Source organism: Hyperoodon ampullatus (genome assembly GCF_949752795.1).
Source record: "Hyperoodon ampullatus genome assembly, chromosome: 18".
NCBI lineage: Eukaryota > Metazoa > Chordata > Mammalia > Artiodactyla > Ziphiidae > Hyperoodon > Hyperoodon ampullatus.
Genome location: NC_136931.1, coordinates 34,237,474 through 34,379,586, shown reverse-complemented (window position 1 = coordinate 34,379,586; position 142,113 = coordinate 34,237,474). Strand labels below are relative to the sequence as shown.

The 142,113-nt window shown below is 51.9% G+C and overlaps 1 protein-coding gene across 1 annotated transcript; it reads left to right on the top strand.

Annotated features, from left to right (window-relative positions):
• Window positions 1-26,183: 26,183 nt before the first annotated feature.
• NKD1 (NKD inhibitor of WNT signaling pathway 1) lies at window positions 26,184-111,694 on the top strand (the record flags this gene model as incomplete). Its single annotated transcript, XM_079723435.1, has 10 exons — window positions 26,184-26,208; window positions 26,331-26,363; window positions 27,045-27,178; window positions 83,024-83,090; window positions 97,911-98,017; window positions 101,705-101,800; window positions 107,852-107,999; window positions 108,513-108,597; window positions 109,931-110,058; window positions 111,102-111,694. The coding sequence occupies 10 exons, from the start codon at window positions 26,184-26,186 to the stop codon at window positions 111,692-111,694; spliced, it is 1,416 nt and encodes a 471-aa protein (XP_079579561.1).
• Between the last annotated feature and the right edge of the window lie 30,419 nt (window positions 111,695-142,113).

The window sequence follows — 142,113 nt, the reverse complement described above, 5'->3', positions numbered from 1 at the left end:
CCTGGTTCCTTGATGTTCCCCACTTGGTCACCATGTTTTGCCATTCAGGTGGTAGTTTGTGTGCATGGCGCCCTCTGGAGTTGTGCAGTGCATGACCCACACTGCCACCTTACATGATAGCCAAGTCCTTTGTGCCCACCTAGCCCAAGACTCAGGGGTTTATTGTTTGCTCTCCAGGTGGGAGGATGCTATGCAGCTGAGACTAGAGCCTGAAGTTGTCTCAAGACAGTCCCACTTTCTTGGGTTTTGGTTTTAAACTTATTAATTCACTGTAACAATTATACTGGACCAGTGGTTCTCAAACTTTAGCATCCATTAGCAGCACTTGGAAGCCTTGCTGAAACACAAATTGCTGATCTCCACTCCCAGAGAATCTGATTCAGCAGGACTTGGAGGGGCCCAAGAATTTGCATTTCTATCAAATTCGCAGGTGATGTAGATGCTGCTGGCCTAGGACCACACTTTGAGAACAATTGTCCTAGATCATTCCAGAGTGAAGGAGTGGGAGGACAGTGATTCTGAGTGGGGGAGGCTGATTTGGGGAGAGGAGGTGATAAGAGGAAACTTAAATTCCCTGAGGGAGGAAAGGGCTGTGTGGAATTCTCAGATCCTTAAAGTAACAGGACAGAACCTGGGGACAGGGGTATGGTAGCCCCTCCGAAGGAAATGGCCACAGCTTGGGCTGCTGGACTGAGAGACTCCAGATCTTAGCCAAGATCCCAGGCCCAGGTGTGGCTGGAGGCATCCGAGCTGCAGCCTCTGAGGGAGTCTTTGGGGTTGTCCAGCTCTGCCTTGGCATGGGGACTGATCAACAGTGACCAGGGACAAATTTCTAGTCAGGCTGCTGGGAGGGTGCTTGGAATCATGTTTAATTTGATTTTAGAAGAATAAAATAAGAACTTTTTTTTACACATCTAAGATCATGGAGTAAAATTCACACCTGCTCTAGATGATTTAGTTGTAAGCACCTCTGTCTCCACGATTGTAGGGTTTTGCTACTGATAAATAATTCTGTCTTTCCTGAGCATATGCAGGAACTGATGATGGAAAGACATCAGCGGACAATAAAAATTAATTTGTGGATACTCTGCAAAGTGGAATAGTCAATAGTTGGTTGAAATTACTGCTTGTTCTCCTCGTCACTAAAGATTTCTAATGTAATATAACAATGATGATAAAAGCTCTGGCCAGGTGCTGGGGCTCTGCTGCATCAGGTCCTATGTACAAGGATCTCCAATTACATTATTTATTTTGAATCTCCGAAAAGCCCCATGAGGTAGGAATTTATTTCTCCCGCCTTATAAATAGGAGAAACTAAGGTCAATAACCTGTCTAAAAGCACACGGCCAGGGGCAAAGGCAGGATTAAAACCCAGCTCTGTCTTACTCTGTTTACCTGGGGGATTATATGGCTGTAAGGACAGATAATCTCTCAAATCACCTTAAATATAAAGTGATGCTCCGCAGGAAGGATACAGGGTGATGTCAAAGGGCAAGGGGTGGGTGAGGCTGCAAGACCTGTACACAGAAAGTAGAGGCTCCTCCCTCGGCTCTCTGGGGCCATCTGGGCTCAGCATCTGTTTCTTTCTGCACATCAGCTTCGTCCTTCTTTCCTTTCGGACGTTTCATCATCTTGCTTGCCTGTGGTCCAGTTTTGGTCACCTCAGCACAGCTTTTCACAACTGGACTCCACTCTCCTCTCCCCAGGAGGAAGGAACTGATTGGTCCAGCGTGGGTCAGGTGTCCACTTCTGGCCCAATTGGCTGTTGCAAGGGAGGGCATAGTTGGGGGGAGATAAGCAAGGCTGCGGGTGCCTTGCGGGTAGGGAGGTCCAGTCCTGGGTGGAAAGGCTGTCCTCTGAGCAGGCAGCCCCCATGTTTTATAGGAGAACCAGAGGCTCTGAGAAGTAACCACGCAGCTCATGGTGAACCCAGAACAGAACCACCCAGACAGGCTGACCTGGGTCTAACCCTTGTACCCACTGGGTAACCTTGGGCAAGTCCTTGAGTCTCCAAATACTCAGTTTTCTCAGTTGTGAAATGTAGAAACTGTAACTCAGCTCATACGATTGTCGTGAAGAGTAGATGATGTCTACTCAGCTCCTTGCACAATAATACACCCCAAGTGCTAACCTCAAGCTTCCCTACGTTACAGGAAGACACTTTCATTGTGCTTTTCTCTTCCAAAATAGTTATATTGGCCATAATATCAAAATAAGAGAGGACAAATAAGTGTTAATTCCCTTTGTCTTGTAATTTCTACTTCTCAACTCTATCACTACCCTCTGTGTGACCTCAGGCCAGTTATGTGAATGTCACGGGGCCTCAGTTTTCCCATCTGTAAAATGGGCACAACCATTTCCGCACTACACCCTACCACCTCCACAGACAGGGCTTAGGTTCTGCTGGGCCCAGGGATACAAAAGCAGGAACTTCAGGGGAAACAGTAGTTTAAAGCAACAGTTTTTTTAAAAAAAAGTCACCTGAAATGCCCCATGGATGTCGCTAGGATGAGGGAAAGACCTTTAGAAAGCTGGTTAGCTCACTCCCTCTTCAGAGGCCCAGTATTGCCAGGTATTCTGATCTTTAAAAGAAAGGAAATAGAAGGGAACTACTCTATTTCTTTAAGAAATATTTAAGTATCTGCTATATTAAAATTTAAAAAAATATCTGAATTAAATATTTAAATAAAAAATCACCATGGGGGTCAAATAAGACCTTTCCGGGGGGCTGCCAGTTGGAAAGCCCTCCTTGGAGGCAGGCAGGGAGGTTTGGGGTCTTATTCTGAAGGCCGTCCCCCACTCAAGCTCTGGTCCAAGCCTCTGGCCAGGCTACAGCAACCCCTCCCCAGACCCCCTCCCCGCCTGGTGCCAGGGGTGACTTCAGCAGGAAGACAAAGGGGCCTTCATGTTCAAAGGCCGGCAAGACAGTTCATCCGTCCTCCACAAACAAACAGGGCGGCTTTGATCTGGGCGGGGGTGGAGGCAGCAGCTCCAATTAGGAGATCAGCCCGTGACTGGGCTAAAGAATGTTTGTAATAAAATAAAAGATCTAAGTGGCGGTAATGAAGGGTAATAGAACAATGGTGTCACTCGGGATTCTCCCTGAGCTGTCCCATTTGAAGTGGATTAACCGACTGGTACAGGACAGGACAAGGGGCCAGTGCCCAGAGCCCGGCCCGGGACTCCGCCTCACCCCCAGTCGGGGTGGGGTGGACCCTCCTGGGTGCCTACGGAAGGGCACCCAGAGGAATCTATTTTCTGAAGCATGCCCCTCCCTCCTCACCTTTGCAGACACTGCCCCTTCCACCCAAGTGACCGCCTTCCTTCCGTCAAAGCGTGGGAGTCCAGACCTTTCCTGGTGACCTTCCTGTAGGGAAGACACCGCTGCTGTCCCAGCCTTGTCCCCCTCACCTGCTGTGGGTTGCTTCGTTCTGTGCGGCCTGACCCATGGAGTTTGGTTCTGCGTTACAGCAGGACTCGGGCTATTTCCTGCTAGAAACGTTTGTTCCTTGAGGGCAGGAACCCTCACAAACTGGAGATGGCCATTCGTCCTCAGCGTTGGCATCCACCGTACTCATTACGGAGGAAGGTGCACAGGAACGACTTTGAGTTCAGGCTGATGGTTTGGTAGGTAAGCTTACACAGACGGAGGCACATGGGTGGTATCTCCAACGTGCCAACTGTTTTACGTTCATCATCAGGCCTGCTGCAGACGGTTGTTCAGATTGTGCACTGCACAATCCATAGGGATGCCATTTATAGTCTAGGGATTGCCTGTTCCCATTATTCCATTTTTCTTCATGATAATGCTGCAAAGCAGTCATTTTGAGTCTCAAATGAGGGAACTGAGGCTCAGAGGGGTTGAATGGTATCCCCCAACCAAGATGACTGAGTTGGGAATGTGGGTCCTCCAGACCCTTGAAGTCCTTATGTTACCACATCAGGATACAACACTGAAGATGACAGCCTGGAATAGGTATTTATTTAGTAGACACTATTCTAGGGCTCTATGCATATGAACCCACTGAATCCTTACGCATCCTGATGAAATGGTTACGATGATTATCATCTTCATTTTATATATAAATTAGGAAGCTGAGGCAGGGGGTGGACTTGAAATAACTTGGACATTTAGCAAACAGAGTTGCAGGTATTTGAACTCAAGGAGCTGGACCGTCAAAGTCTTTTTTTTTTTTTTTTGCGGTACGCGGTCTTCTCACTGTTGTGGCCTCTCGCGTTGCAGAGCACAGGCTCCGGACACGCAGGCTCAGCAGCCATGGCTCACGGTCCCAGCCTCTCTGCGGCATGTGGGATCTTCCCAGATCGGGGCACGAACCCGTGTCCCCTTCATCGGCAGGCGGACTCTCAACCACTGCGCCACCAGGGAAGCCCCGTCAAAGCCTTTGATGTTACCCACTCCACCATCTTGTCATCATTACTACCTTGCGTCTGGCTACTTGGTCTGATTTTCTGGTCTTGGTTTTTTCCCCCTTTTAAATTGGTAATTCCATTCACCTGAGAAAGCCTTGGGGAGAATATTTCTTCTTTCCTAGACCAGGTTTCTCCCTTCCATGTGGGCAGGGACCCCTGGGCAGGAACTTCCTGGGGTGTGGGGTGTTCCTCCTTCTCGGTACCCAAGCCATGAAGCGTGCCTCTCCCTGCTCTATCCCTCTCCCCTTCCCTCCCTGAAAGAAGGTCCTACTTCTGGGGAAAATGCCCAAAAACAGCCTGGATTTATCTAGAGTATATAAAATAGAAGGCAATCCTTTCTTGACACGGAATTCCTTTAGCTTTTATTTTATTGTTTCAGTTTCTAATTATTAACTTCAGCTAACTTGGTATGACTTGATATCCACTGCATAACCAGTGAGTAGATGTCATGGGGATATTAACCTTGTTCCTGTTTCCTCCGTGACATGGAAAACAACTCTTTAAGAGTTTAAGGCAGTTGTCTCCCATCCTCCTGGTGGTGAGGGAGGGAGAGGACTCCAGGGAGGCAGTTCTGGAGTTGTGACTCTGATCTAGCTCTTGAAACAGAGGAGATTTTTGAGCCCGTGTGGTCAAGCCAGTTTCTCTCTGAGCAAGCATAAGCAAATCCAGGAGGTCACTCTGGAGGCAGCTTCTGAAAGACACACTTGTGTGTTTTTCTTCACATTGGTCACAGACTTTTAAAATCCATCAAACTTTTGAGTTAGGTTCACAAAGTCATACCTCTGCCTACTCACACGCCAGCCACGTTGCTGAGCGTGAATCCAAGCAGACTCAAATCACAGTGAAGAGGGTCTCTGCCCTTTCCAGGATTCCGGGTGCATAAGGCTCCTTTGCTGGCAAATTCCACCTGGCATTCCCACCCACATTAGGGAGGGCAATCTGCCTTACTCAGTACCCTCCCATTCAGATGTTAATCTCATCCAGAAAGTTCCACACAGACACACGCAAGCTAGTGTGTGACCAAATGTCTGCACACCTTGGAGCCCCGTCAAGTTGACACATACAGTTCACCATCACCACTGCCCACAGAAGCCAACTCTTTAGAAAAGAGATGGACATTTGTCCCTGTGCTCGCTGCCTTGGCATTGCTGACGGAAAGGTTTGTGCACAGGGAAAGACTTGAGCCACTCTGTGTGCCACTGTGGGGACTTTTGAGGGTCAATCCAATTTCACCATCCACTCATGAGACCTTAGCACCCCCTAAACTGTACCCCCGCCCCCCTGGTTGTTGTGCTTTCCCCATCCCACCCCTCAGGCCTGCAAGTGTTCCCCCTTACCCTCACATCCAATCCCAGAACCTCGATGCTGGGTGGTCCCAGCCGCCTCTACCTCCCGGTTGACATCCCCCTCCCCTCTTGCCTCCCAGAGGCCTCCTTCTCCCTAAACCTCCCCGGGCTGCTTGGGTGGCCTTCAAAATGCCCTTCATCCACTCGTAGACCAGTGTGGTTATTGGAACTGGCAGGGCCTTTAGGGATGGTGTATCTTCTCCAGTCCTCCTCTCCTTCCTTACAGCTGGGAAGGTGAGGCCCGGGGAGGGGAAAGGACTTGCTTAGCGTGGCTGCCCTGATCCCTGGGCCATGGTCTTCCTGTGTGTTCCCAGGAGGCCAATGGGGGAGCAGTGAGGAGAGGGCTGTGGGCCTGATGGGGAGAGAGGATGTAAGTAACGTGATTAGGGGTGGAGGTGGTGGAGGAGTGGGGAGTATGTGAGTGTGAGGTGGAGGTACGCGACACATACATGTGCCGTGTGCACGAGTCGGTATGTGAGTCCGTGCAACTCCTACAAAGTGACAGTGGATGCTGGATGGGGGGGTAGGGGGTGGGGGGGAAGGGAGATGGGCAAAGGCCAAGCAGTGTCAGCTAGTTGACAACTCAAACCGATTCTCTAGGAGGCTCGTGATGGGAGTGAGATCTTCACCCCCTCCAGACACAGCCCACTTCCACACATGCCTCCCTGGGGGCTTCCAGGGGGGCTATTCTGCTCCCAGATCTCCCGGGAGGGATGCGGTGGGTGTAAAAGCTTACCTGGGGTCCTCCTGCCAGTTGGTGCCTGTCTGGAGGCCAACCCAGGGTCCAGCCCCATTGAACCATGCTTAGCTCTGCCCCTGCTAGCACTCAGCCCTCTGGGGTGTAATTTCTCTCATCTGTATGAGAAGGGGTGTGTCAGGCTGGAGGCGGTTTCTAAACACCCGTCTTCTAGGCCAACATCTGCCCCCTGGCCTTGGCACAACCAGAAAAGTAAGGACAGTGCAGTGAGCTGTTCAGAAATCTAAATGCACGGAGTTGAATGGGCTATCCTTTCTTCTGAGATGACGGCCTTCTTCTTTCTGATATTCAAATGCCCTTTTAAAAATCAAATGATAGAAGCTGTGACTGTGTGTGTGTGTGTGTGTGTGTGAGTGCAGGCATGCACATGTGTATGCTTATGGAAAAAGCCAGTGAAAGTGAATAGTGAAAGGCAGTGCGTATCAAAGTGTGGTCTCAGAATGCCTGGGTCCCTGTCAGGGAGTCTACAAGGTCAGAACTATTTTCATAATAAGACTGAGATGCTATTTGCCCTTTTAACTGGGCAAATTTCTTGACCTTTGAGTACAAGCCATTTTCATGTTCTGTGTGATCAAATGCATAAAGCATTTCTCCTGCTGAAGTACAGTAGTTGTCTTGAAAAGAAGTACTTGGGCAATGGTTTGAATTGTGAGCTGATCTAACTGAACATCATTTTTACTTGGGAAAAAACGACTAAGAGAGAAATTATGGTTATTCGGACTTGAGTATTGGAGACATTTTCCCAAAAAGGAATGAAACGTGCCTGTCACTTCAAGGAAAAAAATGTACAGTGTTTGTTGTCAGTGATGTAATTCAAGCTTTCAAGATAATGGATGCCTGGACCAGAGTGGGTATGCAATACATGCTAGCCTTCCCTCTTCCCTGCCCCCAGTTCTCTCCTTCTTTTCCTCTCTTTTTGGTGGGGAGTAGCTCCTGGGCCATGGCTGGCAAAGTGTCTGAGGATTTGGTATGAACTGGAAGAGGAGCTGTCAGTTAGGGCACAGGTACGCGGCTGTAAGAACAGCGCCCCCATATATGGCAACTCAAACTAGGTAGAAGGTTATTTCTCTCAGGTAAAACTCAAGTTAGGAGGTGGTCTGGAAGTGGAGGACAATTGCTCTCCATGAAGTGGGTCAGGGGCCTAAGCAACTTCCATCTTGTTCTCTGCCCATCCCCATGGCTGAAGCCGGATCTCTACCCCATGTCTATGTTCCAACCTGCAAAAAGAGGGAAGGACAAGGTGAAGGGCAAACACACATCCCCTCTGCTCGTGTGCTGCTCACACAGGGCCATGCTTAGCTGCAAGGGAGCTGGGAAAATGGTGTCTGGAGCTGTGCGGCCATTCTCTTACTAAAGCAAGTAAGGGAGAGTGGATACTGGAGTAGAGATAACTCTTTCTGCTACAATGGGAGTGGTGTAGGATCAGGAGAGAAGAATGTGGGAAGAGCAAGAATGTGGCACGTATAGGCTCTCGGACACAAAGAGATTCTCAGGCGAAAGCCCAGAGAGGCCTATGTAGACTCAGCACACTGGCATTCCTAAGTCTCCTTACCTTGTCAGGCTCTTCACATGATCTAGGCCAGGTGCATTCATGTTTGCCCCAAACATCTGAACCTGTTGGATTTAGAAGAGACCTCAGAGATACCCCCCATCCTATAAAAGGGGAGCTGAGCCCCAGAGGGGGAAGACTCTTGCCCAGTGACTCACAGCATGTCCAGGGTGTCACTAGAACCAACTGTCCTCCTCCTGGCCCATGGCTTTCCTGCTGAGCCACTCAGTTCTCTCTGCTCCCTCCTGGACACATCAGGTGACTCCCTACCTGAGCTGACCACCTGATTCCTTGTTCTGTGTTACCTTGCAAAGCACTGACATACTTTAAATAGAAAAGGAATAAAGCAAACCTGTAGCACACAATCAAAAAGAACAAGCAGAGAGATGTAGCTGAAGAAAGGTCATCCACGGAAGGGGTTTTCCCATCCTGTTTCTCACATCTCTCAAGATCTGCTTGGCTGCAAAAATTTCACTCATACTTGCTTACATAACGAAGGGGCATTTATTGGCTTGTATACTTACCAATTCCATATATATATATATATATATATATATATATATATATATATATATTTTTTTTTTTTTTTTTTTTTTTTTTTTTCCCGGTACGCGGGCCTCTCACTGCTGAGGCCTCTCCCGTTGTGGAGCACAGGCTCTGGACGCGCAGGCTCAGTGGCCATGGCTCACGGGCCCAGCCGCTCTGCGGCATGTGGGATCCTCCTGGACCGGGGCACGAACCTGTGTCCCCTGCATTGGCAGACGGACTCTCAACCACTGCACCACCAGGGAAGCCCCCAATTCCATATTTTAATGGAAATTAAATTAGGTCACTTTCAACACCCTACTCCTGGTACCAACTTCTATGTCACTCCATGTGTCTTGTTGACAAAATGGAACAATGGGCTCCGGCTAACCTGAGCCTTTTGGGGACTTTTATCGGAATAATCTTGGGGTTTTCTCAGAGGATTGAACGTGGGGCTGAACAGCTGGATCTGGAAGTTCTATCTCAGAGAATGTCAGCAACAGGAGTGTCTGTCACCTGATGTTTCTTCTGCAGCCAACTTCCACCCCTGAGTTCAAGGGCCAGGTCTGGGGAAAGGAATTCTGATTGTATGCCCAACTCTATCCGATTCCAGAAAAAGATGGGGTGAAGAGGGGGAGCTATGCCTGACAGACAAAAGCAATCACCATCACAACTTCCATCTCCCATAGATGTGCCCTGTTATCCATGTTTGTTTAATGGATTGGTTATGGCTTTTTTTCTCAAGTTTAACTTATAGATATGTGTCTAGACCCTACTGATGGCATCTTTCTAATGGAAGGCAGTACATATAGCAGTTAGAAAACCTTGCTCAACACTTATTAACTATACAACCTTGGGCAAGTTACTTAACTTCTCTGAGACTCAATTTCTTCATCTTTAAAATGGGGACAAAGATTCCTTGCAAGGTAGTTGAGATAGTTAAAAGATAATTCATGAGAAGATCTTGAAGTAGAGTGAGCATTCAATAAATGACAGCTGCTTTTCATTATTTTAATTTCCCTCCCTCTCTTCTCTCTTAGGTCGGGTTCCCAGAAGCAGATTTCAAAAGAAGGAAATGTGTAGGGGGTTAGGCAGGTGAGGCCAGGAAGGGAGGGTATCAGGGCACAGATACCCAAGCCAGGACGTATTATCTAGCAAAGATGTGATATCAAACAAAGTCCTCCAGAAGGTAATTTGGGCCCACTCCCACAGAGGAGATCTGTAGTCATATGAGCTGCGTGAGCTGGGGTAGTGATACTCCCAGACTGATGGACATTGGTTGAGGTCTCTGGTTGCCTCTGGGTCAGAGCTCACCCACCCTGTGGCTCCAGGACTCTCCTCTTGGAGCTGCCCGATTTGCAAAGCCCTTCCAAGTAGGAGGCTCCCTGTGCTCAGCTCAAAAGCTAGCAGTACTCGTTTGAAATCCCAGCCTGAGGAATTAAGGATTTAGACCCAGAGGTCTATTGCACTGTGGCATTTCACTAGCAAGCCCTGGGCTGGGCCAGGCTGCATACGTATATTAGCCCAAGCTCAAATGGTGCTCCTGCTTGCTCACATGTTGAGGGTTTAGAGGCAGTTGGGGCTTTCACAGTTGGCAAAAGGCTCCCTTGCTCAGGCATTCTCCCAGTACTTCCTCAGCACCCACCAGGCACCAGGCACCGGCCTCAGGGCCCGGGAAGACCTCAGGCCTCACAAGGTCACAGATGACTTCAGGTCCTGCCCAACATCAGAACAGAAGGACAGATCAAGCGGGTTGGGATGCTGAGGAAAGATGCCACTTCCCATCTGGGGCTTAGGGAAGGCCTCAGGCAAGGGTGGCTTCTGAGATAGGCTTGAAAGTATCTGAACTTACTGAACTGGGAAAAGGCAATCAAAAATGCCTGATTTGGGCTTCCCTGGTGGCGCAGTGGTTGAGAGTCTGCCTGCTGATGCAGGGGACACGGGTTCGTGCCCTGGTCTGGGAAGATTCCACATGCCATGGAGCGGCTGGGCCCGTGAGCCATGGCCACTGAGCCTGCGTGTCCGGAGCCTGTGCTCTGCAACGGGAGAGGCCACAGCAGTGAGAGGCCCGCATACCGCAAAAAAAAAAAAAAACAAAAAAACCCCCAAAAAACCTGATTTAGCCCATGGCCTAGAAGTTATATCTTTCAATATTTATTTGAGAAACATTCATATGGCACTTACTGTATGCTAGAAAAATTTAAGAGCTTTGCAAATGTGAATTCATATCTTATTTGCAGGGAGTGTGGAGGTTCAGGGGATGTTTGTGTGGATTTGGATGCCTAGAACCTGACCTTGTCCTCTTTAGGAGTCCCACCTGTTCTTTCTCTAGTAGCAGCTAGGGTGTGGCTGCACCAGTGGGGTGCTTCCCTCTCCAAAGAAGCAGGAGAGTCAAAGATTCCCCCTCTGCAAGCAGTGGCTTGAAGAACTAGTGCCCAGAGTCCAGGTAACCAGCGGTGCTCCCATTTTGACTATGCCTCTTCTGGCCTTGGCCCAAGCTGCCTGATTTTCTTGCTTTCTGCCCATTTTCTCAATCTGATTTTACAGGTACCTCTGAGTCCCTTTACTGTTAGGGTTCATCAGGGTTGGATTCCGTTTTGGCACCCAGAGTCTTGACTGGTTCAGAAGAGGAAGCTGGGAGATGAGACCAGAGAGATAACTGGGAGTCAGACCAAGGAAGGTCTTGAATACCAGGCTAAACATTTGTGACTTTATCCTTCTGGCCAGTGGTTCTTAACCAGGGGTGTACTTCAGAATCACCTGATGTATTAGTTAGCTATTACTGCAATAATGCTGTGTAACAAGTGACCCCTGAGGCATACAACAACAAAGATTTATTTTTCTCACTACAGGTCGGCAAATCAGCTGGGGTGACTCTGATGAACTTGACTAGAATTCGCTGAGCTTGAGTCCACACTGGGGGTTGGATTCAGCTCTGTTCCGTATGTCTCTCATTTGGGGACCCAGGCGGAAAGGGTAGCAGCTATCTGGGGCATACTCTTTCATGGGGAATGGCAGGAGTGCAAGAGGGAGGAGTGGAAATATGCAGTGCCTCTCAAGGCCTTGTCTTGGAACTGGCACAGTGTTGCTTCTGTCTATATTCAATTGGGCAAAATAAAAAACGTGGTCAAGTCCACTGGTGTGGGAGCATTCCCTCTGCTCACTGGGACTCATGGTACAGGTAGGCAAGGAAGAATCATTGGCAAATAATTTAATCTACCACACCAGGGGTGTTTTTTCACCATCTGATACCCTGATTCCAAGCCTTTGAATGAAATATCTGTATTTTGATAAAGATGCCCTGGTAATTCTGACGTGCACTCCCAAGGGCTAAGTACTATTGTTATGGCCAGTGAGAAGCCGTTGAAGGCTTCTGAGCATAAGAATGACACCCTCAGTCCTAGGTCTGGAAAATAGCCTTGGGAAATAGATGGGTGTGGAGGCTGGGAGATCAGTTAGTTAGCAAATAATTCCAACAGGAAAGATGAAAGCTTGATGCCGGTATTCAGGTACTTATTGCTGTGAAACAAACCACCAGAAAACTCAGTGACTTAAAACAACCATTTTATTATCTCTTGTGATTTTGAGGGTTGAATGGGCTCAGTGGGGTAGCTCTTCTGCTCATGTGACGTCGACGGGGACTGCTGCCATCTGGGGACTCTTTCATGCTAGACGTCCAAGATGGCGCCCTCCCATGGCTGGCAGTTGTTGCTGGCTGTCCGCTCGAAGCTGAGCTGGCACTGCTGACTTGCAGAAATACATGACCTCTCCATATGGCTTGGGCTTCCAACATTGCAAATGGGTTCTGAGAGGGAATGTTCCAGAAGTGAGCATTCCAAGTGGGAGAAAACAAAAGCTGCCTGTCCTCTTAAAGTCTAGGCCCAGCACTTGCAAGCCTCACTTCTCCCACACTCCATTGGTTCAAGAGTCACAGGGCCAGCCCAGACTCAAGGAGGAAAATAAACACCTCTGCTGCATAGGGAGAGTGACAAATCATGTGTGGCCATCTTTAATCAGTCACACCCGGACAGTGGCAGTGTGGAGGGAGGGGATGCAGATCTAAGGGGGATTTCAAAAGAATGGACAGGAGCTAGCACCCCATTGGTCATGGAAGGAAGACTTGGGATGCCCAGAAATCCTGGCAATGGGGATTTATTGGGGTGGCCACTTCAAACCCTAGGGCCAGCCTAGGGAACAATCCCTCTGTCATGTGTTAAGTGTGTCCCCTGGGAAGGAAAGGTGATTGGCACTTTTACCCAGGCCAATTACAATCATTCCAGCGGCATCAGATAGATTAGCCAGGCTCCTCATAGAGCAGTAAATGAAGAGGCCACAGGAGACGTAAGTTTGGATAGCAAAAACGTAGGAAAGGAAAAATACTGGATGCTCCTGGGAGAACAGGGTTGCAGAAACCAGACTAAGATGTAGTGTGAGCAGGTCAGGAAGAGGGACAGAGACTGGCCTCTGATTACTCTGAAAAGTAAATTTCTTGCCTATATCATCAGAGACTGAATTATTTGCCCTCAAGGGTGGCACCTGGCTTCCTCCCAGTGGTGTCAGTTGACCCAGGTGATCAGTCTTGATGGCAACGTCCACTTCATCATTTTCCTCCATCTTTGGAGGCCCATGCTCATCTGGAGAGGGAGGGCTCATGGTTCTACTCAACAGGAGAGAATCCAAAAATCCTCTTTCTCAACATCGAGACCAGGTCTTGGAGGGCAGCCCTGGGTCATGTATGATATATATTTTTCTATCCTTTTTTCACTAAAGTATTTTTTTCCCCTCTGGTTCCCTCACCAAACCAGCTTTCCTTTAGACCTGAGGATTCTGGTCTCCAAGTCACCTGTTTCAAGGTCAAGGACAGCTGCTAACCTGCTCCTCAATTTGCTCAGTCTCTCATTCCTGTGTCTCTACTGTCTTCCCTCTTGCTTTCCCAGGGGTCAATTTCAAGAGGTCGAGTTCACCCATTTAAAAACGTTTCCAAAGATCGAGTTTGGCTCTGGACGCAGCTGGACTAGCCCAGGCAGGTAGCCAACTAAGTTGGGGAAACGTGAGTGCCTGTGCATGGTCAATCTTTCTCTTCTTTCTGAAGAAAGAAAGGGATTAGATGTGAGGAAAACTATGGAGGCAGAAGTTCCTAGACTGAGTCCCTGGGCCACCACTTACAGATCATGTGACCTTGGGCAAGTTATTTCATAGATTTGAGACTCACCTTCCCCATCCATAAAGTGAGGATAATACCTCTTTGACAGGCCCTGAGTTCATGTATTGGAAGGGTGGAGTTCTGAGGACATTCTGACTTCCTCAGGTAAGATAATGTCCCCTTTCCCCCTTCCTTTAGGGGACTTGCTCCTTCTCATCCACTATTGTCATTGAGATGGGGCTGCCTATCAACTCCATCTGGCCAAGAAGTTGGCCATCGGACACAAGTTGGACCCACCAAACTCCTCTAGTGATTGGTCCAGGAACGTGTACATGACCCAAGCTAGATCAATCAGGGTCTTTCCCCAGGATTTTTCTCATCTGAGCGGGGGGAGAATAATTTTTTTTTTTACTCTCAACCCAAGGTTGTCAGGTTCTAAATTGAAGCTGCCCATGATCTGTCCTCCCAGAACCTGGGTTGTGTGAGCCTATAAAGTTCCTTTATGCTTGGATTAGTTTTAGTGGGTTTCTGTCCCTGTCACTTCCAACCAAAAAGTCCTAAAGAAAACATTATTTTTTGGTGTTCTTATAATAATAAGGATGAGATCCCTTTTACTGCATGTCTGCTATTTACCAGGCTCTGTGCTAAGCCTTCCCATACCTTAACTCATGATTCACCTCCATCGATGCTATTGTGTGCTCATCTCCCAAGGTTGGGTTTGTCTCAGCACTGCCTAGAGCACCCAGCATGGTGCCTGTCCTGCACTGGGTGTAGGGCAGCCTAATGACAGCCCCCTCAGTGGGTCACCTTGAACTTAGCATCCAGTGTATGGTAGATGGGGTGGTCAGTGCAGACAGTCTGTCACCCCACGGGTTCCACAGGCTACATGGAGTTGGTCCTCTGGCCAGGGGTTGGTTTGGGACTGATCTTCAGAGGGTAGCCACTTAAACGTGGGATGGATCCCCATTCTTGCTCATCCTGTGAGCCCCAGCCTCGGCACTTCCTTTCTGATTAGTATGTTAACAGCTGGCCCCAGAATTCCATCTGGGGGCTGTGAGAGTTGGGGATGAGTAAGTGTGTTATTAAGTCACTTGGGTTGAAGGAACGAACTCCCCAGGGCTCCAGCTGGAGACTAAGACAGGAGAAGGGCTGCTGGTTTATAGAGGAAGAGGTGACATCCAGGCTGGGCCGGAGTGGGGAGAGCAGTGAGTGGAGCAGCAGCGAGAGGACAGAGGCAGGAGGCCACCTGGCTGTCTGAGGAGCTGGCCAGAGGCTGGAGCTCGAGGAGGCCTGGGCCAATGAGAGGGAGAGTGGGCATCCCAACACTTGCTTCTGACATGCCGGCACATACTGCTAATTTTTAAGAACAGAAAAGCTGGCATTTTTCTTGGCATTTAAAATTTTTTGAAATCTGAATGATTTTCATCTGAAGTTAGAGATATTCAGAATATTACATGTGCATTAAAATGTTGACTTGTATAAAGGGGGCACTGGGTTTGAGAAGGACTACAGCTCTCCTCTGTTCAAATCTCTTTCAAGATATTTTATTGTGGGCTTCCCTGGTGATGCAGTGGTTGAGAGTCCGCCTGCCGATGCCGGGGACGCGGGTTCATGCCCCGGTCCGGGAAGATCCCACATGCCGCGGAGCGGCTGGGCCCGTGAGCCATGGCCACTGAGCCTGTGCGTCCAGAGCCTGTGCTCCGCAATGCGAGAGACCACAACAGGGAGAGGCCCGCGTACCACAAAAAAAAAAAAAAAAAAAAAGATATTTTATTGCTGTTTAGCTTCCATTCTCCAGGATTTTAGTGAGGCCGAGGAGCTTTTTAAAGGTTTACTAGTCCTCTGCATGTTCCCTGAACCATTTGGGCCCCCGAGAGCATCTCCTACAAAGAGGGAGGTTAAAGGTTTAGGGGAGGAACAGGGAGCAGAGGATAAGGGGTTTCTGGGCCCAATTTTCAGCCTTTCCCTCCTCTCTCCTTTTCTTTCTGAGGCCAGTGGCCTGACCTGCCAACCTTGGATAATGGGTTTTGGCCAGCCCTCCTCCCCAGTGTCCTCCCTGGAGAAATCCAAGGCAATGGATGGAGGAGCCTCAGCCCTTGCCCCAGCCCCCCCTGCTCAGGGGAAGAGCACCCCAGGATGGAGGGCAGCTGACACGGCGGGCCCAATCCCACTTCACCCTGTCTGGGAGCTCCGTCACATTACTCCTCTGTTGCAAACGTGAAAGGTCAGCTGTGCTGTGCAGCCCAGTGAATTCCTTGGAAAGAGTTGGTCTGATGCCTGATGGGAGCGGGAACCATGGGCTGCTTTTATGCAGGGGTGGGGGGGCATGGCCCCTCCGGAGCATGGTCCCGGTGGTGGAAGGTCACAGAGGTGATGATGATGACAACAGTTAGGCAACATTAACGATGGCTGATGCTTACCGAGAACCCACCCTGAGCCGGGTGCCGTCTGCCATTTTATAGATGGAGGAAGTAAGGGTAAGTAGCAGGTCAAGGTTACCCACCTGGCAGGTGAAGAAGGCAGAGCTACCTTGTTTGGCCTAGAATCCCTCTCCAGTTGTTTCAGGGATGTTAGAATTACTTCCTAGCTATAATCTCCATTTACAGATGAGAAAACTGAGGGCAGATATTGGAGCCAGGAAGTGCTAATGTTCTGCTTTGCTTCTTTCAAGTACCCATGGAAGGTGGAAAGTCTGGGCAAAGGGGGACATTTTTTCTTCTCCAGGAGCAAGATTTGTGCTGGAAAGAGGTTCTCAGGGGAGGCCCCAGCCTCAGCATTCTTGAGCTTTATATATACTTTGATGAACATTTAATTTGTTGTAATTTGTCTGTTCTACCAAAGGGTTGGCATGTACAGTTGCACAGGTTACACACTGCACAACACCAAGAGTTATGTGGCATAAACCTGGGTCATCCATCTTGCAGGTCAGTGTATAGTAGTGGCCACAGGCAAGGGCTCAGCTGGCAGGCAGTGGGGAACCTAGTCTCTGTCACTTTGTTGAGAAGTTCTGTTGTTCTTCTTGAGCTCATTTCCTCATCTATAAAGCAGGGATGGTAATCATAGGTCCCTCCTCCCCAGGGGGTTGTAAGGATTCTGTGAGGTAACAAAATGCTTACAACCCTTCACACAGAGCCTAGCAATAGTGAGCCCTCAGCACAGCCTAGCTTGCCATACTTCTGTCTGCTTGCCTGGACTTATAGAGTCCTTTCTGATTTGTTCCTGTATCCCCTGCACCCAGCCCAGTCCTGGCATATTGGAGGGACTTGGTACCCATTTGACGAGAGATTGGAGGGAAAATGCTGATGGCAGAGAGGGTGTTTGGGGGACACTGGGGCAGGAGGCACCACTCTGCCATCATCTCCCCTCTTTTCCCCTTTTGGAGAGAGCCTGGGCCTGGTCTGAATTATTGCCTTCCCCCCATCTTGCCCGTCTCCAATGTACATTTTCTCTGGCTGAATTTACCTAAGCAGAAGGTGAAACTGGTGCCCAGGGGCTGGATCCTAGGAGGAACACGTTTCATGTGTTCCTACACTATGACTTAAAAAATTTTAAGTTAGCTGCCAATATTTTAAAATTTGGAGATTTCACTTAGAAACCTGGATTTGCAGCTACTCCTGAAAAATCAAAAGACCCAGCAACTATGGGCCCTTGGGCTGGCGTTGAGCTGCAGCTGGCTCTTTAGACTAGGCAGATGCCACCAGCTCTACCTGTCCAAACCCCTCTTTTGTGTTTCCTGACCTTCCCCTGGTGTACCCGTGGCCGCTAGCTCTGTGGAGCTCCTGGGCAGTCCCGGTGACCTCTCAGGTCTGCGTTTGGCAAATCATGGCCATGCCAGGGCTTTTGTCCGTGTAACAAGTGTACCTCACCAGACAGACTAGCAGAGGTTCTCTCCAAATGTGCCAGCCAGCGTGCTGATGCTCACGGCCAAGCCTCCACTGTAACCATCCTGCTGACTTTCTCTTCCTGTGCTCCCTGCGCGCCCCCACCAACCCGCCCCGGCTCCATCCATCCAGCGAGGCTGCTGCATTGTTTTGGGACACAAACATACACACGTTATTAGAACCCCAGATCAAAGGCGGCGTCCCATGGCCTGCCTCTCAATGGTCCCTTTGTGTAGACGGAAGCCAGTGAGAAAGAATCAGAACCCAGGGAGAGAGGGAGGGGCCGAGGAGGGGGGCTCAGTACAAAGGTACTTGTCACCCAGAGAGGTCCCCAGACAATGATGTTAAAAGAGACGCCAGGTGGAGGATGTACCCCCGCTCTCTGCTGGAAGATGGAAATGGAGAATTCTCCGTTCTGTGGAGAAGAAAACACTCATCCCAGTGGTTTCAGAGAGATGGGATGATGGTGGCGGGGTGTCTGAGCACCTCCGTCTGCCTTCCTGCCTTGGCTGGGGGTTGGTGTGATGCGGGTAAAAGCTGCTTGGAGCAATAGGAAGGCAGCGACCTTCTCTTGGGCACCGAGTCCGAAGAAACAAAAGTGACGTGGGAGGGGGTTTTGGAGAACTCCGGGAGATGCCGTGGGAGACAGCGTCACCCCTGGTCAGACAGGCCCATTTGCTCAGTTATTCCTGCCTACGGCGAACATTTTTTTTTTTTTTTTTTTTTTTTTGCGGTACGTGGGCCTCTCACTGTTGTGGCCTCTCCCGTTGCGGAGCACAGGCTCCGGACGCGCAGGCTCAGCGGCCATGGCTCACGGGCCCAGCCGCCCCGCGGCATGTGGGATCCCCCCAGACCGGGGCACGAACCCGCGTCCCCTGCATCAGCAGGCGGACTCCCAACCACTGCGCCACCAGGGAAGCCCCGGCGAACATTTTTAAAGCCCCAACTGTGGGCCAGGCCCACGGTGGTGTGAGGCAGGCGCAGGCATGGCTAACTTGGGGAGGGCAGGGTTCTCTGCTCTAAGCCCCTCATCAGAGACAGCTGGCATCCACCGGTCCCGAGCTGGACGCCCGGAGCGCTTCATGCACGTTGTCTCGTTTATCTCTAGGGCTGGTTTGAACAAAGAACTGCTTTGAGACTTGAGATGCTGAGCCAGGAATCCTGCCTGCTCTGGGGAGTGGGGGTGGGGGTAGGGTGGGGGGGATGGGTTAGGGCTTCAGGGGTGGGGTGAGCAGGTGTGAGAAGGATTTACTGAGCAGGGGGTTCTCTAGGAGGGCAGCCCGTGTACACTGGATGGGGGTCATGAGGTCGCGGAGCCACTGAGATTCCGAGGAGATGGGCAGATTCTTGCCAGTCCGTAAATTTGCTCTGTCCTTGGCCCTCTTCTGTTCTCTGTCTGCACTCATTCTCCTCACTGGATCTCATCCAATGTCAGGCTTTAAATTCCCTCTCGAGGTTTAGGACACCCAGGTGTAGCTCTCCGGCCTGCAGCTTCTGAACTCCAGGCGCATGGATCCAACTGCCTACTTGATCTGGCTGCTTGGATACCCAAAAGGCCTCTCAAAATGACGTGTTCCAACTGAGCCCTGAGCTTCCCTGCTCTGCAGACAGCTCCTCGCGCAGGCTTCATCATCTCAGTTAATGGCAGCTTCTTTCTCCCAGTGGCTCAGGCCAATGATTTTGGCAACTTCCTGAACTCTGCTCTTTCTCTCCCACCCCATGCCAGTGTATTAGCTACTTGTCGCCACTAACTTCCAAATGCATTCGGCCTCCGACCTCTCACCTCCTCCACTGCCATCACCCTGGTCTAAGCCACCATCATGTCTTGCCAAGGCTGCTACCATCTCCTCTTGGCTGGTCTCTTGCCTCTACCTGGTCTCCTGCCACCAGCCCCGCATCCACACTCTGCTCTCAACCCAGCAGCCCCTTCACTCCCGGTCACAATCCTCTAATGGCGCCTATCTCCCTCCAGCAAAGCTGAAGCCCTTGCCAAGGCCCACAGGGTTCTTATGATCTACGCTTGTCACCTCCCAACCTCATCATCCCCTCCCCCCCACTTTCTCTGCTTCAGAGCCACTGGCCTCCTTGTTCCCAAAATATTCCTGGCATGTCCCCACCTCAGGACCTTTGCACTTGCTGCTCCCCCTGCCTGGACCTGCTTTCCCCTGGCGTCCTTATGGTTCCTTTCCTCATTTTCACATTTTTGCTCAGAGGCTACCCTCTGACCCCTCTACCTAAAATTGCAACCCCTCCCCTGGTGTTTCATTTCCCTCTTTCTTATGTGATGTTTCCCATAGACACACCGTATATTTCACTAACTTATTTTTGTCTGTTTTGTTAACATAACAGCCTAGTGTAAATTAGGCCCTCAACAAATCTTTGTTGAATGACTTAATTAATAAAAGAGAACACCTTTATTTCTCAGGTCCCTCCTCCCTGACGTCTGTCACTCCTTCTCCTGCCCAGTACTGCTACTTACTCAATGAAGAAGCAAGTTCTATAACCCTAGTAGCTGCTGAGAAGCCTTCACTTTCTAGAGCCTCGAATGCAGTCTACAGACCAGGAGCTTCATTCTAATCTGGGAAGTTGTTAGAAATGCAGAATCTCAGGTCCCACCCCAGACTGCATTTTAACAGGATCCCAGGGGATTCATATGCATATTAAATTCCAGGAAACCTTCATCTTGGTTCTTTGACCCCAGCCTAAAACAGAGGGACCAAGGGTCTCTCAGGGACCCAAGATCAGAACAGAACATACAGGCAGAACTAACAAGGCTAGGAGCTGGGAACAGGTAGTATCAGGGACCAAGACAGTCTGTGTGTCTGTCTGTCTGTGCATCTCTCTCCACCTGGTTTACTGTCTCTGCCTGTCTCTGACTGCTTCTACTCCTGCTTCTTTCTGCTTGTTCATCAGCCCACATGGACTCCCCAGCAGCTGCTCCAGCCTCTGGGATTATGGAGCCCTTCAGCTTCAGAGACCACCAGCAAACAGACCCCAGGCCCTGGGCCTTGCTCTTCAAATTCTGCAAAAAGTTCCTGATTGGTCAGGCTCATGGGTCAGGCATCCAATCAGCTGTGGCCAGGGAATGAAGAGGTCATGTGGTACCAACATGGCAGCAGGGCCACCCTGAAGCTGCGCTCTGTGGGATGGAAGGAGAAGGTGGTGGTGGGGGGGACTGAGGAGGAGGAGGGGGGAGGGGAGGCTAAGCTTGAAGGGAAAGCAGGTGAGGCAGGCAAACTGACCATGAGCTTTGTAACTGATGCTTTTCCTTCTTGCCTTGAGCTTTGGCCTTAAGAAGCCCCACATGGAGCCTCATGCATGGGAGGTGTCTGATTGCTCAGAGGCCTGGAGCTGGATGTACGCGTTCTGAGACATGTTAAATGCGCATCATAAACACGTGGGTGTACTCCTTCAGGGAGCCTCCCCGCACTGGCTTTGTCCCCAGTGAACTTTCCTTCCTGTGACCCTCCTAGGCTAGGTCCCTGGATTTAGTAGTTGGAATTTCAGATTAGAAGGCATCTTAGAAGTCACCTAGTCCAGCATTTTCCAAAGTATGTTCCATGAACATTTGTTTTCACTTGCACCTCTTATAAAGGATTCCCCAGTCCAGTGAGTTTGAAAAACACTCCTTAGGATGCCCTCCTCTTGGAGAATCACAAAGCTTCGCTACTCACTGAAGATTCTGACAAGTCCTGCAGAAAAGGAACCTGTCTCCCTTTGCTAGGCCAGGGCTGCCCAAAGTTTCCTACGGAGCCCTTTCTTTCACACAATAAGAGCATCTCACAATTCTGGTGTTCACTGGAACCCATTTCAGCCAATAGTGAATAGTGCTGGACGCTTCCTTCTATTTTGTGGATGTGCAGACTGTGTGCATCTGGGTGATTAGGCCCAGATGGTAACTGGAAAACAAAGCCTTAAAAAGATGGGAGTTGCTTTCTTCCTTTTGTGAAAGAAGTTGGGAAGTAGACAGAGTGGTGCTGTGACTGGAAGGGCTTCTCAGAGGAGCCTGGAGAGGAGCAGAGAGGCAGGGACTGGAGGAGAGCAGGGGCAGGATAAGGCCAGGCTCGCTGTCTCCCTCCTCAGAGGTCACCTGGAAAGCCTGCATTCTGAACTTGCTGAGACACCCTTGACCTGGGACGTGTCGGCGGCACAAAAATTCAATTCACTGAGGCTCAAGTAGTTGTCTCTGGGGAGTCTTTCCTCTAACACCTGAACAGAGTGGCTTGAGGACCCTACCCCTTGTCCTGGGGGAAGCCCAGCCTCCCCCCACCTCATCTCCAAGGACTGATGCTGGGGCTGGCGTTCCTCCCGGCTGCCTCTTGCTCCCATCTTTTCCTGCTGATGAACATGTCCGCTTGGAAGACTGTCTGTGACCCGTTGCCCTATGAAGGGTCTGTGCTGGGCTGTCTTTCTGGTTCCTTCCTTCTGTCCTCTGCCACTACCCCAAAGACGTGGTTAGGATTTTGCCAACGTTTGGAGGGATGAAGGGCGATTACAGAACAAAGCAGAGCAAGTGACAACTGTCAATCACATTTTAGACTTCACTGTCCTGAAAATGAATGGGCTGCCCCTACCTCACTGGATTGCCCCTTCTTGGGCACTTAGATTCGTCACTCGCTTCTCATATTCTTTCCCTTGCTACTCTTTTCTTCCCTTTCCTGGTTGCCATCTTGAAAGTTCCTGTGACTTTTTCATGCAGGATAGTTTAACTCTCCTCTTCTCACCCAAACCCGGTTTGGCACTTAGCAATGCCAAAACTCACCAGGGACCTGTGGAATGAAGCAACGCCCGGGACCTAGGGGGAACCGGCAAAACTGGGGCATTCATTATTTCTTCAGTATACCCCAGATCATATTCTTGGGAGCCCTCCCACCCTCTTACCGATCACAACGCGTCACTGGGTAGAGATGGGACTGGGCCGGTTCCTCTCGTTTCATATAGAGCACCTCCTATGGGCAATGCTGGGTACTGCATCTAGAGATGTGAGTCAGACAAGAGCCCACCTCAAGGAGCCCAAACTCTAGGAGGGAAATTTAGCTCCATCCTTAAAAATTAAGGAGCGCCAAGTGGAGAGAGAGAGGAGGGGACCTTGGCTCTTTCAGAGTGGTCAGAGTTCTTCAGATGGGAAGGTCAAGGAGGGCTTCCTCTAGGAAGTGGCATTTGAAGGGGGCCAGAGCAGATGGCTTATCTTGGGGACAAGTGTGGGGCAGCCAACCAGGGTGATTTTTTTTTTTTAAACCTCCCAACTCCACGTCTAACAGATTTCACCTAAACCAGCCTTGCTAAATCTCAAGCCCCATGAAACCCGTTTCTGTTATAATCTCTCTCTTATCTCTTCCCTGCCTTCCTTCCCCATTCTCCTCCCCTACAGGATGGGAAATCTTCAAAGAAAAAGATGTGTCACTGTAAGTATACAGCCCAAGAAGTGGGCCAGATAAATTATTAAAACACATAAAAAGACAGTGAGTTGTGCGGCAGGAAACCAGCAAAGGCCGAATAGCCACCCCAGGTGGACAGTGGGCTGGTGGCCCCTGGGGAGCTCCTCCTCTGAGGCCTGGACAGGCTGAGGTTTTACCACCAGGCCCACCTCTCCTGTGTCTCCCCCCAGGGCCAGGTTGGTGGGGGTGGGCGTGTCACTATTCCAATAGCAGTGAAGTCCCAGGCGCCTGCTGGGCTGGGAAGGGTCAGGCTGAAGGTGGAGGGGGGCCTTTGCATCTGGGCTGGACATTTGGGATTTACTTCCCCCAAGACTTAAAATGGTAACTGCAGAGTTTTAGCTCTTGCTTTTATCTCTTTTTGAACTGTAAAAAGAAATTCCCAAGGGGAAGAGGGGTTACTTTTTTCTCATGCAAGAAGAAAGCCATGACCGGTTTAAGGAAGTAACCAACTTTCTGAGCACTGTGAGAAAGACCGCTCAGAGTTTTGCTTTGATTTAGATGCACCCTGGCGCTGGCGGGGGGCGGGGGTGAGAGAGACAGAGAGCACCCCCCAACCGAATTCCATTTCCTTTGGAGGGGTCTGCAGGAAAGCTCCTACTGGAACTCAGACACACAGAGCCCCCCACCTCCCTCCTACTTCTGATTCCTACCATCCTGCTCTGCTTTTCCATTTTCCTGCAGCTCAGGGGTTCTCACTTTGGCACTATTGACACTTGGGGCTGGATCACTCTTTGTTTTGGGTGGCTGTCCTGTGCATTGTAGGATGTTTAGCAGCAACCCTAGCCTCTACTTGCTAGATGCCTTCAGACATTGCCAAATGTCCCCCAAAGTGCAAAACTGCCCACAGTTGAGAACCACTGGTATAGCTGGTGATGCCTTCTAACTTACCATACTGTTTGCCCGTTCAATTATGTTTATTGTTTCTTCTCTGTCTTCCTCCCAGTAGAGTGCAAGATCCATGAGAGTGGGGATTGTTTGTTTTGTTCACTGATATATCTTAAGTGCCTAAAACAGTGCTTGGCACACAGCTGGCACTGAATCAGCATTTGTTTCCAGACGGGTGAGTCTCTCTCTAATGGTGGAATGTTAAGTTTGGACAGTGTTGGGACAGCCTGGTGTAGTAAAAACAACATGGGCAATGGAATCAAGGGGCTTGGGTTCAGTTCCTAACCAGGTCATTGCCTAGCTGTGTGACCTTGGGCATGTGACTTCACCTCTCTGAGCCTAGTAGTTCCCTCCTTTGTAGAATAAGTACGAGCCTGCATCAAACAGTGGTTGTAAGAGTTATACATGACTTAGGACAATGGCTGACACACAGTAGGTACTGAATAGAGAACTGCAATATAAAATGGACAATAATAATGTTTTGGGGGGTCCCAGCACTCCTCAAATGAAACCAGCCTGCTATGGGCGTTAATGTACCTGCTTATAAGATTAGCCTTCATTTCCACACAAATGGGTGTGTAGAAAGCAAGTTTGGAGAATGGAAGTAAGACACTGTTGGTTGAAGGGATTTATGACTCTGGAGGCCCACGCAGTTCCCAATATACTTTTGAGACACGTAGATGCTCCAGAGTTATGATGTCCAATACAGTAGCCACCAATCACCCATAGCTATTGGTCACTTGCAATGTGGCTCGTCTGTGTTGAGATGTGCTCTAAATGTAAAATACACACCAGATTTCAAACAGTGCAAAACAAAGAATGTACAATATTTCATTATAAGTTGAAATTAAAGCATTTTTGATATATCAAGTTAAAGAAAATATATTAAAATAAGTTTAATGTTTCCTTTTGACTTTTTAAAAAAAATGTGGCTACTAGGAAATTTGGAAATTACATATGCTGCTCACATTATCTTCCTTTTCGGCAGTGCCCCTCTAAGGAGTTGGCAAGAAGCGCAGAATTGAGCCTCCATTTTACAGACCATAAAACTGAGGCTCACACAGAGAATTTAGTCCTAGCACAGAGTTTTCTTTTCCCACGCCTAGGCTACCGAGTACCAGGACGAACTTAACAGGCCCACAGCGTCCCTAGAAGAGCAGGCGTTCTCTCTGAGAACCACAAAGGTGGAGTGGAACCCCTTGATGTCGCCCTCCCCTCCGCAGAGACCTCCCCAGACAAAACAAACAAGCCCTTGGTCTGGCGAACTGCAGCGGGGAGCGGAAACCAAGGAAGATCAAAGACCCAGCGGTTACCCCCTTCCGGGCTGCACAGCTGGCAGCGCGCCCCGATCCCCGGCGGGCACCCACGGGCCCCGGGATGCGGGGACAGCAATTGGCTGGCAACTCGTGGCTTTCGGACACTTGTAGCCGCCGGGAGTTGGCTGGGTCCACAGCTGGCCGGAGGCGCAGTGGGGGCTTCTCCTGCACAACCAAATCAAAACGTCGAGAGTCGGAGGAGAAGGTGGGCGGGCACGGGGCGGGTAATAAGCGAACACTTTCTGCAAAAGTCCGATCGTGCAACGGAAGGGGCAACGCTGCGGGCGCTCCAAGCAGCGTCTCTTCTCCGACCTCAGTTTCATCACCTGTAAAGTGGAGCCGCTGAGTCCTCCTGTCCGCTGCCAGGAAAAATAGAGCGGAGGGAACGCACAGCCCCGTGAGCCAGAGGAGCGGTTATTGTAGAGCGGGCAGGACCCAACAGGGTGTCTGTTCCAATACTCCTCCTGGCCAGAGCTCCTCCGCCTCCCATCACGCCCCGCCAACCCCGGTCCCCAGTACCGGGTCCCCAGCCCCCGGCCCGGGTCAGAGACCGCAGCCTGGAGCGGGGGCGCTGTGACCAGCCCTGCAGCGCCTCTCCACGCCCCGCCCCCAGCCGGCCGGCCCCGCCCCCAGCCTTCTCCCTCCGCGGCCCGCCTCGCCTTTGATGCGCCGCGCCCGGCCAATGGGCGCGCGGGGAGGCGCAGGCTGCGGCGGCGGGCTAGGGGTTCGGCGCGCCCGGGCGTCAGTCCGGCCGCGGCGACGGCGGCAGGATCGTGTCGCGGCGACTCTTCACGATCCGCTCGGCTTCGGGGCTGTTTCAGGAGGAGGAGAGCGAGGCGCGGCGCGGCGAGCCGCAGGGCCCGCGGGCCGGGCGCATGGCTTAGGGACGCCCCCTCCCGCAGCGCCCCCAGCATGGGGAAACTTCACTCCAAGCCGGGTCAGTGTCCCCGCCCGCGTGCCGGCCCCCTGGTCCCCGCCGCCCTCGCCTCCGCGATTGCTAACTCTCTGCCTCTCCTTTCTTTCCGGCTCCCGCCGCCGCCGCGCGCGATGTGCCTGCAGCCGCCGTGTGCAAGCGCAGGGAGAGCCCGGAAGGTAGGGGCGCGCGGGGCACGGACCGGGGGGGATAGACTGGGAAGCACCGCGGACGGCGGCGGAATGGCCTAGCCCGCGGATCTTATTACCAGGGCCACCCCCACCCGCTACTCCAGTCACCAGTCCCACAAACCCTCTCCTTGGAGCAGACTTTGTGTCCCCTCCTCTGTCCATCCTACCCGCTCCCCGCTATCCTGTGCTCTCTCTTCTGACTCTCAACCCCTCCTGTTGCGGTACCCCGACCCCGCACTCACTGCACCCCCTTTTCAGGCTCCTAAGCCCCTTCTCCAAGAGCCTGCGCCCTCTCTTTCTGGCCCTCAGCCCCCTCTCCCGAGATCTCGGCTCCTGCGCCCCCACTCCCGACGCTCAGTTCCCCTCTTCCCCTCACCCCGTGTTCATCCCTCCCCTCCTCAGTCCTGGCCTCTGGCGCTCGCTCTTCTGATCCCCAGACGCGTCTTCCTGGGGTCCTGCTTCCCCCTTGGCTCCGCTCTCGATCCCCGCTCTTGGGGCTTCGCTGAACTCCCTTCTCCTGACTACCTGCGTCCTTCTCTCGGATTGTGCGCGGCTCCCAACACCCTCCGGGTCCCTGCTGCCTCTGCCTCGCCCGCGCTCTCTCTCCTCTCTCGGGTAACTTTCAGCCTAGGGGCCAGACTCAGGGGCTTCGTGTCGTCCCCACCTCAGGTGACAGCTTCGCTGCGAGCGCCGCCTGGGCTCGGAAAGGCATTGAGGAGTGGATCGGGAGGCAGCGCTGCCCGGGTGGCAGCTCCGGATCCCGACAGCTGCGGGCGGCTGGCACCGTTGGCAGAGGAACGCGGGTACGATCCCCACCTACGTCCCCTTCAACCTCAGAGATGCGTCTCCATACCTACCCCCCGACCCCCAACTTTTAGCACCCTCTCGGTGCAGCTTCTAAGTCCAGAAATCCCTTCTCAGCTGCCCCTGACCCACCAATATGACCCTGCACACCCCCTGCCTTGGGGAACCTTATTAGTGACACAGGTGGCAGTCTCCTGTTCGGTTGGGGGCAGAGGGCTGCCCGGGGGGAAATGTCCTAGGTGATGTGGTGGTGCAGGTCCAGTTGATGGGGAAGCTTGTCTGCGCTGGAAGGATCTGGGGGCCTGCTCTGACTTCTACCTTGTTTCTCTGGCCAGCATTCAAAGGTGGATTTGGAGTTGGGGCTAGGGAAGTGGGAAGGCATCTGGGGGTGTCTGGGTGGAAGGCAGGACTGTGCCGGCCTCCGAATGTGTTCCAAGTGTGTGACATTCATCAGTACCATCTGCCCTGCAGCCCCAGTAGAGCCGGCTGTGATCTGCTGGCGGGCAGAACTTGGTGGGTACTGAGATCTGGGAGACCCCTTGGCTTGGCCCACAAGGAGAGAGAGAGGGCCTCATTCTGCTGTAGCCTAGGCCTACCCATAGCCTTCCCCCAGTGGGTCCCTGAGGTTAGAGTTGTTCCTAGGGGAGCAGTAGATGTGACAGGGGAGTGAGTGAGTCCAGCCTCAGCTCCTGGCCTGGCACTGGTGTTCACAGATGTCCTATGGGCTCCAGAACTCTGCACAGGGCTTTCAGATGGTCTGCGTGGAACTCGAGCAAGCCAAGGATCAAAGGATGAATCAACTTTTTGATGTGACATTTAATTTTTTTTTTTTTTTAACTTAGAGGAGAACAGACTGAGTCTAAGGTCTGGTTAGTTCTTTGGTCTTGTCCATGGGCTGGGGAGGGGCCAGTGGACTTTTCAGATGTGTGTGTGTGTGTGTGTGTGTGTGTGTGTGTGTGTGTATTTGGTGGTGGGACCTGGACTGGGTGCAGCCAGTTGGAGGAGGTGAGCCTGTGGATAAAGTTGACTCTTGTGCACGTATGAAATAACCCCTGCATCTGGAAGAAGCTCCCATCTCTTCCTCCACTGCCACTGCTGAGCTGGGGGCCTTCTCTTCTCCATTTCTCTTCATCTGTTGGCTGAGTTAGAATTGGAGCTGCTGTCCCCTGGGAAAGGCCGAAACTTGGTGGGCGGGGGCACTGCAGTTGGGGCCCTTTAAAAACAGAACTACAAACTTCCCTTTCTTCCCCCACCATTTCTAGTTTTTGATCTCCTTATTTATTTAAAGCCCAATGAAAATGATCCGATTTAGCCATATGAACAAATGCATTTGCAGCTGAAGACAGAGGCCAACTGAGTGGATTTCCATTAATCAAGTTTTGGGTTTTTTCAGCCTGTTTATTTTTACAAAGTATTCCTGCAGAATGACATTTATTTGCAGTCCCCCCTGCTTTTTTTTTTTTTTCTTTCCTAAACTGCCAGGCAGCTTGCTCCATGCTTTAGGGGAAACTTGAAATACAGCGAGGGCTTACTTCAATTGACTTTTATCTTCAAAGCCATAACAAATGTTACCCGCATGTTTTTGGTAGGTCTCCTTGGCATCCAGTCCTGGAGGATGGGAGGGAGGAGGAAGGAAGGAGAGGAAAACAAAAGTCTGTCGTTTTTAATTAAATAGTAGTGTTCCCAGCAAGAGGAATGTGAGCCAGTAAAAGTTGCCATTGGGGGAAATGAGGGAGGGTAGGGAGGGGCCCCAGCTTAAGACTGTGGCTTTGGTAAAGTCACGGAATTTTGTTGCCTGGTTTCTTCCCCCAGCTGAGGACAGCATGGGATGGTGTTTGCCCCCTCCTTTCCCAGCCCCCTCTCTCAGAGAAATGCTGAGGGGTCATTAGTGTTTGTTCAAAGCACGTTTGAAGATGTGAGACACAGAGCCATCAGCATGACATATGTTGGGCGGTGGAGCGTGGGACCTGCCATCCAAGATATTAAGGGAAGGGAATCTCTGCTGCCTTGAGAGTTGTGCTTGGTGACTGGGACCTGGATGCCTGGGTTCCCACCACCGCTGGCCTGGCTCCTGAGCCTGCAGAGGTGGCGATGGCTCAGGGAGAAGTCAGGGTGAGCCCAGGGTGTGGGGCTGCACTGTGGAGGCCTGTGAGGTGATTTCACGTGGTACCTGGAGGAATATTTCTTATCTTAATAGTTACTTTTTTTTTACCAGAAAAAAATAAATAACTGGGACATAAAACCCTTGAATTCGCACATATTATTGCTTAGGAAGAAGCTAAGTGGAAAGAGATAGTCTAAAGTCAATTCTGAGAAAAATATTAAGTACAACTGGTCAGAATTGTGAATGAGAACGGAATGCCCCAAATTTGGGAAATGTTGAGATATTGAACAGGATAGCAGTAGGCAACCCTCGGTTCTGTTTAATTTCTGTGATTTCCAGTGGCACGGAAAGGGTGGCTCTAGGTTCTTCCATTATCTCATCAGGATGTAGGAGGGCGTGGGCTCCAAAGTGTGCTGAGTTCTAAGGGCTGGCAGAGGTCCCCTCACCAGCCCCAGACCTGTCCTGGGGTTGGCCTCTGTGTCCACTTGGTCACCCAGCCTTTCACCAAAATGGCGGGGGGCACATTCGTGGCTCATCCAACCAGCATTTTTACTGCAACAATAACTACTCTTTATTAAGCGCCTGTGTGTGTCAAGCACTTTGCTTACATTATCTTAATCCTCCTCATAACCCTGTAAAGTTGCCAGCCGGCTGGTGTGGACTCTGGTTTTCTCCCATTCTGGAGTACTTTCTAGGACAGTGGAAGCCATGTGTGGTAAAGTTCCACACCAGAACATCTGCCTGGAAGGGGTCGCACTTATTCATTCCTGAGAGGTGGCACCCTGGCCGGCTGCCGAGTACTTTGGGATGAGGCAGGTTGTGGGGCAGGCAGAAGCATGAGGGGCCCCTGCTTGCCCTCTTCCTCTCTGAGGGAGCCTGAGTAGCTTAGTAAATGTTTAAGTTGGGTCTGAGTTTCATGCAAGATCCTGGGATATGAGAGGGTGACCTCACCGGCAATTAACCCATGCCCGCCCTCCCAAATACAAAACTAAATGAGGTCAGTCTCGGCTACAATAGCTTGTCACCTTGTATAAGCCATTTTACCTTTGTCTACCTTACTTAGCTCATCTGCAAAATGGGTGTAATAACATGCTCATCCCTGGCAGGGTTCTGGCAGATAACTCTTCACTGAAAGTAGAACGTGGGGAGAAAGGTACTGGCAGGGTCCTGAGGCCCTGGGAGAGGTGGAGATGGGGGCCCATATTATGAAACCAGAGGCTCCCCCTCCCCCATACTCTGTAGCCTCACTTGGAGGGACACAGGCTAGGGCTTCTGCCCTTTCAGTGGGTACATGCTGAACTTCAAGGGAATATGAGCTTGGAAGAGAAAAATAATGAGAAATGTGAGCTGTACAAGTACTGCAGAAGATGACTGATATGTGAACAATTTGTATGCCAGACAACAATGTGCTAAACAATTAGAAATTAAAATAAGCATAATAATCTCAGAGATAAAGGGTGATATTAGAAACATGAAGCAGCAACAGGCAGTTACAAAAGAAAACCAACTGGAAATGTTGGCTCTGGAAAATATAATGGATGAAACTAGCAAGTTTAGTAGATGGATGGAGTAGCGTAATGGACGCAGACATGTTGATAGAACACTCAGAGAAGCAGAATCTGCGTGTCTGTGTACGCTCCTGCAGCGTGTGCACACGTGTGCACATATGAGTGTGTACAACTGGATTTAAGGCCATCCCCTCCCCCACCCCCCAGTTTGGTCCTTTTGTTCTTTTATGGCAGAGCCGCCTGAAGAAACAGGCTGAGAGCTTCGGTGCAGGCAAGTCTGCCTCTGGATCAAAGGTGGCTGCCAGGCAGTTTGGTAATTTGATTAGGGGGCACCTAGTGCATTTTGATGTTTGGGGAAGATTGGGAGGGTGCAGGCCCTGTTGGAGCCCGTGGGGATGTATGGAGCTGGGTGATGAGATTGGAGGCTGGCCCAGCTGCTGCCTGAGTGCCGGATTCCAGGGGAATTACCCTTGAATGATACCAGTTGGCACAATTAAAAGGCCCCATGTCTTCACCATATGGAAAGTGTTAGGCCTCCTTACGTGGTTTCAAAGCTATGTGCCGGGAGGTGGACTTGACATTTGAGGTAAAGCATAAATTAAATATTTGGTGTTTCAGAATTAAAAGATGATTTGCTTTGAGGCTAGTGGAGGCGTTTGGACCTCCTCTCACTGGCTTCTTTGAGTTCTCTGCGGAGGGTGCCCTCTGCTCCTGGCACCCAGGCCAGCTTCATAGCCCCACCTGGCAGCTTTCTGGACCCCTGGGGAATGGGAAGGAGAGCTGGGGCAAGCTGGAGCTGGGCAGAGTGCCAGGTGGGGCTTCTGGTTTCTGGTAGGTCTGGATCCCTCAGGAAGGTGGGAGGTGGGCAAGGGTGTCATTCTGGGTACGTTAATGCCTCTCTGTGATGGGGTCTCTGGTAGAGGTTTCGAGGAGTGCCTTATCCTCCCTTCGAAGCTTTTCTTCTTTGAGAAGGACACTGGTCCCCCGAGTCAGGCTGTGTGTGTGTTGTGTCCCTCGAACTCAGGAACAGACCCTCTACATTCATATCTTGTACAAACTGTCACAAACTCAGGGGGAAGCTAAACCAGGAGACAACCTTGGCATGTCCCACAAGCTCCTAGCCTTGGGGAATGTTCCATACCCTCACCCAGTGGGAGTGTCAGAAGTGAGGAGAGAAGGTGGGTGATACACAGACAGAGTGAATTCCTCCTCATAACAGGAAGCTTGGGCCCCTGGGCTCAGGGGCCAGACTGTCCCTTTGAGGGCTTAAAGCAGCAAGGCTGAGCTGTCAGCAATGGAAGAATCACTTTCTGAGGAGTCCGTCTTCCTTGTGGCAGCCCTGGGGCACATGGTGGGCTCTCATGATATATTTGCTGAATGAATGAATGAATGAACGAATGGAGATAGATTAAGTCACCATCCCTGCCTCTTCCTCCCCCAGGTTCTCTTCCCCAGCCAGGTGGAGCTGGAAGTAGGAATAAAGGGAAGAGTGGAATTAGGCCTTTTCTTTCAGACACTCAGCTATTAATTAATTATGATCAATAATGAATTGTTATTAATTATGGATTCCCTAGCTGTGCCGGGCGTTGGGGCTACAGTGGCAAATCACAGAGCTGTGGTGCCTGTCCTCCTGTAGCTTCCAGTCTAATAAAGGAGACAAAGAATAAGCATGGCCACAGGCACACTGGCAGACAGTAACACTCATGAGAAGCTGAGGCAGTGAGGAAGAAAGTGTGGGAAGAGGGGATGGGTTTGTGCAGTGGGAGCTGGGGGAGACGCCTTGCTCACTAGTGTCCATGGACAATGCGTGGTGCTTGGGTTGGGCCCTTGAGAAGGGACTGTGGGCTCCAAGTGGCTCTGCAGCCTGTAGGGTCTGGAACTCTCTCTGGTGCTCATTCTTTCTGCAAAGCCCCCCATGTTAGTGGCTCTTGGCACGTCGTGTGAGCTACCTTCCCCTCTGGACAGGTGGGTGGGGCGGGGCCAGGCGGGCAGCCACCAGCGCACTCTGTAGAGCTGATTCGCATGCAGCATCCTGCACAGGGACTTGGGGCATTACTCCAGCTGTTTGGGTGGAGGGGCGGCCCCTGCTGCCCTGCGGGGGAGGAGGGTCAGAAGCCCAGCCATGGTGGGATTGGCAGAGGGAGGCACCCCAAGAGCCAGGGGGCAAGAGGCAGTGACAAGCCAATCCCAGAGAGAGCCCATCCTGCCCCAGAACTGCTGTGAGCCTGTGCCTGAGGGAGGAGGGTCTCCTGCCTCAGTTTACCAGATGTGTCTGAGGAAGGGGCATGCAGCCTGACTCTCTGGGCAAGAGGCAGGGGCCCACGAAGAGATCTGCAGGCACGGGGGAGTCAGGGACCCCTCAGTCCTCCTTGCTCGGGGGGTTCTCGCAGCCTCACTCACTGGCTGTAGGTTCACAACTTTGGAATTTTTAGGTCGCTCGTTGGATTCCAAAGCAGGCACTTCCGGCTGCCTCCCTGACTTACCGCTCTCTTTTCTACTCACGCATGTTCTTTTTGTGGCTCTTGTCTCTCACAGACATTCTTTCTCTTCCTCTCGCTCTCTCTCCCCCATCCCTTCCCCACCCCCTCCCAGAGGAAGGAAAAAATTCAGACTCTCACAAACAAAATATCTGCCATTCCATCCGAGGGAGAACTGAGGCAGAAGCCCAGAATATCCTGGAAGAAACGCCAGAGAGAGCTGAAGGCCTCAGTTGTTTAATCTGGAAGGCAGTCTTTGATGTCACCGTGCTCCGTTTATCCTGGGAAGCTGCCTGCTTCTTTATGGCTGGCTTCAGACTCTGTGCATGAAAAATGGCCGAGTCCCTTCACGAGCTGGAGGGAAAGCCTGATCCCTCCCCAGAGGGCAGGCCTGGTGATGCTGCCGCTCCTGCCAAGCCCAGGTGGGCTGGAGAACCTTTTCCAAACAAGCATTTCCAGAGACATAAGTAATTCTTTGATAACTTCCCGGGAAAGCAGAGGAGGCTCTTTATCCATGTGGGTACCCGTCACGGGGCTTCGCGAGGGAAGCCTCAGGTCCCTCCACTGAAGTCATCCTTAGCCCCAGAAGGGCGGCACACAGGAGCTCTCACCAGACGGCTCTGCCCTCCGGGGTGCGTCCTGGATGTGTGTTTGTTTAGAGGGCTCCGAGGAATTGCTCTGGGCTTCACTTTCCTTACTCGTTGAGCCATGTGGGCTGCGGTTTGTGTGTGGCTGACGCCTTTCAGAGGATCCCAGGGTAGTGGGTGGGCTTCACAGTGGTGTGGCATCAGCTGAAGGATCCCCCCCCACCCCTTCTCTGGGCCTCGGATCTTCTGGCTGAGAAGTAGGATAAAATCATTTATTATAACTTAGGAACTATGTATTAAATGCATTCTATTCAAGTCATTCATGCATCTGTGCAGTAGAAATTGAGTACTTACTTTAGGCCAGGTATACATTTGCTCTGTCAGTAGAGCATGGTCCTGGTTTTCATGGACCTTACGCTCTAGTAGGAAAAGATAAGTATTTTTAAAAACACATTACACAACCTAAGCTGTGATTTATGCCTCAAAGGAGAAGTGCTGGGTGCTTTGAGAACATTTAATAGGAATCAGACCTAATCTGGGTGGCTGTTCATTCTGCAGATATTTGAGCATGGGTAGGATGTTGTAGAAACTACGAGGAATAGAACATAGTTCCTGCCTCATAGAACTTGGAGTTTAGTGGAACTAAACTTTCATCTTTGCCTCTCATCTATTTTTCTTATCTTATTGCATTGGTTAGAATCTCCTCAACTGATTAATAACTATTAAGTATGATGTTCATTGTTTATCTAGTTAAGAAAGCTTTCTTCATCTCCTGGATTGCTAGGATTTTTAAAACCAGGAATAATTATTGAATTTTATCAAATGCTGTTGGGGTGTTGATGGAGCTGGTGATTCTTTGCTAATATAATGTATGATTTGTATGCATGATTTACATAACTAGATTTCCTAGTGTTCAACTTTCTTTGCACTCCTAAATTAAATCCCTCTTTGCCATGATAGACTGCTGCTTTAAATGTTGCTGTATTTGATTGGCTAATATTTTACTTTGCCTTGATATTCGTGTTTGATTGGCTCATGGTTTGGGAAGGTAGCTCTTGAATAATGAAGACAATGTTCAGGGAATGTTAAGAGGATGCTCTGGAGGTTCTAGAGCAGGAAGTACCAACTGGTCCAGGGTCAGAGGTAGTCTCAGAGGAGCTGTGATTTAAGGCCAAAGGTGCATGGGGGCGGTGGGTGGTGAGCAAGGCAAGGGGAGAGGACATGTAACAGCCATGAGTGTTTGCCGGACCGACCGGCCACATGTGAGAAAGCCCTGTAGAGAGGAGGGTGGTTCATTTGAGGTGCTGGTTGAAGTTCAGTTGGCTGAAGAGAGGTCACAGCCTGGACCTGGGGGCCTTCTCAGCCATGTTATGGAGCGTGGTCTTTGTCCAGAGGGGAGACAAGTGTGTGAAGGGCCTGTGTGAGGGGCCAGCAGGAAAGAGGTGAGCCCTGTGATCTGGGGGGAGAAGGAATGTGGGGTTGGGCTGTCCCTTGTAAAAATACTTTGGAGGATAAAGAGGAATCAAGTGACTATATTCTGTGGGCTCAGTGAGAGATTCTGGAAGGTCTGCATTGGTCCAGGCACAGTGCTTGGTTCTCGAGTGTCACCCAGGGGACTCTTGAGAAGGCCATAAGCAGGTGAAGGACCAGGAGAAGTAGATTAGGACATCAGGCGGTGTAGGGTGGTGCTTAAAGAACGAGAACTTTGGAGCCCGGTGTCTTGGGTTCAGATCCTGCTGCACCATTTTCTAACTGTGTGACCTTGGGCATAATGTCAAACCTCTGTCAGCCAGGGGTCTAGTGGGAAACAGATGCACTCCAGAGAGTTTAAATGAAACTAGCTTCCAGAGGTATGGGCAGGGTTCAGGGATACTTTATGGGGCGTTGAGGTACCCAGGGACTGATGGTCCTTGGCAACAGTGGGAAGGTGTTACCACCCCTAGGGCAGAAAGGGCCAGGGGAGGAAATGTTGGATATTTTGGATTGGATCCCTGTAGGAACCACAGCTGACGATGGGTGGAGACCAGGCAGAAGCTATAAAGATGGAGGATTAACCACAGTCAGAGACATGGTACAGAAGTAGTGAGGGAGTGGAGAAGAAATACCCTAACTCCCATCTCCTCGCATCCTCCCGTTTCCTGCCGGGGCTTCGCATTGGCTGAATTCGGAAGCCAGAGGCCAGAAAGCTCCAGTGAATTGGTCCACGGGGTCAGCTTCCTGAAGGCACAGGGCAGTACAGAGAGGGTGGGGAATGGATGGGGTGGGGATGGCAATAGAATAATCAACTCTGCTTGTGTTTCCTCATCTGTAAAGCTGGGATGATAATAGTACCTGCATCATAGGGCAGTTGTGAGGACTCAAATTGTAAAACAGTTGTAATGTCAGGCGCACCGTAAGTGCTCAACACAAGTTCGCTCTTACAGTTATAAGACCAGGAAGAGACACAGGGTTATGGAGATTCGGGGGGGTGTTTCTGAAGGAGGTGGCATGTCAGTATGGCTCTAAGGATGGTAAGACTGGGACCAGGGGTCAGAATCTAAAGGCCAGAGAAGTCATATTCATGAACGCAGCAGGCTGGGAGGGAGACACCTGGGAGGTGGGGGGACTAAGGTGCCCTGGGGAGCACATGTCCTGAGTCAAGAGAACAGTGTCCCTCGGCCCCAGCCAATTGTTGTCATGTGGGAATGTGGCCCTGGTATTGCCACATCTTCTGATCGTTAAGAGAATCCAGCCATCTGGATTTTTATGTGAAATTTTTCTAATTTAAAAAATTATCATCAACTACATAAAAATTTTCAAAAACACTTTTTTGGGTGGACCCAGATAGCTGGATTTGGCCTGGCTTGTGATTGTTGATTTAGACCTACAAGATTTTGGTGGGGTATGAATATGTTAGTGATAATAGTATATACAAGGGAATATTAAAAGTGCCTAATGCTTTACGTGCATTCTTTACATGTATTATTCCCCTGTGTACAGATGAGGAGACCAGCTCAGCAAGTTAAGTCCTGAGCCCAGCCAAGGGAGAGCGGATTCAGGCTGCCTCCAAGGCAGAGGGTACAGACCAAGCCAAGGCTGGGTGCTGGGGAGTCATGGATAATATGTTTCAGTTGCGGGGGAACAGGATGGGAGGGCAGGTGGGGTAAGTACAGTATAGATGTGGTTTGGGCCACTTTATACTGAGGCCCAGCGTGTGCATGTAGTAGGTGTCAGGAGTGTGTTTAGAGCTTTCAGAATCAGACTTCTTGGGTCCAATTTGCAGCTGCACCTCTCCCCAGCCGAGTGGCCTTGGGCCATGTGACGGCTCATTGCTGATCCTCAGCTTTCACATCTGGTGGAATGGGTAGTCATGGTTCCTTCCTCATGGAGTTGTTCAAGGATTGAAATGAGTTCACGCTGGCAAACCAGGGAGAATAAAGCAAACGTCACCCCTCCTCTTGCAGCTTTCTCGTGTGGTTAGCTGATGATCACCCAGATGTGCGCTAAATGTGATGAAGGGAAAGAACAGGGCGTGGTGAGAGAGAATGAGGAGAGTTCTACTTTGCACTGGGGAGTTAAGTTGTTGAGACCCAAAGGATAAATAGCCAGGTGATGAAAGGTTTAGTAAAAACATCTCAAAGGGTTTGGGAAGTGCAAAGGCCAGGAGGCACGACTGGCAAATAGAGAGTCTTCAACCCACTTCTGGGTGTCTGGCTTAGGACAGAATCCAGTCCCTGAGATGTTCAGGCAGAAATACGCGGTCCAGCACCGGGGGTGGGTAGCTCTTGGGGGTTGCGGGACGTGATGCTATATGTTGCAACCTGTTTTGGTTCTTTGTCCACCTGCTGCAAATCTTCTTCCACAGTTTTATTTTTATCGATGTCCGATCACTCCAGCGTCTCTCCTTTCTGGCTGGGTGGGAGGTTGGGGAGAGCCTCCTAGTCCTACGAAGTAGTGTCAGCTGGGAGCTGATTGGCTGGTCTGCCACGTGCTGCCCAAGCCCCTGGACTTGAGCTTGAGTACAGAGCTGGGGCCCTGGAGAGGGTAGGGCAGAGCATAAAAGTCCCTGTCAGCAGGATGGGCCTGGCCACCCTCAGGCTACAGGTGAGGCTGGGGAAGACCAGGACCTCCCTAATGGGCTCAGGCCCAGGGTGTATCTCTAACTGCAGAAGTCTGCGCAGGCTGGTGGGCCCCTCTCGTGGAGGCTTTGGCTGACGGCGGCTCCACTGTGTAGGTTTGGGGGTGCTACCTTGGGGTACTGAGGCCACTCCAGGCCTGGCTTCCAGAGGTAACCTTGTTACAGGGCAGTTTTTGACCTTGACCTTGTTTTACCCTTCTTTCCCCTAGGGATCTAGATAGACTTCAAAAGCAAAAAGATGATGTCAGAAAACTACTACAAACCAGGAACGAGGTTGCCTTTTCAGTGCATGGTGGGAGCACTTATCTTGCTCCCCTGCCCTGGAAATCCCAAGGAGCCCACTGCCCCGGTCAGTCTTGGGTATGTGCCTCCTTTCTCAGTGTTCTGTGGCGGCAGCCTCAGTGTGACTATTAAGTGCCTGTGTATGCTGAGCCCTGTGCTGAACCATAGGTGCAGCATTAAGTATCTGCTATATGTCAGGCCCTGGGCCAAGAGCTGTCCCTACCACTCAGTTCTCACAACACCATTATGAGGCAGGTACTATTATTATCCCCATTTTACTGCTGGGGAAACCGAGGCTTTTTAAAAATTTATTTATTTATTTATTTATTTTTGGCTGCGTTGGGTCTTCGTTGTGGTGCACGGGCTTTCTCTAGTTGTGGCGAGCAGGGGCTACTCTTCATTGAGGTGCGTGGGCTTCTCATTGCGGTGGCTCCTCATCGCAGAGCATGGGCTCTAGGCACATGGACTTCAGTAGTTGTGGCTCGCGGGCTCAGTAGTTATGGCTTGTGGGCTCTAGAGCGCAGGCTCAGTAGTTGTGGCACATGGGCTTAGTTGCTCCGCGGCATGTGGGATCTTCCCAGACCAGGGATCGAACCCATGTCCCCTGCACTGGCAGACGGATTCTTAACCACTGGGCCACCAGGGAAGTCCTGGAAACTGAGGTTTTTAAAGAAATCTACCATCTTGCCCAAAGTCACTTGACTTGGAAGTGGAATCTTGCTCTAGGAAGATTCAAATTCAGATCAGTCTGATTTTAGAGCTATCTTAAATCATTATAGGTGAGTTTTTTTTTCCCTTAAACTGTACGTTATAACCCCATTCATGGCTCATGAAATCCGTGTAGTGACCAGCATTAAAAAAAATGAAATAGACAAAAATAAAAATGTAAGAGAATAACCTATATAGTAATAGTAAATATTGCTTTGTGTAACTTTCTGTTTAGTTTATAGGTGTGGATAGCCATGTCTATAGATGATTGATAGATAGATATGGACATTTAGACATAGGTATCCATACTGATAAATAGATAGATGTATTTATAGATAGATATGTGTATATCTAAATGCACATCTATACCCAAACCCATATATACAGAGGCCCATTATAAAACATAATTCTTATTGTGGGTCACTATCAAAGTGTTAGAAAACACTGGTGTTTGGTCACTGGTCTAGACTCTGAGTCTGAATACCTGGTTTCAGGATCTAGCTCTGCTTCTCACTAGCTGTGTGACCTTGGGTAAGTTCCCTAACCTCTCTGTGCCAAAGTTTTCTTTCTTGGCTTCAGAGCCTTTTGATTTGTTGACTTTTTGGCCAGAACAGATTCTCCCAGGATTGCCATGGTTGCTGTCTTGTTCATCAACTCCATTTGCTTAGGGCATGAAGAGGGCTCTTGGGGCCCCCCATGTCCTCTCACTTTAGAAAGCAGCCTCTGAACATGACAAGCAGCAGCTGCACCCTGGCAACTAAATCTTTCTGGACAGAACATTGTTTTGGGAATCCTGAGCCTGGGGGTGGCTGCAGCTTAGCTATTAGGTTTCTATTGTGATCTCTCCTGGCCTTTGCTTCCTCCTCTCAGAATGTAGTAAAGAAAAGGTGGATGTCTAGGTTATCTTTTGCTGTGTGACAAATTATTCCAAAACTCACTGACTTGATATTTTATGATCTGCTTAAGATTATGCAATTTGAGCAGGGCTTGGCAGGGGCAACTTATCTCCAGCTCCATGTGCATAGTTGGGTTGGCTCAAACAGCGAGGAGGGGCCACCTGCCACAGATCCACTTGGCTTACATGTCTGGGGCCTCAGTTCTCTTCCAGGTGTCCTCATCACTGGTTAGCTTGGGCTTCCTCGTAGTATGGCGATCTCAGGGTAATCAGACTTCTTACACTGTGGCTGGCTTCCCAAGAGTGCAAAAGTGAAAACTGCCAGGTTCTTTAGGTTTAGGCCTGGAATTGGCAGTGCCACATTCTCTTTGTTAAAGCAAGTCACAGGTCCAGCCCCGGTTTAGGGGAAGAGATTACACAGGGGCATACATACTGGGAGGTGTGATTGATTGGGGGCCATCAAAGTAGTGTACCAGAGAGGATGTGGTCTCCCTGAGAGAAGTGGCTGAGAGACTGAGTAAGGAAAAGGACTGAAAGGTGTCCACTGGATTTAGGGTCCTGGTGGTCACAGTCCAGTTTGACAGGAGCTGTCGTGGTGGAATGGCAGCCGAGGTGAGATTGGCATGGGTCCTGAAGGGACTGGGGAACACTAACATGGGAGCAGATGCACATACTTGTAAGAACATCCATGGCTACATTATTTGGAAGAAGGAAAATTTGTAACAACTCAAATATTCATCACCAGGAGACAGGCTAATAAACAGTGGTGTAGCCACTCCATGGATCTCTCTGCAACTGGTAAAACCAGGTTGAGTGAGGGCCACAGGCTGATAGGAAGGAGGCCCTGAGATGCTGTTGAATGAGCAAAGCAAGAGCAGAACATCAGTATAATGTGGCCCCGTTTTCTGCACTATACAAAGGTCTGTTCAGGCCTATGTCTCTATATATTTGCAGGTGCACATGGAAAGATCTGGAAAAATACACTGTCAAAGTCTGTTTCCCTGAGGAGTGAAGTGGTGGGAGGTGGTAAGGAGAGAAGGAATTTCACTTTTCACATTATATATTTCTACATTGTTTGACTTTTTTTTTCTCAGAGAGCGTGTACTACTTTTGTATTTTTCAAAGAGCCAATACATTTTATTTTTATTTTTATTTTTTTAACATCTTTGTTGGAGTATAATTGCTTTACATTGTTGTGTTCGTTGCTGCTGTATAACAAAGTGAGTCACCTATACGTCTCGGGACAAGCTTTTGTGGAAGGGGTGGAGAGAGAAGCCGGTAGCTGGAAGGGGACGTGGGGCTGGGATGGACTCAGGGTACGGCCGGAGGACCACCTACATCTGAAGTTCTGAGTGCTGTTTAAAATGCTGAGACCTAGAGGCCCCTCCCGCCGCAAGCCCTCTGAATCAGAGCCTCTCTGTGTTGGGCGACTGGACCCTGTAGGAAAGGTGTTGGTGGGAGGGAGCTGGAGGGGTTAGGGCGGAGGGAGGGAGGGTGCTCCCCATCTGTAGAAGGGTGGGGATCGAGTGTGTGGCCCAGAGGAGAAGCCGGCACAGTTCCTGACTCATGACATGCTCTCAGTCAGTGATTCTGTCTCCCGTGCAGTTCCCTATGGCTGTGGATCCTTACCCCCTATAAGTGGATTTAGAACTTTGCTGACATTTATTGATACCTGGCCTCTTTTTCAAGACCGGCCAGGCCCCTCCTTTTATAACTGGAAGGGGGGAGATGTTAAAGGGATATTTAGTTTAGTGATAGAACTTTCTGTGATGATGGAAATGCTCTATGTCTGCACTGTCCAATATGGGAACCATTAACCACCTGTGGCTACTGAGTGCTCTGAATGTAGCTACTGGGACTGAGGAGTTGAATTTTAAGTATATTGTATTTGAGTTAATTTAAATGTAAATTTAAATAGCCACGTGGGGCTAGTGGCTTCTGCCTGGATAGCACAGCTCTGGACCAGTGGAGGAGATGCAGCACTGCCGTGCATCATCAGGCTAACCCCCATGCCGAGGCGGGTGGGAGGGGCTGTTTGCAGCAGGTGATGGTGGAAGGCGAGCTCTGCCCCCAGGAGGCACTGGTGAAACCCTCCCTGGGGCCTCTCCAGACCCTGCTCCTGGGAGGCACAGCTTCCCTTGAGCTTGGAGGGAGGAGGCCCAGGCTGGCCACTGCTGTGGTCAGTGATGGGAAGGATGGTGGGTCTCCCAGGTAGGTGGATTGGTGCACCTTCTCCTGGTGTCATAAATTGGGGCCTTCTTAGCCTTCTCAACCTTGGAGGGCCTGCTTGGCATCTGCTTCTGGGGTTCGTGGGTGAGGACTTGTCCCCTTGGCTCTGGTCTGAGGAGCTGGAAGGCAGAACCCGTTCATGGGGCTGGGGCTCAGCATTGAGTGGGACCAGCTTTTCCCCAGGAGTCAGAGGCAGCATTCATCTCAAGCTTTATGGTTGGCAAAGCCTTACTCGCAGTGATTTGTCAGGGATTTACTATTTGCAGAAACCTGGCCAGGGTTAATACTATGGTATTAATACTATGGGGAAACTGAGACCAGACTGCAGAGTCCATGGGGCAGGCTCTGTGTGTCTCACTGCTGCGTCCTCAGGGCCTTTTGCACTGCTTGGCACGTGGTGGGTGCTCAAGGAACATTTGCCTGGTGGATGAGGCTCAGGGAGGCCTAGCAGCTTGGCCAGAGGGCACATAGCCTCTGGAGGTCCTGTCCCTCCAAATTCCACCTCCTTTTGGCCTTTGATGAGAGCCTCCACTTGCATCTCCCCTGCCTTTCAGAAAGGGGCCTCGCCAGTTTTCTTCTGGTAAATGAAATCATGCACACGGTGAAAAACAAAAGGAAAAGAAAATTCAAAACAGTACTAAAGGGTATGTGATAAAAAGGAAGCCTTCTTCCCACCTCTGCCAATACCATTGGTCTCCCAGCACCCCTCTCCCAAGGCATCTGCTTTTTCTGGTCCCTGGAGGTGCTTCTAGCCGTGCTCTGTGAGTATGGGCCCTTATCTCTGCACAGACAGTAAGCAGTCCTCTTGGCCAATAAGACTGGGAAGCATTGGTATTTGTAGGTTAATTGAAAAATTCATTTAAGGTGGGGAGGCATAAAAAAGTGATAGAGACTTTCTTTCCTTTTAACCTAAGTTGCCTGTTATAATCTCGTTCTGTACCTTGCCTTTTTCACTTAACAGTGTATCTTGGAAATCATTCCATATCAGTGCATATAATCTAATTGCCCGTCAATCTTATTGCTCTTCATGGCTCTCAAGGCCTTCCATTGTAGGGATGGACCATACTTCATTGCACTGATTCCCTGTTGTTGGGCATCTAGGTTGTTTATGGGCTTGTGCCTATAGTCTAAAGTAGACTATTAGATCAATGTGGTGCATTTCTGCAGCTGTGCTTCTGCACACACCCCTGCTGCCCCAGCACACACACTGCACACCCGATGTGAGCTCCAGGCATGGTTCTACTTCTTTTCTGGCGAAGCCAGAGTTTCTCCCGCAGGCCAGGGTCTTCAAAATCCAGGAGGGCAGCGGCTTCACGGGGGTTTGTGGTTAAGTAAGTGTGACCTTTCTCTGTGTGGATGAGTCAGAATCCTTTGGTTTTTAAGCCCATCTCAGCTGTTTCGTACAGCCGCACATTATTGGCCTGTGTAAAGGGGAAGTTGGGAGGGTGAATTGAATTCAGGGACAGCTGGGTCCCAGCTCCAACTCTGCCCTCAGCTCTGGTTTCTTTTGGGTCGGCTTCATTCTTGGGCAGACTCTCCCCAGGTAGTGGCAGTTCGGCTCCCAGCGGTCTGGGCTTCCATCTCCAACTAGAAGAGAGAGTTTCAGCCAAAGCTTAGTCTGGCTCCCATTGTTTTGACTTGAGTCACATGTACATCCCAGAACCAAACCCTCTGCCTCTGCTGGTTCTGGGTCATGTGGCTACCCTCGAGTGGGGGCTGGGATCAACTCCCCCAAACCTCAAGGGCTGGGAGTGCGGGGGTGGTTCCCTAAAGAAAAACCACCTGTGAGGAAAAGGCTGCAGAATGCACACTGGGTGGACAGAAGCAACATCTGTGCATTGTATAAGACTCACCGACCGCAGCTCCAGTCAGCAGCTGGCAAGCGTGGGTGGGAACGAGGCAGTCTGACAATTAATTAGCTGACTGTCCGGGGAGAACCACTCCTCGCCATTGGATCTTGAAAGAGCCTGGGTGATTTGCTGCCACCTCCGTGCAGCCCACATGGGTCACAGCTTTCCTTTCAAGCTCCTAGCCTCTCCATTATGATCATAGGTGATTCTTAACCCTTAGGGGGTAGATAATAAGACCCTTTTGGGAATCTGCTGTATTGGATGGTGTCTTTCTCCTCAAATAAGTGCTCTTACACCTTTACCCCCAGTTTCAGGGCCCCCAGGTTAAGAACCTCTGCCTCAGTTTGTATGGATATTTTTAAAACCTCATTATTTAACTTTTTTTTTCCTATATGGGTCTTATCTACTCCAGGGGGCACAGAGCTTTGGACCTGGTCTTCAGATCGGGGTTTGTACTGAACTGTATTCACTGTGGGCTTTAATTTTTTTACCTGTAAAATGAAGGAAAAAAGTATCCATCTCTTGGAGTCATTTCAAGGATTAAGTGAAACAACTTATGTTGTGATTTAAGGCTTAGCATGCAGTAAGCACTCAGTAAACATACTCAGTAGTCCGATAAGGCCTCTGGAGCTGCTGATACGTTCTGGAAGATTCCCAGTGAACCTACGCCATCTCTCTGAGGCCCATGACAGTCTCTGGAAGGGGCTTGGTTGCTGTTTGATGGATGAAGAGGTTCAGAGAGATCATCTTTGTTCACTCAAGAGTTCCCTGGAGTGATTGTTTGCCATTTCCAGGTGGGCAAACTAAGGCCAAGGAGGTTTCAGTGACTTATCCAGGCGTCTCGGGGTTAGTTTGGGTTAGTAGTGAGCACTTTTACACCCTGATCTTAGGACACCCCTCACTTATTTTATAAACTGTGCCTCCTGCATGGCCATGGACAGGCCACAGGTGACAGCTCACCTGTGCATGATGCCTGCCTGCAGGAGTTCCCTGATCTCAGCAGCATCCTTTCCGGCCCCTGAGCCCCAGCCAGTGGCTCCTCTGCCCGCCTGGCTGGACACCAGGTCTCGGGTGGTGGGTATTGTTCTGTAGAAATGCAGACTGGTGCTTTGAGAGTATGAAGACACAAAGTCCCTGTGGTTAACAGCAAATTCATCACAGCATTAAGGAGGGAATGTCTGGGTAGACGTGACTTCATGAGCCTGTCATAAAGTCTGTCCCTGCCGTGTTTCACTCTCCAAGATTTTTGACTTTCAGAAAAGGAACCACAGATAGAGTTACCAAGTTTTACAGAAATATTTTTACTGGGCAGAAGATTGCTTTCTGGTGAGAGCCAGTTATTTCAGGAGACAAGCAAAGAGCCCTTTATTCTCACGTTCTGTGGGAGGAAAATATTATGCTAGGAAGCCCGCTTCTTGGACGGGCTGTTTGAGAGGCCGGGCTGCATTTCTGCAGTTGGGAGTGGGTGACATGAATGGTGTGGGTGCCTGGGGGGCTGCTGGGTGTGCCTCCCTGGGGATTGATTTGGGGCTCGTTGTATGGGCATAAGGGAGCCTAAGCTACAGAGCAGGGAAGGGAGGTGATCAGAACTGGGCTTTGACCTGGGAATGCATGGCAGAGAAAGGAAGAAACAGGGTTGTATGCCAGTGTGGGAGCCCCCCAGCTGGAGGGCAAGCCTGGGGTCAGCTGGCTATGCCATTTACCGGCTGTGTGACTCTGGGTCCTCACCCCTCTGAGCCTCCATTTCCATATGTAAATTGGGGATAACGAAGTTATCCACCACATGGGCTTGTGTGAGTGTTAAATGAGATCATCTATGTCAAGCACTTTCTCATTTACTCAATCTGTGATATCCAGTGGTGACTGTTAGAGGGAGGGGGATGGGCCTTCCTCCTCCACATTCCGGAACCAACTCATCCTGCAGCGCATCCTTTGCTGGTGCCTTGGAGTGCAGCAGGCATATTTCCTGGTCCCAAATGTGACTTCCGGTTGGATACTGTGGTGGGGGATTGGAAATCTGGGTCCCTCCAGCAAACTGGAGATTTATGAGCCTCATTCCTTGAGCTCTAGTCTGTACTTCAGCTCACAGAAGGGACTGTTTTCTCCTGGAAATTAGGGGAAAACAATATGGGCTTGATTGTATTCAAGGAGGATGGGTTTGACCTTTGTGGATTAAGAGTTTTTTTCCCGGGCTTCCCTGGTGGCGCAGTGGTTGAGAGTCCGCCTGCCGATGCAGGGGACACGGGTTCGTGCCCCGGTCCGGGAAGATCCCACATGCCGCGGAGTGGCTGGGCCCGTGAGCCATGGCTGCTGAGCCTGTGCGTCCGGAGCCTGTGCCCCGCAACGGGAGAGCACACAACAGGGAGAGGCCCGCGTACCTCAAAAAAAAACCCCAAAAAACAAAAAAAAAGACTTTGTTCCCCCCTCCCCCCATGACGTGGAAGAAGGATGCCTGCCAAGAGTTTTGTTTGTGTCTGGAGCAGCCATGTGTCTGATAAGGAGACGGCATCCTTGCCCTCTTCTTGCTTCTGAGCATAATCCCTTTTAAGTTGGGCAGTTGGAGAGGGTTGATTTATTTCGTTCTCTTCCTCACCTCCCTGTCGTTATTTAGAATGTGAGGGAGAGTTTATCTTGTTCTCCAGGAGATCTATCGTTTCAGCTTTGGGATGGTACCCAAGTTTATAGAATGGAGCCTGGTGCCCAGAGCCTTCTGGTAAATATTTTGGGAAGTGGGATTCCTCTGGCATTATAGCCCGTGAGTTGGGCAATGGGTGCTTTTCCACGACTCGAAGATTGAACTTGACCTCTTCTCATACAATGCCCTGCACATGGGCTACTTGGGGCTACTTGCTAAGGCATCTCAGCGCCCAGAATTCCTGCCTCTTAGGGGTTCTCTTGTGCTGTGCCTTCCGCCAGGAATCCATGCATCGCTTCTTCATTCCTTGCAAGTGCACGTGCCCCTTCTTTATCCTCAGAACCTGGCTTCCTTCTTCCTTCTCATGTAGCCTCCATCGTTCATTCATACCCCCCCAAAGCCTTCCCTCAAGGCTTCCCTCCTTGTTGCTAAAAGCCTTTCCATTGCTTTGCTGATGCCTCCTGTGTTCTGCCCTGGGTTGGCCAAGTCAGATAGGATGGCCCTGGACAAGATCCATGTTCTTTCAATCTGTTTCCTCATCAATAAAATGGGATGGTAATATCGACCCCCCCACACACCAGGATGAGTGGAAGGATGAAAAGATAACGAGTGGGAAGACTCAGGGCCTGGTGTGCAGTAGGGTTTGGTAACTATTTCGCTCCCCCTCTTAAATTATAAGCTGCTCGAGGGCAAATGCCAGTTCTTAGTCATCTTCCTATCTCCTTGAGAGCATCTTAGCCTGGTGTCTTGTTCATAGTGGGCCTAAGAACACAGTAAGTAGGACCCACTGGTTAGGAGTGGTGGTGACTCTCCAAAGGGTTCCTTGGTTGAGAAAGTCTCTCAGAGCATCATTTTCAAGGCTTTGGGGAAGATAAACAATATTGCTTTAGCTGAGGGGTTAGGGCATGGGGGTCACTGTCTGCTATGTGGCCACTAGCCTCACATGGCTGTTGAGCATTTGAAATAGGGCCGGGCTGGGTTGTAAATAGCCAGCAGATTTCAAAGGCTTTGTGTTAAATCAGAGAATGTAAATTTCTCCTTAATAATTTTTACATTGATAACAAAGAATGATGATATTTTGAAATGGCAAGATTTTTGATATTTTGGCCTAAATAACATTATTAAAATTAATTTCACCTGTTTCTTTCTCTCTCTCTCTTTTTTTTTTAATGTGGCTACTAGGAAATTTAAAATTACACATAGGGCTTGCATTCTATTCCTATTGGGCAGCACTGGTCTAGATTCTAGTCCATTCTCAATGGTGATGATATTGCCCCCAATATGTGTGTGTGTGTGTGTGTGTGTATACACACACACATACATACATGCAAATAGACAAAACAGTATACCTATGGTATACCCAAATTTCATGTTGGGGTGATTAGGAAAAAAAGCGTAAATAGGCTCAATATGGGGTAGGGGCAGATAATAAAGAATGAGAAGTGCTCCAGAGACAGCCAGACCTGATGCAGTTGCTGACTTTGCCACTTACTAGCTGTGTGACCTTGAGCAAGTTCCTTAACCTCTCTGTGCCCCGTTTCCTCATCCGTAAAATGGGAGGAGAAATGATACGTACCCCACAGAGCTGTTGTGTGGATTGAGAATGCCCGTGAAACACTTAGGACCTGACACACACAGAGCAGGCCATCAATAGGGCATTTATTGCCGTGGTTCATATTGATATGTAGTAAGCGAGCCCTCTGGAGGCAGAACGTAGTAGGACTTCCACTTCCAGAATTTATAGTGACCGTAATGTTTGTTAGCCTCGGTTTTTCCATCTGGAAGATGTGTCGCTGCTGGGGGGACTGTAACATCTGTGCAGCACTTCGTGCTGAGCGAGGAACATGGCTGCAGAGTATTTGAATGATGTGTTCCCCCTACTCCCAACCGTACCAGCACCGTGCCAGGCACTGAGGGATTTCACACCGAGGGCTGGTCACCGGTGGTCTTCTCCGGGCTCCCGGCAGACCCTTCTGGCTGTGAGGGTGTGCAGCTGTCAGGGCTGGGCCACGGCTATGCTGGGCAGCTCCTCCCTGGGGCTGCCTTCAAAGGGAGAGCTGGAAGGAAGGTGGAGGGGGGAGGAGGGGCTGCCCATTGACTGCCTGACACAGACAATTGGATTAAAGGTCCCTTTCAAGGCCTTGGAAATTGTCAGTGACACGGGCCCTGGCTTGGGGACTGCAGATGGCAGCCTTCCAATAACTAAACCAAGTTCCCTCTTCTGAGATCATGATTTGAGAGACACAGTTGCTGAGGCTCTGCCTTCTGTGGGAGGAGGTGATAGAGAGAGGCCAGTCAGCAAGGCAGCTAGGATGAGGATGACCAGCTGGCTGCATGGCTGGGAGGACCCAGGCTGTATGTACATGGCGGCTTTGGGGGTTGCACGGGGGCCTTGGGAGTTTCAGGTGGACTGAGACCTGGGTACCACTGCTTGGTACCTCCTCTCAATGTCACTCACACATCCAGACATAAGCTGTCTGAAACTACCCTCTTCATCTTCCTAGGGAACCTGTGAAGGTTACTAGGGACCTCCCTGGCTCAGTGACTGGCCCTCTGTTCACCTGTTGTTCAGGTCAGAACCTGGAGGTCATTCCCAACTCCTCCTCCCCTCCCTCAACTGAATAGCCAACAAGTGGACAACTTTTGTCAATTAACCAGTGCTTTTTCTTCCACCGTACATGTTATGTGGGGGTTGGAGGTTGGGTGTTGCAGGGTCATGTGCCCCACCCCCTTCCTTAGTGCTCTAGCAGGGCAGGGGCTCAGGGAGTCTGCAGTGGGACCGTGGAAACAAAGAAATCCTCTGTGCACAGCTAGCCCATCCCTAAAAATGGGTGCTCACCAGCCCCCCAGTTCCTCTTAACCAGCTTAGCGTCAGCATGGTGTTGGGGCCCAAGTGTGCCTCTGAGTCAGGCAGAGCTGGATCCAAAGCCAGTCTCTGCTGAGCCCAGAGGATGTGGAGGTTAGAAGGGGTGCTGACATGCCCATGCAGAAGAGGGTAGGAGAGTGGGCTCTGGAATTGCATGAGTTTGATTCTGGGACCTGTTACCTACTAGTTGTGTGACCTTAGGCAACTTTCCTAATCTTTCCTAATCCTCAGTTCCCCCACCTGTAAAATGGGACTACCAGTTCACCCTCCTTCTTGTGATTGGTGTATGAATTCAGCAAGGTCGTGAACCCCCGGGGTCTGGCATAGATGGTGCTCAGTAAAGCTGCTCTTATTATAACTACTAACTATTCCCTTCAAGATTTCTTATGAGGGAGAAGGAGATAGAAGAAGGAAAAGTCTTTCTGGAAGTTTTTTTCCCCTCTGGACAAATGTTTGTTATTTCCGTCCTTTCCGGAAAAGCCCCAGTCCTATCCTTCAGTACCACCCTATCCCTGTCCTGCCACTGTCCCCCTGCACCTTGTCTGGTCACCAGGTAACTCAGTTTCTCCAGCTGGAGGGTTGCTATGGAGACTTCCTTATGCTGAAATTGCCCTGTGGCAGGGTGGATGTCCCCAGTTTCCCCTCTCAGGCCTAGGGGCTATGGTCAAAGGTTAAGGGGACAAGGGAAGGCTCAGTTTGGAGACTGTGGACATCCATCCTCCCCTTGATCTGCTCTGCGGGGTGAAGGCGGATCATGGGGGGAAGAGCCAGCAAGTACTTTCTCGGGTCAGATCAGAATTCTGCCTGGTCTCTGCCCCGCTGGAGCTCCCCTCGGGGACTCTCATCTTGGCTCAGGTCTGGGAGAGGGTCCCGTCCTGACAGCCCTTTGGAATCTGAGACCCTTTGCAGATGTGCGGCTTCCTGGGGGGATTAACACCCTCTATGAGCACAGCCTCTGGGCCGTCTTGAGTTTTTCTGGCAGCTGTCCCTAAGACTGCCTCTTGCGCACCTGGGGAAATGAAACAAATAAGTCACTTCTGGGTTCAACCCCTGGCAATTCTGATTCAGTAGGTGTCTGAGAACCCTTGTGGAAACAGGTCAGGCCCATAGCCACAGGGATTGAGAGAGAGGAGGCAGCAGCCCAAGGCGTGTCAGGGTGCTGTTACCCCAGATGGGGGAGGGGTATCTGGCCATGGGAAGGACAGCTGTCTTCTATATCTGTCTTCTATATCTACATAGACATCCTCTATATCTGGGGTGCGGCGCAGGAGTCACTTTTTAACACATATGTACATAGATGTGTATGTATATACATACACCTCTCCACATTTTATTTGTGCCTTATCACAACTTTTTGAGGGAAACATTCTCACTCCCATTTTACAGATGGTAAAACTGAGGCTCTGAGTGACAAGGTGCCTTCTTCCAGGTCACATGGGTCCAGTGTGCTGGGACTGTGTATTGGATCCAGCCTCAGGGCTGCCCACGTTCATTCTGCCTCACCACTGCCTCTCTTGGGACTCAGTGTTCCTGCCTGTCAAATGGGTATCCTACACTGACCTTGACCACCTCCTGGGCAGGCAGCGCTTGGAGAGTGGGGCTGGGGATTGGAAACTGGCGTGTGTGAGTCAGCCCTCCCGGCTGAGGGTGAGCCTCTTGAAGTCAGGGCTTGGGGCTGAGGTGTCCAGGGAGGGCCTGTTTGGTTTGGTTGACATTTCTGAGGGATGCTGGGCCTCACTGGTGCTCTGGCTGAGCAGACACAGCCGTCTCCCTCCAGGGACTAAAATTAGGATTCCTCGGCACTTGGCTGGGCCTCCTCTTGTTTTTGGAAAGACTCCATTTTGTTCCTTCTGCTGCCGGCGGCCGAAGCCCAGCCATGGCCAAATGACTGTCCTGCCTGGTCTCCACTCACACGCTCTGGGCTGCATTGATCTTGTTGGAGTTAATTAGCAGCTGGCCCCGCAGGCCTGGCCTCCAGCGGGCAGGAGGAGGCGGCAGGGGTATGCCAGGACCAGGGGTCCTCTCCCCACACCCCTGTCTCGCAGCCGCCTCAGGCAGAGGCCCTCTGAGGGAGGCTCCGGGGTTTTCTTTGGCACTCAGGGAGCTAATGGCTCCCTCTCCCTTTTCTTTGGAGCCCTGTAAAAATAAAAAGTTAAAAGACCCTCAAGTTTGAACAGGAAAACCAAATACATGAAACCAAGCTGTTTCCACGTGGGGGCCACGGACTGTGAACACCCAAGTTTGAAACTTCCTCTCGTCGGAATTTATGGAAGCCTTGGAAGCCTTGGAAACTTTTCCTTTTCCCTTTAAACATCAGAATTGGCTCAGGGCATTCTTTAAAAGCATAACCCCGGTGCTGCTCACAGCTTGATTTAATACAGCTTGAATACAATAGTAACTTCTGAACCCGCTCTCTTCAGAGAGAGCTGGAAAGTTGTTTCATGACACCAGTAAGTAGGGTTTTTTTTTTTTTTCTTTTAGCCAAAAAGTATATTCTAAGATTTATTAGATTCTCCACTTCCCTCCCCCTAGTAACCCAGATTTTCACTCGAAGTAAAGGAAACTTGCTTAGAACAAGTTCTTTAACTAGGGGCTACAGAGCCCAGTCCTCTGGGGGAATGTTGGCACTAAAAGATTCACCAGTGCCCAGAGGCTGGTTGTTGTTATAGGTGGGTGGTTCACAAGTATCTGCTTCATAGACCAGAACCACACAGGGCCTGGGCTCTAGAAACATCAGCAGGAGGGTAATTGTGTTTTGGGGAAAGGGGGCTAAGTCGGGGTAGGGATGTGCGTGAGGAAGTTCTCTCAGTTTTTCTGCAAAGGGAAACTGTTCTTCTGGGGATGGTTTGTCAGTCTGTGTTCCTGGGAGAGGGTGTTTGCAAAGTGGGTGAGGTGGTGACATTATTCCCCCAGAAATAACTCGATTCCTTGTCCGTCTCCACCTTTGGAGGAGGAGGAGGGCTCTTCCAGGCTGTGGGGTCTGAGCTTGGCTTGTCGGGAGCTCAGGGCCTCCAGTGTTGGGAAGTGGGTTATGTCCTTTCTCGCTGTCCTTCTAGACTTAGCAGAGGCTCGGCCGGTGACCTGCACACACGTTTTTTGGCTCTGGCAGCGTAAGCAGATTCTTTTTAATTAGTTAGTTGCCAAAATTTAAACACTGGGACATTTCACGTAAGAATCCAGGTATGAGAGGATGGAAGATCTGAAAGCATGAGGCTTACATTTTGGCCTGGCCACCACTGGTCACAGCCTAATTTAGAGCAGCATTTCTCAATGGGATCGCGGACATTGGCAGTGTGTGGAGGCGTTCTTGATTGTCACAGCTTGGGTGGGTGTTGCCACTGGCCTCTGGTACGTAGAGGCCAGGGGTACTGCTCGACCTCCTACAGTGCACAGGATGGTCCCACAGCAAAGAATGATCTGGCCTCCATAGTGCCATCCTGCTGTAGGGGGCATGTGGGCTCCACTTGGCTGCAGAGTTGCCACCAAACCCACCTCTGGCTTCTAGACAATTCTGAGTTCCTGAGATTGGTCACTAGCTTCTGGGCTTATTCCTGCCTTTTGTTCAAAGTTGGAACTGTGTGATAATTTGCCCTCACCGCCCCCCCACCGCCAGGGCCCTGCTCCGGCCCTGGATAAATGGCTGCTTGGTAGCTGGCAGATGTGTGTACTGCTAAGCATGCCCCAGAACTGCTGGGAGAAGCAGCTTTCCCTACCCCCCACGTCAGATCACATGAAGACAGCTGGCCACTCACCCCTCCTCCCCTCCCCCAGGCTGCAGAGAAGATGCAGACCCCCCACCCCAGTGATAATAATGCCTGGTTTAAATATTGATAACTAGTGACTAATAAGATTGTTGGGAGAGCTGGGTTAGAGAGCTAGATTTGGATGTGAGCCTCCCAGGTCGGCTCAGGAGACACCAGAATTTGGCCCGAGAGACTGTGGGTTGGCACATGACTCCCAGCAGTGACTATTGAGGGCCCCCCTGAGCACAATGAGGCTGCATGAGGCACGGCCTCAGCATCCCCTTTAGGAGGTACCAAGTGTGGTGGGAGGTGCACAGAGTGATTTGTGGGAAAAGGTGTGGAATACAGGAGGGCTGGATGGAAGGAACAGGGGCTTAGGTCAAGCCCAGCTCTACCTCTCCCAGCTGCTTGACCTTAGACCTGTCATTGCATCTCTTGACCCCATGGCCCTCACTTGTCGATGGAGATGGTGGGAATACCCTTCCAGCAGGTCACTGGGTGGGTGGGCTGAATACACCCGGAAAATAGCTATTGTTTTTTTCCAAAATAAGTTTTCATAAGGCATTCTTGATCAAGGTAGTAGGTGTAATTAAGCACCCAGGGGTCTTAAAGTTGACCTTTATTTGGGGGCTTTCAGGAGGGCTGCATGTAGGAGGAGGTGGCTGATCTGACTTAGCAAGGTGAGGTTTTTCTGTATTGCCATATTTGTATTGTATTTGGCCTTGAGCTGCTCACCCTGGTGAGGATCTCTTTTCTTAATCCATGGCATTTTCCTTTCTTTCTTCCTCCTGGTTTAGGTGGGGTAACCTTTGTTGTAGCAAAAATGTAAACCTTGATATTTCAGTGGCTTAACACATAAGAATTTTATTTAACACTCATGTACCAGTCAAAAACAGGTATCTTAGTTAGAAGTTGACTGTCACCCATGTGGTGATTCAGTGGCCCAGGCTCCTTCCATCTTCTGGCTCATTCATCTGCTTCTCTGGTCCTCTGCCTCCAGCTAGTGACAGGGAATGAGAAAGTGGAAAACTGTACGCACTACTTAAGATCCCTGGCTGTGAGATGGCGTGTCATCACGTGGCCCCATGATGCAAGGGGTGCTGGGAAATGTAGTCCTGTCTGGGCAGCCACCTCCCACTGACAACCCCACACTGTGGAAGGGGGAGCATGACTCTTTGGGCACAGGTGTCCATGTCTGCCACCACCCCAGCTTGAGTCCTGTGCCCTTTGCTGGGGCTGTTGGTGCCTGGGCCTCCTTTTCTGCCGATTTCCTCACCTGGCTGTATCTAGCTCTGTGCTCCAGAATTTTCTGCCTCTTTTCCCATGTGGAGTGGTATTGCCCCTGGGGAGCTGCTAGCGCTTTGCTGAGAGACTCATACTCAGGTTCCAATTGGATGCCCACTCTGCATGCATTTCTTTCACTGCTGTGGTTGTCCGTCTGATTCTGAGAAATGTATGAGACAAATATACCTTCCCTCATGGTTCAGAAAATGCCCAGGAGGCCTCCTGCAGGCCTGGGTCCTCCTGGGCAACTTGGAGAACCAGCCTAATTGCAGCACTGGCTGTGTCTGGTCACTGCTTTCGTGACGCCTCCACCCGTTGGGAACGCAAGAGTTGCCGTGTCCCTAGGGAAAAGTCATTTTACATCCATGGGCCTCATCTGTGAAAATAAGTAAATAAGCATTCAAAGAAAGCCCTGACTGTGTTATCACATGGGCCGTTCTGAGGATCCAGCAAGCTCATGGCTGTGCACGTACTCCTGTAGTCTGACCTGTTACACCCAGGTTTTCTGTCTGTCCCCTGAGCTAAGCCTTCCTTTGTTAAGTATCTCCAGGTGGGCGTTTTGTTTTTATTTTTGGTTTGAGAATAGATCCCATTTCTGGAAGGGACCTTAGCGTTATGATGCCATGAAGGGTCCTCTTGATGGCCCGGCCACTCTGGGCTCCCGCTGTGTGCTGGGCTCATAGCTCACCCTTGCCGCATATGCCAGGGTGAGCCCAGGCAGAGGAGAGGGCCCAGGGCTTGGGGTGGAGCCTTCACAAAGGCAAAGCCCACATCTTTGGGAGGCCTTCACTGCATCTGGCATAAGAGCAGGTACACATAGGGAATGCAGTACACGTGCTGCATGCAAGGGACAGCACCCAAGATGGCAAGGACACTCAAACCCTACAGCTCTGCTTCCCAGGTGTGCCTTAGCCAGAGAAGCTTGGGAAACAGGTGATAGCACCAGGTTAATGAACATTTTACTCTCTTCCTTTTGGCAGAGATTGCAAATTGGTGGCCCAAATCTAGCCCCCAGGAATGTTGTATTTGACCCACTCAATTAAAAAAAGAAAAAATAGAACCAACATCTAAAAATGGGGGATTTCACTTAGAAGTCCAGATTTCTGACTTTTGTTATTTTTTTCACTTTTTAAAGGTTGAAGTATAGTTGATGGGCAGTATTACATAAGTTACAGGTGTACAACATTGTGATGTGGTGACACTAGCATCAACTTCTTAGCCTGGCAACATTCAGCTGGAACCGAGAGTGGCCGGGGCTCTGGGGGGCGCACGCCAGAGCCCAGTAGCGCCCACCAATCCTGTTTCTCTCTCTCTTGCCCTTTGTCGCTGCTCTTGTGTATGTTTTCCTGTAGAGATATGTTTCTTTTCAATAAATATTTCTATTTCTCTCGTAGAAAACACATTTCTATCAGAGATGGGAGGAAAAGATGAACCAAGTTGGTACTTTGTTTTAAGAAAAATGAGAGAGAACATATTTCCCCTTTTCATGGAGATGAAAGTTTCTGTATGTCTCCCAGGCAAATATTAAACCTGGCCCACTTCACTTATTTGGATAACTGAATTCCTATAGGATTGAGACTAAGACATCTGCCCTATGCGGATGCCCTATGCTTCCTGTAGGACAGTATTTCCCAAATCCAGTATCCCACTAGGGTTTCTGGGGGTAAAAAGATCCTGTGTTAAATAGGTTTGGGAAACAATCGATACAACAACCAGTTAAATGAGTTTCTTTACTGCAGGACTTTTCAGAGCCTTTGTTGTGCTAAGGTGCATTGTGAATCTGGAGTATGGGGTTTTAGTATAACTCAGTGCTCCTTCCATTTGGGGACCAGTTTCCCAAGCTCCCCGCTGAGATTCCGAGTCCTCCTTGCTATGTGCGTCCCCAGCCACTTGCTCAGAAGCAACTTGGATTGAGCAAGCTGGCTGAACAGCCAGGGCCCGCTCTCTGTGGTGGGTCTGTGGCTCTGTGTACTTTGTGGGCTTCCACAGAGCTGGTGACTTGTTTTTCTGATCCACGATGATGTTGGGCAATTTTGCAACAGCTTTCGGTCTCTGTGAGCCTACAGGGCTGGAGGAGTGCTTTCTGGGGAGGGTGGAATCGTGGGGGTAGGGAGATTGCCTGGTTGACCTCCCTGAGCTATGCATGCTGTACGGTGTATTTCTTGCCCAGTAATGCATTTGTCTCTTTGCCCAGCCATAGTAAGGCAGCTCATGGACCAGATGCCAGCCTTGATCTGCTGAGTTCCCTGGGATGTTTCCGAGAAGGCCAGAGTGTGTTGCCCGCCCAAGGATGTCTCAACTAATTAGTCCATTTGTGCCGATGGGCCTCAGATCATGAATTTGGAGCTGTCTGCTAATTATGCCTCAAATGTGATTTTAGTTAAACGATTAAGGACTCTCCCGGGGCGGCCCTCCCTACAGCAGTCCCTCAGGCCTCTGCCTAGAGCTCTTGCCAAGATGAGATTCTTTTCTGTCCCAGGGCTCGAGGGAGGCTAGGTCTTGCAGGTACCCATTTCCAGACTGAGGTCTTTGCAAAGAACGTGGTGGCCTCACACCTTCCAGATGTCCCTGTGTGTATGCAGGGATGGGAACAGCCCCATTCACGGGTCATCTCACTCATTCATTCTGGACAGGACTTCAGGGGCCTCCGGTGACCCAGCAGGGATTCTGGGGTCCAAAGCCCGCTGCCTTTGCCTTGGTGTTCTTTCCAGACCTGCCTGTGGTTCTGGTGGGAATGCCCATTTGCTTATTCAGTGTATATGCTGCAGACCCATCCCACGCCTGCGGCCTCATGTGGATGAAGGTATAAGATATGTGACCGCTGCACTTCAGGATGTGGACTGCTGCTGACCTGGGCGTTGGGTTGAGTGGGCTGCGTGTAGGAGGTTGTGATGGGTGAAAGTGGCTGCAACTTCTTTGTTACCTGCCCCCCGCACCCCGACAGTTTATTCTCCTACCTGAATCTGCACAGGCCCTGTAACTGCTTTACTCTGTAGAAGGCACTGGAAGGAACACCTAAGAAGGCCTGGCAGCTTCTGCTCTTGTGCTTTAGAGAGCTCCAGGCTGCCCTGTGAGAAGTCCAGCAGCCTGGCTGGAGAAACCACGTGCAGAGGTCACACAGAGTGAGGCTCGGAGGCAGAATGGAGCAAGAGAGAAGGCCGGCTCTCCCAGTGTCTCAGCTGAGCCTGGCCCTGCAGCCATGCCTGCCAAGGGGCCAGACACGGACTCACGGACTGAACCCTTTTACGTGCTCCAGCCCAGTTGATCTCCCAGTGACGGCAGCCGCAGCCTCCATCTGCCAGCAGCCACGTGAGAGGCGTAGATACAATCAGCAGAGCCGCCTGGCTGAGGGCTGTCAACCTACAGCATCATGAGAGATAAGGAGCTGGCAGTTTTAAGCTGCTACGTTTTCGGCAGTTTGTTACACAACAGAGAACCAAAACAGAGTTGTAGCTTAACATCAGCTTGCATGGGAGAAAGCTGATGTGTCCCCCTGGCACGTGCTAGAGCATTGCCTCATGAGTGTGGCAGAGAGCAGGGGCGGGGCAATAAATGGTTCCACCTAGGGGACAGGTGTGATGGAGTGACGAGGGTCACGGCTGCAGATGTGGCCTGATCCCTTCATGGGTGTTGTCCAGAGTTCTAGACTCATCTAAGAACAGAAACTCATTGGCAGTCCCTCATTTAGCATCAACCCCTTGATTTAAACGGGTTTCTCATTCACAATAGCGTCACTATTCACTTTGTTAATCTCAGGAGGTTTTTTCCCTTTGTCAACGAGAATAAGCAGTAAGAGAGAATATGTATGTGTGCATATATATATATATATATATATATATATATATATATATATATATAGTGAGCTATTGCTGTGTAACAAATCACCCTAAGACTTAGTGACTTAAAACAACCATTAGTTATTCCTCACACATCTATGGATTGGTTGGAGCAGTTTTATTGATCTGGGCTGGACTGGGCTGGGCTGATCTGGATTGGGCTTACTTGTGCTCCTGAGGGCAGTTGGCCGGTTGACTGGCAGCTGCCTGGTCTAGAAAAGAACTGTATGGGACAAGTTGACTCTCCTTCACGTGCATGTCATATTCCTCCAGCAGGTAAGCCCAGACATTTCTCATTATAGTGACCGGCATCTAAGAAAGGAAGTGGAAACCCCAAGGGCCTAATCAAGTCTTTGCTTACATCATGTTTGCTACAGTCCGCTTGGCCAGAGCAAGTCACATGGCTAAACTTAGAGTCAGTGTGGAGAACACTGCCAGAGGGGGTGCATGCAGGGGGCTGTGAACAAATCGGGCCATTAATGCAATCAGCCTGCCACAGCTGGGCTGAGGGGTCTTTTCCCTGCCTACAGGCCCTGGAGTTGCCACTTTCTAAATGTATGTGTAACGTTCGTCATTATTCAGCCCGTGTCTCAGTTTTTTCATCTATAAAATGGGCATAATAACAGAAGGGATGTTGCAAGGGTTTAAAAAGAAGGTAAGTAGAAAGCATGTAGCACAAAGCCTGGCACACAGAGTAAGCACTTAGTGAATGTCAGCAATTATCATAATTATCAGGCAACTTAGAAGTAACCCTAGGTCACAGGCACATTGTAATTGGTAGCGACTGGGGCTGGTCGATTTCTCATCTTTGACGTCCATGAATGAACGAGTGGTCTGTTCCACCTAGGGTGGCCCCCGCTGAGCCCATCTGTCCCTGACTGTGGGTGGCAGGGGCCTTGTGACACCCTAGCCCCCATCCTGCAGCACCTGTATCCCTGAGGGCTCTGGATTGTCATCTGTAGATGGTAACAAGTCCCAGACACGCAGACTGAGCTCCCCGACATGGGCCTGGGTGCACACGGGCTGGCTGCACAGAGCCTCCTGATGAATGGACCTGCGGTGGGACCAGGTGGTGGCAGTTTCTTTGGCTCCCTTGAAGAATCACGGACAGTGGTAGATTCAGGCTCCTGCTCTGGATAACAGAGAGGCTTCTTTTTTGTTTCTTTTTCCTTAAAACTTGGCCTTTCATGGGATTTTATTCCAGGGTGGGGATACCTGTCTTTAGATACCGATTTTGACCACATGGTGTCTGCCACTGTAAAGGCACTGAGGGCTCAGGAGGGGTGGCCAAAGCCCCTCGCTGGCGTTTGTACCAAATATGTGGCTGAAGCGGGGCCTGGGGGCACTGGCGGTTCCAGTTCGTCCACTCAGCAGCTGGCAGGACCTTGGTGGGAGTGCAGGAGAAGGCGCCCTAGCAGCTGGGCTATGTCAGCCTCGTGGAGACGAGGTCCCTGCCGGCCAAAGAATTCTGGGCCTAAGTCTGAGATGAGGCTGCTTTGGAAGCACATCCCGGGCCCTGGAAGAATCTGAGCGCCCTGGGCAGTGGGCCTGACTGGGGACTTAGGGCCGGAATGCCGGGAACTGAAAGCTGGCCTGACTTCTGAGGCCTGAGGAGCTGGCTCTGTGGACGCCTCACTGCCTCCAAGATGTAACCGCTCAGCTCTTACCCAGGCAGGGCCTTCCCCTCCTCCCCGCGCTGCCCTCCTCAGCTGTCAGGGTCTCCCATCCTTCCTCTCTGTAACCCAGCCCCCTGGGCTGGGCACCGTGATCTGTGTCGATTTTTTTCTCTTCTCTCCTTCGAATCTGGTAATAGTAATAAAAATGACAGCAGCGGGATCTGCAGTGATAACAGCCACCGTTTACGCAGAGACTTCTGTGTGCCCTGACATGCCAAGTGTTTTTGTTCGTATTTCACTGAGTGCACTATTTCATGAACATACCCAGTAAAGCTCACCCTTCCTTTGTGTTACAGGGATGTTTTGGTCCACTTTTTTGTGTTTGTGTTTCAACGCAGTGCTTACTGTGTGCCTGGCACTGTTCTAAGTGTGTTTCATGTGATAGATGCTGTTACTATCCTCACGTCCCAGACAAGAATCTGAGGCCCAGAGTGGTCCATTCACACGGGGAACTGTGACTTCAGCTCCAGCAGTCAGGCTCTGAGCCTCGGCCGTGCTGCCTCCAGGCCAGGGCTGCGTCCCCCTGAAAGATTTCCATGGTCTGACATTTTTTAGAAGATAAGTTCCCATCAGGGTTTAACATTTTCACCATGTTCTGTGAGCAAAGTCCAAATTGCAGTTACTTGAAGATGCCAGCGAGTGGGGTCTGCTTACCTATGGCCCTGGCCCAAGGGTGAGGGAATGGGGTCTTCTTTCCCAGGGTGAAAGCTCGAATCACTGAGCCACAGAGGTATCGCCTTGCTTCAGAGTAGGGGTAGGGTGTCTCCCCACGCCCCCTGCCATCCCCAGCCAGGGGTCAGTTAGCTCTACCTGCTCTCTGAGGACAACCAGTGCCACATGTCTGGGATCCAGGATGAGGAAGGTGCTTGGGCCAGAGGGGTAACAATAGGTCCCATCATCTGTTCGGACTCCTAAGGCCACAGAGACTTCCTAGGTTCCCACGGATCATTATCCACAGCCAGCTGTTAGTGGGGAAGGAGGGCATTCTCACCTTCCAGTCCTCCAGCAAATTTAGGAAACATCTTCCTGGACTTGGGATTAAAGAGGAAAGTCCAAGCCAACAAACTTGACTCCTTCATGAAGTAGGAATCCTCTCCAGTACACTTTGGACAGAAGGCCACCCAGCCTCTGCTTGAATGCCCCCCTGTGATGGGGAGCTCACCACCTCAAGTGGCCTCTTTCTTTGTTGGATGGCACCAGCTCCTAGAGGGATAGAATGTTTGAGTCCTTTCTGCCATGAGTTCTGCTTTGCCTTTAAGAGGCACCCAGAATTGACCTTCTCCCTCTACTGAAGGGAGGAAGCCAGACTCTCCCACCCTCTCCTGCAGGTCAGCTTGAGTTTCCACCTCTTCACCATTGTGCTGTCAGCTCTATCACTCTGAAGCTGTGTGCTCTGGAGTAGGTTACTTAGCCTCTCTGAATCTTAGTTTCTTTATCTATAAAATGGGGATTGTGATTGTTCCTACGTCAGTTGCTTGTGAGGATTACTTGAGTTAATATTGTAAAATACTTAAAACAGGGCTTGGTACCTGCTAAGTAAATAAATATCAGCTCTAACTATGCAGTCATCTTTCTGGTTATCATTAGGCTAGGGCTTCCTGAACTTGAAGGTGCATATGAATTGCATAAAGATCATGAAAAAAATGCAGATTCTGATTTAGTAGGTGAGGTGGGGCCTGAGACTCTGCATGTCTAACAGCTTCCCAAACTATGTGGAGACTGCTGGTCCTCAGGCCACCCTTTGACTAGCAAGGCTAGTGTACCCATTTCTTCACATATGAAATTTCATTTTCCAGGCAGGGCCTATACTATTCTAGTGATAGTAGAATCATCACCTCCAATGATCCAGAGGTAATACTTTTATTAATGCAACCTAACATTGTATTATGTAGGGGGGGAAAAGTATTATCTTGAATATCAAGATAGCTTTAGTCCTCTGGCTTCTGAATCTGAACTAGTGATTTATGGAAAAATTGTCCTGCAGTTTGCATGTATCTTGATGGATCTGAAAGAACCTGAGGATCTCTGAGAGACATGACTTGCTTCTGGACATCCTTCTGCTCCTGGGATGTGTCATGTGACTAAGCCCAAAGGGAGTCCCAGAGGGTCCAATAGAGCAGATTTCCTCAGGTCAGGGTTGGCCAACTCAGGCAGGTAGTGAGTGAAGCGGGCCCGGTGTGGGTGATGGGGCAGCACCCTGGTGCTGATGGGATTCCCTAATGTGTCCATGACTTGAGTGCATGGAGAGGCGGCACCTACGCCCATTCATACTTTTACTGCTCAGTTCATTCAACTTACACGTCTAAGCAAAGAGCCAATTTTTCTTAAAGATTTAAATGCTAATTTCAAGTTGAATTCCCATAAACAAGTGGGGCTGAGAGTAGACAGTAGAATGACAGATCAGATACCCTAAGAGTGGATATCATAGTTACCAAATTTTCTCTGAACTTAAAATGAAATCCGTTCCAAAGCTATGGTGATGCTACAGCTTTAACCCATTGTTGTTTCTATATCTGCCCTTGCTGGACCATGATCTGCTCTGGGCTGACATGGAACAGCAGTTCAGTATGGTGGTTAGAGCACAGCCTCGTGCACCACGTGGCCTGGGCTGACACTTCTTAGCCACTTGCTCAAGTTTCTTAACCCCTTCAGGCCTCAGTTTCCTCACCAGTAGAAAGGGGGAAGTAGCAATGTCTACCTCACGGTTGTTGTGATGGTTAAATGAGTTAGTAGTGTGAAGCCCTTAGGATGGTGGCTGGCTCACAGTCAGTGCCTCACAACATCTAGCCCCTCCTGTTTTGCTGTGATCTCGCTGTGCCTAAAAGAAATCTAGCATCTTCTCAGAACCCAGCATCACAGGACCTTGGTTGTTGACTCACTGTTGCCTGGTGAGCCTTGGGCCTGGCTTCTTCTCCCAAGAGGATTCAAAGTCATGCTCTTAGTCTTCAGGCTAAGCTGCCCTTCCTCCCAACCTCTCAAAAAGTGTTCATTACAGGGCTTCCCTGGTGGCGCAGTGGTTGAGAGTCCGCCTGCCGATGCAGGGGACACGGGTTCATGCCCCGGTCCGGGAAGATCCCACATGCCGTGGAGCGGCTGGGCCCGTGAGCCATGGCTGCTGAGCCTGCGCGTCCAGAGCCTGTGCTCCACAACGGGAGAGGCCACAACAGTGAGAGGCCCGCGTACTGGAAAAAAAAAAAAAAAAAAGTATTCATTACAGAATATTTCAATACACAAAGTAGAGAGAATATGGAAATGAGTCTCCTTGAACCAGTCACCCAGGTATACTAAACAGTTAACTTTATTGACTTCCTTTTTAAATGTTAAACTTTACCTGTGGCTTAATAGGGCTTTTAAAGGGGTTTTCTTATTTATTTATTTATTTATTTATTTTCACCTTAGACAAATTTTTAAATTTTTATTTTATTTTGGTAAGAACACAACATGAGATCTACCCTCTTAACACATTTTCAAGTGTCCAATCATACATTTCTGTTGACTGTAGGTACAGTGTTGTACAGCAAATCTCTAGAGCTTATTCATCTTGCTTTACCAAAACCTTATGGCCATTGATTAGCAGCTCCCCCTTTCCCCCTGCCCCAGCCCCTGGCAATACCATTCCACTCTTTGATTCTATGAATTTGCCTGCTTTAAGTACCTCATATAAATGGAAGCATGCAGTATGTGTCCTTCTGTGACTGACATTTGACTTATCATAATGTTCCTATGTGCAGCTCATCTGTGTTGTTGCATATTGCAGAATATCCTTCTTTTTAAAGGTTGAATAATATTCAGTTGTATGTATATACTACATTTTCTTTATCCAGTCATCTACTGAAGGAAATTTAGGTTGTTTCTGCATCTTGACTACTGTGAATAGTCCTGTGATGAACATGGGTTTGCTAATATATCTCTGAGATCTTGATCTATTTAAAGTGCTGAAGGAAAAAAAACCCTGTCAACCAAGAATGCTATATCCAGCAAAACTGTTCATCAGAAATGATGGAGAGATAAAGTCCTTCCCAGACAAACAGTAGCTGAGGGAGGCCAGTAGACTTGCCTTATAAGAAATGCTAAAAGGAGTCCTTCAACAGTGACACCATAGTATAAGAAAGTATAAAACTCGTTGGGAAAGATAAATACATAGCCAAATACAGAATACTGTAATGACAGTGGGTAAGTCACTTTAAATTCCAGTACAGAGGGCTTCCCTGGTGGCGCAGTGGTTGAGAGTCCACCTGCCGATGCAGGGGATGCGGGTTTGTGCCCCGGTCCAGGAAGATCCCACATGCCGCAGAGTGGCTGGGCGTGTGAGCCATGGCCGCTGAGCCTGCGCGTCCGGAGCCTGTGCTCTGCAATGGGAGAGGCCACGACAGTGAGAGGCCCGTGTACCGCAAAAAAAATAAATAAATAAATAAATAAATAAATTCCAGTACAGAAGTTATAAGACAAAATATTAAAAATACCTATCACTAGAAAATATATTAATAGATACACAATATAACTAGATGTAAATTGTGACAACCACAATGTTAAATGTGGTGGTGGTGGGGGGGGAAGTGTTGAGTTTTTGTATGCTTGAGTTTTCAGCAACTTAAAATAAACTGTTATAACCGAGATATTCTGTGTAAGCCCTCTGGTAACCACAAAGAAAATACCCAGAGGAGCTACACAAAAGGAAAAGACAAAGGAGTACAAGCATAACAATACAAAGATTCACACAAAAATTCACCAAAACAGGAAAGAGGACAGCAAGAGGGGAAAAGATGGGCAAAAGAACTGTAAGACTAACAGAAAACAGGGAAGAAAATGGCAATAGTGAATCCTTCCCTTTTGATAGTTACTTTAAATGTAACTGGCTTAAACTCCTCAGTTGAAGACTCAGAGCAGCTGAAAGGATTAAACAAACAAACAAACAAACAAAAAAAAAACCAAAGGAACTATGTGCTGTCTACAAGAAACTCCTGGGGTTTTGTTTGATTTTGCGTTTCTGCAGTCCAGTGTGCCCAGTAGTGCTGTGTGGCAGAAGCCCCTTGTGACCGGGGCTTGCAGGCTCCTCCCCTAGTCAGGGGCGCTATGAAGGCAGGGCTCTGCCTTGCTAGCACCATCTTGTAATTAGTGAAGCTACCTTGAGGGTTCATCTGGGAGGTGGTAGCTGCAGTCCGGGCCATCCCTGCTCCCCTGTAAAGGGACTGTGCAGATGGCTCACGTGGGATCCCTCTTTTGACCCTGGCGTTATGAGTAACCTCTCCTGCCGGTCTAGTCTTCCTGTTTCTGGAAGAGGCCCAACCTTTTCCAGGACTGTTGGGACCAACCTCATCTCCCCATATCGATCCTTTTGTGCTTGTACAGATAATACAAGAACATATCAGTACCTCATGTAAGACTGGCATACACCCAACGGAAGAAGCAAAATTATCCACGGAAATTTATACCTTCCTATACGTCAAAGCCAACCAATGCTAAAGATATTCACAAACAGTCATCCTTTTTGGTGGGGAGGGGAATCATCCTTCTTTTCTATGACGAGTACCTCTTTATGTATTTTATTGTAATCTTTGGTTTTATTTATTGAACAGACCTTTATATAAGAGCTTCTGATGAGCCAGGCACGGTTTTAAGTACTTTACAAATATTACTGAATTTAATCACCACAATGACTGCATGAGGTAGGTATTATTATTTCCCTATAATTCAAAGGTGATAACGGAGGCACAGAGAAGGTAACAACTTGCCCAGCATCACACAGCTGGTAGGTGACAGAGCCAAGACCCAAACCTGGGGAAGACTGGGCCAGAATCTGAGCCCCACCCCACTCGGCGATGCTGCTGGTACCTGTGGCACCATCCAAGCTCGTGGCCATTAGGACTCAACCTATTGTGAGATTAACCTTGATAAGTATTATTTTTTGAGGTGCACGTAGGCTGAGCTGCTGGGGTCCTGCCTTGAGTGTTTCATGTGTTTGCTGTTTCTCAGTCTGTGAGCTGTCCATTTCTCACTCCTGGGGCAGGATATGTGGGGCTGGGGGAGCTACGTGCTGGGCCGATCCAGAATCTGATTGAGGGAAGCATTCAGATCTCACAGATCTCCTTCCTTCTCCTCAAGGCACTTTTGCTCCTGAGAGAGGCGGTCCTGAGAGCTGACCAGTGGCTTTGCAAGTGGACAGTAGCCCTTCATGGTGGCCTGAAGAGCAGAGGAAGGACGGAGGTCAGGGCCTGGCTGGTTGGGCCCTATCGTGAGCCCATGGAATCATGGATTGTTGGAGCCCCCTTTGTACAAATGGGGAAACTGAGGCAGAATGTGCAGCTCCCAAGCTAGTATCCCCCCACGCCCATAACCACTTGTCTCTCAGTGAGCAAGACTGGGAAGGTAGGGCAAGACTACAGCAGGATTTGAGTTGGTCAGGAATAGGGAGCCGTTGAGGGCTGTAGAGCAGGGAGAGGGAGCCTGTGAAAATAAAGCAGTGGTGTGCCATCTGAACGGGCTGTGAGTCAAGGAGCTAGTGTGGCAGTGTTCTCCAGGTAGCTGACCTCAGGCTGGGAGCCTGGCTGGACCAGGAAATCAAGTGAGGAGGCTGCTCCGGGGTAGGTCAGGATTGCTGTGTGGGAAGGGGCTGAGCAACCCAAGGGGACGCTGTCTGCTCATGAGTGGAACAGTGCGGGGTGTGTGTGGGATGTCACGGCCTTGGTCTCTGGTTGGAGAGGCCCTTTGCACCTGCCCAGTTTGCATTCTGGGCAGTGACTTGGCTGCTGCTGCTGAGGACAGAGCTGGCCGGGGCTGTGGGGAGATGCCGGGCCTGTGTTTTGTTTTTTTTTTTTTTTTTTTTTTTTTTTTGCGGTACGCGGGCCTCTCACTGTTGTGGCCTCTCCCGTTGCGGAGCACAGGCTCCGGATGCGCAGGCTCAGCGGCCATGGCTCACGGGCCCAGCCGCTCCGCGGCATATGGGATCCTCCCAGACCGGGGCACGAACCCGTATCCCCTGCATCAGCAGGCGGACTCTCAACCACTGCGCCACCAGGGAGGCCCCGGGCCTGTGTTTTGAACAGGAGCCAGGGCTGGATTTCTGGAATAGGCAACCGGCCTAGGTCCAGTCCATGCTGGCCCCAGATCAGTGAAAACTGTCGCAGGGCCAGTGAGCTGCCGCCGCCACCGCCTAGGGGCTGCCGAGCTGGGCGGGGCCTTCTGGGACTGCTGTCCCCAGAGTCCCTGGCTCTGAGATCATTATTAGCACGTCCTGGCCGGCCGGGGGCAGGCCGTGCCCCTACCCCACACCCTCCCTACTCCGTCATCCTAGTCCCATTTGGCCCTGCTTGACATCTCACCCAGGATGGTTTTATCAACGCGGAGAAAATACAGGATCCGCCGAGAGGAGGAAAAGGAGGGGGTTAGCTGTTTACCTTTTTGGCTGTCGTTTTATGTGTTCCAGGCACTGTGCCAGGTCCGTAGGGCCTTCAGTAATGAGGAAGAAATGTACAGTCCCTGTCCTTGATGGGTTTAGCCACGAGGGGAGACTGGCCATCCACAAGTAGTAGTCATACAGACCACTAAGGACAACGAGGGTGTCCCAGGCGGCCGGGGGACACAGAGTAGGGGACCATACTGAGTCTGGAGGCCTCAGGGTGGCTTCTCCAAGAGGGGACGTTAAAGATGAGGCAGAAGTAGCTAGAAGGAGAGAGTGGGGGGAGTGTCCTGGGCAGAGGGGAGGGTGGACAGGATGGAAGGCATTGACCGTGGGTCAGGTGGAGGTGGGTAAGGTCAGCTGTAGGTCAGGCTACCACTGGCCTGTTTACCCAAGACATTTCCAACCACTCCTATTGTCCTGGCCTGGTTCTTAAAATTGCCCCCTTTCACTCTCAAAAGTGTCCTGGTTTGGGCAGTGAAATTATAGGGACATGGCAGGTATAGGTACTAGTATCTTTGCTTTACAGATGAGGAAACTGAGGCTCACGAGACTTGAGTTATTTGTGCAAGGTCCTGGAATGAGGATGGGACAGAGCTGGGATGGGAAGTGCGCCTGCCTGACTTGAAAGCCCAGGCTCTCCCATAATCCCACACGACCTTGCACAGTAAGGTGTAACGTTACAGACACATGCAACTGAAATACTCTCTGATCATGGGCTCTGTGCCCAGCGTTGTGCCAGGGGTGGGTAGGGTGAGAGGAGGCTGAATTGAGCAGGACTCATTCATGACAGAAAACAAGCTCAAACTGGCTTAAGCAAAAAGGGGACATTTAGTGGCTCATGTAACTGAAAGTCTAGGGGAAGTACTAGCTTCAGGCATAGTTTGATCCAGGTGCTCAGACAATGTTGTGAGGACACGTTTTCTTTTGTTTCACCTCCTGGTTCTCTTTTCCTCTGTGATGACTTTTTTCTTAGACAGACTCTCCCTGTGAGGAGGTAAAATGTTTTCCTCAGTGTCAGATGCCTACCCTCACATCTCATTAATGTCACCAGAAAGAGAGCAGATGTTCTGGGCAATCCCAGAGCATCTCTCTGGCCTTCTTGGGTCATGTGCCCAGCCTTGGCCAATCCCTGTGGCCAGGGATGTGCAGAATTCTCATTGGTCAGGCCTGGGACATGTGTTCATCCTTGTTGGGTTAGGGGGAGAAATCAGCCCTGTCCACACCTCTTGGATGAAAATGGTGGAGGGGTAGGGTTTCCAGATAACATATAGGGTGCCCAGTTCAGTTTGAATTTCAGATAAATAACACATTTTTTAAAATATAAGTATATCCCCAATACTGCATGGTACATACTTATACAAAACAATTATTGAATTCGATATTCGAGTTTCACTGAGTGTCATGTGTTTTTATTTGTGAAATCTGGCGAGCCTATGGAGGCGTGCCTCTCCAAGGAAAATCAGAGTGTTGCCAGAAGAAAGAGGAGTGGATGCTGAGGGGAGCGGGAGAGGTGGTTCAAGTCACAGGTGCCCAGTGCAGAGGTGATGAAAGGGATGAAAAGCTTTCCTTCAGCCTTGGACTCCCCCTGAAGGCACCGTCTGTGAAGGCTGCCCTGAGAGCTGTGGGTAGTCAGCAAGAGAAGTCCTGGGGGGCGTGAGGTGCTCAGAGAGGGCTTCCTGTACTTGAATTAGGCCTCAAAGAAGGGGAGGCTTTCTTGAAGTGGGGGTGGGGTGGGTGGTGGGTGGGAAAAAATGTCTGTCCTCACCTGCCTGCCACTCAAGCCTGAACCCTGACATTAGGGCCCCTGGTACTTGACCTTGCTGGCCATGGGGTGATGCCTTTATCCGAGACTAACAGGCCTGTCTGCTCTGTGTGAATTCACCAAATGTGTCAGGATTCCTCCAACTACCCAGGTAGTTCAGTGGAGAGATGGCTTAGGTCCACAGGTACCACGGAGGCAGAGCCTGAGACGAGGATTGTGTGCCAGTGATTCATGGAGGTCTGTTCTCTGTCTCTCCCAGGACAGACCAGTACGGGAGGGGAGGAGACAGGACAGAGAAGGGGAAGAAGGCAAGCAAGGTGCAATTGCAGGCAAAGTCTTGGTTTTAGCCTGACCCTGTGGGGAGCTCTGGACTATAAACTGTGGCTCAGAGTCAGTCCCCACTGGAGGCGTGGAAGCTGGGCTTTCATTCTGCTCCAGGCGGTCACTGGCGCAGGGCTACCTGGTGGGGGCGGGCTGTGGGGTTTGGGGTTCTTTGACCCCATAGACAAAGCCCTAGGGCTGTTCTCTGAAGAAACCTCCCAGGTGTGGGCTGATGGCGGGGACTGCACACTGGAGGAAAGGGTTGGGGGGTAAAAGAGACTGAGAGGTGAGCCTACATCAAAGGATCTAGAGGGGTCAGGGAAATCCCGCATGTGGTGGACACCTTGAGGGGGTTCCTAATGCAAATAGTCTATAAAGGCTTGAGAAGTTCCCCAGTAGATCCCAGGATCTTCCCCAAACTACATCGACCACAGAACCCGGCTCACAGAAATGCTCACTTCCCGGCCTCTGGTGGAGTTGAGGGGCTCTGGTCTTTATTTCCGGCCCGTGTGGGGGCTGATCTTTTGCTGCCTCTTTTGCTGCTGGTTTTGGAGGCTCTGGGGGGACATTCTTAGAGGGGTTTGGACCTTTCTGAATGAGGGTTCCAGTCTGGCTCCAACACCTGTGGTCCAGGAGGCTGTGTGTGTGCGTGTGTTGCAGGCTTCTCTCCTGCTATGCACAGGCACACACCAGGTGTCCTGTCCCGAGAGCCTTCCTCCCAGGAGGTCCTGTACCTCCCAACTGCTCACGTTCTCACCTCCTCTCTCAGAACCTCAGTCTCCTCATCTGTAAAAGGGGGTGGTAACTCCCTTACTGACCTCCCAGGGTTGTTGGGTGAGTCAGATGACCCAAAGGCTGCAGAGGAACAAGGTACAGGTGTGATGGATGAAGTCACTGCCATGGATGCCTTCTTGCCCCCAGACCCAAAAGCATCCTCAGACCTTGGATGCTGGCCACACAGCATCTTCCAGACCTCCATGGACTTCCCAGAGGACCACTCTGTAGCAACAGTAGTCCTAGACGTGGGTTGCTGACCAGACCAGCAGGGGCTGCCTTCCTGATCCCCCAAACCTACATTTTCCCCTCCCTCCCTCCCTCCCTTCCTTGCCTGAGAATGGAAACGCAGAATTTGGTGTGCAGTGGTTGGGTTGAGAGGAGGGAGCTGCCACCCTCCCCCACGCCCAGTGACAGCCCAGTTTGACATGCTCAGCTGGCCTCATGCCATTTCTGGAATCAAGGCCTTGTCTGCATTACATGACCACAAAGAGGGGTCTTGCCAGCCCCTCGGCTTCCTATGCGTGTGCTGCCTAAGGCAGTGGGAAGTGGCGGTTTTCTGGCAATGGTCTCTTCATGGTCGGTGAGCATGGCATGGCTGGGGGAGGGAGCAGTGGGGTCTGGGGTGCAGAGAAGCCCAGCGCCTCCACCTTCCCTCCCAGCGAGGACCAGGAAACCACCCAGTTCACTGGAGAGTTGCAAACCTCACCATCTGCTGGGGCCAGGATGCTGCTGGCACACTTCCATGTGCCAGTCCTTCTAGAACCGGCTCGTGGGCCCATTTCTGTTTGCTTTCATGTGCTTTCTTCCAAATGCCTGCTATTACTTATGATCATAGAAGTCCTCATGCACGTTGATGGCAAACAACTGACGACCTTGAATCCGGCGCCCAGGAACAAACCTCTGGGAACCTCCTGGTGCCAGTCTCTCCAGATGGGTCTCTCTGACTGCACTGCATGGAACACACGCAGATAATTTTAGCAGATGCAGTCGGATTCTCTCTGCTCTTTGGCAACTGCTTTTCTCTTTCAAGAAAATGCGGGGAATGTCTTTCTGAGTCAGTAAATATAGAGCCGCGTTCAGTCGTCAACACGTATTCGTTGCATGCCTCCTCTGTCAGGCACTGATGTGTGTGTCAGATGGTGGTAAGTGCCCCAGAGAAAACGGAGGCAGAGAAGAGGGTGAGGGAGTGGAGGGGGCGCTGCAATTTTAAATAGGGGGTTTGGGGCTTCCCTGGTGGCGCAGCGGTTAAGAACCCGCCTGCCAATGCAGGGGACACGGGTTTGAGCCCTGGTCCAGGAAGATCGCTCATGCCGCGGAGCAACTAAGCCCATGCGCCACAGCTACTGAGCCCACGTGCCACAACCACTGAAGCCCGTGTGCCTAGAGCCAGTGCTCTGCAACAAAGAGAAGCCACGGCCCTGAGAAGCCCGCACACTGCAATGAAGAGTAGCCCCTGCTCGCCACAATTAGAGGAAGCCCATGCGCAGCAACAAAGACCCAATGCAGCCAAAAACAAACAAATAAATAAATAGGGGATTTGGAAGACCTCACCCAGGTGTTGAGGTGATGGTGACGAAAACGCGAAGGAGGGGTGGGAGGAGGGGATATTTGGCAAAAGAATTCCGGGCAGAGGGAACAGCAAGTACAAAGGCCCTGAGGTAGTGCCAGGCATGTCTGAGCAACAGCAAGGGGGCCTGGGTGGCTGGGGCAGAGTGACAGAAGTAACAGACGAGGCTCGGGAGGTGATGCAACAGGTTAGGTGGGGCTTCGCGGGGCGTTAGGAGGACTTGGAGAATGGGGTGGGAGGTGGGTGCAGAGAATAGAAAATGATCGTCATCATCCTGGCGAGGGAGGACGGCCTGTCTGCATGGCCTGGAGCACAGGGTGGATGTGGAGGAGGTGAGGACCTGGTGTCAGGGTACCTTTTTTTGGGGGGGGTGGTTACGCGGGTCTCTCACTGTCGTGGCCTCTCCCGTTGCGGAGCACAGGCTCCGGACACGCAGGCTCAGCAGCCATGGCTCACAGGCCCAGCCGCTCCGCGGCATGTGGGATCTTCCTGGACTGGGGCACGAACCCGTGTCCCCTGCATCGGCAGGCGGACTCTCAACCACTGCGCCACCAGGGAAGCCCCAGGGTACCTTTTGAAGGCAGAGCCAACAGGATGTGTGGTGGATTGAACAGAAGGGTTGGAAGAGACATGGCAGGATGACTCCCGGGTTTCTGGCCTGAGCAACAGGAAGGAGGAAGCTGCCCCAGGTGGACACAGGGAAGAAATCGGGAGCAGGTCTGGGACACGTGAGGTCTGAGATTCCGGCCCAGCGGCTTGATGGAGCTGTCAAGTAGGCAGGGGAGCCGTGTCATTCTTCTTCATGGATCAAGTTTAATTTCAAAATTTAATTTCTTTCTAATAGAAAAACGTCGCATGTAGGGAATTCCCTGGCGGTTCAGTGGTTAGGACTCTGCGCTTCCTCTGTAGGGGGCACGGGTTTGATCCCTCGTCAGGGAACTAAGATCCCGCAAGCCGTGTAGCGTGGCCAAAAAAAGGGAAAAAACCCCAAAACAAAAGCAACAGCAAAAAAACATTGCCTGTTCTCGGTTTAAGAAAGAGAAAGAAGAGAGACAATACAAAATCCAAACAGTCTAGAAAGCTGGACAGCTGGAGGGACAGCTCCTCAGCTCCCCAAGAGTAGCCACTACTATTGCGTGTCCTTCCGGAAACATTCCGGAGAATATGCCTCTTTTCTTTATAAAGACAATGGGATCAGACTCTAGGCTGTTCCTCACCTGCCCACCCACCTGACAGCACTATGGACCCTGGGACCCCTCACTCCCAGTGTCTTTAACTCTTCTGTTCTTTCATGGCAACCTCTTGTGTGACCCTCAGGGCACTCCTGGGTCACAGGCCCATTTTACAGATGTGGACACTGAGGCACAGATTGGGCGACACATCATCAACTAAGATCCTGAATGAACTGAGTCCTCTGGGAGTCCAGAGGGGTGACCCTTGATTCTGCCCCAGTTCGGTGGAGTGGGGACGTTGGGAAGCAGCAGTCACACCAGAGCGGGGCAGGGGTAAGACTTCACCCGGCAGTCAAGGGGAGAGGGCTCTCCCTGCAGAGGAAAGAGCACAGGCAAGGTTTGGCGGCCCTGAGGCAGGCGGTCCAGCCTGTGAGAGTGATGGTGAGGGGTCGTCACAGCTGGGGTATGGGGGTGTGGTGAGGGACCAGGAGAGAGGAAGGCAGGCCTGGTGTCAGCTAGGATCAGAGGGGCAGGAAGATGACTCCTGCAAGAACTTCAGGGCCAGATGGGGTGGGCTCTGCGTGTGTGTGTGTGTGTGTGTGTGAGAGAGAGAGAGAGCCTGTGTGTGTGTAGCAGGACGGTCCCAGAGTCTGGCCCAAACCATTGTTCCCTGGTTCTCTCATGAAAATGACGAGGACTCTGGATATTCGAAACAAGAGGATCTTATTCCATCTATTTATTTAAATTAGCAGAAGCTAGAGCCTAAGCGTCTCACTCTCAAGGCTGAGACAAATACCACACTTCCCTGGGTACCCTGGCCGCACGGGGCCCCCGACTGGGCTGGCCTTGGCCCCGGGCAAGGGCACACGACCTTTACCCACAACGAGTGGCCCGGGGTCTGGGGAGGCCCCGTTTTCTGCTCAACAGACGACAGCGCCATCTGTCATAAGCAGCCTGGCTCACGGCCACCCTGCTCGGCAGGGCACACGCGCTGGACCCTGGCAGCAGACCTGGGGCCTGTCCCAAGGCCAGGAGCTGCTGGCAGAGGCAGGCCCAGCTGCTCCATCAGAGGCGCACCCCAGCCCCTTTGGCCTCTCCCGTTATCAGCACTCGGCTGCGGGGCACGGCAGGCCAGCGGTGTGGCAGGCCAGTGGTGTGATGACCAGTGGCATGGCAGACCAGTCGCGTGGCAGGGTCAGCTGGCGGTGGCACGGCTGGCCAGTGGCCAGGCAGGAGGCAGAGACTCTGAGAGGTGCTGAGTGCAGGCAGCCTGCCGGGGATGCTGCTTGAGGCCTCGTAGGGTGATTGAGGCCCTGCTGGGTCCGGCTTTGATCAGCTGTACGGCGTCCTGAAGACAGCGGGGGTGGAAGAGGATGGGAGGGCAGAGAGTGAAAGAGGGGGCCCAGAGAGAGAAGGAACAGCTGTGTTGACGACATGCTGACTGCCTGGCGTGTGCTGCACGCTTCCGTCAGTGCTCCCATTTCCCCTCTGCAGCTGCCCTGCCAGGCGGGGGGCCGTCATTTCCATGTTCAGATGGGGAAACTGAGGCACAGACAGGTGAAATCATTTGTACACAGTCACTCAGTACACAGCAGAGGAGCCAGGGTCCAAATCAGACCGTCCAGTGAGCCGCTTAACCTCTCTAAGCCTCAGTTTCCTCGTGGCTGAAGTCGGGCGACCACGGCACCCAGCTCGTGGGGCAGTTTGGAGCGTTTAGCAGCGCACCTAACGTGCTGAGCAGAGCGCTGGCACATGCCGGGCCCGAACCAAAGAAACGCTGGTTATGATTATCACTGAGCCCTTTATATTCGTGACCTCAGTTACTCCCACGCCCCGACAAGCCCGTTGGATCCTGGTTTCCATTGTAGAAGCTCCTTTGAACGCTGACTTGTAGGAAAATTCCAGTCACGCAGCAGCAAGCCCCATTCTCCGCCCAGCCTGGACACTCTGCCTTGCGTTGGGTCATCTCCTCCGAAGAGCTCTGAAATCTGGGGGCTGGAGCTTAGGGCGCGTTCTGGGTCATGCTAAACTTTGCCATTTTCTGCTGGCATCAGCCATTTTCTCCATGTCCAGAAATCACATTCCAAAAGCATGAGCTCTAGAAGGAGGGCCTGTGGTTGCCGGGGGCGGGGGGTGGGGCGGAGGAGCATCTGTTGGGCCGTGAGAACCTTCTTTCATCCAACCTCACCAGCTGCTTGCCTCGTCCGCCCGGTGCCTCCCCTCTTCCCACCTGTCAGAAAGAGCCTGATCGCTCAGAGTGGAGGTGGGCAGACACTTCAGCTTTGGGCTCCTTAAACCTTGTGGTTCCCGGAGCACGTTCCATGTTCTGCTGGGGGGGTGGCACTTGAGGTCAGTGGTGGACATCTTGTATTTCGATGGTCCTGTATTTGTTTCATATGCATGATATTTTTTAAAACCCCAACTCTAGATCACACCCACAGTTTTATTGATCTTCTTGCTTACAGCAAGACTAGTTTTGTTTTTTTTTTTCGTGGTACGCGGGCCTCTCACCGCCGCGGCCTCCCCGCTGCGGAGCACAGGCTCCGGACGCGCAGGCTCAGCGGCCATGGCTCACGGGCCCAGCCGCTCCGCGGCACACGGGATCCTCCCGGACCGGGGCACGAACCCGCGCCCTCTGCATCGGCAGGCGGACTCCCAACCACTGCGCCACCAGGGAAGCCCCCGGCAGGACTAGTTTTTAAAAAAAAGAGAGAGAGCCAATTTAAAGAAACATATGAAGTACTCGTGGTAGCCCAAGTGGGACCCAGTTCCGGGGGAAGTTGGGACGATGGCTTATGGATGCTGACAGCTCGCGGGGGTGACAGCCCAGGGAGTGCACTTTGCTGGCTCTTTGCTGCCTGGGGCCGGCCGTGTCGCCAGGACGGAACAAACCCATCTTTGGGGATTATTTGTACCCTGTAGGGTCTAGGACCTGGGGCTCAGAGGAAGGGGATGTGGTGGCTCCAGAGTCTGGCACCAAGGGTCAGAAGCCCTCCCTGCCGTCCCACTCCCTGCCCACTGTCCACCTTCCTGAGAAGCGATCCTTCAAGTCCAGGAAGCAAGCTCAGGCTGGAGTCCCTGGGATGTGGGCCCAGGGATTACACCTCGAGCAGATTAAAAGCAGCCAGGGAGAAATCTGAGGAATTTTAATTACTGCCACACATCCCTGGAGTCCTGCAGTCCTGGTCCTGGCAGACCAAACACGCCGGCCAGCTCTGCGGGCCCGCCTTCCCCTCCACACAGCTCGCTGGGCTCCCACCGTGCGGCTGGGCTTGGGGACACTCGTGGAGGTGCTGCAGCAAAGCAGGCGGTGGCAGCTTCCTCCCTCTGGCTTCCAAGCTTGGCTGGGGATCTTGGGCTCGGGTTTTAGGAGACTGTGGCTTCGTGCTGGGGGTTTTGGGGGTCGGAGCTTCCGGCTGTCAGTAACCTGAATTGGTGTGAACAAGGAGGGCAGTTTAGTGGCTTCTGTAACTGTCCTTCCCCAGGAAAGGCCGGTGAGGGTGGACCTGACTCAGGATTCATCCAACAGATATTTATTGTCTACTATGCATCAGGCGCTGTCCTAGAGCAAGACAGACCCGGATCCCTGCCCTTGAGGAGCCTACCTGTTACAGAAGGCTGGGCCTGAGGCCATAAGCGAGCGCCGTCTCCCAGCCTTGGCCTCTCTCTGTCCCTGTGGGAGCTCTCTCCTGGGGTGGGCCTTCTCCCGCAGCTGGAGAGGAGATTAGATGCAGCCTCGGCACCAGAGAAGACGTCTTTCCCGCCAGCTCCCGTGAGAAAGATCCCGGGGATGACTCCACTTGGCTTAGCGGATGCTGGGGGACAGGTGCTGGGCCTGTAGCGCCCACGGGTGACCTGCGACCGCGGGAGGCTGCGGTGTCCTCAGGGGAGTGGCTGAGGGCTCTGCCCCATTTTGCTCATTTGGGAGGAGGTACCATTTCTCTTTGGAAGCTGCCCCTTGAGATCTGGGTTCTGCTGAAATCAGGTCCAGGAAGAGTGAGTCTGTTTCCCTTCCATCCCTGGGGAGGAGGGAATCCCCAGCCCCTGACACTGGAGCCAGGGCCCCCAGAAGCCCCCCCTAATGCTGCTGCCAGCGCTCTCTATCCCTTCCCCCCGCCCTTGTGGGTAGAGCAGACTTGGGAGGCCAGAGAAGGCTCTCAGGGGCAGCAGTGTAAAAGGTCCACAAGTTAGAGGCATATGTTGGAGTTGGGGACATTGAAGCCCAGAAAGTGGACGGCCCTGGTTTTCCTCTCACTCTTGATTCCTGAGTGTAGCCCAAGAGAAGGAGCCGGCTCCCTGCTGGGGGAGGGGGCTGGAGCCCCAGAAGGTCTGTGCTCGAGGGGACCACGAGCATCGTGGTGGCCTGCTGCCCCATTCTCAAGACAAGGAGCCCGGGGCCTGGGGGCCCTAACCCAGCCCTGCCACTTTCTCTCTTTAAGTGACCTTGGACCAGCCACTTAATCTCCTCAGTCCCCTTTTTTGTCAAGTGGGTTATTGTGTGCGGTTTTGTTAAAGTAGGTTTTAATGACCCAGGTGACACATGAATATACTTATCTTAAACATTAGAACAATTCTGATAAAGTTGAAGTTTGTGACTCCTATTTCCCTCCATCTCGTCTCCTTCCCCTCCTTGGGGGTAGCCATGGATGTTGGGTACCATGGGATATTGGGATGTGGGCGATCTCATGGTACATGTGTGTGTTTGGTGTTTTCTTGGGTATGCAAATAGCATCATACCCTGTGTGTCTTCCATGTGGCGCGGGCTCTGTGTGTCAGTGTGTACAGGTCTGCCTGGCTCTTTTGAGCCACTACGTGGTTTTCCACTGCGTAGATCTAGCACACTTTCCTCTGATGGGTGTTCAGCGTGTTTCTGACTGTGGGTTAATAGGAACAACGTTGCCCTCAACATGACTGAACTTGAACATGCCTCCCTGGTGCACACGTGTGAGTGTTGTCCCAGGGTGGACACTGAGGCATTGAATCACTAGGTATTAGGGTTTGGCAAAGATAAAATATGAGACTCTTCTGAGCACGTGGCAGGAGTAGGGTGCTACAGAAGGAGGAGAGAAGTTCATGCTTGTGTTCCCACCTTTGGATCAGACACCGTCCTAGATATTTTGTCTGCATTTTCTTACGGAGTTCTCTTTGACGTCGAAATCCCCGTTTTACAGAAGAGCAAAATGGGGCCCAGAGGGGTTAAGTAAAGCATCTGCTATCACTCAAGCTCCCAAGGGCGGGCAGGCAGGCGCCTGCCTCCCAGGTCCGGCTGGGTTCTGGGAATGGAGCATCCCTGCCCTGACCGGCCAGAGCTTGCTCTCCAAGGGGCCTGCCCACAGCAGCGCCAGTTCCCCAGGAACGCTGCCTCTATGCAGTGTGCTGGGAAGAGGGAGCTCGCCAGGAATTTCCTGGATCAGGTCCAGGGCAGACTGCTTGGATCTAAGGGTTACAGGGTGGCTGGGTCCTGCCTCCCACCCTTCTCTTCCCCCGGCATGTCCCAGCCCTGTGCATTCTTGGAATCTATAAGTTGTGCCGTGTTCTGTGGGCACCAGGAGTTTCCTTTGAAACCCCGTGGCACCAACATCTGTTAGTTCTTAGAGAACAGAAAGATTGACAAAGAACTGCTGGGGCAGGCGATGGGGAGAGATATTAAGCTCAGGGGTATGAAGTCTCAAAGACAAAGAGGAAAAACCCCAACCGAACTCCAGCCCGCTCCCCAAGGCCCTGTTTTGATGTGGGTTCCCGTCTCCGGACGCCTTATAAGGCATTGTGCCTGCAGTTCTGGGCTCTGGGCTGGTGCTGGCTGCACTCTCGGCACCCAGAGGAGCTGCCCTCTCTTCCTGGGGCCCAGCGTGGGGCAGAGGAGGGCAGTGCTGGGACTTGGGAGGGAGGCAGGTCCGGATCCTGTGGCCTGAGAGGCCACCAAGCCCGGCCACTAGGCAGGAGGCAGCCTGGCCCCAGGCTGGGCCGGGCAGAAGGTCTGGGGATCCAGGAAAGTCTTTGATGAGAAGTTGGAGCAGAGGCTGAGTCTGACTGTCCTGGAGGCCAGAGCAGAGGGGGCTGGCACCAGGGGGCCAGAGTGATGGCTGAGTGGACAAAGGGAACAGTAAGGGAGATCGCTGCATACCATGCCCCGAGTGTGGGCTTCCTGTAGGGCAGTGGCGAAGGGTAAGGGTTTTGGAGCCAGGCAGCCTGCCTTCAATCCTGGCTCTGACACTTACTAGCTGTGTGACCTTGGGCAAGTCACTTAACCTCTATGTGCCTCAGTTTTGTCATCTGTAAAGTGGGGATAATAGTGGTTCAACCTCAAAGGACTGCCCTGGGGATTAAATGCAAAGCACTAGAAATGTGCACCAGGCAGGAGAAGAGCGTGTTTCTCGGTGTCTGCAGGGGCACTTTGGGTCTGGTGAGCTTTGCCCAGCAATGTTCTGGTAGCCATTTGACAATAAGAGTCGGAGTAATAAACAGTAAATACTGTCTGTTGAGCCCCCATCGTGGTATCAGCTGTAATGCTAAGTACTTTTCGTGCAATGGCTTGCTCGATCTTTACACACACCCTGAGACAGTGTGACTGCTCTCATCCCTGTGCACAGCTGGGGAGACTGAGGCACACTGGAGATAAAGCTCCTTCCCCCAGATGACCAGCTTGTGTGATGCAGAGCTGGCATTTGAACCAAGGTCTGAGCAACGCCAGTTCCATGCCCTGCACCCTCCGTGCTAGGGTTCCCACTGGGGCTCGTGGCTGTCGAGGGGTACAAGTGCCTTCCTGCAGGATGGTCCTGAGGGCCTGGCCCCAAACCTTGCATGCAGGGCTCCCGGCTGACTCTTGGCCCTGTCCCAGATCTAGTGGGGAAGAACCGTGGGGCTTTTGAGTCCTGCAGGACAGATGGGAGTACTTGGCCCCTGACCCACTGGAGCTGCTGGCTGGGCTGTTTTCTTGCACTTCTTTAAGCGTGATTCTTGGTCCCTGGCAAGTGCCAGGACTCTTGGCCACCTCTGTCCCCATGCCCACAGGAGCCCCGATTCCACTGTACAAGCTCAGGCCAGGCATTGGAAGGAGGTGGCTCAAGTCTTGGCTCTGCTGATGATCCAGAGCCAGTCTCCTGGCCTCTTGGAGGCTCCTGCTCGTTTAAAGCCAGGGCTATTGGGAACCCTGTTCTCCGGAGGTTCTGGTGAAGATTCCAGTTGGTCGGTGCCTCATGCACCATGAGTGCTTGGTGATGTAAGTGGCTGTCATTGGCATCATTTTCCTGTCTCATTCCTTGCGGGTTGGGGCACTTTCTTTGTAGAAAAAAACAATAGCAATTATACCTCTCACTTTACAATTTGCAAATCATTTTTTTGAGCATCTGTTCCTTGAGAGATGGAAAGAGCAGGGCTGCTGTGATGATAAAGGGAGATAATATAAAGCGCCCGGCACATAGGAAATGCACAGTAAGTGTCAGTTGTCTTCTTCTTGTTGTGGTTTATCAACATGCCCATTTTACAGGTAAGTAGACTGAGGTTCGCAGAAGGCAGTGGCTGGCGCCACATCCAGGGCGAGGGCGGCCATGGACCCAGGATGTGATCCTGTGTCTGGCTCAACATTTTACGTTGCCTCTGGTGCAGTGATTCAAAGCTTGAGGACCACAGACACGGCACTCCTCAGGCCCCGGGCTGTCTGGGTCAGTGGAGGAAATGAATTGTTGCCAGAGTTGGGCACCTGCACTGCACTGTGTGTCAGTGGACCACGGTGCTGAGGAGCCTTCGATCTGTTATACAGAGCAGGGTAAGGTTTACCGGGAAGACACCAACCCCAGAACTTGCCAGAACTCTGCTTTAATATGCAGAGACATATCTTTAATATGTCAGAGAGCTGAGTCCTCTCAGCAGACAGTTCTTCTCAGAGAGCATTGAAGCCGTCATCAGAGTGATGACTGTGGCTGTGTTATACATACTGCGAGGTATCGTTATAGGGCTTCCAGACGGCTGCTTTGCTGCTGGTGACATTTGGAGTCTTTAAACTCCTCTGAGTGTGCCAGTAAAAAGATGCAGGTGCCCAAAAGTTTCCATCTCACGGGTCCTGTCGGCCTTGCCAGGGGTGGTCAGGGTGGCACAGAAGTCAGCGCCGGCTCCCAGCCTCCACAAGGCCCCAGCGCAATCAGGTGTGTCGTTTCCCTTGAAGATGGTCGTCCGCTCCTGTGAGGAAGCGCTGCCTGCCAGCCTTTCCAGGGAAGCGGCATCCGTCTTCCTCTGGCATGAAAGATCGGCTTTAATTGGCTGCTGGGGCATCCCAGCCATCTAATGATGCCAGCCGAGTGCGGCCCTTTCCTGTCACCGTCTCCCAGTTCCCCTGTCAACTCCAGCTCTGTTAACACAAACAGCCAGTTTACAAGCCCGGGAAGTGTTCGGTGATTATAATAATTGGCAGAGGAGGAGAGAGAAGACATCCTGACTCGAGGAATAAAGTAGCCTGGCTTTGAAGTCCATGGGACACCAGGAGTCTGAATGACCACATTTGAACAACCTCTAAGAAAGAGTGTGTAATGCCCTAGAACGATTTGAAAGAAGAAAGAGAACAGAGAAAACCATCTCTAATCCATAAAACGTTAGCTGTTCATCTTTAAAAAACATGCATGCAAGAGACTTATCTCCAGCTGTGTCCAATTGATAAGATCAGCTATACAAAGCATTGTTTTTCTTTTGTTAATCAAGGCGAGCTCTGGTTTTTCTTTCAAGCATCTCCAGTGCAGGATTTTTTTTCTTCTGATTTTTCAAGAAGAGGGTGTTTTTTCTTTTTCTTTATACTTTTTTTCTCTTTTTTTCAAAAGGAGAAGTTGGTGAGAGCTGCTGAGTTTGGGCTTTTTTATTGCTTGCCTTTTTGTGGTTCAAGAAGCACTGCCATAGCATCCTGTGGGCATTAAAAAAGATAAAGCAGTGTGACACCACCGCCCCCCAACCTCATCTCTCCTCCCCCAAAGAGGAGCATTTCCCAACGTGGGTTCCTCAGAACACAAATCCCATGCGATGCTTTTAAAAAACAAAACTTCATGGTCTAAATAGGTTTGAGGGATGCAGCATAAGCTACTACTTAGATATCCACAGCATCCGTTACCATAGGAAATCCTGCAGTAAGGGGTCTCGTTTACCTTTGTTTAAAACAGTCTTTTTTGATCACTTTACTCCTCCTGGCAGAATACCAATAAATACAGAAGATGGTTTGACAGGCGCTAGTCTGTTCTCCTCTGTACCTAGAGTTGTCCTACTGGGGTGGGGTCAGATAGATGGGACCTTTATTGCCATCCCAGAAAATTTCCCAGCCTCCCAGCCTGTGGACCAAGCAAACTTCCCTTGCCAGCCTGACAACACCTGAGTGGCAGCCTCACCACTGATTGCGAGCAGCTCTGCTACGTGGGATGAGATACCGGACATTTTAAACTCATGCTTGGGGACCAAGGCAAGGCGTGTGCAGGCCAGTAGCTAGAAGGTGTGTGTGTTGGGGGAGATGCAGGAGGCGTGACTGAAGGTCAGTTGAAGGCAGAGCCTATAGCTTTCTAGATATTGTGCTGAAGAGTTCGGGTTTGTGTTAAGGGAGCCCGCCCTATAGCACACCAGGTCCTCTTTATAAACCCACCAAGACAGCCCCCCTGGGACCCTCTGGTAGAGGAAGGATCCAAACTGAGGTCTCTTCTTGGGACCCACAGGGGTGGCTATGGTCCCGAGTCCATCAAGTTGGCTCAGAGGGATAGAGGAGGGACATTTTCTGATCTCATCTTTGTCTTTTTCCAGGGTGGAGGGTGGAACTCCCTTTCCGGGGGAGAAGTGTGGTCCTGTGTAATGTTTTGTGGCGGGCTATAAGCTGAGAATAACTTAGTTCCTAAAAAGCAGTGCAGTAATTAACTTTCCAAGTGTGATAGGATCTACGTAGTTGACCTAAATTCCAATCAGAACAGGGTCCCTGCTTCTTTGCGACCAGCCACACACACGTTCACAATGCCACCTTGACTGTAATGATGCCAGGTTCCTACCTGCCCCCAGTACCCCTTTAATATCCCTGCTTTTTCTTCCTATAGGAGCTCGTGGGCGAAGTTTTCAGAGAAACGCTCAGCGAGGAGGAAGAGGAAGACTTTCGGTTAGAAGGTATTGGAGTCCATTGCTTTCTTCCCAAAGGCAGTGAGGTGGGGAAGGGCCATCTGGTCTACCTCATGCCCCAAGTACCCTCCAGAAAACCTGCAGACCAGGTGGAGGAGGACAGAACTCTGACTCTCGGTGGGGGCGGGCTGGGAGTAGGTGGGGTGAGAAGCAAGAGGGAAGTGTAGCATCTCGTAGGTCCACTCCGGGAGTGGATTCAGACCACCCAGGCTCACATCCTGGCCCTGCTCCGTGTTAGCCGTGGGGTCTTGAACAGGTTGTTTGACCTCAGCTTCCCCGTTGGGGGTGATCATAGTGACCACGCATAGGCCCCTCAAGCAGAGTTAGGTATGTAGTAAGCACTGCATGAAGTAGCCCTTGTGTTTCTCTGTTTGTGTCACTCACCTGGAGCACGGGTATGCGCGCACACACGGACACCCCCAGCCCCTCCCCGCTCTCCTCGGTAGCTCTCACTCCTTTCTTTCTTCAGGGAGAAGCACTGCATTGCAGAAAGAATTAGGACACTCGAGTAGAGGGCCGGCCAGCCACTGGCATGCTGATTTGACTTTGGGAAGCCATGTACCCTTTCGGAGCCCAAGTTTCCATGTTTGTAGAATGGGAACGAGGGCCTTTTCCTGCTTGATTCCCTGAGTTGGTGAAAGGACTGGATGGGATCGGAAAGCATTTGCTGAAAGGGACAGCGTTTCCCTTTTTTACTCTGAATCATCACCGAACTGGGGCAGCCTTATGACAGTAAAGCCCTCTCTGCTGGGACCAGGACAGGCCGCTGTTAGGAGAGCTGGGTGCCCAGGGGTCTCTGGGGGGAATCTAGACCTTGGAGGGCTTGTAGGGCCTTGAGAGGAGAGGAGACTGTGCCAGGAGGTTCTGGAGCGGAGCCTGGGCCAGACCCGAGGACTGTGGCCACGTGGGGCCTGAGAGCTGTGATAAATGTAGAATCCCTGGCTCCACCCAGGCTACTGAATCCAGTCTGCCCTGCAGTAGGCTCCCCAGATAACGTGTATGCTCATTGTACTTTGAGAAGTGCTATTTTGAGAGATTCGTTCAGTAGCCCGGGAGTTGGAGGCTGACTGGAGACCCAGATATCTCTCAGACTTTGCTCAAATTCGAGCAGGTCCTGAATAGAAGGGTGTCAGACAGCTCTGTCCAGGCTCTGGGGTGTTTCCCTTGAGCATGTTTGCCTGTGGATCTGGTGGCTACACTCAGGGATTCAGTGGCTTTGATTCTCACTGTTCCCTGGGCTCCCCCGAGCCTCAGCTGTTATCCTCAGCTCCATGGAAAGATGCTGGGGCTTGGTACCTAGAGTAGATCTGGGGAGTCAGGTAAAGGTCTGCAGGATGTAGGGTCTGGAGGCTGAGGTGACCCCAGACATTGATTACATGGGCTTCGGCACTCATTCCATTTTCTATTTATTTGCTCATTCACCTGGTAACTTAGCAAGGTCATCCTCTTGTTCATCCATCCTTCTATCTATTCCGTCCACCACCTATTCACTATCCATCCAAGCACCACCCATCTATCTATCCATTCATCTATGCATCACTCACTCATCACCCACCCAATAACGCATGACCCGCCCCATCCTGCACTCATCCATCCGTTTGCTGCTCCCCCATCACCCAGCCATCACTGCCTATTCATTCATCTACATACTCTTTTGTCACCCATCCATCAGCTGGCCAGCCTTTATCTATCACCTAGCCACCCATAATCCATCCCCTGCCCGTCTCTTCATCATCCATCACTTATTCCTTAACTTGTTTAACCATCCTCCAGTTACCATCCATCTATCTCACCATCTGTCTATCTAGTCATCATTTATTGGGTCCCTGGTCACTACCCCAAATGAGGCACTTCTCTGGCCATTGAGGCTCAGTCTGAAATCATGTAATGGATTTCACATGAGGCATCTTTCCCTGCAGACATGAAATGGCCTGCCCACAGCATCCACCTCTCTCTGCTTTGTTTGATCTCTCTGTGCAGAGCATGCGCCCCGTTGTAATGAAGTAGGAAAAGCACTTGGCCTAGGCTCCCCTGCCACCTCCTCCCGTGACTTGCTGTGGCTCTTGCCCAGGCCCCTCCATCATGGGGCCCCTTCGCCCTCTGTAACGTGATGCCTGGGGATGTGGACTCTGTGGATGCTCAGAGGACGTGGGCACCTTGTAAGGAGGATGAACTGCTGTGGGGTGGTACTTACAAACGTTGGTTGAAGGATGGGGGATAAATAGGAGGTGCCCGAGGGTCCCAGCTCCTGTCGGGGAAAAGTGTGGAGATTGGTGGCACTGGGTCTATCCCTACGGCCCACCAGCTGCAGGTCGAGCTTTGAGGGCAGCCCGGGCACCTTGCCAGTCACTCATGGTGACCAGGCACAGCAGTGCCACCACTGACGAGGGGAGGGGTTGGGAGCCACTAGCCTGACTCAGTTTCCCAACTGAGGGGTTAGATCAGGTTGCTGGTGGTCAAGTTTCCAGCCCTTTTCTTCAAACAAAAGCTTACACAGAAGCACAAAAGGTAAGATAGACCAGGTTGCAGAGAGATGCGGTGTGTTATATTCAGTATGTTATCTTTTATGTAAAAAAGGGTACCAGACAATACTCTGTATTTCCTTGTATATATGAATGTATACCACATATGTATGTATACTATTGTGTAGCTAGAGGTCTAGATGGACAGAAACAGTAGTTCCTTCTGGACAGGGGAGGAAGAGACTAAAATTGGAAAGCGTGGTCAGAGGATTGTAGTATTAACTGTAATTCATGTTGTAAGTTTTACGAGAAGAATGTGATCATATATTCCTTTGAAATGAAAGACTAATAACAGAATTAAAAAGTGAAAATCATAAGTAAATAAAGCAGTAGGGTGGGACTGCTCTGGGCCTGCCTGTGTGGCCCCTGAGACTCCTTGGAGGGGGTGCTGGCCCCAGTGACCGTCTGTGGTTCTCCGGCCACCGTTGGCGCCAGGTCCGAGGCGCCCCCTCCCGCCCCAGGATGAAGGACATGGCTGTGGACGGCAGGCCACCCCACGGCTAGGCCTGGTGAGAGTAGCTCTGCCGAGTCTGGCCACAGAGAAGCGTCCACCTGGCCTGGAGCTGGGGCTGCGGGCATCCCTCAGTGCCTCGGGCCAAGGGAGAACGAGCTGAATCCTGAATCTCTTCTTTGTCTTCCTGTCGGCCAAGTTCATTGCCTCTTGGCTGGCTGGAGGGCTGTTAAGGGAAAAAAAAGGCCATCTGAGGCGTGAAGATAAAAAGAAGTCTTTTAGCCATCCCAGGAGAGGATGGCTTTAGCTCCTGCGTTGTTATGTAAAGCCGGCCCTAATCCAGCGTCTTAACTGCCTTAACTGGCCAGCTGGGAGCTCACGGGATGGGAGATTAAGGCTGGGCTTGGAGCTAGGGCTGGGGCTGTGAGCTCCTTTTGAACTGTGCAGAGAACAAAGTAAGCATGAAAAGTCCCGCGCTCCAGAGCTGGCCGGGTGTGGAGGGCGGGACCCGCGGCTTGGGGGCTGGGGGGGTGGCGGGGTGGCCAGAGGGACCTTCCTCTGCTGACCCAGCAGGGCGCTGAGGACTGGGGAGGGTCATCCCACACTTCACTCCAGTGCCCACCCGACGTCCCCACCTCCCCAGTTGGGCAGGACGACAGGTGGTGGCAGCCTGTAGCTTGTGGCCCGAGGTGGGCATTGGTGTCAGGCCTCCGGGAAGCACTGTGTCTGGGGGTGTCCTCCCGACCCAGCGAAGACTGAAGTACTGTTCCCGTCAGGAGGGAGAGACCTGTAAATGGTCGCAGGCCCCTTCTCTCCAGGTCCCCTCTGTCTCCCACTTCATGCTGTCCTCACCCCTGCCCAGCGTCTTAGCTCCCTCCCGCCTCTCACCCTCAGCCTCTGCCCTCTGAGTCTGAGTATCGTGGCTGTTTCTTGTCTTTTGACCTCTTTGCTTGGAGGTGACAGCGGGCAGAGTGCAACCAGCTTGGCATCTTCCATAGAAAGTTGACTCCACAGAACCCAGTCCTGCCTTCATTAAGGACCAAAAGCCCCTGAGTCAGGCGGCCCTTCCCACTGGGGCCAGGCCCTCCCTCCAGGCTCCCAGGGCTGCTGCCAGGCAGGCCTCCATTTGGCCCAAGGCGGGTTTCGCCTGGCAGTGTCCGTGGGGTCTCTGCTTCCCTGGCCCTGGTCCTGCCGAGCAGAGCAGTGGTGTTGGAACTGAGACCCGGACGGCTGAGCAGCCCCACTGTGAGTTCAGGGCCTGTCCCAGTCTGCGTGGCTCGAACTTTGTCTCCCTGCACCCCCGTCGGAGTGCATGAGAGGCACCCTTCTCCCTTTATTCTGAAGTCAGACCCCAGATCCAGCCTGGCTTTACCACCACTCACTGTGTGACCTTGGGAGAGTCACTTGACTTCTCTGTGCTTCAGTTTCTTGTTGGGGCCCGTCATAGTATTCCTTCCTCAGAGTTCCTGTGCAGATGGCGAGGTTATATAAGCCCCGAGAACAGCCCTGGTTCAGCGTATGCCCGTGTCTGTGAGCTGTCCTGACTCTTGTCTCGTGGATTCCTCTTTCTTGAGGAGGAGCCAACTGGTGTTTGTAATTATTTACTCGTCCAGATCAAAGAAGGCCTATTTTCAAAGCTTCTTTAATCCTATTAGGCTCTCTGAGTGTCTCCTATCACTCTCAGTGCGCAGCATAGCCTGGCATGCCATAAGTGCTCAATAAATACAGATCTTCCTTGACTTATGATGGGGTTACGCCCCAATAAACCCACTGTAAGTTGAAAATATCGTTAGTCAAAAATGCACTGCGTACAGCTGATCTACTGAACATCATAGCTTAGCCTTGCCCACTTTACATTAGCCTACACTTGGGCAAAATCATCTAACACAAAACCTATTTGTAATCAAGTCTTGAATAGCTCCTGTCCCTTATTGAATGCTGTACTGGAAGTGAAAAACAGAATGTCTGTCTGGGTACAGAATGGTTGTACGTGTATGGATTGTTGACCCTCGTGCTCGTGTGGCTGACTGGGAGCTGGGACCCACTGCTGCTGCCCAGCCTCACTAGAGGGGTCGTACCGCGCGTATCGCCGGCGCGGGAAAAGATTCAGATTTGAAATTCGGAGTACAGTTTCTACTGATTGTGTATCATTTTTGCACCATTGTAAAGTTGAAAAATTGTCAGTGGAGGGGACTGACTGTGCTCACAAGAAGAATGAAGCCAACACCATGAAAGTCACTGGAGTCAGGCCCCCAGGCAGGCCCCATGTGCCCCCCTCCAGTCCATCCAGGCTCCCAGGTACGAGATGTCAACCATTCAGAGAGCAGAGGAGCCCTTGGGAGGCCGTTAGTCCCCTTCCTTTGCGGTAAGAGATCTGAGGCCCAGAGAGGGGATGTGACCTGTCCAAGGTCACACAGCAGACTGAGGACAGTCTCTTCCTCGCTCAGCAAGTATTTACTGAGTACCTGCTGCAGGTGTGGGGCCTTGCTGGGCTCTGGGTTCGAGCCACCCATGAGGTTGGCAGACATTGCTGTCAGGGTGTCAACAGGGGGGAGGCAGGGTAGTGGATAAATAAGCCAGGGAGTGAGCACACAAGTCTCTGGGAGTGACGCTCTGTGAAGAGGTGACACCCAGGGAAGGGTGGAGTGTGACAGGCCTCTCTGAGGAGGTGACATTTCAGCGGACATGCAGGTACCAGGAACGAGCCGCCACAGGAGGATGTGAAGGGTGAGCCGAACCCCAGATGGGAGGAACGTGGGGTTTAGGGGAGCACAGAGGGGAGGCCCATGTGGCAGCAGGAGACCTGGGGGATGAGCATGGGGCCATGGGCTTGGGTTTCATGCTGCTTTTGGAGAGAAACTGGTGGAAAGTTTGAGGTAGGAGAGTGCCAGATTCTGACTTCCATTTTCACCAGTTAATTATGGCTCCTGGGAAGGATGGGTCATTCCGAGGAAGGAAGGAAGCAATGAAAACAGGAGGTGATTGCGATAGTGCAGGGGAGAGGTGATGGCCTTGGCCTAGCCTGGGGCTGAGGAACTGGAGAGAAGTGGATGGGTCTGGGGGAGATGGGGGAGGGCCGGGAGACAGGAGGTGGGCGGTCAGGGGTGGGAGGGAAAGAAAGGGATACCGGGCACACCTTAGATTTTCGCCTTAAGGAACTAAGGAAACGGTGCTGGCACTTCTGCGGTGGAGGTATTGGCAGGTGACAGGCAAGGCTTTTGTTTTTGGATATGTCCGTTTCAAGATGCCTGTTTGACATGCAGGTGGAGATGCTGAGTAGACAGTTGGACACCGAGTCTAGAGTTCAGGGATCATTTGGAGAAAAGAGAGAGAGAGAGAGAGAGAGAGACAGAGAGAGAGAGGGAGAGAGTGAGGACTTCTCCGGAAGTGGCCACAGGTAGCTCCATGCGAGTCCTGGGTGAGGCTTGTCAATCGGTGGGGCTGGCCGGTGGTTCCCATAAGTCTGGGAGGAAGGGGAGTTCACTGCAGAGCAGCAGGGACCCCCAGACAGAGGGGGCAGGCAGGCCACACCCCGCTGGCTTCTCTCCCTCAGTTCAGAGCCTGTCCTGCCTGTGAGTGTCAGTCGCCCAGACTCCACTCCAGTGCAGTCCCCCCAGAAGCCCGGGCTTCAGCCGTGACAGCAGTTTCTCTCAAGTCTGTTCTTCATAAAAGCTCAGCTTGAACAGTGGAAATTCTGACTGGTGTCAGATACCGAGGAGGCTTTCATAGTTTCAAGTAGCTCGGGGTTAGATTTTAAAAGTTGAATTTCATCACATGTTTTAACTTGGGCGGGGATGGGGGAGAGTGGAAGGGACATGATATTTTTAGCCCAAAGAAGGCTTTTTTCCCTTTCCCTCTCCCTCTCCCGGCGTTTCCCCCTCCTTCCCCCAACAGATGTTTCGTCTCAATCCTATTCAAACCTCAAAGCAGAGTGGCCATCAACCTTATGCTCTGATGAGAAAAAAAGGCCAGAATGCTATTTGTTGGGAAGGGTTTTTTTTTTTTTTTTCCCTTTCTTCTTTCCCCTCAGTCACAACTGGCCCTTAAATAAAATCTACTTACAGAAAAATGTAACCTGGGGAAGCAGGAGTGAGGAGAAAAAAACCCAGGAAGGGGTAGACACCTGCTGGTGGAAACTGCCAGAAACCAGCTTCGGGAGTATTGCACTGGGTCAATTATATGTTGCTGTTGGTTTTGTTTTTTCCTGAAAAGCAAGGGCTCCAAGTGATGGATAGTTAAGTCAGGATTCTTTGGGTTCTTCTGGATATGCAACCCTAACTCGCTTAAGATCTGGCTCATGAAATTGAAAAACTCTGGGGTAGATCTTGCCTAAGAAGGGCTGGTTGGATCCAGGAGCTCAAACCATGTCATCAAAACACACACACATACACACACATAGTTCATCCTGTCTCTCTCCATCATCTCTCCCTCTGCCCTCTGTTAGTCTCTCCCACTAAGGTGGCCAAGATGACTACCCTGCTCTGGGTGCTCACTTCCTACAAGCTAAGCTATCGCAGGTGAAAGAGAGCTCCCAAGTCCATTATTTCTTGCAAAAGTTTGATTCTTACTTTACTGGACAAAGTAGGTATAGATTTTGTGGGACCCAAGCTTATCCAGTTTGGTGGGGTCTTCTTTAAGAAAAAGAAGACATGCTTCTCTTTCATAACTATGAACCAGTTATATACAAATATATGTATTTATATATTCCTATTTACAGTATATTTCCCACTAAACCTAAATAAATATATCCCCAACTCACCCTCTCCTTAGCGTGATTCCAGAAATGCTCGTGTTCACTCCAATACCATGTGACACAAGGGGACGTGTGGGAAGTCAGAATGGGAAGAGAGCGTTCTTAACCGATTGAGGATAAAATCTCTAATTTTGAAAATGCCACAAAAACGACCAAACAACCAATGCCAACACATTCCAACTTGGAAGAGGCCCGTGCAAGCGAGAGGCCCAGAAGCTTTAGCTTCGTTAGCTTCACGATGAACTGTCCTTTGCCACTGAGCTAAGTAAGTCACAGGGCCATCAGGATGAAATAAGCTGGTCGGGTCTGGGTGCTGGGCGCGTCCCGGAAGCTTGGAGTGGGATCAGCCCCTGGGAAACCACATGGATCGAGGTGGGGGAGGGGTGGCCCCCTAGAGAAAACCCAGATGCTATTATCAGAAGGGGAGAATGGTTGTGGGACAGGCAGGAACAGGTGTTAACTATTGTTGTGTGACAGAATGGAGAGAACAGTGGCTGGGGAGGCAGGAAACTGGGATTTTAGTTGTGTTCCTACACCGTCTGCGTTCACATCCTGATTTTGTGCTGCTTCCTGTTGTTTCATTTTGATGATGGTGATGATGAGACACTTCTATGTAGGGTGGCAGGCACTGTGCTGTATGTTGGAGCTGCAGCAGGAGTGTTCAGTCAAATGAATAATGGTAATAACGGTGTAATCGGGGATCACTGAGCAGGGAAATCTAACCTAGCCCCTGAGGGCATGAGGGCATTTCTTCTCAGAGGTAGGGACGTTTACAGTGAAGACCTGAAAAATGAACAGGAGTTGGAGAGACAGAAAGAGTGCTCTTGGTGGGGAAAAGCAGCTCTGTGGAGAGATGGGACTGAGAGAAAGCAGCAGGGAAATGGCTCAATCAAGTTTGCTTTTTACACTTAGTTCCCTCTTGTAAAATGCAAACGGTAACGCACCCTGCATGGTGCTATTAAGAGGACTTAATGGAATAATGTGTGCACCCACTAACTTTACCAGCTTCCATGTACAGCCCGCTGCTGTGTGCAGGGACAAATAGATTTGTATATCTCTGGACCCTCGTTCCCCGAGGAGAGCCTCATGCAGATAATGCAAGAAACCATTTGGCCTGGAATGCACATATGATATCCTTCTCTTTTTACTGGCAGCAGATTTACCCTCCTAATTATATTTGGCATAAGCTAATATTAAAATTCATCTGCATTCCCTCTAACAGCTGCTTTTGGAGGGTTGGGGAGTCAGAAACATCCTGGCAAGCCACCCTGAGCCTAAAATATTTGTGGCAGATAATCTGGATGTGGACAATTGAGAAAGGCCTGTGGCTACATTAAGGCCAGGGTCCTAACTCCAGCCAGGAAGCTCTGGCTTGTGTTAAATCTTACTTACATTGTATCAACTGAGAAGAACTTGCCAGGTAACCAGGCTAAGAGAGGTGTGCACCTGGCATTTCAGCATTAGTAATTTCTGGTCTTTGGTGGGGCTGATTTAATCATACATGTTTCAAATTTGTCTCTTCTTCCAAAGTTTAATATCAACCAGGCCTTTCTGGATTATGTTAAAATAAGCTGGCATTTGCTGATCTCATCCAGGGTCTGGATTTTAGCCGACGTCTGGCATTCAGGAAGACCTACCCCTTTTAAACCACACCCTTTCCCATGCCAGTTCGCAGCCTCAATCACGCCAGAATTCATAGTGTTTGTTATGCAGTCTGCCTTCCGTCCACCTGTGGGGTTTGGTGCAGTGGACCTCGCTGGGATGGAGTATCTGCTCTGTGCACGTACGGTACGTGCTAGGCACTGTGGGCAGCCCAGGAGGCAGCAGCTAGCAGAGCCAGCTCTCTCGAGAAACTTGCATTCTGGCTGCGTGGATGTGACCTGCTCCCGTGAAGCCATCAGGAGATCCCAGATAGGACTGCAGACTGAATGGGTTTAGACAGCCCTCTGCTAGCAACAAATGCATTTGTACAAATTGGCAAAAGGGGCCCCTCCTCCAGACATCTTTCTGCCATCTGTGCGAAAACTGTCACAAGCAATACACAAATCTAGGATGTCCGGCATGTGAGCAGCGCCCCCTAGAGTTCTACCGTGCACAGCCGGCTTCTCAGAGCCGGTCTCCCAATGACCCCAAATGACCCTGACCCCAAGGCCAGGAGTGGAAGAACCCTGGGGCGCTCCTCCTGCTCAGGAGGGTGGGGCCTCAGGAGGCTGGATCTGTTTCATTTCACAGCCCTTCTTCTTCTCATGCTTGGGCGGCGCCAGCTGTCAACAGCTCAGGCTGGGTGGGCTATGCCATCCTGCTCCCTGGGTCACTGCTAAACAGTCCCGAGAAAGTGACCGTGGCTCTCCCACCGTGAGGTCCCAAATAAGCCTCAGATGCCTCCCATTAGGTCCCTGGGTGGGTGTCGGGGACCCATGATCAGAGTTGCGCCCATTCCGGCATTTCCTACCCTACTCTCCGCGGTGCGCAAGCACTCTCCTCTCTCTCTCTCTCTCTTCCGCCCCACGCCCACCCGCTTTTTTTAAACTGGGGGAAGGGAGAGGGAAGAGACTGTCTTTGATCTCAGCGGAGGAAAAAAGTCTGTTCTGTTCAGGCTTTTGGCTAACACAACAAACAGTGTTTAAATTTTAACTTTGCTTAATTAATTAGTAATTCTGTTTAATGCTGTCTGATCTCCCTCCAAAAGGTATTTTGAAGCTTGAGAAGGGAACATCAAAGGGAGCCGGGTGAAGATGGTCAAGTAATGCATTTAATCTGGCAGTTGCTAGGGGTGGAGAGATGCCAGGTTGGGAGCTAATGTGGGACAGAGCCATCATCTGGTAAACACAGACGGCCGGCTGGCTCCTCGTGGCCGTGGCCGCGGTGAGAGGAGGGATAGGGAACAGCTTCCAAAGAGAAGGAGCTCCACACGCTGCCCCAGACTTGTCTGAGCTGAGACCTGGTTTTAAGAAAGCAGAGTTGACGCTTTCTTTCTTCCATGGCCACTGTGTATGGTTGGGCAGGTTGTGGACTGCACAAGGATTTTCAGTCAAGCAGGTGAGCAGCAGGTGAAGCCTGCACCCTGCCTGTCAAGGATGTATCCTCGTAGGTGTGCAGAGCTGCACTTACCTAAGGCACAGTCCACATGCTTTACTGTAAAGGGCTGGGAAAGTCCATGTTTTAGGCTTTGTGGGCATTAGAGTCTCTGTTGCAGCCACTCAACTCTGCTTCACCATAGACAATGGATGTGAGTGTCTCTGTGTCCCAGTAAAACTTTATTGACAAAAACGGGCGGTGGGTTGGCTTGCCTCTCGGGCTGTAGTTTGCCAACCCCTGCTGTAGGTCACCAAGGGTGCTTCATAGGCAAGTGAAAGGCTTTGCTTCCTCCCCTCTCTGTTCCTTCCCTTCCTTTTTCTCCTACCCCTTGCGTGGCTTTCCTTTCTGCTTTCAAATTAGCAGTGTTGTTACTGTTGCAATTGAAGAGTGATCAGAGTCCCCCTGAAGCTATGCCCCGCAAAAGATCACCTCTGGGGTGGGTGAGTGGGGAAACTGCTGGGCTGAACAGGAGTAAGAGACAGGGAATGCGCTTGGACTCTGGTGCTAAAACCCATCTTGACAAAAATATCTCCAGTTGATTGGACCCAGGCAGCCTGTGGCGAGCCCCATTCCCCCTTCTCCCACCTGCCCATGTGCCCGAGGACAGATGCACGGAGGGGGGGCGATTTGTTCTGCACAGGGGTGGCTGGGACAGGTGGCGGTTTTTCGTTGTTTGGTTTCAGTGGGTTATGTGGATGGAGGAGGAGGGCCCCTGAGTCCCAGCCCAGGCCTCTGGCATTGGGGTCTGCATGGCTTGCCGACTGGTTATCTGCCACCTCTTCTGGCCGCTGGGCAGGGGAGAGTGAAAGGGAGAAAGACTTTCTTTGGTGGGGACAAAGGGGCGCTGACTGTTCCTGGCCCCCAGACTCCAGGGCAGATGGCTCCCAGCCCTACGACCCGCCTGTACTTGTCCCCATGCTGGGAAGCGGCCCCGGGTGGGTGTCCAGGTGGTTTTCTGAGCTAGGGTGGGATGAGGGATCGGACCCCCTGGTGAAGAAAGGACAAAGCCCTGGTCCTTGGAGAAGACATACAATGAGGATAAGGGATGGAGGGGGATGTCCCCCTCCTCCCTGGGAGAGGAGAAAGGAAGGCAGGAGGGGAGGACCTGAGGAAGGACCGGGCTGTTTGGGTGTCGGGGCGGGGGTGCCCCGGAGAAGGAGAGAGCAGGGACAGAGGTTTCTTTTCTTTGGGTTTTATCAAGTGGAACTTGAAAGGCAACATTGAACCTGAAGGTGGTTTTCTGATAACTTCCCTTTGAACTTGAAGTTTGGTTTCGATAAGCCTGGCCGGCTTGCATCTCCAGCCAGGACCTCGGCAGAGGGAGGCAGCAGCTTTGAAGATGGAGCTGGCCTTTGTTTTTCTTTCTTCTTTTTCTTTTTCTTCTTCCCATGATGGTGGCAGCTCTGGCCCAGCAGTGCACTGATAGATTTGAGATGGAGGGGTCAGGGTGGCGCAGGCTGTATGCTTGGCTGTCCTTGGGTCACTGGCCAATCTCCCACCTGACTTCCCTGGGGCTTGGAGTCACACCAGAGCGGGACACCTCCTGGCCCTGGAGGTGTTTGCTTTGGAGGAGCAGGGAGGGCTGGACTTGGTTTCATCCACTACCCCAGGAGCGGTCAGCACCAGCGACCTTCCCCTTACAACCACCCCAGTGATGAGGATGCCGAGTGCCCCCACCCCGGAGGAGCCAGATCTTTTAGGTTTATTCTCATTGGCCTCATTCTGTGAAACGACCAGGGAAGAGCCAGGGTCTGTGACTGAGACGGGATCTCTAGCCAGAGCCCCTGACAGCTCTAGGGAGTTGTTGCCTTGCTGCGGGGACATGCAGAGCTGGGGGCTCCCTGCATCCCACTGGGTGTGAAGAGAGGACGGGGACACCCGGCAGTGGCTGCCTCAGCCCCCAGGCCCAGCCACCAGGGGAGCTGTGATGGAGCCGGGTCAGTCACTGGCCGCCATGGCCCTCCTGTCCCCGCCTGTCTGGCCTGTGACTGGAGCATCCTTATCGTTACCTCCTTCCTCCCTGTCCTGCTCCCCACCCAGGCTGATATGACGCGTTGTGTCTGTTTGTATCCAAAAGCCTCAGTTTTAAAAAAACTTAGCTGCCCACTTCATGATTCCTAAAAGATTAAATGTGTCGGGACATCATTCCCCAGACTATGACTGCTAATGCCTGGACCCCGTGTGCTGGCCCTGGCTGGGTCTTAGCCCTTTCAGTCATAGCTCCTTGAATCCACACAGGAATCCTCTGGGCAGGGGACTGTTATCATCCCCATTTTACAGTTGGGGAAACTGAGATGTCTAGAGAAGTATGTGACCTGCCCAGGGCCACACACAGTGTCGGGAGGATCAGGACCCAAGCAGAGACTAACCTCTCCCTGGGCTGGCACCAAGTCTCCTGAACCAAGCCAGCAATGGCATGGAGTGGTCGAGAGCATGAGCCAGGTCGCCTGGGTTCAAATCCCAGCCCCGTCAATTAGTAGCAAAGCACTTAACCTCTCTGTGCCTCAGTTTTCCCATCTGCAAAGTGGAGCTGATAGTAGTAACTGCCTCACAGGGTTGCTGTGAGGACCGAGTGAGTCGCTGAGTGGTGTAGTCAGCCCTGTGTGAGGTCACTGCCTCACCTTTATGCACGGAGGCCACCAAGCCGTGCGGGGCCCCACGGGAAGTGCTTTGGATAACTTCTGGGCCCACGGGTCAGAAGCAAACCAGGAGAGCTGGGGAACTTCCCCAGCAGCCACTCCTGGGTCCTGGTGTGCAAGGGTGTGTGAGTGCGGTGTGAGGACAGGGGTGGGGGGGTGGCGAAGCCCCCCACCTAGTTTCCTGGCCTGGTGGCTGCATTTCTCCAGGCTCCTGACTTCCCAAGAAAGTCCACCCATGGTTGGGGCCACTGCCCAGTCCTCTCAGCTCCTTACATGGCCTTCCTGGGCCACCCTGAGTCAGGCATAAGGGGAGAGAGTTCCTCACGTGGGAGCCAGGCTCCATTTGCTCCCCTGTAAAACAGGACAACAGAATCACTGCCCCAGGGCAGCTGAGGGAATCTAAAGAGAGGAGCTGTGAGGCTGTTTTGGAAAGCACATTTCTGAGCAAACTTGAGTCCCCTTTATCAGGCAGAGACAAAAGGGGCTGAAGGGGTCTAGTGGGACTTTCAAGATTTGAGGGAGCCTCGTGGGCTGGGTCCTAGCTCCGAGATGATGGCTGCCCCCCTGCACTGTTCTCCTGGCACCTCTTAGGGGTATTCACGGGAAAATGGTGTCCACAGGCCCCGGGCTTTCGTGCCCACCTTCCCACTGCTCCTGGGAGGATGCACAGGACCATATAACCCTCTGCTTAATACCTTTGGCAGAGGGAAGACCCTCTAGGTGAGCAGAGGCAGGATGAAAGGCCCAGGGTGAGCGGGCTCCTGAAGATACCATGGTGTGCGTGCCTGCGTGTCTGTGTGTGCGCGTGTGCTCGTGTATATGCCCTTCACCTACCCCAGTGAACTCCATTTCTATCCCTCTTCCTGACCACCCACCAGTGTGCCACATGCAGGTAGCATGCAGTGTGCCCAGGCAGGTGGCATCTTCGAGGACACCACAACGTCCTCCTGGAAGGCAGAGACTGCAGAAAGTGGCTGTGGTCCAGAGCTCCCCCTGGGGGCTCTAAAAGCACCTCTCTGCCTTCATTCACTTGCCCTTTGGCCCAGCACTGCCCTGGGTGGCCTCAGGCTGCTTATCTGGGCTGCAGAGAACAGAGGCCTGAGAGGCCCACTGGGGTGACCTGAGCAGCGGGCAGAGAGGCACCCTGGGAAGAGGGTCTCCCAGGGTCAGCCCTGGGCATTAACGGGGCCAGAGGACAGAGCAGTTGGACTCCAGCAAACCGGCAGGGCAGAATGGGCCCCACGCCATGGTGAGGACATCCTCGGGACAAAGCCACAGGGAGCTGGTGGCCCCGCAGCCCGGCACCTGGGCTTGGGGGGCTCGGGACCCACCTCCTCACGCTGTCTCCCTCGCCTCTGCCTGCAGTGGCCCTGCCTCCCGAGAAGACGGACGGGCTGGCCAGTGGAGATGAGGAGAGGATGGAGAAGACGGGCGCATCCTGCCCCGGCTCCAAGAAGCAGCTGAAATTCGAAGTAAGTTTCCTTTCCTGGTGCTGGGCCCTGGATGGAAGGGTTTTCTCTTCTCGGTGCTGCTTTTCGAGGAGGGAAGCTGAGGCCCATCCAGATGTGAAGACCCCTCCCCTCCTGGGTGAAGAGCCGCCCTCTGGGAGAGGTTTCTCCTGCTACCTCTGGGGCCGCCCCAGCTCAGCTCAGCCCTGGGGACTCACCTCTGCCCTCCCCTCTCAGCTTGGGGCCCCTCTCAACATGGAGGGGTGGCCAGAGGATGCCCCTGGGCTGTGGCCTGGTGGCCTGGGGGAAGGACAAGAGAGTGAACGGGGGAGAACGGCACCCTGGCCCTGGTGCTGCTGTTACTGCCTGGGTGACCACCCTCTTCTCTGGGCCTCAGTTTCCTCACTGGTGAAAGAAATCTTTGCTTCTAGCTCCCAAGGCTGTTCTGGGGAGCATGTGGGGACTCTCAGGTGGGGTGTGGACGACCAGAAGACCTGGGGCAGGTCCCTGACTCTGTCTGGGACTCAGGTGGTCAACACCACAGGGGACATGCCCGCCCAGAGCCCACAGTCTGTCTGTCCCGCCTCCCCGAATGGAATATTAAGCTCCTTCTGTGTACCAAGCACAGGGCCAGGTGCTGAGAGCGAGACCTAGACCTGCCCTCAGGGAGCTTACCGGCTTCTCCCCGCCCTCCTTTTACCCTCCCTCCTTCCTCCTCTGTCTCCTTCATGAGATCACTAGGGCATAGCTCTGGGGCCAGCAGGTGGGGGACAGTTCCCAGCTCTGCCGCTGCCTCACTTGCCCCCCTCCACTGAAATGGCGATATCTGTCTTACTGGGATGTCGGAAGCATGCTGAGTTAAGGCATCTCAAGTGCTTAAAAGGGGGTTCAATTCAGAATGAGTACTTTGTTTCCTCCCTCCAACCAGTGTTGATTGACAACTGAGGGTACCGGGGAACCCGGCAGTGAACTGGACATGGTTCCTGCCCTCATGGAGCACAGCATGGCAAGGGGGACAGATGAGTGACGCAGGCCCAGTAACTGCACAGTTGGTGACGTGATGGGGATCTGGGAGCATGGAGGGGGACAGGGAGGTCACCTAAGTGAGGCCGGAGGGCTGCAGGGTGATGGGCATTTTGGCAGTCCAGACACTCCGTGCAGTGCCCGGAGGAGGGAGCCGTGGCTGCAGGCAGAGGTTGGAGGGGGCGAGTGTCTATGCTGAGCCTCTGGGCATAGGAGCACGAGTTGGGAGAGGTGATGCACGGGGGTAGCCTTTGGGCTCAGGAGGACACTTCTGGTGGAGGGAAGAGCAGGGCAGAGTCCTGGAGGCGTGGCAGTGCCGGCGGGCTGTGCGGGACAGCAGGCTGCACTGTGCAGGGAGTCAGGGGGGATGACGCAGGAGTGTGGGTAAGACAGGTCGCCGAGGGCCCTGGATGCAGGAGCTGAGGGGTCAGCGGCATCTAGTTGAGGAGCTGTGGGTGCTAAGCTTCTTCCTGAGCTCCCCGACCCTGGGTCCCTGCAGGTCTTCTGGGGGTGCTTGGCAAAGCCAATGCCAAGCCCAGTGGCAGAGGGAAGGCCCAGACCCAGACGTCTTCCCAGGAAGCCCAAGTGGGTCCACTTCCGGAGTGGGGCCGGCTGTTGCCTGTGACTCATCCATGGTCCCAGAGGAAGACTCACCTGAGAGGTCCGGGGCTGGGGAGACAGGAAGGTGCACGTGATAGAGGTCACAGGAGGTGGGGGTAGTTACTTAACCCGTGTTTCTGAACTTCTAACCCGAGCTGTCTTTGGAGCCAAGTGGAGGGGCTGGGAGAGGGAAGCAGGTAAACACTGTGTGTGTGTGTATGTGTGTAGGTGTGTGTATGTGCGTGCATGTGTGTAAGAATGTGTATGCACGTGTATATGTATGTATGTGTGAGTATGTGTATGTATGTGTGGGACTGTATATGTATACGTATGTGTGTCCGTGTGTGTGTGCTCGCAAGCGTGCACCCGTGTACAGGCATGTGTGTGGGCCGATTGCTGTGCTTCACGGCGCAGTGCCTCAGAGAGCAGAGTGGGCACTTGGCAGGTATCAGACAGGCATGTCACAACTGAGGGAAGGCCGACTTTGAACTCAGCGTGGGCCGCCCAAGAACTGCTGGAGGAAGCCGGCTTGAGCTGTGGAAGCCAGGGGCAGGGATGCCGTGCTGGAGCTCACTCCCACCAGCCGTGGGAGGCCGGGCACCTCCGCTCTCTGGGGGCTGAGCCTGTCCTCATGCAGAAGGAGAGGTGGGCCGAGGCAAGACGTGGAACAGGATGGTCTGGGGGTGTCATTGCTTGTTTTCATAGAACTGTGGCTCTCAAAGGCCGTTTGTGGATTCTCTTTCCCCAAATGGCCATCCTTTCTGGATCTCTTTGTCTGGGGTTCCGCCAGCCCCCCATATGTGCCGCCTGTGATGGAACCCCCGCTTCCCAGCTCCAAGTCCCTGTGGTTGGACACCTCAGGTTGTGGGAGTGATGATGATGACGTCATCGCTATATTAATCATTCCAGCAAACACAATAGCAGCTACTACCATCAATTAGGCTTTTCTCTGTGCCAAGAGGCATAGGCACTTGTTTCCAGTTCTCCTAAAGCCGACCCTGAGACAGGACTTGGGAGGTGATCCCAGGGGGTAGCAGGGAAGCAGGGGCGCCCATGACGGGGGGTTGATGGGCGGGTCACGGGCAGCTGGGCTCTGTCCGCCACTCCGAATGCACTCAGGTGTGTCCCCCGGCCTGGCCCCTCCCTTGTTCAGGTTGTCGCTGGGCATTCAATCCTTGACTCCTTGGGGCTGCCTTCGGACAGGAAGCCGGGCACCTGAGGTGGGAGGTCAGGGACTGCCCACCGCAGCTACAGGGGAATGTGGAGGGGGCCGAGGGGACGTGGGACAGGGCAGTTAATGCTCCCAACAGCCTTCTGAGGTCGATACCATCATTTTCCATAATTTATGTGAGGGGAAACTGAGGCACAGAGAAGAGCAGGGCCATGTCCAAGGTCACGCAGCTGCGGAGGGCCAAGCCCAGGCTGGCACCTGGGGCAGACTCTTTAACTCTTAACGCCCCTCCTGTCCTACCTTTCAGGTCAGGTGGCCACCCTGGGTGTCCCGTCACGGCTCCCTGAGTCAGCCCTGCATCTTCCAGTAGCGTCTAGCCCTGGGTCCAAGTGCATTCTTCCTGAGGCCCCACAGCCCCCCTTGTGTGTCCTTGGCCTTTGAAGACCCAGAGACTCTCTGCACCCGGCAGGCACCTCTCCCCAGACCCCATGCTCCCCTGCCCGGCTTGGCCTCTCTCCCGGGCCCGTCACGTCCTGGTCATCATGCTCTTTTTCTTTTTTTTTTTTTTTTAAATACATGTATTTATTTATTTAATAAATTTATTAATTAAAAAAAAATTTGGGGCTGCATTGGGTCTTCGTTGCTGTGTGCGGGCTTTTCTCTGGTTGCGGCGAGCGGGGGCTACTCTTCGTTGAGGTGCGCGGGCTTCTCATTGCGGTGGCTTCTCTCGTTGCGGAGCACGGGCTCTAGGCGTGCGGGCTTCAGTAGTTGTGGCGTGTGGGCTCAGTAGTCATCACGCTCTTCTTCACACAGAGCCTGGGGAGGACAGGGGGAGGTGGCAGCCCCATGACGTGGCCTACGGGTGTTCCAGCCTCCGCGTGCGCAACCACGTTCGTCTGTTGTCTGTTTGTGTCCAGGAGCTGCAGTGTGACGTGTCTGTGGAGGAGGACAGCCGGCAGGAGTGGACCTTCACTCTGTATGACTTTGACAACAATGGCAAGGTCACCCGTGAGGTGAGTGCACCCGCCTGGCCTCCCGCCAGGCCACGCCCTCGGGCGCAGGCCCGGTCACATGAGCCCGCCGCTGCTGCCCCTTCCTCTTCTCCTAAGGGTAGGTGGGGAGGGCAGGAGCGAGGCTGCCGGGAGCTTCACGGAGACCCGTGAATGGGGAGAGGAAGGGCTGCCGGGCTGCTCTTGGCCGAGGCACCATTCCTGCTGCAGAAGGGGCAAGAGGCAGGCGCTGAGCCCAGGCCTCCCTAGAGGAGGACCCTGGGCCCCAACAGAGTCCTGTCCTACCTCCTTCTCTCCCTGGTCCTGGAGCTCTGAGATCACCCCAGGCCACTTCCCACCTCGGCCAGTCTGCCCAGGAGCTGGGGTGGGCTGGGCAGACAGAGGCCGGGCAGTGCCTACCCCCACTGATGCAGGAATGAGCAGCCCCAAGGGCCCGGCCAGCGGCTCTCTTCACAAGCCCGTTCCTCCTCCCCCACTCCTCCGCCTACATGCCTATGTCTCTCTCTGCCCTCAAATCTCCGCACATCTCTTTTCTCCCTCGGTTCCTCACGCCCTCTCTACATACCTGAGTCTGCATATGGCGCACCTGCTGTGTGCATCTCCCATGTACTGGGTGCGCAGTGGGCAACAGCACAGACGTGGTTTCTAGCCGTGTAGCTCTGACAGCCTGCTGAGGGAAGCAGGGCTCAAACAGTCACAGGGTCATCGTAAGCTGTGACGTGTTCAGTGATGGAAATAAACAGAGCGGTATGAGCGAGATGGGCAGGAGCGTCCAGGGAAGCCTCTTGGAGGAGGTGACGTGGGCGCTGAGCTGGGCAGAGCCCTGGGCCAGGGAGAGTGAGAGCGCTCAGGGCATTTAAGGAACCAGAGGAGACTGGTGCGGTGGCTGCTTATCCAGAGAGACAGGGCTGCCACCGGGAGCCGGCAGGACAGCTCACGCAGGGCTTCGCAGGCTCCAGCCAGCATCCTGACTTTGATTCCAGGTGTTAAGGGAAGCCAGGGGAGGGCTGGTTTAAGCTGGCGAGTGATCTGATCTGGGTTATTGCTGACTGTTGCTGCCTCTCTTTTGCCTGGGTCTTGGTATCATCCCTTCTGCCTCCTTATTGCCTTTTCTGTCCTGTTTCTCTCTGACATCCTCACCCTCCCCAGGAGGCCCCGGTGTTCAGGTGCGCTACGTGTAACAGATCTGCATAGAGAGAGGTCTGAGATGAGCATGGCTGGCTCCATGCCCACCTCTTGCCCAGCACGTGAGGGCCTCGGGGTGTTCCCAGGGAGAACTGAAGCTTTGCTCACTTATCTCCCTGTCCCGGTTCAGGGCTCAGTATTTTCTTCTCTGTAGATAGTGCAGGAAAAGCTGCCAGAGGGGAGACCTGGGTGAAAAAAGCCCACCTCTTCCTCAGGCTGCAGTTTAGGGGATGTTAGAACAGGTCGGAGGAAGAAGCTGTGAGTGAATTTTAATCATTCAGGACTCTTTGGGGCATCAGAGACAGAATCCCAGCACAAAGTACAGTAAGAAAAAAAAAAAGAGGACTATATTGGCTCATGTAACTGAAACTTCAGTTCACAGGCACTGACTTCAGGCATGGCTGGATCCAGAGGCTCAATGCCTCCAGGACTAGCTGTTCCTCACGGTTCTCTTTCCTCTGTGTTCCTTTATTATCAGGCCGGCTCTTCCCTTGGCAGTAGCGAGATAACGGCTGATAGTTTCAGTCTGTATCCCATGCTGTTTGCAACCCTCCCAAATTCAGAACGTCAACTGGAGTTCCAGAACCGAATCCGACTGGCTTTGATTGAGTCACATGTCTGCTCCTGACCCAGTCATTTTTGCCATAAGTTTGTGATGCTTTTAATGGCCAACTCTGGGTCCATGTGCTCATTCTGGAGTCAGGGGAAAGTTATTTGACCCGTGAGTCACATAGACTGAAAATGGGAGGGGGGATGGATTTGGCTTACAAAATAAAATCAAGGTGCTGTTATTAGGGGAAGAGAGAATGGATTCTAGGGAGGCAAAGCCCCCAGAGGGACCTGGGTGTTTGGGAAGCAGAGGAGACCCTTCCTGGTTTGGGACCCTGGGGAGATGAGGGATGGTTTAGGTGACACTCCCAAGTGCCCTCCAGCTGTGATGCTTTTTGTTGGGGGTCATTGTTTTTCCATAGCGAGGATCCCCTGTTTCCCACCCCCCCTGCCGCCGCCTGTTAGGGAATGGAGTCATTATCTTCACAGGGGAACACATTACAGGCTTGAAGCCTGCATAACAGAACTGAACTGGGGTGGCAATAGGGGGCAGCCAGGCTGGGCTTCTCAGAGGTGTGGTGGCCTCTCCCCTCTTCTAACACGTGCGGTGGCCCAGACGACTCAGCCTCTGGTAGCCGTCGTCTTCCTTTCTAGCTCAGAAAGGCCGAGGGAGCCTCAGGAGCTGACTGTAAAAGGGTTTGCCCCCCACCTCGGAGACCTTACAGACACCTTGCAGGCAGACACTGCTTTCTGATTCTTCATTCTGCTTTCCTTTACCCCTTGCTAACAAGACGAATAGCAAGGAAGTGAGGCTTTCCAAGGAGGGTGCCCCAGCTCGGCCCCTGGGGAGAGCCTTCACTGGTTTCTTTCTCCTGCCCAGCAGCAAGGAGGTTGGCTTCCAGTCCAGGGAAGACCCAGCCTGGTGTTTCCCCTGATCTATTTTTAGCCCCAAAGCCACTCCTCAAATCTGGCTATAAATACAGTTCCCCTCCACACCCTCTGGCCATCAGCATGCATGTTCCTGTGTGCTGGGGAGGACGTGCTCCTGCCTCCCGTCAACCACAGCCTACAGCTTCCCAACTCAGAAGAAAGGACCTGTCCATCCTTCAGGTGTTCACTTGTACAGTATTTACAGGCACCTACTCCTCTCCGTTCCAGACCCTGTGCGGTCAACAGGGCTGATTTTCCAGCTGGGATAGACAAAGCACACATGTTCCTAGACCCTGAATCAGCTGGAATCCTTGGGGATCACACACCAGGGCCCCAGGCCTCGTATATGATGCTTAGGTGATGACGTTGGTAGACCTCACTTTCCTCACCTGTAAAATAATGACACCTCCTTCACAGGCTTCCTAAGATGATGAGAAAGAGTGGGCAATCATGGGGGTGCAGAGCAGCTCAAGGGAAAGAGAAGGGGGAAGAGGGGTCCTCCGTGGGCCTTGCCAGAAGAGCTGGGATCCCCAGGGAGCCAGCAAGTGAGTAGCTGGAGCCCAAGTCTCAAACTGGCAGCCCCACCATCCCAGGATAGCCCTCGGAATTTCTGGCCCAGCACAGGCAACAAAAGCAAAAATAGATGAATTGGACTACATCAAAATTTAAAACTTCTGTGCATCAAAGGACACAATCAGCAGAGTGAAAGGCAACCTATGGAATAGGAGAAAATATCTGCAAATCATGTGTCTGGGAAGGGATTAATGTCTAGCATATATAAAGAGCTCCTACAACTCAACAACAAAACAAACAACTCGATTAAAAAATGGGCAAAGACTAATTAGATATTTCTTCAAAGAAGATACACAGATAGGCAATAAGCACATGAAAAGATGTTCAACATCACTAATCATCAGGAAAATGCAGATCAAAACCACAATGAAAAAACAAAACAAAACAAACCATAATGAGATAGTACCTCACACTGTCAGAATGGCTGTTATCAAAAGGACAAAAAAATAACGAGTGCTGGTGAGGATGTGGAGAAAACAGAACCCTTGCACACTGTTGATGGGATTATAAATTTGTTCAACCACTATGGAAAATAGTACGGAGGTTCCTCAAAAAATTAAATATAGAATTACCATCTGACCCAAAAATTCCACTTCTGGGAGTATACCCCAAGGAAGTGAAAGCAGATTCTTTAAGAGATACTTATACAGCCATGTTCATAGCAGCATTATTCACAATAGCCAAAAGGTGGAAGCAACCCAAGTGTCCACTGGTGGGTGAATGGATAGGCAAAATGTGACATATCCATACAATGGAATATTATTTAGCCTTAAAAAGGAAGGAAATTCTGACACATGCTACAACATGGATGAACCTTGAGGGCATTACGCTACGTGAAAGAAGCCAGTTACAAAAAGACAAATGCTGTATGATTCCTAGAGGTTATCTATGAGGTTCCTAGAGGTAGTCAAATTCATAGAGACGGGCAGAGGGGAATGAGTTGAAAAAAATTCATTAGTTGCCAGTATCAAAGATTCTGAAGATTTAACAAGAGATTCTGGGTTTCTGGCTTCTCTGGAATGACCCTCAGCCTGCACTGCCACATTACAAGTCAGTTGAGCCGGGTGGCTGCCACCTCCTGTAGGTGGGAACAGTACCCCAGTTGGCCCCCGCATTCCTGGTCATCCATCCACCTACCTGCATGGCCATGGCAGTGCTTGGTGTCACCTCTGCCTAAGGCCTTATGGGTGAGGGGGCAAAAGGGGGCTGAGACTGTCTGTTCATGAAGAGTCTCTGGGCAGATAATCGACCATCTGTGAGCCTGACCTACAGAGGGCAAATACCCTTTCCAGAGGCTTCCAACATCATTCAAAGCAGGAAGCTTCCCCTCAGACCAAGGACCTTAGCAGATGCCCGGAACAAAGGGAGACCTAGTGAGGGGAACCTGCTTCCCCCTCCGTCACCCAATCAGGATTGGAGAGCGCTGTTCTGGTTAAGGGGGTAACTGAGGCCCAGAGAGAAGATGAGATTTGGTCAAGTTCTCACAGAATAGTTTATCTTTGTGGACACATCCACTTTTCCATTTCTCATGCAGGAGGTGCTCATCAGACCAGAAGTAGATGCTGTTGACGCCCACGCCCACAGTATCTGAGGCCCTCCTCCAAGTTTACCTGTTAGTGCCCAGCATAAGAGCTTTCTCTGGTGCCTGGGAGATGGCTTAGGCTTCTCAGCCTGGAAGTCTGGGGGGATGTAGCGTCCCTGGTGCAACTCTCCACCCATAGCGTCCCTGGGGCAATTCTCTACCCGTGAGAGATGATAGTATTTTTTTTTAACATCTTTATTGGACTATAATTGCTTTACAGTGTTGTGTTAGTTTCTGCTGTATAACAAAGTGAATCAGCTATATGCCTACGTATATCCCCATATCCCCTCCCTCTTGCGTCTCCCTCCCACCTTCCTTATCCCAACCCTCTAGGTGGTCACAAAGCACCGAGCTGATCTCCCTGTGCTATGCAGCTGCTTCCCGCTAGCTATCTATTTTACATTTGGTAGTGTATATATGTCAATGCTATTCTCTCACTTTGTCCCAGCTTACCCTTCCCCCTCCCCGTGTCCTCAAGTCCATTCTCTACGTCTGTGTCTTTATTCCTATCCTGCCCCTAGGTTCTTCAGAACCTTTTTTTTTTTTTTTTTTTAGATTCCTTATATATGTGTTAGCATACCGTATTTGTTTTTCTCTTTTTGACTTACTTCACTCTGTATGACAGACTCTAGGTCCATCCACCTCACTACAAATAACTCAATTTCATTTCTTTTTATGGCTGAGTAATATTCCACTGTATATATGTGCCACATCTTCTTTATCCATTCATCTGTCAATGGATGCTTAGGTTGCTTCCATGTCCTGGCTATTGTAAATAGAGCTTCAATGAACATTGTGGTACATGACCCTTTTTGAATTATGGTTTTCTCTGGGTATATGCCCAGTAGTGGGACTGCTGTGTCATATGGTCGTTCTATTTTTAGTATTTTAAGGAACCTCCATACTGTTCTCCATAGTGGCTGCATCAATTTACATTCCCACCAACAGTGCAGGCGGCTTCCCTCTGGGATGAGAGTATTCTGAAGCAGCTTCCACACAGTCCCTCCGAGGTCCCCGGTGTCCCTGAAGCCCACTGCCCACGGCCCTTCCTGTGCACTCAGGTCATTCACTCTCCCTCACTCTTGCTTCCCCTTCCTGTGAACCCCTGACATCCTAGTGTTTGCCTGAGGCTGGGCTTTGGGGGAACCAGGGAGGTGTCGGCCTTTCAGATTCCGGAGGCCCTCCGATTCCTTTGTTTTAAATGCACGTGGGTCTCTGCTTCCCTTGCCATCCAGGACATCACCAGCCTGCTGCACACCATCTACGAGGTGGTCGATTCCTCCGTCAACCACTCCCCGACGTCGAGCAAGACGCTGCGGGTGAAGCTCACCGTGGCCCCCGACGGGAGCCAGAGCAAGAAGAGCATCCTTCTCAATCACCCCGGTGAGGGCTGGAGGGCCATGCTCGCCACGGGAGTCGGCCATTCCCAGCTCTCAGGGAGGGTCCGAGCCCCACCTGGGAGGAGTGGGAGGGAGTCCTGGGGCCTTTCCTGCGAGCTGCTCCGTGGACAGGTGGGATTTGAGCGGGTCCTTGAAGGTTGGATAGGGAAGGAATTCCAGATGGAAGGCCCTGCATAAGCAAAGCGCTGGAGGTGGACCTGGGCGTGGCAGGCAGCCGCAGTGAAGGCTTCTGTGATGGGGAGTGTAGGTGGGCGGGGCCTCGAAGGCAGCTAAGGAGTCCGGGGAGGAGGTGAGTCTGGGGGAGGCATCAGGCAGGTCAGGTAGCTGCGAGACCCCTCTATTTAGTCCTGGCTGGGAGAGCCCTCCCCTCAGAACCATTGCGAAGCTGCTGTGGGCCAGTTTCAAGGGCTGTGTGCTAGGCAGTCTGGGCAGGGCCGGGAGGCCGACGGGTGCAGGAACAGGCTGCTCACCGGGCTCTTTCTCTGCTGGGACTCAGACCTGCAGAGCACCAGACCCAGAGCGGAGACCAAGCCCGCCGAGGAGCTGCGAAGCTGGGAGAAGAAGCAGCGGGCCCTCCTCAGGTAGGGCGAGCGCGGGCAGAGCCGGCCCAGTGCCTCTGAGCACGGATTGAGCACTAGCAGTGGACCTGCCTCTAAAGGATTCCAGGCAGGAGGCTGCAGTCTACATTCTCCTCGGGGGCAGGGCGTAGGGTGGTGGACAGTGATTTCAGAGGGCAGGTTCACAAATCAAACTCAGTTGTCCAAAGAGCTAAATGTAGGCCCACGTTGCTTCATCCAAAATGCTTTGGGCCAGATTTGTTTTGGAATTTGGCATTTGTTGAGTTTTAGAAAGGTGCTCCCAGTGTATTTCTATCTGGGATCTGCACAGCACCCCAGGCTTTAGCACATAGATATTTCTTCAGGGACACATAAATATTCATGCTAAGTGAGAGAAAGACTATAGCTACCTTCACATCTGTTTAGAGCAAGCTTGGCTGCCAAATGGGTTATGGAAAAATCTTTGTTTTCAGGTGTTTTGGATTTCAGAATTGTGGCTAAGGGGTTGTAAAGCTGCAATTATCTTTCACCTGTTGTTATTTAACTGCAAGGATGGAAGTGAAGAGAGGGAGGGAAGAAAGGAGAGGGACTGGGTAAAGAAAAGTGCTGAGTAAACAGTAATATAAAGTAACAGTAATGTGGGACAGTATCTACTGTGAACATGGAGAGGTAATGACCGGGATTTGAGAAGCAGTAGCATAGGAGAAAGAGAGAAGGTGGTCCAAACGGGGACACAGCATGGTGCGGGGAGAGGGCTAGGAATTGGGGGTGCCCAGGCTGGCTACAGATGTGGGGGGCTGCCCCGGGGGAGCAGGCAAGCTCGTGTGGGCAGATCACAGAGGCCCTTGAAGGGGAGGGGCAGGGGGAGCCCAGAATCCCGCAGTGGGAGAAAGGTCACCTCTCTCCCCCGCCCGCCCCTCCCTGCATCTCACACCACACTGGGAAGGCCCATTCTGAGCTTTGGGCAGGTTATGGAGCCTTCCAGCCTCAACTCCAATGGCTTGGGGGCTTCTGTTCTCCCCACCCCGTGGGGAGCCAGGTAGACGTTAGGAACACATGGTTTGAAGCCTGGCTCTGGAGCATCCTTAAGTTCTGACCACTTACCTTCTCCTTTGCTTTGGGCCTGTTCAAAGCACAGTCCGTATCCAGTCCTCCCGGAGGGCCCAGGGACGCCAGGCAGGGGAGGAGAAGGAGGGAGAGTGCTGACGTGGTCACTCCCACCCTCCCCTGCCCCCAAGACCCAGACAGAAATTAACAGAGGGTCCAGAAGGGTTTGTCCTGGTGGCTTCCCAGGAGCTCGTGGGACCGCTCCCACCGCGAGGCCAGGGCCCACCCTCTCGCTTGCCTTCCCTGATAGGTTCCAGGGTGACAGCCGTCTGGAGCAGTCCGGCTGCTACCACCATTGCGTGGATGAGAACATTGAGAGGAGAAACCACTACTTAGATCTCGCTGGGATAGAAAACTACACATCCCAGTTTGGGCCTGGTAAGGGAGCTCCTTCACCGGTGAGGGCGGCCAGGGCAGGGCGTGGCGGGGCGGGCAGGTGGGCTGGCGGGGGAATGTGTGTTCGCTGGCCCCCTTGGGCTGGGGGAAGGCCTAGCTTTTACTGGACAGAGTATAGAGTCTTCTTGGAGGAGATGGCATGCAAAACATTTAAAACCTTAAAGTAAAACATGCACAAAGTTGAACAAAATCAAGTAGTATCCGAGGGCTTATAATTCAATGAAAACAACAGTTCGGTGCTGCACCCCGACCCACCCCTCTTTCCCAGTGACGACCTTGGGCTTCGTTAAGCAAAACAGTGCTCTGTTTTTTGCTTTTTTATTTTTGTGGTACGCGGGCCTCTCACTGCTCTGGCCTCTCCCGTTGTGGAGCACAGGCTCCAGACGCACAGGCTCAGCGACCATGGCTCACGGGCCCAGCCGCTCCGCGGCACGTGGGATCCTCCCGGACCGGGGCACGAACCCGTGTCCCCTGCATCGGCAGGCGGACTCTCAACCACTGCGCCACCAGGGAAGCCCAGTGCTCTGTCTTTACCAGCCCTTGACATCTCAGCTCTTGCTAAGATAGATGAAGACACGGTCCACTTAATTTCACTCCCCACAACGCCCTTCTCCCCTTCCCGCACCCCCCCACCCCGTGTTTAATTCCCCTCTGAGTTACCTCTATAAGTTAAGGAACATGCTTGCAGATTTCTTTTGTGCTCCAGTGACCTTAGACAGTTTTAACAATGTCCCTGTCTCCTCTCTTTCCAAGCTCTCAGAAGGAGAATTAATTATTTTTAAAGACCTAACACAGAAACACTTTTTCCCACTTAGCAGATGGCAAAGTTCCATTCCAGAAAAGTTTCCTCCAAGGCAGAGGGAGGAGCCGTCAGTGGGAGGGGAGTCGAGGTGTCGGGTTAGCTCGGATAAGGACCAGCTGCCTCTATCAGCCTGGGAGAACTGGGGGCGGAATGGTTTCCAGGGCACCGTGTGACACCAGCACACAGTAGGTGCTCATTAAACATTTGTTGAATTGGTTCCTAGGCTCCCCGTCAGTGGCCCAGAAGTCAGAACTGCCACCCCGCACCTCCAACCCAGCTCGATCTCGCTCCCACGAGCCAGAAGCCATCCACGTCCCACACCGAAAGCCCCCAGGCGGGGACCCCGGCTCCTTCCACTTTCTTGACGCCCCATTCGCCAAGGTCTCGGAGGTCCAGCAGCGGCTCCGGGGTGGTACCCAGGACGGGAGCAAGCACTTTGTGAGGTCCCCCAAGGCCCAGGGCAAGAGCGTGGGTGTGGGCCACGTGGCCAGAGGGGCAAGAAGCAAACCCCCCATGGGACCTGCTGTCCCTGCGGTGTCCCCATCCGCCCACCTGGCCACCAGCCCGGCCCTCCTCCCCACTCTGGCGCCCCTCGGGCACAAGAAGCACAAGCACCGTGCCAAGGAGAGCCATCAGGGGTGCCGGGGCCTGCAGGCGCCCCTAGCCGTGGGCGGCACCGTCGTGGGGCGGGACCACGTCAGGGAGCTGCCCGCGGTGGTGGTGTACGAGAGCCAGGCCGGCCAGGCGGTCCAGAGACACGAGCATCACCACCACCACGAACACCACCACCATTACCACCACTTCTACCAGACCTAGAGCCCCGCCCCCGCCCCCGCCCCACCATATGAAGGACGCCCTCCCCCTGCCCCCAAGGCATTATTATTCTATTAATTATTGTTATTATGACGATTATTGTTTATTAATAATTATTGTTACTCCACTAATATTCAGCTAGCCTCCATGTAGAAGATATATGGAAACACAGAACTAAACTTTTATTTATATGTCGTGGGGACTGCGTAACTTACCCAAGAAATGACTCTGGGTTTGGAAGTGGCCTGTAGTGGCAGAGGCTCCCTGGGGCTCCGGAGCTGCGGTGTCCACGCAGGCCATTCCACACGCTTCCCAGCCCCGGGCAAGCCCTTGGCCAGAGCTCTGCCCCATCCCAGTCTCTTCCAGGAGAACACCCTTCCCTGGCCCGGCTTCCAGAGACCCTTGAAATCTCCGAGAAGATAAACAGCTGCTACCTCTTAGTATGATTCTGATTTTATTTTGCCCTTAACTGATTGTAATGTGCTACAAGGGATTTCAGCGGACTGCGCGACCTTCCCAGCTGTTGTGTTTTTATGTCCCAACCTAGAAAGCTTAGCTGTCCTTGCTGGAGTTATCTTTCACACCTTTCCAGTGGGATCACGCCCCTGCCCCAAACCAGTCCCATCTTTTCTGTCGTGCGCAACATGAAAATACATTTCTCTTTTTTCTCTCCTCCTCCTCTCTTCTTTAGAAAGATACACACCCATATTTAAAGACTGCCCCTGAAACCAGCCTTCTCATTTTGGAAACCTCCGGAGAGGGAACCAACCACACAAACAAGTGTGGTTTTCCAAGATCGGGCAATTGTGTGTTGTTGGTTGTGACCGAAGATGTGGAAACCTGGTGTCCTACCACTGGCAAATATATACATACCTACGTGGTTCTCTAACAGAGCTTTCTGTATCTGTAGATAGATGCCATCTGTCCATTTCTATGTATCTTTCTATAAATATACACTCTCAGGTACCTTTTCTGGTGTGCAGAAGTCCGTGCTTTGCTTCTCAAGACACATCCAGAGCCCAGACGTGACCCTGTGTGCCTCCTGTTGGGGCGCTGTTCATTAGATGCCAACGGCCACTTGCCTCTCATCAGGGATCCTTTCTCGAGGTTTGGGATCTGGCTGACTTTGGAGAGGACTGTTGGAGTAGAGAAGCGTGGAGGGAAACGGGGACAGTGGCCAGAGTTGGGACCCTGGAGCAATGTCCTCTGTAGAGCAGGATTTTGTTTGATTGAGACCCGGGGAGGCCAGGAAAAGGACACCTGTCAACTAGTCAGGGACCCCGTGAAAAACTGATGACACTGATGACACACACACTCTAATTGGGTAATGGGGTGAGCTTAATAAAGGGAATATTTACATAGTGTGGGCAAAGCCTCCTAAAAGAGTAAAAGATCCTGCGCTGGCACTGTGGTGCCACGCCTGCCCCTGGAGTGGAGGGCGTGGGAGAGAGTCATCCTCAGCAGACACAGAGGGGTGGGGGCACCTGAAGAAGCCGTGACCTTCACTGGAAGGATGCAGCCAGCCTGTGGGGCCCCTACAGGGAAATGACTTCCTGACCTCACTCTCCTGCCCGCCTGTATCCTGCTGAGGCACCGTTGGCTGAAGCCACCAGGAGCCAGACAGTGAGGGAGCTATTGATGGGGGTCACGCAGGCATTCTGCCGGGGAAGAGGAGAGTGGAGGGTGAATCTGGAGGGACACAGGAAGAAAAAGTGGCTCCAGCTGCCTGCCTTTCTGCTACTTGGTCTCCCAGCTGGCACCCCCTTTTCCAGAGCCTCTGGTGTTGGTTTACCATGGTTGGTAAGGAGTTAGTTTTGAAGATAGTGTGCTGAGTTGTTGTCACTGTATTAATTGTATTAGTTACTGGTGTGCCTGGGACTGGATTAGTACAGTTAATCCTTATGACAAGCCTGAGGTAGCCGGTGGAAGCTCAGGGAGGACAACAGGCTCAGGGAGGTTGAGTAACTCTCCTGAGACCGCACAGCAGGTGGCAGAAGTGGGATTCTAGTCTTTCCCAGGATCCCTGAACCAGTGGATTTGGGCTTCCCTTGTTTAGGGCTATGGGCTTCTGTCAGTCAGGAACCAACTCAAACTGACAGGAATATAACCAACCCAGGGAAGGCAGGGAGGGAGCTGGCTTTGAGAGGACAGGATGTGAATGAAGCTGAGACTCGCTGGTTCTTATGGCTCCCTTTCTGGATTTCTACTTCTCCCCCGACATGCTTTGCGGTGGTCTGGGGACTGCTGGCACTTTGGGCCGCACAACCAGATGGAAAAGGATTTTCCACTAGGGCAAGCCCAGGGAAGGATTCTAATTGGCTGGGCTTGGATCCGGTACCCATCCCTGGACCAATCACTGTGGCTCCTCTGGAGTCACACGTCCAGCCTGTGGAGAGGGGGAGGGGCCTGTGCCAGAAGAAGGAAGAGGAGGGGTGCTGAGCAGACCAGAGCAGATGGCACCCCAGGCCCAGAATTGCTGCAACCATGGAGACAAGCCAGGCATTGGGTCCACGCAGGGAGCCTCTCTGTGGCCTGTGGGCTGAGAGCGTTTCCTCAGCCTCTGAGAGGAGGTCCCTGCCATCTCTCCCAGCCCCACACCTGTCAGGGTTCTGTTATTTCTTGGTACCTGGAATTTACCTAACTTTAAAAAGTAGTAATGTGCACATGTAGAATATTCAAATAGTACACAAAGGTGTATAGGAAGAAGTACACATCCCTCTGACTTCCCTGGCCTCAGCTTCCCGGGGCCTTTTGGATGTGGTGTGGTGGTGTGAGCACAGATGTTGGTGCCCAGCTGCCTGGTTCAAATCCTGACTCCTTCCCTTAGCAGCTCTGTGTACTTCTCAAGCCTCAGCTTCCCCTTTATAAGGGGGGTCAGAAGAGACCTACCCCACAGGGTTGTTGTGAGAATTCAGTGAGTTAAAACGGTGCCTGGCTCACAGGAGCACTATGAAAGTGTCACTGCCATTTTTTTATAAGAATAAATACATTTAAATGAGATATCTCCCCATTTAAATTCTGTTGATTTTTTTTAAAGACTATTTTTTCAGAGCAGGTTTGAATTTACAGCAGAATTGAGAGGAAGGTGCTGAGATTTCCCATATACCCTCTGACCTCTGCATGCATTGCCTACCCCACTGTCAACATCACTCAACAGATAGTACATTTTTTACCAAGGAAGGACCTATATCAACACATCATAATCACCCAAAGTCCACAGTTTACCTTGGGGCTCACACTTGCTGTCATACATTCAATGGGTTTGGACAAATGTCTAATGATGTATATCCATAACTATAATATCGTACAGAGTATTTTCACTGCCCTAAAAATGCTCCATGCTCTGCTTAGTCACCTCTCCCCCGCCCCCAATTTTATTTCAAAAAGTATTTCAAAGTTTGAAACAGAAAACCGTGTAACCGTGAAACTCGCCACCCAGATTTCACAAATGCTGACATTTTGCAGTATTTATTTCAGATCTATTTTTAAGAAAGAAAACTCTGCAGTTACTGCTTAATCCTCTTCCCACCACACCCTTTTATTTTTACCCAAGGAGTAGCATAGTATTCATACTTAGGCCCCTTTTCTCTGCGACCTAATGTACTTGAAGAGCTCCCGCATCCATCATAGAGCTCTGACCCTTCCTCTCTAACAACGGCTCAGCCCTCTCTTGGTCCAAGGCGCTGTCGCGGGCTTGCGCATCCCCTCCTGCAGGCAGGTGGGTCTCATCCTAGGCCATGGCACATCCTTGTGCCCGGCTTGTCTCAGTGCCCACAAGCCGGAGCACTGGCAACAGACTGCCAACGCGGAACAGCTGAGTTCAAGAGCATGTGTGATTTCAACGTTGATCGGTTGTAAATGCTCTAAAAGAAGTTGTACCAAGTAATTGGAAGTTGAAGGAAGAAGAGAGAAAAGGAAGAGAAGGAAGGAGAGAGGGGGGCAAGAGGGAAGGAGGGAGGGAGGGAGGGAGGGAGGAGTGAACGAACGGTCAACCATGCTTCTTGGTGAGGTTTTGAGCACATTTTCCTGCGGGCTGGTGGGGGTGAGTATTGTCTTGTGTGCAAACCTGACACCCACTGCGCAGGAGCTGCCCCTGCTTCCCCAGGACCTGAGCTCTGAGCACCGGGGCTCCCTCACTTGCGGCTCTGCCGGCCTCATGCACGCTTGCACAAAGCACTGGCTGGTCGCTAGGATGCCCGGTTCCGCTGATCTGTCACTGGCACTGTGGACGTCTGGTTAAGGCAGCCAGCGGGGCCGAGGCTCTCATCACCCAGGGCGCACTGGGGATCGGGGAGCCCGGGGGGCCTGTGCGCTTCACAGCCAGCCATGCCAATTACACTTCTTGGCGAAGGAAACAGCTGGGAGCAGTTTCTTTTACTCTCCCCCACCCCACCCCCACATTTTATTCTCAGTGTTTAGATGTCACATCATTACTGGGCCAGAAGGAAGGCAACCTTGCAGGTGACAGGAGGAGGGGAAGACTGCCTGCCCCAATAACCCGGCTTCTGTGAGACCTGTCAGCGCTCCTGGGAATGAAAGGGGGCCCCGGAGCTGTGCTCGGTGCCAGCGGGCTGTGGCATCCCACCCCTACCGTCCTCACCTCCTCACTGAAGGTAGGGCTTCACCAGCACGTACAGGAGACTGCAGGCCCCAAAGACCCCAAGGCGGCCTCACCCCTGTTCCAGCCAGCCCCAGAATCTGCCCTCCCAGCCCCTGCCTTTGCTCCCCAAGGCCTGTGGGTGTAGCCCCAGCCTCACCCCCGCTCCCTACGTGTGCATGGCTGTGTTTTGCAGAACCAATACAGGCGGTTCAGCCAAATGCCTTATAGCCCCTAAAAGCTGTGTATTGACTCCTAACTGCTGTACAAGGGTTCCCTTCTCCAATCACTAAGGCTTCATCACTTCCTACAGTCATGCCTCTTATTTGGGGGCTCTGATCTGGCTCTTGGTCTTGTCACCTTCTCCCAAACCAGCAGACCTCTGAACCTGGCCCCTCTTCTCGGGGGCTCACACCCTTGAATAATTGTACTGGTTAATGCATGTCCCTGCCAAGGGCTTTCTGCACCCAGCATCCTCCTTTAGCATGAGAAGGGGGCATGGGAGTGAGGTCCATCTCCTAGCAGCAGAAGGTGACCTCAGAAGGGGAGGAAATAGCAGAGGCTGGCCGAGACTCCCCGTCTCCCACCGAGCAACCCCTGCCGCCGCAAGGGGTTTCCTCTCCCCTCCACGTTCTCTCCATAAAGTAGAATTGTGATGCATCCAGTCCGTGAGCCTGACAGAGACAAGAGGATCTCCACCTCGACCGAGACCCTCCAGACTTGACTTTGGCATAGGACAGCCTGTGGGTGGGAGCTGGGGGTGGGCAGGATGGAATGCGCACAACCAGTAATTCTCATCCTACAAGTGCTTCAGAATCACCCGGGGAGATTTTTTAATTACCGGTGCCCGGGTCTCACCTCTGATGGTGCTGATTCCCTGGCCTGGGCACCAAGATGTTCCAAGCTCCCGTGTGGCCAGGCTGAGAACCCAGATGACCTCAAAGGGCTCCTTTGAGGGCAATACCTAACTTCAGGGCCCATAAGAATCTCCCAGGGAGCATGTTAAATGCAGAGACTCAGGCCCAGCCCCAGACACTGAGATTCCATGGGCCTGGGGGTGGGAGCAGGGATCAGTGCTCTGAACACGCTCTCACCCCAGGAAATGATGTTGCAGCTGGGCCCATAGAGCACAGTGTGAGAAACCCAGGGCCTTGTCACAAGCAGGGTGGGACCCCAGTGGCCCAGCCTTAGGGAGTATGTGCACTGAGGTATGAGCGAGACAGAGGGAGCTCCCCAGGCCCCTGTCCCAACCCCCCGAAACCTCCAAAAAGCCTCACGCTGTTGGGGCAAGTGGCCATGACCATGCCAGAGGACAGGGTGGAGACTTCAGTAACAGCCCTCCCGGGGTGAGCCCAGTTCTTTTCCTAGCTGCCCTGCCTCCTGGGCCCTCAGTAATCTACCACCCTCCCCTCAAAGCTACAGGCGCCAAAGAGACGGATTTAGCAGGACTCAAGGCCTGTGCTCCAACGAGGGCGGGTCCATGGTGAGCCCTGGTGTGGGGATCACGTGCTGTCCTTCCTCCCTCGGATCTTTAGGGAAACGCCAGTGGGCCCTTCCCAGTCTTCCTGCCTTGCTTGGAGGCCCTTGCTCCCTGGGGAGGTACTTGTGCAGCTGGTCAAAGCCAGCCTTGGGGAAGGGGGACTCCGTGCAACCACCTAGCCGTGCTGCTTTGCTGCGCTACAGACCAGCGCTTGGTTCGCAAGCCTACAGGCGTCCTGCCGAGCCCCTACTCAGGCCTGCTTTGGCTTGGTGGATGGAATTTGAGGAGGTGACCGGATCCAGTAGACAGACCGCAGAACGCAGGCTGGGGGCCTCGACTCAGCAGGGCAGAACCGCCCATGGTTGAGAGAGTATGGACACTGGAATCAGGCAGACCTGAAGTGAGTCCTGGTCCTGCTACTTCCTAGCTGTGCCACCTTGGACAAATGACCCGGCCTCTCTGTGCCTCCGTTTCCTTCTCTGTAACATGGTACTAATCAGAGTATCCAGCTCACTGTCAGGCTGTCGTGAGGATGAGATTAAATGATCTCTTGGGCCTGAAGCGTTCAGCTCAGAGCCAGGCAGAGCAGGCCTTCAGGACGTGGCTGCTACTGTTATGAGAATCTGGCCCCACCGCGCTTGTGGGGAAGGAGGTAGAGTCCTGATGGACAAAGGGTGCAAAGCCCCTGTGGATCAGCAGCTGCAGCGTGCCACCTCCCCACCTGCCTTGTTGCTTTTCCCTTCCACACTCGATGAGTTCACTCCATTCCTTCCAGCCCCAACCTGCAGTGTGAACTTGGGCAAGCCCCAGCCCACTCTGGGCCTTAAATCCCGAATTTGCATAATGAGATTGCCCTTGGCTCTGACAAGCTGGGCCTTGGGGTGGCAGCTCTGTGCCCTAAAAGAATGGGGCAGTGAGTGGTGGGACTGGCAACCTAAAAGCCGGGCCCAGCAGCTCCTTCCCCCGGGTGGGGCGGAGCCCCAGCAACAGTCCTTTGGCTGTCCTGCATCTGGGCCTCTCCTTGTCCTCCAGGAATCTGGCCCAGCCCCTGGGACCAGGCCCTGAGCCCTAGGACTGCAGAGAAATCTAAATCGCCATATCTGTCACTCACGGAGCCCTCATCGTACGTTCAGTCTGCATTTGCTGACATCCTTGGAATAGCCTTGTGAGGAAACGAAGGAGGAAACTGAGTTACAGTCCAGCTAAATGGCTTAGCAAGGTTACCGTTAATGTGTTAAACACAGTGTGACACCTGTCCCCGGGGACAAGCTGCTAGTCACTCAACCCTCCCTTGCCAGAAACCTGTGGGCGCTGACAAAGATTAGCAAAGACCAGTCCTACCCCTCCTCTGCCATCACCCCAGTCAAGTCCAGGGACATGTGAGTGCAAGGAAGGTCTGGGAGATAGGGCTGCTGGTCTGGCTCGAGGCCCCAGCTGCAGCCAAACGGTGCCCACGCTCTCAGGGTGCCCTGCCGGTCCCCTTCATTCACAGTGCTGATCCTGTTTGTAATTACAGCAGAGCCTCGTTACTCACGGTATTTACTCTCCATAAAGTTATTGCCAGCACTGATTTAGCCAGGTCTTAGGGGAAATATAGGGTTAGGTTCCTGTGAGCCTCTGGTCACAACGTCTCCATCAACTTTTTTTTTTTTTTGCGGTACGCGGGCCTCTCACTGCTGTGGCCTCTCCCGTTGCGGAGCACAGGCTCCGGACGCGCAGGCTCTGTGGCCATGGCTCACGGGCCCAGCCGCTCTGTGGCACGTGGGATCCTCCCGGACCAGGGCACGAACCCACGTCCCCCGCATCGGCAGGCGGACTCTCAACCACTGCGCCACCAGGGAAGCCCTCCATCAACTTTGTTTTGTGTTTTTGTTGAAAGACACCTGGTTTATTCTACAATGTTGATTGGTTAACATTGAACTCAAGGCCATCAGCCACAGTAACCCATGCCTGAATGAAGCTTGTCTAGCACACGTATTTATATTTTCTCCATAAGGCACACCACAGCCTTCTGCGTAGGACCACTAGACAGCCCTTCAGCCATGGCTAACACAAAGCACAAAAGATGCAAAAAGCGCAGTGCTGAATAGGCCACGGTAAGAACATGTTTATAGTATGAGAGCCGAAACGGAAAGGCAGAGTGTTGCCTTGTTTGATGTCAGCTGAGAACGCACACGACTAGTGGCTCAAATTTTTCGGTGCTCTGCGCGTGACCACGAATGACCATGAAAGCGCCATGAGTATTGATTTTGAGGTTACAAATAAATTTTAGTGAGTAGGCGAATTCACAAATAGTCTGTGAGTAATCAGGATCGACTGTATAAGCTTGCTTGTGCCTCTGATTATTTGGTTAACATCTGTTTCCACTAAAGTACTATCTTGTTCACCAAAGATTATTTTGTAATCCCAAAGGCCCAGCAAAGATAGGTGCTTGTTAAATATCTGCTGAGCTTCTGAACGATAGCACGTTCCTGGCCTGCCCACCCGGCCCCAAGCCAGATCTAGCATATGGCCGGCTCTCGGCACTCAGCACATCTCCGTTGATTGGATTCATGAGGACGACCAGGCAGGGGACACCCTCTCACAGGGTCCTACTCAGGCTCCTTGACGTGCTGATTCAGCCTCCAGGAAGGGGTAGCAGCCTTTGGACAGACTGAAGCCCAGGGATGTTCCAGGGATGCTCTGGGTGATGCAGAGCTGAGGGGCAGCATCCCTGGGCTTAGCCATTGGGCTCCCAGCACAGACCAGGGACATGGGTCTCAGGTGACTTTGAGTGGCCCTGTCCCCAGGCCAGATCCTCTCCTGATGGAGAGTGTACTTGGCCATCTTAACAGAGGTCACCCGATTCCATTTCCTCTGGCTCTAGTCTCAAAAAGCAGCATCTGATTGTGATTTGTTCAGAAATTCCTAGCCAGAATGCCAGACTATTCTAGTGTGGTCCATCTGACCTTTTTTTTCCTTCCTCTTGCCTCCCTCCCTCCCTCCTTCCTTCTTTTGTGGTGGAGAAAGGATCTGGCATTTGAGTACCCCACTCCGTCTTGCTTTGCAGTTTGGTGACTGCAAGTCAGTCTGGGGTCAGACCACCCCTGTGGTGACAAGGAGTGGCCAAAATCAAGACTGATCAGAGCAAAGGGTGACCCAAACTTGGTGCTCACGGCTCAGAGAGGTCCTTCTCAGGTCCAGGTGGCCTTTCCCTGGACCACACCTGTCTCAAGTTCATCACCAGACTCCCCTATCCATTCATACTCTCAGTTACTTACTGATCAACTGCTACGTGTCAAGACCATGCTCAGCACGAAATAAAACAGGTCTCCTTCCTCCCTCCCTTCAGAGCTTTCAGTCTCCTCAGGAGACAGCTGTCACACCCAAATTATATTGTTATCAACTGTGATAATTTGGGGGGAGACATGTGAGGGAATAACAGAGGGGGCCTGATTGAGATTGGGGCTTGGAGAGGGCCTCTCCAGGAAGCCACATTTAGGTGGAGACCTCAACAATGAGGAGGAATTAGTCTGGTGAAAGCTAGAGGAAACAGCTTGTACAAAGGCCCTGAGGTGCAAGAGAGGGTAGGCCATTGGACACATGGATGGAGACCAGAGAGGCTGAGTACAGACAAGAGGGAAGCCCAGGGTGGGCAGGGTCTGGGGGGGCCACGGTGGAGAGTTTGCTCATGACCCTGAAGAAACATCAAGAAGTAGGAGGGTCCGCAATAGGTTGGAAGGTGGGCACAGAATATGACCATCTGGCTGCTTAGTGGAGAAGGAACTGGAAACAGTAGCCTGGAGAGGAAGCTCTCATCACAGGACACAGGCCAGCCTGGTGCATACAAGTTGCTTATGACATTCTCACCCATAAAAGTGCTAGGGATCCACTTTTTTGTCTATACCTGGGTTCAGCAATACCTTGCCTGCTGTTGAACAACGTCGTAAGGGTGAGAAGGAACAAAAAGTAAACTTGGGAAGCACAAGAAGGCAAAGACAGAGGCCTCAAACTGCTGAATTGGCGCTTGTGAAGGCAGAAAAGGAATGGCTGACTTATGTCCCTCTGCCAGGAGAGGGGAAAGAAGGGAGGCATGATATTGACTTAAACATGGGGGATTTAAAAGGCCCCTATGTTCCCACTTTGTGCTGTGCTTCTAACAGACAGCCTGGGACCTTTGAAGTCGGTCTGGCCCAGTGGGGAGCAGGCTTCTGTGGAGACAAGATGCTAACAGGGGCGGGGGAAGGGGGCCAGGGGCGGCCGAAACTCTATTAGGCATGCTCTAGCAAAAAGAAAGGCAAATCCAATGATAATGTACATCTGTTTCAGGGAATTTATAAGCTTTGAACATTTTTTATGGGCAGATAAGTGGGTCCTTTTCTTACCATAACTTAGAACTTCAAAGCTGAGTGTGTGGATAATGCAAATTGCTGAAATATGAGATTTTCCCTACAAAGAGGTTTCCAAAAAAGACGAGGAAGCAAAAAAAGAGACCGAGAGAGAGAGAACGAAGGCTAATTGATGCCACAGTCTTTTATGTAGATGGCAAAAACGGGACAGAAATTGATTTTTATGAAAAAAGAAATTGATGGGAAAGATAGGGCGAGGAGGAGGAGGCCACGAGGCAGGTATGGGGGCTGAGATGGGGACCAGGCAGTCTGGCCTAGGCTGTGGCTTGGCCCAGGCGACACACGTCCCCTCCCTCTAGGAGTCCTCGCTCTTAATGGGGAAGACGAGACAAACGGACACAAGGACACTTCAGAGCCATCCAAGGCAGTGTCAGCCCAGGGCCTGATCCATCCCAAGTCCAAGGGGGCTTCGGTGCAGGGTAGCGCCTGGGGGCCTGGGGAAGTCAGGAAAGGCTTCCTGGAGGAGGCAGGCATGATGGGGCTGTGGGGGGGTTTGGGGGTGTGATTCTAGATGGCGAAGCAGCTGAATCAGGGGACCGCTGGGTTATGCCTCGGCCACCCAGCCCCCATCACACTCAGCCCTCTGTGCCTTTCTTGTCTCCACACCTCTGCCCCCAGCAAGTAGCCTGTGCACTCCTTGAGGGCAGGGACGTAGTAAATAATACACGCTGGTTGAATGAACGAATCAGTGAATGAATGGCATTCCGAGTCAACCAGCTCCATCTTTTCAGTACTTCACGTCTATGGTGGAAGACTCAGACTGGAAGGGAAGATGGGGGTGTGCTTTGGTCCTTGTGATTGACCCCAATATCCTTTCTGCCCCTAGGTGATTAGTCTAAGCCAGTCTTTTTGGGTTTTTTGGGGTTTTTTTTTTGCGGTACGTGGGCCTCTCACTGTTACGGCCTCTCCTGTTGCGGAGCACAGGCTCCGGACGCGCAGGCTCAGTGGCCATGGCTCACGGGCCCAGCCACTCCACGGCATGTGGGATCTTCCTGGACCAGGGCACGAACCCGTGTCCCCTGCAATGGCAGGCAGACTCTCAACCACTGCGCCACCAGGGAAGCTCGCCAGTCTTTTTTTTAAAACTACATTTTGGTTCTAATAATTAGAACATAACCAAATATGAATTTTTGAGCTTGTAAAGTTGTTCTCTTGGCATTATACATTTGAGTTCTTTTTCTTCTCTTTTCTGATCTTTTCTTCTCTCTCTACTGCCCCCCTCCCATTCCTCCTCTTCCTTTTCCTCCTTCTTCTTCTTCAACAAATTCACAGAAGTAGGAGGCCTTTTCTATTAATCGTACTGTTGGTCTCGGCCAGTCTTGGTAAAGCCTTCATCCCCTTTGCCAGTGATGGGGTCAGGAGAGGTCACGTGACCCTGTTCTGGCCAATGAGACCTGAAGGAAAGTCTGTTGAGGGGCCTATAAGGCGTCATGATGACCGCCGTCTGGCCACCAGCCTGAGGACCACAGAGCAGGCACGGGGAGAACCCGGGCCTGAGAGGATGTCATTGAGCTACCACTTGTACAGTAACTGGTGGCTACTCAGCATCTGCACTCCAGTCGTTTGGCTTTTCTCAGGAGACGTTCGTGAGATGAGGATTTGAGAGCAAGTTGTTTATTTTGAGGCAATCCTGGGAAGTGCTAGTAGGGGAGTGAGGAAGGAGACAGGGCAGGAAAGATACCTAGAGCTTGATTCTGCTGGGAACCCATGTGAAACGCCCGTCAGAGTTACCTACCCTCAGAGCCAGGAAGCTGGGGTATCTATCCACCCATTCCCACCAGTCATTAGTTGAGGGCTGCTCCCACCACAGGCAGGGGGAGCTCCGGTGGCCAGACGGAGCCTTCCACAAAACGCCACAGGCGCTGGCAGTTGGGAAGCGGACTAGCAGACACAGAAATGCTTCACGCAGGGGACTCAGGGCCAGGCACTGGCATTGTCTGTTCCTTGGGGTTTCTGTTGCTGACAGCATCTTAATCAATGCCAGGTGATCATGGAGGGCCTCAAAGGAAAAGGTGAGGGGTTTGAACATTTTCCTGGGAATCCAAGGGCAAACGTTCAAGGTTTGGGGCCATGTCATGATGACCATGAGAACGTTAAAGACTTGGAGGGGTGGTGTGGAAGGTGCCTGGGTCTTCTCTAAGGGAGCTCAGCATCTGCCTTTACCTGACATCCAGCCAGCATCTTAGGGGATTTCAGCACTCACCTAGATCCAATCTCTAAATTTTGTAAACCAACCCCCTCCCAGAAACAACCTCCTTTTTTCTTGTCTTAAGCTACCCACTCCTGAGTCCCACTGTGGACCCAGACGTACCCCACCCTGGAAGCCAAAGAAACTGCTACCTCCCTCTGTCCTCACGCCTGTCCTTCTCACAGTGGTTCCCTCTCGGTTCTTCCCAACTAGCTCCCTTTCACGCCCTCATCTTCACTTCCTGCTTCCTCTCCCATAGCCTGTGGTCTGGATTTCCACCCCTCTCTGTCCAATACCCTCAACTCCATCACCTCTGTCTTTCTGCCCCATCCATCTGACAAAAGCCAACTCTGGAAAAAGTAAAGCACTCAGGATCAAGAGCTCTGGGGTCAGATGGACAATTATAGTTATCCCCACCAAGTTGCCACTGATTTTTTTGTCCTAAATCCAATGGGAATTACAGTGGCTACCTTTCTTGACTTCTTGGCTGTGTTTCATGATGGTGACCATACCCTTCATTTCAGGACACCCTCCGCCCTTGGGTTCTGTGCACAGGATGCTAGTTGCTCCCCTGTATCCATTCTCCCTTTGTTCTTGGTAATAGGATCTCTGGTTTTGAGTTCAAGAATAAAGATGACAGTTTTCAGACTATTTTGTCACTAGATTTTGTGACTAAATTCTAGTCAGTTTTATGTGGCAGATCCTGGAAATCTGCCTTAAGAGCTGGCTTGTTTATTCCTATCATCTCTTTTATTCTCCATTCCTTCTTCCATTCTGCTGCCTGGAAAGCAGGTGTGATGACTGTCATTCTAACCACCATTTCGGACCATGAGGACAAGAACAACACCCCAGAGATGGTGGAGTGGCTGGCAGAAGCCTGTGTCCTTAAGGGTTTAGAGGAACAGGGCTTTTATTCCAGACCTGGAATCTACATTTAGACTATTAAATGAGGAAGAAATCAACTTCTCACTTGTTTAAACCACTCTCCCTTGTAATCAAACTGAATCCTAAGTGAAATTGCTTCCCTGACATCAAGCCCTTTTGGATTTTCTCCAGCCTCTCTGAGCTGCTTTTAGCAGTCGGCTTTGCCTAATCCTCCTTTAAAAATTGCAGCATTGAAACTGGGTACATGGGACCTCTCTGTACTATCTTTGCATAATCTGTAAGTATTTCAAAATAAAAAGTTTTAAAAATAGTGGCATTGCTTCAATCTCAGTTTGGGCTTCCTTGTCTTCTCCATGGACTCACTTTCTGGGATCTCATCCACTGCCATGGCCTTGATGACCATCTCTAGGCTATTGACAAGGAGTTCCAGCTACATGCCCCGGAAGGAACTCATCATCCTACCTCAAAACTTTACTGTGGAGGTGGTGGACCTCTGGGAGGTGTACGGAGCGCTCCCGGCATGTCCACCTGCAGGACGAAAGGCTGGAGCATGTGTTCCCTGGTCCCAGACTGTGTCTCGGGGTGATGCCTACTCAATTCCAGGCTGTGTGCTTGCGAGCAGACTCCTGGGGGACTGGAGGGGGCCCCAGGAATTTGCAGGGAGGCAAGCCTGCCGGGGCAGCGGGAGTCTGTGCTTGCTGGGCTGTCCCTCAGAGTTGCAGCTGAAGTTGTAGGTGGTCTTGGGTCTGTGGTGCATCTGCCCCACTCCCCCTTCGAGACCTAGCTCCTCTAGCAAGCCCCCCTTGACCCCCAAGGCTGAGGCATGTGCCCCTCCTGAGCCATCCACGGTCCCCCCACATCACAACTGCTTGTCTGTAAACTAAGGCATACATGAGATGCGGTGATAGGGCTTAAAAGCAGACTGTGGAAACAAAGTTGGAGCAGAGACAAGGAACTGTAGAGATCCTTTGAATTTATAGAACACTGTAATAGGGCTTTAACAGAATCTAGACGGGCTCAGGGACTCACGGAGTTGGGGTGAGGAAGCAGCCACTTCCTCTAGGCTCTCTGAGGTGTCATGGTATCCAAATCCCACTGGAGGTAAAGCACTGCCCATTTAATCCTCACTTTATAAGGTAGGTTTTCTATCACGTCCATTTTACAGATAGAAAAGGTAAGTCTATGAGATTATACAATTTCTCTAGGGCATATGACCCAATCAGGTTGCAAAGCTTGTGTTCTGTGATATTATCTCTCTCTCTTCCTTGCCCTCCCGCCTCCCTTTTTCCCCCCCCAGCATCTACTGACCATCCAAGATGCAGGGGCTGTGGTGGGCATCACATCTGCTCCCATCCCATTGGCCAAAGCAGGTCACAGGGCCAAGCCAAAGGCAACGGGGTAGGAGAGCACCCTCCACGCTAAGGGGGTGAGGGAGAGGGAAATCTGCTGGACAATAGCTCCAGCTACCATGCCTGCAAATAGGGTGAGGCCACTCCTGGGGGGTTAGACAACTTGCGTCCGAGTCCCAGGCTGGCTGCCGACTTGCTCTGCAGTCTTGAGGAAATCATTTCCCCTTTGTGAGCCTTAGTTTTCCCACTCATGCAATGGGGTTAATAATACCATAAGTGGCTGGGTAGTGTGACCAGGAAGGGGGGCTTCACGGCTGCCAGCAGTGAGGACGAGGACAACACACAGTGATTCAGAAGGTGGTGACCCCAGTTTCCTCTCCACATCGCCCCCCACCCCGCCACCCCACACACACTGATTTAAATCCAGTTTGATCTGACCTGGGGTCCAGCTTGACCAGGTGCCGGGGGGTGGCAGCCACCCCAGCCTCACTTCCACCACCATTCTCTGGACCCCACACCAGCTCGGACAACCTGTAGTAATGCTCTGGAGGCCCGCGGTAGCTTCCCGTCTCATGGTGGAGGGCGGGCCCGGGGTGGGGGTCGAGATGGCCAGGGACAGGCAGGCAGGCTGTCCCATAAACAGTCGACCAAGCGTCATGTGCCGCCGCCAACGGGTGGCTTCAGATGCGGGGATTATGAGAAGAGAGAATACAATTTCCTGATAAAATAGAAGAGGCGATTAAGTTAATGAAGGATCATTTTGCTGGTTTGAAAACTATAATTAATGGGCATTAATTGTATATTTAGAAGTTTAGTGTGGTGTGGGCTCGGGAGCCCTCCTCAAACACAATGACACTGTAAGCGCTGCATAATGAAGATAGGGCCCAGATGGTCCTCAAAGCCCCTAACGAGAGCTTTGCGAGGGGCTGCTGTAATGATAAAAGATGCCACTTGCTGTTCTGCTCTTCCTTTAACGACATCCTTTCTGAGATGATGCTTATCATTTGTACTTTCATCTTCAGTTAAATAGCATATGGCCCCGGCTGATTAAAACCCCCTCCTGGTTTTAATCAGCAACTGGGGATCGGGTTTCTAATGGTGGCAGTGGTGGCCTTGCTGGTCCTGTGGTAAGCTTTTCAATCGTATCTAAGTCTGGAGAAAGAGCAGTGGGGGTGAGGGGCTTGGAGCTGACCTTGTCCATGGCCCGGTGGGTGGGAGAGCTGCTATGGCCCTGCTGGAGTGACCTGAGCCAGCAGCCGGTTTCAGGGATGCCTCGGAGGTCAGGCTGGGTTGCCTCAAGTTATCTTTGGGGAACCAAGTTGGCTCGAGGCCAGGCATGGCCAACCTTGGCTTTGGCCAGGAGGCTGTGCTGTCAAGTCCCCTCCTTATAGAAAGTTTAAAAGGTTGAGGGAAACTCTGCAGGGGCCATTCACCCAGGGAGGTCTGAAGAGACCAGAGCCACTGAAGAGGCTTGAACCATGGAATCAGACTGATGGTGTCTGAATCCCGGCTCCACGGCCCAGGGCTGTGAGGCTTCCCCAGTCTGTGACTTACTTTTCTCATTGTAATTGGATGACTTCTGTTACTCTCTTATTATCCCCATTATACAGATGAGAAAACCGAGGCTCAGTCAAGGGATGAAAGCTGACTAATGTCAGGAAGGAGGGTGATGCTGTAACAAAGGGGGCACAGAAATGGGGTCCTGGGAAACTTCGATGAGGGTCTGCTTGATCTTCCCACCCCACCCCCCGTGAGCTCCTTAAGGACTGGGACCAAGTCTGTCCCATTCATGGTGGTGGACCCCATGCTGTGCACAGGGCAGGTTCTAAGTCATTCCTCAATAGGTGTTTGGTGAAGGAATGAGTGATTCCAGGGAGGTGGCAGAGTGGACCACAGCTGGGGGTGTCTGAGAGGTTCCCCCATGTGTCCCAGCCCCCTCGCAGCTACCTGGGGCCACAGGCTGGTCCTGGTTGATGGACTGCCAGTGGAAATGACCCAGGTGGAAGGATTTAAGAGCTTGTGCCCATCCCCCCAGTCCTCCCTGCCCCTAGAGCCTTGTATTGAGATGGCAGAGCTGCAAGAGCAAAGCAGTCTGGTTTGCTAAGATGACGCTGCAGGAAGAAAACTATCCTTGAAAGTCAACTGACGTGCTCTGGACTTTGCAAGAAGAAGAAGGTAATATGTGATGTACAAAGCCACTGAGAGGTCAGGTTAGTGTGTTACTGCCAGGATAACCCAGGCTTATCTTAACTAATATGAGGTGGAGTTACTGAAAAGGAGTTGGGGACAGAGGGAGGACTGTGGTCAGGGATCTGGCTGGCATCTGCTCCTAGCTGGTCTGGCTATGTGTCATCGGGTCTGGCTTTGGGTCATCTGGTCAACCATGGCCCAGTGCTCACACCCTTTGGGCCGTGCCCTCCTCTCCATATGCTGGGCCTGGCAGGATGCTTCACAGGGTTTCTTCAGTCGAAGAGGGTCCCCAGGAGGAGGCTGGGGCAAATGGGCTTGGAGGGATTTGGAGGTGGTGGCCATCCCTTGCCTTGCCACTTTGCTTGGTGCAAGCCTGTAGGAGAGGCATGGGGCCACTGTACTGGCATCTATAACTGCTAAGTGTCCCCGAGACGCTGTGAACTGGAAAACTCAATAGCTGGGCTCTGGGCTCCCCGCATCTTTTCTCAATAGTAAATAATTTACTCTCTTCACTGAGCACATTTAATTTATTGAAATGTCTAAACCAGTGGTGCTCAAGCTTTGTTCAGCATGAGAATCCCCTGGAAGTCTTTTTAAAACACAGATTGCTGGCCTCAAACTCAGTTTCTGATTTAGTAGGTCTGAGGCGGGGCCTGAGAATTTGCATTTGTTATTCCCAGGTGATGATGATCTGCTGGTCCGGAGACCACACTTTGAGAACCATTGGTCTGGGGCATCTATGGCCCCAGTTCTTGGAAGACCAGCCCCTCTCTCAGGGGCACCTTGCCCTGGCATTTGTGGTTTCCTATGCATCCTGGTCTCCATCATGTCCCCACACTGCCAGCCTTCCCTCCCACTGCTTCCAGGGGCTCTACCCACCCTAGATAACTAGGGAGGCCCATGAGAAGTGAGCTTCCTGTGACAGGTCTTCCTCCTGACCTCTGGGGCTGGCTGGATATAGCTGTTCCCTTGGTCCCATGACACACAGCCCCTCAAATATTTGAAGGTAGCTATATAATCAGGATTCTTTTGGTTACAAGTGACCAAATCCCAACTTAACCTGGTTTAGCCTAAAAAGGATTTATTGGCCTTTGAAAGATCCAAGAGGTAGATCTAGGGCCTTCAGGTATGGCTGAATCCAGGAGCACAATCAACATCAGCGCTTATTCTCCCTCCCTCCTAGCTGCAAGGTGGAAGGTTAAGTGCTGAGTGTGCGTCAAGATGAAGAGATGAGGGTAGGAGTGTCAGATGTTCCTGGTCCTGGCTGCCTCAGTCCCTGAACCTGGAAAATGGGACTGTCATGTTCAAGGAGTGTGAGTTGCAGGAGTCTCTAGGCTCTGATCCATTCCTCTGGGCTGTCTCTTGGGTGGGAAGATACCCAGGCAGAGACAACCCCGGAGGTGTGACCCATCCCAGGAACTCTCCATGTGGTATCCTACCTGAGCGAGTCTCAGTTTCCACATCTGGACTTGTGCCCACTAACAGAGAGTCTTCCAATGTTGGTGTGTGATGAGGCTGGAAGGGGCTGAAATTGTGTCTGGAAATGTAGGGAATGGAAGAAACTGGATTTATATCCTTGGGCATAGGGATTTGTATCCTCACTGTAGGGAGTGAGGTGCTTGAAGACACAGGTTCAGATGATAAAAGATGATCATGAAATGGCCATCTGTTGTCAGAATGGAAGAAAAACGTCAACAACTTAAGCAAAAAGGGAGTTTATTGCCTTCGTATTCAGGTACAGTTTGATCCAGGAGCTTAAGATCATCAGGATTCAATGTCCGTCCACTTTTCCCTCCACTTGGGGGCTCCATTTCCTTAGTCCCTCTTGGGCAAACTTCCAAGCAGCTCCAGGCTTACATCCCTACCCCACCAAGTCCAGCCGGAAGACCTGTCCTCTCTCCCAGTAGTCAATCCAATTGGAGCCCCAAGATTGCTTCTGCACAGTTCTGATTGGCTGGTACGCCCACCACAATACCAACTGCCAGGGCCAGGAGAATGCAAGGTCTAAGTCACGCACACAGCCCATGGCTGAGGCTGGAGCCAACACCTCCTGAAACAGTTGAGGGTGGAGGAAGGGTAGTTATCCTAAAGCAAAATTGGGATGCTCTGCCCAGGAGAAGGGGAAATGCATGCTGGGAGGCCCACCCAACCGATGTTGGGTGGAGCCAAATTATCAGCCTGCCCGAGGTCCCCTCCTGCATCCCTGCCTGTAGCCTCTACCCTTCTCTCTGCACTCACCCCCTAAATCCTAGAGGCCACCCAGCCCCAGATGCCCTGCGAGCCTTCTTCCCCCAGGAGAAAGGAAGGGGGCGGCCACCACATTCTCTCATTAGTCTCTCTGACATCTTTTGTCACCTATCAGGGGAACAAGCAAGTGCTTTGATCACAGCAAAAGGAGAAAGAGTATTTAAAACACCGCCTGTGAAGATTTGCTGAGCATAAGGTGGGAAAGGCAGTCGGTGGCAGTTTTCAAAGCACAAACGTGATTTCCAGTCTTGCTTGTCTGAGGATTGTTAAGGAGGATTCGCCCACAGCTTGGGTTATTAAATGGGCCAGGAACCCTGAGGTTGCGGGGATAGGGGGGTCCCCAAGGGACTTGGTGGGAGGGAGTTTCTGGGAGGAAAGCAGCAGCCCAGCTTTTGATTCTTCATGAATCACAGACCTTTAGGGCTGACTGGTCAGCTGGAGGGGAGCACTGGGCAGGGAGTCCAGAGAACTGGCCTCACCACTAGCCCTGCGTGGGACTCCAGACGCGTCCCGTCCCCAGTCCGAGCCTCCATGTCCATTCTGTATCAGGGCCTGGATCAGAATTCAGAACTCCCTCCTTCTTTTTCTCAGGACCCACTGCCATATGGCATTTGCCAAATATGCCAATTTCTGCCATATCCACCATCACCTGGCCATTATTCACAAAGATTCCCTTTTCCTAACTTAAATGCATTTTATTTAATAAGGAACATTTATGTCACCAACATAAATGGGGACAAAAGGAGACAGTATCAGGTCCATAACAAAAAAAAAACACATAAAAATAAATAACAGTGAAAAACAACGTCAGTAAGTTCTAGCCAGACAGTCTTGTCCACCAGAAGCAACAAGAGGAGAGCAGCCACCTCTTTGGGGTTTTTTTTGCGGTACGCGGGCCTCTCACTGTTGTGGCCTCTCCCGTTGCGGAGCACAGGCTCCGGATGTGCAGGCTCGGCGGCCATGGCTCACGGGCCCAGCCGCTCCGTGGCATGTGGGATCTTCCTGGACCAGGGCACGAACCCGTGTCCCCTGCATCGGTAGGCAGACTCTCAACCACTGTGCCACCAGGGAAGCCCAGCCACCTCTTTGTTAAAAGCAGAGATGGGCAAGAGTTGGGGAAGTGTCAGGGAGGCTTTATCCTGGCCATAATTAGAGGAAGAGAAAGGCGATTGATGTCTGACTCTGGGGTGCAGGTTGTTTAAAGGAGGGGGTCACTGGGCTGGCCGCACCTCCACTCTGGGAGAGACTGGTCTGGATGAGCCAGAAGACCCTCCCCGGGCTCCAGGTGTGCACCTGGCCGTCCAGGTGTGCCCCACAGAGTGAGTGAGTTCATTGTGTTAGCTCTTGAGAGGGGGACAGTGGGAAGTTTCCCGCAGCCTGTCTCTCCCTTCCCCCCCACCCAGCTCCGCAGCCCTACAGCCCCTCCTGGCCCCAGCGCTCTGCTGTTGCTGTTTCTGAGGTGTCTTCAGGGACCCAGGGACAGAGGCAAGGGATTCAGGTTGGCCTTGCCTCCTTCCCCACTTCCTACCTCGCCCATCCCAGCAGTCTCCCCCTTTCTGCTTCTCTGCTTAAGCTCGGGTAGGGTCCTGGCCCAGCCTCTCAGAAGGAGATCTGCAGGGCATAGGGTCTGCCTCCCCCCAAGGGGTGCTGTGGCATCATTCGATAATTATTTATGGAGTGCTTTCTCTCTGCCGGACACCAGAACAGGTTACATAATTTACCAGGCCAGTGCAAAATGAAAATGTGGGAACTTTTTTCAAAAAGTATTAAGATTTTCAGGTCCGTGACAGCAGAACATTAAATCAAGTGTGTGGCCCTTGGAGGCATGGGGTCCCATGGGACTTCAGAAGTCACACGCCCACGATGCTGGCTCAGCCAGACACTCTTCTAGGTACCAAGGGCAGGGGCCTGGTGAGCTGGGCCGCAAAGGGACTCATACTCAAGGGGAAGAGGGGCAATGAGCAGACCCCAAGAGGATTTTTCCTGGGGATGTGAGCTGTTAAAGAGATAAATGGGAGGAGGCAAAAGAGCAGCGGGTCACCAGGGAGGGTGTCCTGAAGAGCCGTGGGAAGAGGACCCCAAGCTGGTGGGCCAGCAGGAGCAAAGGCCCGATACAGGAAAGACGCTGGTGTTTCTGAGGTTCAAGGGGGCCCACGCGGTGGAGGGGGAAGGGCAGAAATGGACGAGGAAAGTGGTTTGGGGCCAGATGGGCCAGGTGTGTGAAGGACGGGAGAATATGGATGTCATAACACCTGGTACCTTCTAATGTGATCTTATTTGGAAATAGGGTCTTTGCGGATGTGATCAAATGAAGATGAGGCCATACTGGATTGGGATGAGCCCTAATCCAATGACTGGTGTCCTTGTAAGAAGAGGGAAATTTGGACACAGACACATACAGAGGAAGGTCATGTGAAGATGCAGGCGAAGACTGGAGTGATGTACCCACAAACCAAGGAATGGCAAGGATTGCCAGAAGCCACCAGAAGCCAGGAGGCATGAAGTGGGTTCTTTGCCAGAACCTCAGAGGGAGCATGGCCCTGCTGACACCTTGATTTCAGACTTCTGGCCTCCAGAACTGTGAGACAATTAATTTCTGTTGCTTTAAGCACCCAGTTTGTGGTGATTTGTTACAGAATCCCTAGGAAACTAATACAACTTACCAGCAGAAAAACTGAGGCCAATAAAGGGAGGCACTGGCCCAGGGGCAGCCAATGCTCCCCCCCAAACTACATGGATGGGAATCAGGGAGGGGTGGCTCCCAAAGGAGAATGACTAGATGCTGTTTCCAGAAAGAGCCAAGCAGGCAAAACCCAGAGACGCCCAATGCACGATGCCCAGCTCCTTCCCTGGCCTCTCTGGCTCCTCCTGGACCTGGGGGATGCTCTGGAGCATCTTCTCTGCATCTGCAGACACCTGCAGCCTGACCATCACCCCAGAAAGTAGAAGAGGTTGGAAAAGCAGCAGGGAGAAGCTGCTCTAGGGGTAGCTGCTCCCTAGGGAGCTGGCTAAACAAGGGCTGTGCAGTGAGATGAGGGGAGAATAATCAAGGCAGGTGATCCCAGGGAAAAGGGTCCAGGGTCCCAGTGGACCCCAAGCTAAATATGACAAAGCAATGAAAAAAAAAGTTTTCCTGAAATGTGTTGACTGAGCGATTCTATCCAATGACTAAGGTGAGATGCCAAGTGCACCATTTTGAAAAATGGATGTTAAAAAAAATCAGGCGTATGCCTTCCCTTTGGAATGAGTGTTTTTATTGCTGAACACTTGGAACAGAAGAGCAAGCCCAGGGGTGGGAGGCAGGAGATCTGAGTTCAAGTCTTGGTTCTACTCTAGTGCTCTGTGACCTTGAGGACATTTCCCACCAGCAAAATGACCCGACGGGGCCACCAAGTGGTTCTCAAATAGTGCTCCACGAAGAGCCAGGGGTACCACTGATGGGCCTAAAGTAGAGCTCCCAGACCTCACAGCCGGAAAAGCTTGGCTTTGGTCCTTTTTCTGTGTTAAGTTTCTATATCAAATTTCATTTGAAGAAGACTCTGTGGCTTTAAAAAATGTCTGAAACTTGGACTGGATTAGCTCTGGAATTCCCTCCAACCCCAATATTCCAAGATTCCCCATCAGAATGACAAACTCTGTTCCAACACACTTCATCCTGTTTAGAAGTTGTTGCAAAGGATCCTTTCCATTGATTGTTTCCTGTAAACCGGCCTCTTGTTTATCTACAGGAACCATCTTCTGTTAGGACAGGATTTCTACTCAGCACAATCTTCATGCTGGGGACCTGGTGGCCCCGAGGGAGAGGAAAACGCAAACGGGAGGGAGGGTGACTTTCTTTTGAGAGTCTAGGGGTTTGGCGTCCTGCAGTTGGGGAGGATGCTCCTGGGGGAGCTGGCTGGGATGGACAGGCAGGATGACACAGGTTCTGAGGTCAGATCCCAGCTCTAGTTCTTACAAGCCATGGCTCCTTGCGCTGCTCATCTAACCTCTTGTCCTCAGTCTCCTTATCTGTCAAATGGGGATGGTAATAGTGCCTACCTCATAGGGCTGTTGTAAGGGTTATGTGAGACAGGTGTGTAAAGTGCTGAACCAAGGGCCTGGTGTGATAGATTCTCTGTAGACAGGCATCAGTAGCCTCACAGGTAATGTTGACATGGAGGCTGCTCAGAGCCTCAAAGGGAATCCAGTGAAGGCGGGGGTGTTGGGCAAACTGGCATTGATCACCCCCCATCCTGGGCATCTCCTTTCTGGAACCTCTTCCAACAAGTTCCTGGACTCCACAGTTGTCTACAGACAATGTATCAGTTAGCTATTTCTACATAGCAAACAGCCCCCAAAATTCATTAGCTTAAAACAATTTATTATTTGGGTTCACGAATCACATGGTTGAGAGGTGGCTGATCTTGATTGAGTTCTCCCTCATGTCTGGGAGTTGGCTCTCTATCAGCTACTCTTGGTTCTGCTCTATGAGTCTCTCATTCTCTGATAGGAGACCACGGGCATGTTCTTCTCATGCTGATGGCAGAAGCTCAAGAGTGCAAGCAAAACACAGAAGGTCTCTTCAGGCCAAGGCTTGGAACTGGTACACTGTCCCTTCTGCCACATCGTGTAGGCCAAAGCAAGTGTCCAGAACAACCAGGACTCAAAGAGCAGGGAAATTGACGCTGCCTCTGTAGTGGAGGAACTGCAGTGTCACAGGGCAAATGGCATGGTGACAGGGAGGGATAGAGAACTGGGGTCATCCCTGCAATTCACCACACACTTTATTTAAATGAGGCATCTGTAAGGATTATTCCTGAATGTCTACCTTTCATGATTTCTTCCTGGGGTTTAAGGAAAGTGTGGATTTGAAGTCTGAGCACCACAGGTGCTGGGTGGGTGTGAAGTATCTTGGTCTGCATCGTTCACTAGTATGAGGGCTGAAGTTCAGGTAATCACATCCCCTGACTCCCACCCCCTCCCCATTGGTTTAGTGCTACAAGGCAGCACAGGCTTGGGGCAGAAGCCTTGGGTTCAAATTCCAGCCTTGAGTGCTGCATTACTTGGTGCACAGTAAATATTGATCTTGTATTGGCTGCATCCATTCATACTTTCAGAAAGTGCATAAATGCAATGGTACATCTTAACAAATTATTAGAGAGCAAATACCCTTGTAACCATCACCTAGGACTAAGAATAGAAATTCCCATACTGCCGAGATGCTCTCCGCTGCCTCCTATCAACTGACCCTTTGTCCCTCAGAAGTAATAGCCACTCTCTCAACTTTCATAGCAATGCTTTCTGCTTTTTTTTTTTTTTTCCTTTTGGGAGTTTTGCCATCTCAGTTAGCATCCCTAACCTCTATCGTTTAGTTTCTCCTCTTGAACTTCATTCAGTGGAATCACACAGGCTATATTCCTTTGTGTCTGCCTTCATCCACTCAGTCTTGTTTGTGACATTCATCCACGTCCTTGTGTATAAGTGCAGTTTGTTTTCGTGGCTGTATAATATTCCAACATATGAATGTACCACCATCTACTTATCTGTTTGACTGTTGATGGAGATTTGGGTTGTTTCTAGCTGGGGAATATTTTGGGGAGTAGTCCTGCTCTGAAATTCTAGCTCATGTCTTTTGGTGAAGATGGTGTCTATCTATGTATGGGGTATATTCCTAAGAGTGGAATTGTGGGTCCTCAGAGAGCTGTTTATGTTCAGCTTCAGTAGATGGCGCCAGATGGTTTTCCCCAGAGTTGTACCAATTTACACTCTAACAAGCATGGTAGACTCTTCTTTATCCTCTCACTCTCTCCCCTCTTCCTTCCTTCCATTTACCTACTCATTCAACCCACGCTTTACCACCAGTCTCGAGACCGGGGGCCCAGGTATTTAATGGTAAAAAGAAGTCACGTTATGCTACCCCTCCCCCTCCTCCAGTTCCGCAGGCAGATGGATGGGAAGTCCCCAGCACCATCGGGGTCCTCAAGAGATGGGAGGTGGGATCTGGGGAGAGGCGTGACACCCAAGGCCTCCCTCCTGGAAAGCCACGTGGCAGGGCTTTTGTGGGTGCCCACGCCCCCACCCCGATATTGGAGAAGGACCCTCCTCCCATACGGAGGGAGGCTTAGTCCAGCCCTCTCCCTCAGAAGCCAGCGGACCAAACGTCGGGCCACAGTGGGTGCGGTCCTGCTCCTGGAGGCTCTGCAAGCTGCTGCTATTTTCATGCGGCCCATTCTGTTAGGAGTTGCGGTTTCACTGCCTCCTGCTGATCGAGGAGGTGGAGGGGCGGCGGCGAGGAGGCTTCCTTCCGCCCCTCTGGGTTGTGAGCTGGAGGAAGAGGATGAGGGAGCAGAAATCGAGAAGTGACGTCCTGAACCGCAAGTGGGGGTCGGCCGGGTACCCCAAACAACACGAGCGGTGGGAAGTGCAGTGAAGAGGCAGCGAAGCATCAGCGCTTTGCCAGCAAAGCTCTTTCTTTTCAGCATTATTTCAAACCCCTTCCAACGGTTTTTCAGTCTTGTTTTTTCTCTGTTGAAAGAAACGCTCAATTTCCCTCCTATTTGTTTCAATGCCGTTTCGCCAGCGCAGCCCGCGAAGCTTTCGGTGCCGCCAATGCGGCAGCGCCATCTGCTGGCTATTTTTTTAAAATTGCGGAATAGATCCTCCCCAGGTCCCGCCTCCTTCCAGAAGTGGCTGATGGAAAGGGGAAAAGAAACATTTTTACAACTTTCAGCACCATAAAAACGACCAGGAATCCTATGAAAAATGCTCATACTCACCAGAAAGGAGGAAATGCACATTAAACCGTGGAAACCACTTCTCATGATCACATTGAAAATAGTTTAAAAATGCTAACATCCAGTGTTACGGAAGGTTCAGGGAAATGGCATCTCTCACACTTAGCTGCTGGAAGGGTGGGTTAGTACAGACTCTAAGGAGAGAGGGAAATTAGTATTATCAAAATCACTAACAGTGTTTATGATTCAGAAATACCACTGCTGGGCTTCCCTGGTGGCGCAGTGGTTGAGAGTCCGCCTGCCGATGCAGGGGACACGGATTCGTGCCCCGGTCTGGGAAGATCCCACATGCCGCGGAGCGGCTGGGCCCGTGAGCCATGGCCGCTGAGCCTGAGCGTCCGGAGCCTGTGCTCCGCAACGGGAGAGGCCACAGCAGTGAGAGGCCCGCGTACCGCAAAAAAAAAAAAAAAAAAAAAAAAAAAAAAATACCACTGCTGGAAATTGCCTTCAGAGAGCACAAATACGAAAAAGACACTGGATCAAGGCATTGGCTGCAGTGCTGCCTGTAGTTAGGAAAATCTGGAACCTTACAAGACAGTTAAAACAGCGGTGGCACATACGTTAGAAATCAGTGTTATTAAAAATAGCATGGGAAAATATCATATATTCCAGGAAAATGCTCATGGTATACAGGAAAAATTTAATTCTTCTCTTATCATACTTTATCACACTCAGTATATTATAATGGTGCATACATTTGTCCAAACTCATAGAATGTACAATACCAAGGGTGACCCCTAATGTAAACTGCGGACTCTGAGTGCCAATGATATGTCACCGTAGGTTCATCAGTTGTAACAAATGCCCCACTCTGGTGGGAAGGCGATGCATGTGCGGGGGCAGGGGTATGAGAACTATCTGCACCTTCCACTCCATCTTGCTGTGGAAACTAAGACTGCTCTAAAAAAAATTAAGTCTAATAAAAAAATTTTTAAAGCAGATTACAAAACAGTATGTGGAGACCGATTTCTGGTGAAGGCCGGGGGAGTTCATTGTGGTCTGCCCTGCCTGGGCTCCTCAGGAAAGGGCATGTAGGTGGGCGATTCCTACACATCCTACAGACCCGGGCTTCACAGGAGCCCTGCAGGGGGCTCCTGTGGAGTTGCCGAGAAGGAGCATATGAGGCTGGTGCTGCTACAGCCATCTTGTCACCAGGAGGAGTGCTTGTTGAGAGAGAAGGCTAAGCCGAGGAAAGAGAAATTTAGAGAGAAAGTGAAAGCGAGAGAGAAAGCAAGATGTAGAGGTCACGGTTTGAGTTTTGGGCTCCAACTTGACTTGAAGCTAATCTGTTCCTGGGCTTTTCAGAGAATACATTTCTCTTTGTCAGATTATCCTGGCTTTCTGTCACTCGTAAACCCAAAGGATCCGAGTGCCCTAAACACGAGCTCCCAGCTCATTCACGTTGCAACGAGCCAGTTACTGGAGACGGGCCACGGCACAGATGGGCTTGCCAGGGGGCTTTCTGTCAGCACCTGGAACCCTTCCTCTCAGCAGGCACAGCCAGAGGAAGGGATGTCCAGGGCCTCCCTGCCCCTTTCCTGGGCCCGGGCCTGGGCTGTTGCTCCCTGGGGACAGAGGAAGTTCCTGCCTCAGAGCTGTGCTTCTGCTTTCCCTCTGCTTAAAATTCTCCCCTCCCCACGCTGCGGTGGCTGCCTCCTCAGCCTCCCCTATGGCTCCCTTAAACACCTCCTCCTCCAAGAAGCCCTCCCTGACCATCTGGCTGAGGGAGACTATTCTGTCCCAGCTTCAGTTTGCTCTGCAGGTGTCTCCCTTCTGATGTTTCAGCTCCATGAGGACAGGGACCCAATCTGTCCTGTTCACCACTGTGTCCCCAGCTCTTCACAGGGTCTGGCATAGAGTAGGAGCATCATCAATCATTGTTTACTGAGAGAGGAGAATGTACATGGCGTATGGGTAAGGCTGGCGAGGGGCCCTATTCTGCTGACTGTGCTGGTAGGGCTTGTGCAGGGCCTTTTCCAGGGCCTTTTCCAGGGAGGGGCATTTTTTTGGCTCTTACCAGGGGACACAGTGACACCAAGTAGAGGACACGCTGCAGGTTCTGGCTTTGACCGAACCAGAACTCTCCCTCCGTTTGTGGGTCTTACCTGATGTCACGGTGTGAAGCCCAGAGCTGGAGCCTGGGTGCCACCCCCCAGGTGGGGTGAGGAAAACCAAGGATGTCAGCCAAAGCCGAAACCAGGCCCACGACTGATCAAGCAGGGCTGATACAGAGCATGGGACGGGGACCGGGGCCATGGGGCCCAGGAGAGGGAGCAAGGCCCCAACTAGTCTGAGACAACGTACAGAGAACATCGGATGATCTAGGCCATGAGGTCAGAAGCTTATTTCCCTTTGTGGTATTTTCCATTCCTTCTGAGTAAATCAGAGAGCAGTCTCAACGTGGTGCTAACAGGTCTCTAAGGCTTGTCTCTGTCTCTTTTAACAGAGGACATCTGGCGGCCTCAGACTCAGACTTTGTCTCAGACAAAGGCCGCAGAGGTGTAATAACAGCGAGAGGTTTCATTGTGCTTATTTTTATAGCTACCTTCTCATTATAGCAGGTGAATCTGATTTTCCATGGAGGGTTGTAATAGGAAGTTTCTTTTTCAAATACATTTACATGAGTAAAAGGAGACTGCCAGAAGGAAGATGGCTAGTGGATACTAGAACAGATGGCAGCGCTGTTGGGTCCCCCAGGGAGGATTCTGGGAAGGCAGCTGCAGGAGGACAGGAAGCTCTGGAGGAGACCGGGAGGGTCTGGCTGGGGACACAGTGGGAGCTTCCTGTCCCCAGCAAGTGGAACTGGAGCTGGATTTGCTGCTCCAAAGCAGAGTTACAGCTAGGAGACCATTGCTGAGCTAAGGGAATGTAGGCAATGGGGCTGGAGCCCACCCTGAACAGAGCCTCCTGGCTCACAGCCTAGCCGCCCTGGCTCAGGCCTCAGTACTGATCCTGCGCCCCCCAGGTCCAGCCAGGTGACCCCCAGTGGCCTCTTGGAATCCCAACCCGGGATTATTCTGTCTGCCCTGCCTGCCATACCATATCACTTTGATGTGGACACCCCAGTCCTGGAGCTGCCCCGTCTCACCATGTGACCTGGAGAGAGCCCCTTCTCCAGGTCTCAGTTTCCCTACCTGTAAGCAGAGAGGAGTGAAAGTCCCTTGAAGGGACATATCCCCAGGGACATATCTGCAACCTTCTCCTCCCAGTCCTCCAATGTGGGGCTCAGGGAGGAGAGCACAGGCTGGGGGTGACACAGGCCTGCACTTAATTTCCTGCTTTACCTGTTGTTGGCTGTGTGACCTTGGGTAAGTCACTTAACCTCTCAGGGTGTCTGTATCCTTGTCTGTTAAATGGGATAAGAATATCTCTTGGGCAGAGCTGGACCGCCAGTAATCAGAGAAGCCCTAGACACACAGTAGGGCTCCAAAAATGCTGGGGAGCCCCTGGTAGTAACCGTTTCCCCTCCTGGCTTGGGGGTAAGAGACCTGCCAGCATCCCAGGCATGGGGTCTCATAAGGATGACAAATCCCATCCAAAGGGAGACCTTTGGCTCTGTGTCACATCCAGCAGGAGCAAGAGGCTGCTGGAGCAGAACTTTGTGTGAACCGGACCCCCTCAGGCTCCGGGGCCAAGTGCCCAGAGCAGGTTCCTGGGTGTGGGTGTGGCTGGCATGATGCTCCCACTAAGAGCTGCTCGGGCCCTGGGCTGGAGCATGTGTACCGGCGAGGGCCTGGGCTGGGAGGAGGTGGGGCAGGGAGGAACCCAGATGGCAGACTGCCCAGGCTCTGTGGATGGTTTTCCTCAAGGCCACCGTCAAGTCAATTCAACATGGGGCTTCTCAAATTTTAACCTGCGTACAGAGGAATCACCTTCGTGAGGCAGCAAGGAGAAGGTGGGTGAGGGAATCTTGTCAACATGCAGATTCTGGTTCAGAAGGTCTAGGGTGGAGCCTGAAATCCTGCCTGTCTCATAAGCTCCAGGTGACACAGATGCTTCTGGTCCAGGGCTCCACCCTGAGCATTGAGGGCAAGTGCCCCTCACCTGTCCTGTGGGCTCAACTTTTGAGAAGTCAGGAGAAAAGGGTCCAATCCCAGCTGCCACCACCCCAGAGTTCCCTCGAAAGAAAGACTTAGCAATACCGTGGGGTGGAAGAGGGTCCAGGCAAACAGGGAAGTGGGGTACCCTGGTGGGGTCACAGTGGGCCACAAGGAAAGCTTCCTGGAGGAGGGGGGTGAGGAATTCAAGGACTTGTTCCAGGAACCCAAGAAATGAGCGGGTCTCAGACTTCTGCGGCAAAGGGAGATGTCAGGAGGAGAGGCCGT